The 116,526-nt window shown below is 39.0% G+C and overlaps 4 protein-coding genes, 2 long non-coding RNA genes and 1 pseudogene across 13 annotated transcripts; 4 read left to right on the top strand and 3 right to left on the bottom strand.

Moving 5' to 3' along the window:
- Window positions 1-13,562: 13,562 nt before the first annotated feature.
- Window positions 13,563-18,232, top strand: LOC112181011 (asparagine--tRNA ligase, chloroplastic/mitochondrial). Of its 4 annotated transcripts, none has more exons than XM_040511718.1 (7): window positions 13,563-14,270; window positions 14,365-14,414; window positions 16,464-16,559; window positions 16,687-16,805; window positions 17,335-17,434; window positions 17,598-17,641; window positions 17,900-18,232. In XM_040511718.1, exons 1-5 carry the CDS (start codon window positions 14,246-14,248, stop codon window positions 17,417-17,419), a joined length of 375 nt encoding a protein of 124 aa, XP_040367652.1. In that variant the 5' UTR covers window positions 13,563-14,245; the 3' UTR covers window positions 17,420-17,434; window positions 17,598-17,641; window positions 17,900-18,232. The 4 variants fall into 4 exon arrangements, with proteins under 4 accessions (XP_040367652.1, XP_040367651.1, XP_024175394.1 ...); XM_040511717.1 differs by having other exon boundaries at window positions 13,564-14,270; window positions 17,598-17,653; XM_024319626.2 differs by lacking the exon at window positions 16,687-16,805 and having other exon boundaries at window positions 13,565-14,270.
- Window positions 18,233-25,517: 7,285 nt separating this feature from the next.
- On the top strand, window positions 25,518-33,300 carry LOC112181012. 4 transcript variants are annotated; one of them, XR_005803266.1, is made up of 15 exons: window positions 25,519-25,977; window positions 26,136-26,387; window positions 26,535-26,631; window positions 26,749-26,872; window positions 27,010-27,093; window positions 27,242-27,978; window positions 28,075-28,198; window positions 28,363-28,513; window positions 28,707-28,773; window positions 28,862-29,025; window positions 29,258-29,476; window positions 30,264-31,117; window positions 31,269-31,399; window positions 31,562-31,618; window positions 31,723-33,300. It is a non-coding gene; the product is annotated as an uncharacterized LOC112181012 (long non-coding RNA). The 4 variants fall into 4 exon arrangements; XR_005803268.1 differs by having other exon boundaries at window positions 25,518-25,977; window positions 28,383-28,513; window positions 28,953-29,476; XR_005803267.1 differs by having other exon boundaries at window positions 28,348-28,513; window positions 28,953-29,476.
- A 533-nt stretch (window positions 33,301-33,833) lies between these two features.
- On the bottom strand, window positions 33,834-35,829 carry LOC112181008 (GDSL lipase). Its single transcript, XM_024319619.2, has 5 exons — window positions 35,479-35,829; window positions 35,261-35,382; window positions 34,756-34,983; window positions 34,413-34,668; window positions 33,834-34,300 (listed from the first exon to the last, which is right to left on the bottom strand). Exons 1-5 carry the CDS (start codon window positions 35,741-35,743, stop codon window positions 34,059-34,061), a joined length of 1,113 nt encoding a protein of 370 aa, XP_024175387.1. The 5' UTR covers window positions 35,744-35,829; the 3' UTR covers window positions 33,834-34,058.
- A 15,691-nt stretch (window positions 35,830-51,520) lies between these two features.
- LOC112181013 lies at window positions 51,521-52,287 on the top strand. The gene is made up of 4 exons (XR_005803980.1): window positions 51,521-51,665; window positions 51,817-51,947; window positions 52,110-52,166; window positions 52,271-52,287. It is a non-coding gene; the product is annotated as an uncharacterized LOC112181013 (long non-coding RNA).
- Window positions 52,288-52,862: 575 nt separating this feature from the next.
- LOC112181007 (GDSL lipase) lies at window positions 52,863-54,903 on the bottom strand. 2 transcript variants are annotated; one of them, XM_040512029.1, is made up of 6 exons: window positions 54,495-54,903; window positions 54,277-54,398; window positions 53,769-53,996; window positions 53,426-53,681; window positions 53,010-53,313; window positions 52,863-52,964 (listed from the first exon to the last, which is right to left on the bottom strand). In XM_040512029.1, the coding sequence occupies exons 1-5, from the start codon at window positions 54,757-54,759 to the stop codon at window positions 53,033-53,035; spliced, it is 1,152 nt and encodes a 383-aa protein (XP_040367963.1). In that variant the 5' UTR covers window positions 54,760-54,903; the 3' UTR covers window positions 52,863-52,964; window positions 53,010-53,032. The 2 variants fall into 2 exon arrangements, with proteins under 2 accessions (XP_040367963.1, XP_024175385.1); XM_024319617.2 differs by having other exon boundaries at window positions 52,865-53,313.
- A 14,755-nt stretch (window positions 54,904-69,658) lies between these two features.
- On the top strand, window positions 69,659-78,668 carry LOC112180282 (annotated as a pseudogene).
- Window positions 78,669-88,674: 10,006 nt separating this feature from the next.
- Window positions 88,675-97,854, bottom strand: LOC112176242. The gene is made up of 4 exons (XM_040510483.1): window positions 97,800-97,854; window positions 89,225-89,294; window positions 88,963-89,061; window positions 88,675-88,875 (listed from the first exon to the last, which is right to left on the bottom strand). Exons 2-4 carry the CDS (start codon window positions 89,282-89,284, stop codon window positions 88,783-88,785), a joined length of 252 nt encoding a protein of 83 aa, XP_040366417.1. The 5' UTR covers window positions 89,285-89,294; window positions 97,800-97,854; the 3' UTR covers window positions 88,675-88,782.
- Between the last annotated feature and the right edge of the window lie 18,672 nt (window positions 97,855-116,526).

Genomic DNA, 116,526 nt, shown 5'->3' with positions numbered 1-116,526 from the left:
GCTCTTGACTATGATAAACGCCCAAGCCGCTCAGAGCAAACACATCTCTATGGATGTCATGGCTATTCTCAACGAAGGGTCCAATCTCGCGACCCAAGTTGCCATGTAGAAAACCGAATTGGAACATGCTAGGTTTTGAAGAAAACATTGGGATATCCCAATGCCATCCTTGGTTCTCTTGGTCAACCTTCTGGAGCCGGCAAGTATGTGCCACCAAATGCTCGCGAGAAGGCTAGCAGCAGCACTACAACACCCTCTACAGCCGCCACCGCCGCGTCTACCAAAACCAAAGAAAAAGAATTGGTGATTGGCGGCAAAGACAAAGCGACACCACCAACTGCGCAAAAGAGCAAAACTCTGAGAATTGGTGAAGGTTCCCTTGCTAATCATGTCGTGTTCACTCAATACGATAGTGATGGAGCAGAGTATGTGTACCAGAAGCTCCCAGGGAATTACTATGGGATTGATTAGATGGGTACTATGATCAAGATAACTTCTTTAGCCAAAGATGTGTCCCACCAGCAATTACTCTTCAACAGCCCAGTATTCCCTGGACCATTCGCCTTGGAGAAGGAATAGTGACTGCTAGTCAAGCTGTACCTGATATGTAAACTGCCCGCCAGACTATGGCAATTCCTCCTCCTCCTGGCCCAGATTATGTGAGACGTGAAGAGGTGGAGGAGATGATCAGGTTGGCTAACCCTAGGGCCCACCTCGATGAAGTATATAAGGGGCCCTTCCCGCCACATATCATGCTTGCACCTTTCCCTATAGGTTATAAAAATATCATATTTTCTACCTTTTCAAGGGAAGATACCGAGAATGTAGCAACCCATCTGGCTAGGTTCAAGGTGCAATGCAGCCAGTATCAGAACGATGATAGCCTTAAGTGCAAAATCTTTGGCACTTCTCTGTTTGGAGCTGCTTTTACATGGTTTTCCAAGCTTTGACCAAGGTCTGTTGCAAATTGGCAGGCAATGGAAAAACTCTTCAGAGAAACCTTTGGAGCTATAGAGCTTGAGGTTGATTTGACTTCCCTTACCCAGATGGCCCAACAACCTACTGAATCTGCTATTGCTTAACTCTAAAGGTTCCAGATTCAAAAGGCAAAGTTGAACATGGTTCTACCAGAAAGAGAATTAGTTAAGTTGGCAATTAAGGGCTTGGAGCCACTCCAGCAAAAGAAACAACATGGCAACATGATCTGGTCAATGGGAGAGCTCATCATGGAGGTGGGTAGCTTTGAGCACCTCCTCAGAGAGACGAATGCTAGGAAGAATGCATCCAAAGGAACTTATGTGCCTGGGAAACACCGGACAGTGGCTGCTATAAACTATCAGCCAGCCACATATGACCCTCACGATCAGGGCTAGGAGGCTTTCCCAGATGAAGATGAAGATGAGGAGAATGAGGTCTCTACCTTCGAGCTAACCGGAAGGAAAAACCCCGCCTTGAAACAGTTGAAGTTGACTAAAGAGCCAATCAAGCTAAAGTTTGTAGCCTTTACCAAACTTGAGTTGGCGACATATACATACGATGCCAACAAGGCGCATGAGATCTTAGATGAGATGATAGCCATGAAGATGGTGAAGACAGACGTTAGACCATTCCCTCGACCAGATCAGCTGAAAGGAAAAAAGTACTGCAAATTTCACAACTTGTGGAATCACAACAGCTAACTGTGTGAAGTTAAAGGATCAGATCTAGGTATGGCTCAATAATGGTAGTTTGTAGGTGGAGACTCCAGCAACCGCAGCGGCGTTAGTGGATTAAACCATTTTCCTGACACTGGGGTGAACATGGTGGATGTGACCTGGAATAGGAAAGCTCAGAGAAAGCCAACTCTAGATTTGACCACCACTGGTCAAAAGAGAGATGATAAGGAAAAAGGGAAGAGGTTGCAGCTTAGAAGAAAGCAAAGCCTATCGGCGAGGCCTCCCCAGTGGTCCTGTGCTCGCGGTGCAAAGAGGAGTGCCGCATCCAAGTGTCACATGAAAAGGTCGAGCAGACATTTTGTTTTGGCTCGTTCTCACCAATCAAGTGGGCTTCGCCTTGGCAAAATTTTCATCCTTCCAGTCCCAAAACCAAGGACATGACAGAATTACCACTGTTCAGTAAGTTGAGAGCTGCTGCAGACAAAAACAAACAAGATGAGAAGAGCAAAGGCGAGCGTAAAGACATTCTGACCAAACCATACATACTGCCTTCTTCAACATCTTTTATCAAGGAGGGCAAGTGGTATACTAGAGAGAAGGGGAAGGCTATAGAAATCAGCCCTTTGAAGAAAAGGAAGCTACAGCGCAGGTTTGGGGAAGCCAAGCGAACACTGGAGGCCCTTGATCAGGGCCTGATTAAGCCTTCGCAGTTGGTTAAATCCCCTAAACAATACTAGAAAGAGATGGAGGCATTGGCGGCTACGCCTTTAGTGGCTCCTCGCAGCTTTATGAAAAGATCAAGTTCCTCGCAGCTTCCAGATGCGCCCAAGCCAAGTGTCTTCTACAGGATTACTAGGGAGAAGACACTGCCATCTACTAGGAAGGAAAGCTCGCCAACTAGGCCATCTGTCCGTCGCAGGTTGTTTTGCGACGAGCCTGAAGCCAAATCCTCAGTTTTTGAGAGACTGAGGGGCAAAGATAATGCCTCAAATGCCCTGCAATGGAAACCCAAGAAAATCCAGTGCATAGTGGTAGCAGCCCCAAAAGAGGTCCCAGGGGCTGAATAGAAGCCTGACCCGACAAAGCAGGTTTTTGAGGAGCAGAAACACAAGCAAGACGAGGTAATGATCCGAGCAAAAGAGTCGTTGGTTGCCTTGGTAGCTAAACAGTTCAACACCGAAATTCCAGCAAATGAACCAAAGCTCAACCTTGACGACGACATGGATGAAACGAAAGCGGTTGATACCTCCTGCAACATGGTTTATGTGTTGCCTGCCAAGTATGCCTTACCGATCGCGGCACAAGAATGTGTAGAAGCTGACACGACTGGAGAGCAGACGTTGCAAGTCACTTCAGCCGCAACGACACCGGTATAAGAAGCTGTTTTCCTAGAGACTGAGGACGCTAACAGTAGAGGCTTCTTTATGAGTTTCACAATACCAACACTTGCCATTGTACAACATATGAGGCGTATATCACAGCGGAGATTAATGGTACCAAGGTCAGCAAGATAATGGTGGATACCGGCGCGGCTGTAAAAGTCATTACTACACGAACCATGCAGTTGTTGGGCATCAAGAAGGAGAAGATCCAGTCTACTTCTTTAACACTCAAGAACTTCGCAGGAACTGCGACCAAGACACTGGGCCTACTTTTCTTGCAGATTAAGGTTGGTCCCGTGGAGGGCGTCTACGCGTTCTTCGTCACGGATTGCTACGCCGCCAATAGCGCCATCCTAGGCAGAGATTGGATTCATCAGAGTTATTGTGTTCCATCTACACTCCACTAGGAATTGATTATGTGGAAAAGGGTCACCGACAAGGCTGAGGTGATTAAAGTTGACCCTCGCCCTTTCCCTGTTTCTACTAATTACGTAGATGCCAGGTACTATTTGGAGCCAATTACTCCGTTGCAGGTAAGTGGCATCGATAACAAAGGCCGCCCCACAAGGGTGACGGCATCTGAATTGGCACAGTGGGGGCTCATGCTCGCAAAGGAGGACCTAGAGAGGCTCGGCCACACTGTGCCCCACACAATCATTAATTAATGGATTACGACCTTTCAGAGGAAGGGATAGAGGCCTTCCACTCTTTAAACGACAGGATATCCTCATACTTAGTGGAGAAAGAGGCCTACAATAGAGTCGCGACATTAGAAGTTATCAACGAAGAGTTCTCTGATCATGACGCAGAGGAAGATGAAATCCAACTAACCCCAGCAGCATTAGATGACACCCCTCCGAAGGTTAGGGACCCTACTAAAAAAATCAACCTGGGAACGACCGATGAGCCAATGAAAGTGGCTATTAGTACATACTTAGAGCCTAGCAAGAAACAGAGGCTCACAGACTTGCTATTGGAATTCAAGGATTGCTTCGCGAAAAAGTATAAAGACATGTCGGGCCTATCTCCTGATTTGGTTTGCCATCAGCTGCCAATGCTACCAGATAAGAGGCCCGTCAAACAGGAGCCACGAAGGATGAACTCGGAGACACAGGTGTTGGTCAAAGAAGAAGTGGAAAAGATGCAAAAGTCAGCTATCGTCCGAGTGGCCAAATATAATCAGTGGCTATCCAACATAGTACCTGTTCGCAAGAAAAATGGCAAAATGAGGGTCTGCGTGGACTATAGAGACCTCAATTTGGCTACATCTAGTATAGGAGGTTGAACCAATGTTCTTTCTTCTTCCTCTCATAACCACATTAAGGTTTGGTAATGATTGGGAGGGGATAAAAACCAGGTGAAGGAGAAGGCATAAAATTATTATTTAGGTTTGGTACTTGTTGGATAGTGGGGTACCTTGAATGTTCCCCTGGCAAAGTCTTTGTGTTGTTGCTTCCACCTTGGTTGACAGTAGAGGCATGGGCACCCGTGTCAGAAATTTGTAACATGCCAGAGGGGGTTGAGTGTTGTGGGTGAATTTCACTTATATATGTGACTTGAAGAGGCTCCTTGGGGTTGTGATTTGACAATGCACTTGCTATATACACTTCAAGAACAGTCCACTCCTTTTCTACTTTATGCATTGATCTTTTTGTTGGCATCTGCTATCCTTGATATTTCCATACTGATTATGTTGTGTCATTTTGTTTGTGGAATGTCCAGTAATGACAATTGTTTACTATAATATAGATGAATTTCAGGTTTCTATTTTCTCTTATTTTCCTTTCCAATATGTTCTATGTGATTTGATCTTGATTTCCTTCGATTGTTAGTACAGTTCAATGCATCTTAGTCAAATATTTGGGAATAAAAAAACATGTGAGCCTCATACTGAAATTCGTAGTTTGACCCTCATATATAGTAATTACTTTGACAGCAGTAGAAATCATAGATGGTGGATGGATATGGGGTTAGCAAAGAAGTCAAAAACTCTAGGAGAGATAGACTGGAGTGCCTTTGTTGGTTAATTGGGACAGTGCTTGAACCATAATTCAGTACATAGTATACAGCAGACTGGTCAAATGAAAAAATTCACCAAAAATTCATTCTGAGTCCAATTGACATGAAATCAGTTTTGAAACAACCATTTGAAATGCATAATTCAATATACATAAAAATTAGAAGTTAAATTATCCAAATAGGAGTTCGAATCTCAACAGAAAATCAGAGGATACATTCAAAATGTTGGAACTTTCCCAAATGCAGACCAAATTTGGAAGAATCACCGAAAATAGTGTACCCTTGCTAAATCTTTCTTTTTCAGCCTTTTAGGGGCCTCTTCTATAAAGCATTTCATAAAGAAAAGTACAAAGAGACCACAATCATAGTCATTTTTCTGTTGCGGGACCTGGGGGAAAATGAAAGAGGTAATCTTTAAACCAAGTAAACCCCAACAAATCATGGCATTTTGAGATACTTGAGTATGTTATAGCTCTTAACAGAATTCCAACTTATTAGCAACGCTAAATTTGAAGTTCAAGAATAAAGTTCAAGAGCTTTATGATCTTAATTAAAGTTGACAACTATGACTAAGGCAAATGTGAGTGAACTAATGATGATTCCATAAGATAGGGTGTGTAATATATGGCATTGAGGACGGAAATTACCACAAGTTGGTCAGGAAGTCGTTTCCAACAGTCTGAAACTGTTAGATTTGAAATATCAACTTCTTGATCCAGATAGCACCATTCTTCTTTTATAAAGCTGCATACCAAATTAGCATAAAATGAAACAACTGCAGAAGTAAAAAATTGAAAACTGCAGATAAAGACAAAAACACATAAAGAGAGATTACAAAGCAAATGGAGGAAATTACTTTTATAAAAACAACATCTTTACTTAACAGCTACAATGTACATGGCGAAAATTACCTAGAAAACTCCACCATCACTATTTTTGTTTCCTACTATACAGTTGAAGCCTTATCCTAGAGAAGGATTCTAACTCTCCAAAAATGGTCAGTAATGTAAATGGCTAAGATCTATGCCTTGTCCTAAGCAATGCTATTACCTATCTTTCATGAAATTCGAAATCAGACTAATTTTTCCCGTTACTGAACTCAAAAGAACATTTTCATGGTTGATTGACTGATTGACCAGTTGGACAATATGCACCGTGTACAGATTCAGAAAGGCTCCCACACATGTCAATTCATTCATCAGAAGCATCATTCAAAGGAGAATATTCTTTAAAGCAGTTAGACTTGGATGCATTTTGAAATTCTTCCTTGAGTAACTTCTGGATTTTACTTCTCAACCTTGAAGCCTTTACAGGTTGGAATCACTGCCTGCCAAACTAAAATTTCAAAGTAGATCAATCAGGTATAATCGAGCATGATACTTGTAGAGGAAACTAAAGAATAGAAAGTACCAATTATTGAATTATACGCCAAAAAGGGTTAACTTCCCACTACATGTATGTGTGCATCCACCTCCCACTTGTGCCTACATAAACATAGGTCATGCATCTTAGTTGCAAGCATGGAAATTTCAAATCTGTTTGTTTGAATAGCGAATATGCAGCATACAAACCCAAACTCAAAACCAACAACAAACTGAATGATCCACTTATAATAATATTGTTGGTAAATATGTTGGTCTAATTGCTCTATTTATAAGAAAATCAAGGAACATTTATGCAGATAAATCTAACCAAAATAAAACTGATAAAAGTTAGAAAAACCTTAAACAATTTGGTCGAGTCTAGAACTTGGTTCAATGTCCTTAAGACGAAATTGCCTCCCCATCGGTGCTTCAAGGTTTTAATGGCAAACGTCTCCCAGGATACAACGACCTTCTTCTTGTGGTAGTAGCACTCCAAACCTCAAGAATAGCGAACTTAGATTGTGTATGAACTCTCTCTAGGAAAAGACTCAATTGGTTTTCATGACACTAGGAAAACTCATATGTAAAAGAAGAGGAGGAAGATGAATTCAAGAAGTTATATCCAGAATATGGTGTAGCAAGTGTTTTATATATGTAAAGTGACTTTTGAAGGAGAGATGACTTTTCACCAAAAGTTATCTTTTGTGATCAGCCATGATTTCTCATTGTGTAGTCATTTACAAATATTCAACTTCACACCTTTTCACTAATTATTCATCCACAAATAATGGAAAATAAAATACTTAATATTAAATTTTCCAACAATCCCCCACATGGATGAAATAATTAGTTAGAAAGGAAAATTTTTAAAAGACGACGCGTGCGGACATATGAGAGAGTTCGGTTGAAAGGATACCGCATCGGGATAGGTAGCTTTTGGCCTTGAACCTTCCGTAGTGAAATACCATCGGATTTACTATCTAATTAGTGAACGTGATGTCTTGAACTATTCAGCCATTTATGTAAACCAAGACAATAGTATTCACACAATATCTTTTCATACACATCTAGTTCTACGGTTGTGTCCTTCCCGCAATGGACAACACCCGGTATTCATGAGTGCTTTAGAGAATTCAGCCTTCAAAATTCTCATAGAAACGGCCTCATTTCACACTCATATAGGTGGCTTCCTATGAAGAGTATCCTTCTATACCCCACTTGAAAATTCAAGCTATAGGAACCATTAAAAGCAAAGCTTACCCTAACTCATTTATGCATTAATTGTTTCATCATAGGACATGGGAAAGAGATTTATCTCCACAATGCTTACTTCAAAGTCATGCACCATTTAGTTGTCCATTTGAACCTAGATCTTGGGATCTCCAATCAACTAGGTTGGGTATCCATGATGGCGACTTTATGATTTAGGCTTATATCCCATTCCTTTTGATGATCAACTTACTCTCTTGTCAAACTTCGATACAAGTAATTTGGGCCCACTTGTTTGACTATAACTCTATTGCAAATCAAGTTCAATATATGAACTAATTTCATTGAGAGTAGTTGTTACCATGTCAAGTCTTCAATTCACCAATTGGTCGAGACTTATTACTTGTGTTGGCTAAGATTCATTTAGCGACACCCCCACAATTTAGAGGTACTTTCTTTGTGATTAGCAAAGCATCTCTCCAGGAATCTATGATGCTTATTAACTATTTAGCAGAGCATCCTCCATAGTTTTCTAAGTCTTCAAGACCGCTAATCACCAAAATCTGTCATTCTGTTGTTCTTTCAAAGAACGTTCCATTTATCTTCTTTAGTGGAGATTTAATTTTAAAGAGAGTTTACTGACTACCCCCACTATTCTCTCATTATTATGAGATATGATATATCTCTTAAGAAATAGGAACTTTGAACGTGCTCACCATCATTACAGTTCTTACTTTGATGGTTTCATCACAAGTCACTTTCTTTATGGAAAGTCTTCGTAGCTAAAATGTAAACAAGAAACAAACTCATGTTTCCAGGTTTACAAAGTCATCAATTATCGCCTTTGCAATAATCAGTGCTACACACATATACAAGATTGCAATTAATTTTCATGCTTAATTGCAGCATAACAGTTTGAATATATAGTATCAATTTATCATATGAAATGATCATAAACAGTTGTAGTTGTACATATGCACATGACTTAATCGGTCAAGAACAAAAATTGGTAATTATAATGCTTAATTATATCTGTACAAAGAAGCAGATATTGCTTCTTTAAGATTTTCCACCCATCGTGACTGTTCAGAAAGTCACAGGTTCTGTCTATTTGCATCATCAAATGCATACCATCACAATAATCAACAATTTTCAAATCAACAGCATATATCTAAACGTATTTAATTAACAGTTCACATTGATTGAATGAGTATGTTTGTATACCTTTATGACATGCAACTGCAATTCATTAAGTTGTACGTGCAATTATGTATAATCATTTACTTGTGCTTTCTCATCAGACAATCAAAGATCACATAAATCAAACTAAATCCTTATTGTAACCGTCAGGCAAAAGGATGTAATGCAACTACTTATTGCACCAATTCATGGCGATAAAGAAAAGGTTAGAATGCAGGAAATTATATATATATATACTGCAAAATGCAAATATATAATCGGCCTCTATATATGCAAGACATGCAATTATCATAATAACTACCCAGTCGTAAGAAACAATATATTTACTCTCTTCAAAATACTGGACATTAATCATAAACCACACAGCAAACGAATAAAACATGATTTAAATAAAAGGTCTCAATTCTCAAAACCATGCAGATATTCAAGAGACTTCAACATAATTGGTTGACATATGCATATATAAACAATTTAAGAAATCACAGAAATAAACACCCATGTGAATACGTTGCATTACCTTTTCAAATGCATCCGTTATGTTACTGCAATAGACACATACAGGTGTCGAACACACAGATATAGCAAATGACCAAATGCAAAGTTTTCGTCTTAAGATTGTTGGTAAATATGTTGGTCTAATTGCTATATTTATAAGAAAATCAAGGAACATTTATGCAGATAAATCTAACCAAAATAAAACTGATAAAAGTTAGAAAAACCTTAAACAATTTGGTCGAGTCTAGAACTTGGTTCTATGTCCTTAAGACGAAATTGCCTCCTCATCAGTGCTTCAAGGTTTTAATGGCAAACGTCTCCCAGGATACAACGACCTTCTTCTTGTGGTAGTAGCACTCCAAACCTCAAGAATAGTGAACTTAGATTGTGTATGAACTCTCTCTAGGAAAAGACTCAATTGGTTTTCATGACACTAGGAAAACTCATATGTAAAAGAAGAGGAGGAAGATGAATTCAAGAAGTTATATCCAGAATATGGTGTAGCAAGTGTTTTATATATGTAAAGTGACTTTTGAAGGAGAGATGACTTTTTACCAAAAGTTATCTTTTGTGATCAGCCATGATTTCTCATTGTGTAGTCATTTACAAATATTCAACTTCACACCTTTTCACTAATTATTCATCCACAAATAATGGAAAATAAAATACTTAATATTAAATTTTCCAACAAATATAACCACAAAATGCAAGATTAATATGATGAAACACCAAAACAAGGAACACATTTAGAACAAGAAAACTGACGAACAGAGTATAAGATCAAAACCAACGCCATTAAAAATTGAAAAAGTGCAAAGAGTAATTAATAATTAACTCTGAATATGAATAGGTATACCCAAGATAGTAGCACGAACCTGAGTCCTGAAGTTCCTTAGTTTTAATAGCAAGGCTGCCCTGTATCCCTGCAAATGCAGTGAAGTTCAAACAAAAAACAAAATAAAATTAAAATAGACAAAAACTAGAAATTCAAACATCCAAATAAGTAATGAAGATCAATGAACTATTATATGGAAATTGGTGAAGATTGTTAGTGTATGAAATACTTATATCAATTTGAGTGAATCTTATAGACCACGTTGATAATTACTCCTATCTCCAAATGCTGTTGGAAGAAAATAAATAGCAAACATCTGAGAGCACCCTAATCTTTAAAGTCCAAAAGTATATATAGTACTACATCTATATGTCCATAAATTCAAGTGATCTAAGCTATAAAGAAAGGACGAACCAAATCGCTCGAAATAAACTGACATTTCCATTGCGTCTTCCAAGCTCTAGTTTAAGTTGATCTTCATGAACACTTTCTCTCTATCACAGCACCAATTACGCAATGTACATAATTACATACTAAGCATAGGCAATACAACATCAAAGATGTAAACTTTCTAATGTCAAATGCATAATGAGGATTGTAATCACCAAAATACTGAAAGAAACCAAAAACCCAATTGAATTAGCATAACCAAATGAAGAACACGTACCAGAGGAAAGATATGATGCAATAAGAACCGTGTTTGGTGTTGTACCCACCATAGCCCTAAACTTTGACATCAGCCTATCAATCATCATAATCAGCTATTACCAGTTCGTCAAAGCTATTACCAGCCGTCAACAATAGAAACCCACCAAAATCGGTGCTAGGGATTTGACGGACCCGAAGAGATCTTCGGAGGCTTCAGTCTCAGTTTTGTTGCCGTTATGCAGGTTGATGGCTGCTGGATTAATGGCCTCCATATTGGGCTCGTCGTCATTTGCGGGCTCCTTAATAGTCGTGGGATCAACGAGCTCGGTGGTTGCGACGGCGGTGACGGTGGTGGTTTTTGATTGTTCGTCTTCTTCCTCGTTTTCTTCCATGTAATTGGGTTGGAGGTTGTCCATTACTTCCCATTCTTCCGCTCACGAAGGAAGTGAACCGCTGCTACACAGAAAATTGTAAGAGAGATAAAAATTGAAGTTTTAGGGTTTGGGAATCTCGATTTGGGGATTTAGGGCTTCTTTGATTGGATTTCTCCGAATCGAATCAAATAGGAAACTAATGAAAGCTTAAGTTAGCTGTTATGAAACTGACCCATTTTCATATTACCACTAGAAGTCTTCAGTTGCATGAGCTACGCACATGGTTCTTTAATTATCTGTTTAGTTTGTTAATTAGTTGTTAGGGTTAATTACCAGTTATTTGGGTTAATTGCTTATCTAGTCCTTATCTCGTCCTCATGGCTGACACGTGTCGCTGTTTGTGTGATCAGTATGACCTATATAATTCTAGTTGTAACCATTCTAAAACCCATCTATGAAAAAGCTCTTCTGTTTAATTCTCTTTACCTTTCATTTCCTTTCTGATAGCTCTGCCAGTGTTTCGACCCTAACAAGTGGTATCTAGAGTCAGTAATGGTCAAACTTAAGGGTGCGGGGGCGAAGCAGTCGTCTCCTCCGTACATCTCCGGTGAGCTCTCTCACCTTGAATTTGAGTTTCAAGTCCATCGAGATGAGACTGCTGCTCGCCTTGAGGAGATGCAGGCAACTCTGCACGCTTCACTTCAGGCGACGATTGCCGCTTCCTTGGCTGGTTTCAAATCTGCGCTTATGGAGGAGATCACCCATCTCCAGTTCACTCAACAGGGTAGCGTTGCTATCCCACTTCCTAATGGCTCCGTCCGATTTGGATCAGTCTCTTCCCCGGTGCTCTAATCATTAATTCCTCCTCAGTCGGAGGCCACATCTTCAACCCTAGCTCGATCGGAGGGCCTTCCGTTCCCGCTTGATAATATCGCTCAAATCCCTAATTTTTCACTTGGTACTGTTGATGTGTTGCACGGGTTTATTGGTGATTCTGTGACTAGCACTGTGGGAATACTTCCTGATACACCAGTTAGCTAGCCCTTGGCTCAATCTATTTCCACTCTCGGCGTGCTAGTTTCTAGCTCTAAGTCTGTCTCTGTGGGGAGTACTACGTCTGTTAGTGGGAATATGAGTTTGGGGCCTCACGTGCAGATGGGTGGTGGGGGTAACCCCCAGTCACAGCAGTTCCAGCACTCATTCACAGGCTCACAACCCTTAGGAGCTTCCTTAGGACCCTTGCACAATAATAGCATTAGTATGCACCAAACTATGCCACCCCCAGTCTCTGGATTCAATCCACCTATGTGGGAACCTGATCCATTCACCATGACCTATTCTGGCCCTTATAATGTCACCATGCATTAGTTTCCTCCTACCACAATCACACCTACTTTACCATTTGCGGTTCCATACTTCACTCAAAGTAAAGGCTCAGCTCCATATCACATGATCACTCCTACTTATGCTACTACGACTACAACCCACAGTTTCTCCCATAGCAATCAATTCCTAATCACTTCACCACCCTCATCCATTCCACAGATGAGTGCTCCAAATTGTTATGCTCATCCGGGTTCGTTCATGCTCTAACACCATAACTACATGGCTTACATTGATCCTACTTTACCCACCAAGAAACAAATGAGGATGGAATTCAGTGTTTTTGGGGGAGGTGATCCTGTTGAGTGGCTCAACAAGGCCGAGCAGTATTTTGAATTCTACCAGATTCCGGAAGAGAGGAAATTATCAATTGCAACTATGTATTTAACTGATAAAGCCTCAGACCATTGGTATATGTTTCGGCATGAATTTCCTCATGCATGGCAAGGACTAGCTGACCTACTCATGCGAGAATTCAGTAGCTATAACCGGTCGGAATACCAGGCTGCCTTGGCCAGAATGTCTCAGACCAAAAGCGTGGAACACTACAAGGAGTAGTTCACCAAGCTCTCACGGAGAGCTCCTGGATTCCCGCCTGAGGTCTTAGTTGCATGTTTCATTAGAGGATTGAAGGAGGACATTAGGGTAGATGTCACTACTACAGAAAATGAATCACACGACACCTTTCATACGACGTAACACTGTTTTCTGTGGTGTGAATAATTTCTCATTATTGAGACGACGGTTGTAAAATTTCCGTCTTATAATATGAATTCAACCAACGGGTGTTTTTCATGCTGGAATTATGTATTGCTTTAGAAGACGTTTATAAATGGAAGCGTGGTGTGAGATTAAATTGTTATAGAGGCGGCAAGTTTCGCACCAATTGACACCATTTAAATTTCCTCAGCATGTAGTGTTTATATGACGGTTTCTTTAAAACTGTGGTGTGAATTCCCACCACTCACCCCCCCCCCCCCCCCCCCCAACCCAATTTATTTCTCTCTCACCACTTCACCAGGCAGCATGAGGAAGCAAAATTGAAAATTTTCAAGTGATATTCAGACAACAGACATGAGAAACCATTGTCTGAGCCTTTGAGGGCTTGTCCATGAATTAAACGAGGGCTTCCTAATGCTATTCAAAACCACGCCTATACTTCATTTTGGGAACGAAAGTATTGACAAAACCCAACCTTATCTCCTTGAGAAACCCCTTCTTCGACAGACCTCGAGTCCTCGACCCTCTCCCTCTCTCTTCTTCGACACAACTCTCCCTCCCTCTTCTTGAGAAGCCCCAACCTTATCTGCTCCACAAACCCCGACTTATCTTTTCTCTGACAAGCTCCAACAAAAGCTCTCCCTCTTCGACAAACCCCGACCAAAACCATCTCTGCCTCTAGCTAGGTACGTTATTCGATTTGGGAAATAAGGAAGGGAAGAAAACTTAATGGGTAGCCTCTGGGAAGTCTCAGAGCACCAAAGAGAGAGAAAGAGAGCGATTTTTCATTTCTAGGGTTTACTCTGCGCGATCAATCCGAGTTCCAAAGATGCAGAAGCTAGGGTTTCCGAGCATGAAGAGCTTGGATTAGTTCAAGTCCCTTTCCAAATCGGTCTCAGGAGGACCTCCGAAGACCTTCGCCTACACTTCACATCCGCCGGAGTCGACCTTGTTGGGAAGCATGGCGAATTTGAAGCTCACCGCAGGTTCTGATTGATTAGAATTTCTCATTTTCTAGTTGATTTCATTGGTGATTTTGAATTTCTGTGATAATTTCTTGTTCGTTCTCTTCGTTTGCAGAGAAATTGGTGAAGGAGAAAGCTTCTGTGAAAACAGATTTGGAAATGGCGGTACTCTCTCTCTCTCTTTCTTTCTATCTTCTATACGATGAGCCTGTGATTGTGCGAGTGTGAATTGTTAGGGTTTGGTTCAATTTCATGTCAATGTAGATGTTTGTTGTCTCTTACTTGCAGTTAAAAGGCATATGAACGAGTAATTTACTGATAAATGCAGAACACTAAGCTGAAAAAATTGGTTTAATTAATGATTTCTATTACAGTTACTTTAAGAGAATCTCTACATAGATTCACTGGTTCAAGTTCCACTGGTTAGTCTTGTTACTGATCTCTGAGCACCCTTTTGCATTTTGGGTTTTTCTTATGCTTTTGCTTGTGTTTTCTATGAATTCATGACGTTTTGGAGATACCCAGTTGAGAATTTAGTGGAATGGTGTAAGATTTTCGAGAAATTTGGTTGATTTTGCTGTGTGTTTGATGTTTAGTGTTATGCATTGTGCTTTTCTTTCTTCTTTGGATGAAATTTTTAGGGTACTTGGATTGTGTTTGCTTAAATGTGCGATTCTTATGGGAAAACTTTGGGATAAGCTTATAGCTTGGGGGTTGGGAAAATGTTTAAGTTTGACTCGATTCTTTAGTAGTGTAATTCATGGGGTTATTGTGATCTCAGGATCAAATCCTAGTTTTTTAGTAGGAAAGAGAAGTTTTTGGTGAAGTAGGGACTACACTTGAGCCGTTCTTTTTTGGCTTGATTTCGTGTGCGTATGTTGGGAATTTTAGCATATGGCATCCATATTAGCTGCTTTGCATCCATGTTCTACCTAAATTGGTTTAATAAGAATGTATATTCCTCCTAATGTGGTTGTTCTCTAAGATAAAGATCCTATACGAGGATTTTGTTTGTTTTCTCATCATAAAATTTTGTTACTAAGCAATTAGTATTCCTTGGTACTCTGGTCAAAACCCTGAAAGTTATTCATGTGCTTTCTGTCCTGTTTTGTGTATTGTTCTTGATGCCTCATAAAAATTAGATTGAATAACTATGGGTTGCCTTAGCCCTATCGACCCTCTTTGGTGTGGTAAAAGTTGATTCAAATGCTACTGGCATATTTTTGTATTAATAGAAGTTAGATTAGAGCTAAAAATTGGCTCTCAAAGTCTTTGGATGAAATATAAGAATATCATTGGTTTCCCTTCCCTGTTAGGACTACGGAAATCAATCAAAGCAGAGAGATATACCCTATAGATAGTTGCATTCATAATACTAACTTTAATATCAATATTAGTATCTTTCTTCTTTATCATCCAAACAGGCATTTATTCTTGCCATGTCTGCTTCGTAATTGTGTTCCACATAAACTGATAGTAAAGCAAACCATCAGTTTGTAGTCTTGAACAATTCAAAATGTTAGGAATTACATGTTAATGTTGCCTTTTGGTTTGGTTAATGAGTGAGGAATTTATCCTAAGGAATGCTCTGATTCTGCGCAAAATAAGTGTTTGTATCTATTGTTAGGAGAGAATTTTAAGCAAAAAGGAGGAAAGGCATATGTTAGATAGGTGCTTTGTGTAGTTTTTTTAAGTCATGGAGTTGCAATGAATTCATTTAGGAGTTGGTTCTGGTTTTGTTTCTATTTGGATATGCTACTGAATGACAAAGTCGAAAGTCTGGAGGACGTTATTTTAGCTCTCGGTGATGACATTATAGTTTCTAGTGCTGCATTGACACTCAACTGTAGCTATCGTGTTAAATCCCCACTTAATTTCATGTCTTGCATTGACATTGTAGTCTCAAGTGGTATGGTTGCATGCGTTCTAGACTTTTGTGGTCATTTAAAAAGCTTGCTCACACTGACCAATTCCTAGATTATGTTGCAAGAATGTAATGATTCTTCTCTGGCTGGTGTATAAATCTAGGTATCAATATATTTTTACATTTTCAAGGTCTAATTGGAATTAGTTTTCAATTCATGCATTCTGTTTCGTCATATTAGGCACTTGAGACTAAAAGATGTTTACTTTTAATGAGAATTGATTTTCTTTTTATAACTTACAGTGCTAAACTCTTATCCATGTTCTTAATATAGTCATTTCTTTTTTTAGGTGAAGTGGGGATGTGATTTGCAGAGTGAGCATGAGCGTTATTTAACTGAAGAGGCATTTAGTGGATGCCCAGTAATTGTCAGGGACTATCCAAAGGCATGAACTCTCCTCTCTCTTTTCCCATTTTATGGAATTACAGTAGAAGGGGAAAACTAATTTTGACATTTAATTCCAGTTCTGAAACTAGTGTCCTGAAGCGTTTCATACACCTTACCATTGCCAGGAGATAAAAGCATTCTATATGCGGCAAAATGATGATGGGAAGACTGTGGTAGCTATGGATATGTTGGTTCCCCGGGTGATAAGGAGAAATCATTTCATGTGTCCTCTGAATAGTTTCTTGTAGAAATTTACTACTGCCTAAAGTTATTCTAGAGGATAAACTACTGTTGTTGGATGTGTCTCAAACACTTTCCAGTTCCACATTACTTTTATTTATTTTTATGTTTTCATTTGTTTTTTGTTTTTTGTTTTTGTTTTTGTTTTTTTGTTTTTTTTTTTAAATTATGATGTTATACTGCATTTTACAAAGCATGAAAATGCATGTTTTGGGTCAATCAATTTGCAAAATAGTAGGGATACAGAGGAAGAGCATTCTAAAACCCCGAGGTTCTTTGTGGTTTAGCAATCTAATCTGTTGACAGTAAAGTCCAGGTTCAGTATATCATGCCACTTTCAAGCTAATTTCATGTCATTTGTGGCATTATGGTTCCCATGTTAGGTCTAGATGGTCTATATTTTCCCATGGTTATACTTGACATCGTATTATATATATGTCTATATGTAATGGGAAAGGTCGTGAATGAGCTTTAGACGAGTCTCATGTTTATTGATACTGTTATATAATATGTTGTGGTTGTGCTTTTGTCAGGTTAGAGAGCTTATCGGTGGAAGCCAGAGAGAAGAGAGGCTTGAATATTTTAGAAAACTGGTTGGATGAATTAAAGGCTGAATAAGGAGGCATACTGGCGGTATCTTGATTTGCATCATTATGTTTTATTGTTTGAAGTTCAGAAAAAATAAATATCGATTTGCTAACAACGGAATAAATTTTGAAATAAATTATTTGCAGGAAATAAAGTTTGGATTCTGTCATATGAAGTTTGCTAACAATGGTCACTAATTTATTTGCAGGAAAGTGTACACAAATATAAAGGAAGAGGACATGGCATATTGAAGTAATGCTCGGGGTATTCCTTTCTGAACTGTGAATTTTGTTTCTCATTTGTTCTTGGTATCAAGTTTTCTTGATGTGGTAGACCTTGACAACAATATTATCTTTCATTGTTTTGTTTTTGTTCAAGCAAATAGCATTAACTTATATAAGAATGCAGACACTGTTACATATGAAATCTTCCTTCTTTTTTTTTTTTTTTAGGTTTTACATTTCCCACCATGGCACGTAACATTATCTTTGTTCCCTTTGTATGTGGTAGGAAGAGACGGATAGTGGGCTCGAGATTGCTGTCTATTTTGTACCTTTATGCAGTCTGCAAATCTAGAGGAGTTCGAAGAAGAATTTAAGGGTATTAACCAAGAAGAGCAGATCTGCAGACTTCACAAAATGCTCGCTCCTTATCTTCTTTCAAGTATAAATGTAAAGCTCTATTAAGCATATGTAAATGTGCACTGTTTCAGAGTATGTAAATGTTCAACGTTTCTTAAGACTGAATGTGAAATTTAGCAAGCAAACAAACCCGCAGCATTGCGCGGGCTATCTCGCTAGTAATAGCTATTTATTATGAGAAAATTACTGTTTGTTTGGTCAATTTTTGGTTTCAGCTTAATTTGAATCTTACCATTACTGAATCAAACAACAGTAGGAAAAATGAAAAATATGTCGTTGGATGAGGATTATAGGGTGAAATCAAACAAAATTTCTACAATTCACACGACAGTTCTTATTGATATCATTGTTGGATACACACAGACAATAAGTATTGGCAAAAACCATTGTCTCAAATATCACAGTACAACAGTTAGAGTTATATCTGTCGTGTGAAAGCACATATGCACTGAATTTTTAAGTCGTCACACCACATTTATGCTGGAAGAACTGTCGTGTGAATACAATTTGCACAACGTCTTAAAAATAAAACCGTGGTATGAATAAAAGTCACACCACGGAAAATTTTTGTCGACAGATCTGCTGATCCATCAGACGACGGAGTTAGCTGAAAACCGTCGACCCAATGATCGGTATACGACGGTTTTCAACCGTCGTTTGACGACGTTTCATCAGACGACGCCTCAATAGACCACGGAAATGCAAAATGTGAGATGACAGTTTTAAACCGTCATGTGAAGCCTTTTGTGTAGTAGTGTGTGCATGCACAGAAGCCTAGAACACTCTATAAGGCTTGTGAATTAGCCAGAGTCTATGAAACAAGGAATGAAGGTCATAGGAGCTATGCTAGAAGCTCTCATCAAGCCCAGTCTAGACTCCTCACAAGCACTAGCTCTAGCGTGAATCCTACCCCTACTCAGAGGTTCATGACTTCAAGGCCACCTCATGGGCAGAAATGATCAACCCTCAAGTGGAAATGTGCACTCGGGTAACATGAGATCATCACAAGTAGAATATCAAGAAAAAAGAGCAAAAAATTAATTTTTTTGTTTTTGTTTTTGTTTTTTGTTGACAAGACCTATAAACCAGGTCACAATTGTAGGAAGGGACAACTGATGATTATGGAAGTGTCTCTGGATGAAGGTGAGCTTTTAAGTCCAGCAAAGTTGATGGAAGAGAAAGTTCCACCCATCACTGACCTCGAGGAACCACTCATTCGATTGCAAGTTATGAGTGATAGTAATTCCAGCCCGGCTACTATGCAGCTAAAGGGAAAATTCAACAAGAAAATGGTACATGTGCTTATTGATTCGGGAGCCTCACAATTTCATTTATCCACATCTTTTCCGAGGTACCAAGGTACAAGTACATAATTTTTCTCCTTTAAACATTGTATTGGCTAGTGGTGCAAAAATGAAGACTAGTGGGGAAGCCAACATTGAGCTTCAACTCCAGCAATTTACTTTTACAAATGATTTTTATATTCTGCCAGTAACTGGATGTGAAATAGTTTTGGGAGCTTGTTGGCTAAAACAACTTGGTGATATTTTGTGAAATTTTGATACAATGAGGATGAGGTTCAATGTACAGGGAACTGAGTACCAATTGCAGGGAGACACTAGTGCCAAAGCCACCACTATTAGTTGTAAAGCCATGACTAGACTGCTAAAAAAATAAAAGGAGGCCTTGTTAGTCCAAGTGCACAGATCCAAGCCTTAATCACTAAGTATGATGACCTCTTCGCCACTCCAACCACATTGCCACCGCAAAGGAAATAGGACCATCAGATTGAACTCCTCCCTAACACACCCCCAGTGAGTGTGAGACCATACCAGTACCCTCATTTTCAAAAGGCCGAGATAGAGAAAATTGTGCAAGAGCTGCTAGCTAATGGTGTGATTAGACCGAGTGTCATCCCCTTTTCTTCTCCTGTGTTGTTGGTTAAAAAAAAGGATGGTACATGGAGGATGTGTGTGGATTACAGATCTTTGAATGCAGTTACTGTTAAGGATAAGTACCCCATTCCTGTGGTAGATGAATTGCTCGATGAGGTGCATGGTTCTATAATTTTTACAAAGCTTGATTTACGATCTGGATATCATCAAATTAGGATGGAGGCTGCGGACATTAGTAAGACTGCTTTTAGAACACACAATGGCCACTTTGAATTTTTGGTGATGCCTTTTGGCTTGACAAATGCTCCATCCACCTTCCAATCGGTAATGAATGATGTACTAAGGGAGTATTTGAGGAAATTTGCTCTAGTCTTCTTTGATGACATTCTAATTTACAGCCCATCTCTTGAAGCTCATGTAGAGCATTTGGAAAAGATTTTTCTCAAGCTGCAACAACATTCTTTGAAGATCAAGAAGAGCAAGTGCAGCTTTGGATTGCCATCAGTTGAGTATTTAGGGCATGTGATTAGTGAAGAGGGTGTCTCTGTGGATCCTGCCAAAATTGCTTGCATTAGAGATTGGGTCAAGCCAACTACCATCAAAGGATTGAGAGGCTTCTTAGGGTTAGCCGGGTATTACAGAAAGTTTGTAAGGAACTTTGGGTTGATTGCAAAACTATTGATAGACATGTTAAAAATTGGAGGCTTTCGGTGGACTGCTGAATCGGAAAGCGCGTTTGAATCTCTTAAGGTAGCCCTCATGAACACTCCTGTGTTGGCTCTACCAGATTTCTCAAAAGAGTTTGTTGTTGAATGTGACACTTCAGGAGTGGGCATAGGAGCTGTGTTATCACAGAATGGTCACCCTATTGCCTACCTTAGTAAAGCATTGGGTCCTAAGCATGTGGCATTGTCGGTGTATGACAAAGAGATGTTGGCTGTGGTATTTTCAGTCCAACATTGGCGGCCATATCTTCTAGGAAATCATTTCAGCATCTATACCAATCATCGGACCATTCAGTATTTTATGGATCAGAAAATTTCAACACCTACTCAACAGAAGTGGCTACTTAAATTGGCTGGCTATAACTACTCGATACATTATAAAGCTGGTAAGAATAATTCTGCACCTGATGTCCTTTCTAGAATGGTTGAATTCAAGACCAATGACACTCAGGTGATTACAAAATATGGCAGCCTACACACTAGTACTGGAATCTCTTATCCAGTACATGGTTTTATCCAGGACATTCAGGCAACTTGCTTAGCGGATCCTGAAGCTATGCCATTCTACAACAGGTACAACTTGATCCATCTGCTCATCCTCTATATTCAGTGCTTCATTCTCAACTATTATACAAGAGCAAGGTATTTGTTCCAAAGTAGGATAATTGGAGAAATAAAATTATGGCTGAGTTTTATAATGGTCTAAGTGGGGGCCATGTGGGGAGACACAGAACAATGAAGAGAATCACCAGATCCTTTTCTTGGCCAGGGATGCATCAGGATGTCAAGAGGTTTGTGTCCACTTTCCATATCTGTCAACAAAACCATTATGAGACCATAAACCCTCCAGGTTTGCTGCACCCTAATACCATCCCAATAAGAGCATGGACATGCATTTCTATGGATTTTATTGAAGGACTACCGAGTTCTCATGGGAAAACAGTCATTATGGTAATAGTGGACATGTTTACTAAGTATGGCCATTTTATTCCCTTGGCTCATCCTTATACTGCTTCTATGATTGTTCAGCAATTCGTCAATAATGTCTTCAAGCTTCATGGTATGCCAGACTCAATTATCTCAGACAGGGACCCGGTTTTCTTAAGTAACTTTTGGGAAGCCTTCTTTAAAGCTCAAGGTACTACCCTTAACATGAGCTCTACCTATCACCCCCAAACCGATGGGCAAACTGAGAATCTCAATAGGACCTTGGAGCAATATTTAGGTTGTGTGGTCGTGAAAAACCTCATACGTGGGTAGAAGCACTGTTGTGGGCTGAGTGGTGGTACAACTCAGCGCATCATTCTGCCATTGGCATGACACCATTTCAGGCTCTCTATGGCTATCAACCCCCATCTATAGCTTCCTATACTCCAGGCTCTACCGCTGTGGATGCAGTTGACCAGCAGCTCCAATCAAGAGATGAGTTATTAGCTATCCTCAAACGTAACTTACATATTGCTCGGGCTCGGATGAAGCAGTTCTATGACAAAAAACACACGGAAAGAACATTTGAAGAGGGGACTGGGTATACTTGAAGTTACAGCCATATAGGCAGCATTCAGTGGAAAAAAGGGTTGCACACAAGTTGGCACCCAGATACTATGGTCCCTTTCAGATTGAGAAATGAATTGGCACAGTAGCCTACAAGCTCAAGTTCCCACCCACTGCTAGAGTGCATCCGGTCTTCCATGTATCCCTGTTGAAGAAGAAGTTGAGTGATGCTTCGGTGATCGGTAAATCTTCCTCCTAATGTCGACCCGCATAATCCGAGATGGTACCCTGCAAAGGTATTGGATAGACGTATGTTCAAGAAAAATAATGCAGCTGTAATTAAGTGGCTTGTGCAGTGGCTGGGGTCAACAGAAGAAGAAGCTACCTAGGAAGAAGCTGCAGACTTACTGGAGCGTTTCCCTGATTTTCAAGCTTGACTACAAGCTTTGTTTGGGAAGGATGGAATGTTATGAAACTGACCCATTTTCATATTACCACTAGAAGTCTTCAGTTGCATGAGCTACGCACATGGTTCTTTAATTATCTGTTTAGTTTGTTATTAATTAGTTGTTAGGGTTAATTACCAGTTATTTGGGTTAATTACTTATCTCATCCTTATCTCGTCCTCATGGTTGACACGTGTCGCTATTTGTGTGATCAGTATGAGCTATATAATTCTAGTTGTAACCTTTCTGAAACCCATCTATGAAAAATCCCTTCTGTTTAATTCTCTTTACCTTTCATTTCCTTTCTGATAGCTCTGCCAGGGTTTCGACCCTAACATTAGATGGGGGAGATGAATCGATCGAGCTGATAGCCAGCTCTTGCTACACTAGGTTAGGAGAGAGCGATTGAAAGAGGCTTACCAATGAACAACAGTGAATGAAATCTTTGGACCCATTCCTTCTTCAAATCGAAGAACAGTATCAACAGATTCAACTATCCTTCTCACTTAGCTAACAGATCTTTTCTGTCCAAAATCCAGCTCCGGAAGTGCCTGTAGCTTCTGTCTCTTCTAGGGGAGAAGACCTTCTATTAGCTAACAGGAAAGAATTGTTGAGTTTGTGTGGAGAAAAAACAAGCTAGCTAGGTCGAGAGAGGCACCATGGAAAGGAAGGTAATAGTTTTCAAAAATTTTAACCAAGTGTGGGAAAAACACGAGGTCTTAGCGGGCAAAAGGGGTGAATAGGTTTGATTGTGCCAAAAAATAATTTTTGGTTAGACTAGGTCATACTATTCCTACGTTTACTCAGATAACATATAAATGTTGTCTTAATTTTCTATCTTTAATGAGAATTTATCAGTTTTCTCAAACCACAGTTATCTGTCGTCATACTTTTTCAACTTACCAAAAAGATTAAAAAACTGATATAGTGAGGATTCTCATGCTATTCAGACAACAACATTAATTTATATGTTGTCTGAAGAAGTTTAAAAAATTCAGACGACAGAAAACAAGAATTTTGTCGTCTGAATTGTATTTTTTTTTTGAATAGAAATTGATATCAATAGAATCAAGAGCCAAAATAAGGCCAGAGTCTACAAACCCTCAAATAAGAAACCCGGCAAGTAACAACCGGTACAACCTATCTAAGAAATTGCAAACAATTAAGTTCTAAATAGCGCTCACTTTACGCAAGCCTACACAAGAAAGGATTACCTCGTCTTCTAAGGAAAGGAAATCATTCAACTAGTCCCTACATGCCAATCACGCAATTGTGGTATAAGCAAATAACTAGAAACGTATTAGAAAACTTATAGAAGCTCTCCCAACTCACACAGGCTTGAAACCCTAGTCCATGAAGATCTATGCCACAACTAACTCCTTTCCTTTTGGATTAAAGTTTGTAGTAGCATCTGCACCATTCAAGTTGGTTAATAGACTTTTCTTAGCAGATTTCCGCTTCCCAGTACCATCTACCCTCAAGTCCTTCAGCCCTGCCTTCAGCCCAGTTCGTGCCCTAGGCCCAGTCATCATGGGCCAAAAAAGCAGCCTAGTCAACCAACCAGTCAACCCTAATTCACCAAGATCTCCCGGAGATTTTTCTGGACCTTCTTCAAGCCCGTGACCCGCCACCGCACTAATCTCTAGCATACTAGTCAAAGCCACCTGCCCGGTCATCGTCGGCCCTCCTGCCGCCTCCACGAAGCGCAGCACAACCCCATAGCCAAACTGCATCGGAGCCATCGTCTCCAGCAGCTCTGACTTGAGCCCAACCTTGGTCAGTGGAGGCCGCCACAACGATGCAGATCCCAGTCACCCCGAAACCTGACGGCATCGATAGCAATGCCTCAGCTCCGACCCAATCCAGCAACCCATGTTCACAAAACCACCCTCAGGCGAGCAGTTACTCAACCGGAGCCTTTGAAAAACCAGGTCGAGATCCCGACGCCGTTGCAAAAGAGACCATGGCCTCTCTCAGTCCACACCGCCCTTCACTCGCCTTTGTCTGGTGTGGAAACCACAACACTCCATGCCGCTATCATGAAACCTAGGTTTCGCTATGCCGGGTCGCTCCGCAAAAATCGGAGGCCCGCTCATCGATTCTTAGCTGAAGAGAATCATAATCTATGTATATGAATTTGAAATTTGTTGGGTTCCCGCAAATCATGAAAATATGTCGTCTGAATTGTATTGTCTGAAGGCATTATTGGCTTAGTGATGTTTGTTTAGTTTGACTTTCAAGATTTTTATTAACGCAATTTGTAAGGTGAGTCTTCTAGGACTAAAATTAACCAGATATATAGTCATCATTGATGTTGCAACATCTATATCATATTTTCAACTTATTCCACTATGCAGTACCAAAAAATAAATTTTCACTTCATCATTTCTTATGTGATGTCATTAAAATTTGCCTCTTGATATGTCTAGCTGCACATATGTCAATCTACTTGCTAGAACAATGTAATTTCTGCATTAAGCGATTACTTTTTTTTTTTCAATATCCTCAAAGCTAATTTGACATATACAGTATCCTCAGGTGTCTCTGAAATTTGTTTACTTAGCTGTTGGGGCAGCTACTACAACATTTTCATTCGTTTACTTTAGCGTTCCCTGCTCCCTACAATACTCTATGTTGTGATAGAATGCTTTGATTGAATGTTATGGTAAATTGCAATAATATAAACTTAAACAATTTTAGAGAGACGGAACAGTGTCTCTTATTTTATCATTTTAATCAAGAATCAAGTCCTTATCAGCAACAACGAATCCCGCGGCAAAGCATAGGTACCGTTGCTAATATATTTACTATATACTAAAGGAGAGATGCTGTTCATGTAACAGTACTTTGGCTCGAAGTGGAGTGACGCCTTTGCCCTTGCTCTTTACCCTCAATTGCAGGTTGCCATTCTTCTAGGGAATAGGGCTCTCATCGGCTTTGGTGTTTCAGTAGAGACAGAGACTGAGAGCGAAGAGTGGAGAGCAGGCCTTCAATTTGAAGCGTGATTGCAGTGAGAGTGGGGATGACAGGGTAGAGGAGAGATACTGTTCATCTAACAGTGATTTGGCTCCAGGTGGAGTGACGCCTTTGCCCTCGCTTTTCTCCTACAATTTCACCTTCGTATTGGTGTCTGAAATGATGTCAGCCGGGCATATGCGTCTTTAGGCAGTAGAAGACGCCCCATTCTTCCGTGATCTTCTCATTCGATTGCTGCCAGAACAATCCAGAGATCAATTATCAAGAACGATTGAGAGAGAGAGAGAGAGAGAGAGAAATAGGGTTTGTTTCTTTGCTTTGCACGAAGAGATAGAGAGATCCAAGGGAAATTCTCACCTCATCATCTCAGCACGAGGTCGATTACTCTTTATCACGAGAGTGATTGTAAAGGTACACAAAGAAACAATTGGGAGAGGGATTTGGGTTTTGATTACAGTCCCAAATTCCCAATTGTTGTTTTTTTTCCTTCCTTTTGGATTTTGTTGTTTCAATTTTGAATTGTTCTCTTATTCTGTTGTGGGGCATATGTATTCGATTTGAATTTGCAGGTTTTTATTTGGTGGTTTGTAACAAATCTCTTCTTAGCTTTCATCACCAACCATAAAAACTTGGGTTCGTCATCAGCAAGACTGCTTCGCCTGAAGATTAGAAGAAAGCCACCATTAAGGACCATCAGGATAAGGGCGGAGCTCCACGAAGAGAATTGGCGTTTGATCATCTCGGCACGAGGTAATTCAGCTTCCTCGAAGAGATACAAAGCTCAAGCTTTCTGGACATGACGACTTTCTTCATTTTAAGAGGTATGTAATTGATTTAAAAAAAAAAAAAAAAAATCTTCAAAATCAGTGTAAATTTTCTCATGTGATTGATTTAGGATTTGGGCTCGGAGGTCTTGATTAAACAGAATATTAATTTTGCTTTCAATTTCCACGTTTTTCTCTGACAAGAATTAAGGTTGGGTACCTGCATATGAGGATTCTTGGCAACATCAGCTCCTCAAATTTGTTAGATCATGCCAAGCGATTTGTATAATCTCAAGTCCAGGTACTCTATGATAAATTTATACTACATAATAATCTTGCATGATCTTCATAACTCTCACTAATTTATTTGAGTGGATTTTTTTCTTGATAGCTATTTTTTTCTAATAAATTTGTGCAGGACATAAGTAGCAGAACCTGTACAAGGTTTAGGATGGTAGCGTTGGCAGACATTCATTGATTGTAGGGTTTGATATATACAGAAAGTTTATGTTGCATTTCATGATGAATGCTGGGGAGTTCCAGTATGTGATGACAAGTAAGTCCTTCATTTATAACTTTTTATTAACCGAACTTATTTAGCCACTAATCATGATTGGAGTGTTGGTTATGATCGATAATTATTTACCAAGTGCGTGATAGTTAATCATTGTAATTACAGTCAATTGTTTGAGCTGCGTGCTCTGTCTGGGATGTTGATGGACCACAATTGGACTGAAATTGGGAAAAGAAGGGAGCTGCTCAGGTAAATATGTAACCTCAAATTTTTCCAACTATTTAGATAATATGACTAATGAGTAGTACATGCATGATTGAATATATAATCTTATTATGGCAAAGGAAAGAATATATAATCTTATGGTGCGTGATTTAATCGTTTCTTACTTACATAGGGAAGCCTTTTCGGCATTTGATCCAAACACAGTTGCCAAATGGGGGAGGAAGAGATTGAAGAGATAAACTGCTGTTATAGGAGTTAGTGGAAAAGTTGTGGACAGTGGTCTGAATGATCATATCTTCATATACTGTTCCAATCATGGTGGTCTGGAGTACTGGGTGAGTAGCTTTTCAGTAGCAACTTACACAAAATGATTTGTCCTGCTTTGGTTATTGTGTAGGGGTCAAATTGGTTGATTGTTTATGCCTATTTGAGTTGAGCTAATAGTAGCAACTTACACAAAATGATTTGCTGCATTCCTGGTGAATGAAAGTAGTTTGGGTTTAAGTTTCGATTTGAATAGAAATGAGAGTGATGATGGTTTTGCTATCAAAATTGATTAAATCAGAAAAGGGTAGTTCCCAGTAGTAGAGGTTGTTGAACTCTTTTTCTCAATGACTGATCTGGTTTTGTTTATATCCGCTTTCTGGAATTGTTATTACTGTGGTACAGCACAAAAGAAATTCAAATTTAAGCTTAATCAGATGCTGTATTGATATGATGCTTTTGCCCTCATTTGAGATTTTTTTGCGGTTCTGCCACTGAGCTATACTAGGGGCTTCCATCAGTTTCTTCTTTCGTTTACGGCCTTCTGTTGGTTTCTCTCTTCCTCCCTTCTGCCCTGGTTTATTAAGCTATCGCCATCACTCAGTATGACATCGAAGAAGTACAGCAACACTTGCAACCACAGATGTAACAACCCAACAATCTCGATGTTCCTTGATTTCATCAGTGAATCACGAACCTTAGGATTCCCATTTGACTTTGATCTGTGTGTGTTCTATGTAGTTTCGCAGCAGAAGATAGTTTCTCTGTACGAGAGGTTCTGTCAGCTCAATCGCAGTGGCGGAGGTTTCATCTTCGCCGACGAGTTTTTTGTCCGTACCGGAATTCACAGTCAATCCTCTCTCAGGTAAGCCTATCCCCAAATGAAAGTTAAAGCTTTCATGATCTGAGGGTAGTAAAATTTCGAAGATTGAGGCTTTTATTGAATGGTTGTTTTTGCTTCTCCAATTCGTTGTTATTGGATAGGTTGAATTCTCATACAATTTTGGGTTTCAGTTTTGCATTTCTCAGTTTTGGCTGGTTGGACGTAGATACTGGGGGAGATATGGAGCAAGACCACACTTGCTCTTAGGAGATGCTTCTGTATCAACACCCAATTTCCTTTTCTCATCAGAGAGATTTGATCAAACAACAAAGCTACTTAGTTTTGGGGTGAATTCAGGTCTTCCTTTTTCTCATTAGCTTCTCTAATTTCATATCAGAGGGTTGAATTCATTTTTAGGTTTTCTATTCTGTGTTTATTAATACTTTATTTTATGATTGCTTCTTGGTAGTGAGACTAGCTAAGGTGATTGCAGGAAATAGGCTAATACGTCAAGAATAAGCTAATGGGTTCCATCATTCTTTTTGTGCAGAAAGATATTCAAGGGAGGATTGAGAAAGAACAAGCGGTTCTTTGCTTTGCTCAGCTCACTGGCATTGGTAAGTACTCATTGAATTGAGTCACGATCCTCCTTAATATTTTCATTTCAATCCTTTCATTTTAAACACAAGTCTTTCAATTGCGCAGGTTACAATTATGAGTTCAATTGCGTCTGAATTTGGTTTGAATGTTGGAGCTTTTGGGATTAATTTGGGTTTGTTTCTGTTGACAACTACAGATGCAGAGAGGGAAACTCTATGTTAGATATTATGTGGCGATGAAGGGGTTCTCTGCTTTGCTTATCAGCATTGGTAAGCACTTATTGGGTATCTGATTGGTTATTTTGCAATGTGGTATGAAAGTGAAATTTTTCTGTATAATTCCATTCTTCTTGCTTTCTTATCGGTTTTTGTGGGTGAGTGAGTGTAATAGATTTGGTTACTTAATTGGATGAATAGACATTTCTATAAGTTCAAAACTGTGGCTATGGTTAGAATATGTAATATATATATTGAGTGATGAAACAATCTTTATTCTCTGAAGCAACATTTCTCCCATGTTGTGAGAGTCATGGATAAATGTTGCTTCAGAGAATAAAGATGGTTTTTCCTTTTCACAGAGATGAAGGAGCCGGTGATAGTTTTTCTTGGAGAAATTGAGCTTATTTGAACAAATAGGAATATCCGATTGAGCTGGCACCCATTTGATCAAATTGGGGGATTTGATTGAGCAATCAGAGATCTTTGAAGGATTGAGCTCTGGGTAAGCTTCTTATGGTTTATTGGTTTTAAATTTTGATACATGCAGTTTTGGGTGGCTTTAATGAATTTGGGATCTTCAATTTTGTTTAGATTGTGAAACTCTATAATCCAAGAATACTATCAGCTTGCATAATATGATAACAATATATCTAATGGCCTTATTAAGTGATAGCCATCATCGTGTCCAGCCAAGTAGAGTTCTAACATAACCTAAGGTCCAAACTTCGTCTGTGATAACACAAATGTTTCAATTGAAATCATTCAGATCATTAAAACACAAAGATGTAGACTTTCTTAATTTTCATTGTAAACTGTACCCTCCATTTATGTATTTGACTATTTTTGTGTTTCACTGTTAAATTTGAACGAAGAATAGCATAACTTACACATTTCTTTCAATTTCACTTTAGACCTAACCGGAAACATTGGAGTTGACTTTAGTCCAGTTTCACAATGTTAGTAACTGAAAGAAGCATTAGCTTTCCTGCTAGCCAAATCTTAATTGGAATGGAACGTCTTGGCCGGTACTTGATGTTGCTTTGAAATTGTTGTTTAGTCTGGTTGGAATTGAATTAGTGTTCTATTCATATCTAGAAATGGTTTAGTCATAAACAAGTATATAAAGGCAGCAATATCTCACAGAAATCAATTTGACACGGTTTGTATATATTTGCATTCTGTTTGTAAGATAACTTGCCATCAATCATAATTATATGTGATAATTGAGATTTGTCTTAGTGTCGGATGTTATGTGTCTATTGTTTATATACATGCTTCATTTTATGCAGTGTGATTGTGGAATCCCTGAAGGTGGTTAGCTTGCAAGGATTTGCCTCAATTTTGGAGCGTAACCTCTGCAGAATTGTGAGTCAAATTTTGACTATTTACTGATTATAGTTGAATTTTGGTTGAGACTAGATGTGGTTAGATGAATCTCTTCAATATGTTTATCAATTCAGTGAAGCATCATCTTGCTTTTAATAGTTCTGTTATTCAAATACTCATGTCATTCATTCATCAAAATTTTTTTATCATTATTTTTAAATTTTTTTTCTCTAAATAGAGATTTAGAGACAAACCTTCAAGGGCTGAAGCAAGATCGCAAACCTGTTGTGTTTCATTTTCTCTATTTAGACCTTTGGGGTGTATTAGAACACAGAAGGTCCTAAAATTCTTGAGTTTAGTTATGGTCTATATTCAGTATGCAGATTGGTTTAGATGGATTTAGTTGTTTTGTACCACAGAGGTAGTAAGTGTGTGTTTGGGAATGTCTCTGAAATGAAAGTGCTTTTGGGTTTAATGTCAAATGAATTTGGAATATGTTATCTGCATTGTTTTGCTCGCTTTGAACATTATCATGATAGAGTGGTTTAATGTCAAATGAATTTGGAGCAAGTTGTTCACAGTGACAAATTCCGCAGCGAAGCGCGGATAACATTTCTAGTAAAGAAGAAAGAGAATGGTACTGTTGAATGAACAGTGCATAAGTGCATTTCTATTTTAACCCCTGCTGCCTGTGCGTTAATGTACTCAATTATCCCTGCCGCCTCTTTCATTGTTTTGAACGGTCGAACAAAGTGAGGAGACGGAGCTGAACGAGAAAGGAAGACAGCGCGCGCAAAGTTGGTCTGAGATCTGAACGGTAAGTCTTTCTTCTCTTTCTTCCTTCTTCCCGTTCTAGCTTGGCTTCGTGATTGCTGTAATTTTCAATTTCATAAACCCCTTTCTTAATCAAAATTAAATCTTGGGTGTTTTACTTAGACCTGTTTGGCAAAATTGAATTTGTTCTGCAGAATTGTAAAGGATTGGTCTTAAGGGAAACAAAGTTGGTTTTCCTTCTAACTAAGGGTGGGCAACAAATTGGAGTATCAGAACCTGAAATTGAACACAAAGCCCTATCAGAACAGACACATTGGGTTTATAGGTAGCATTGAATTTTTCTGTACGTTGACTTACGTTTGCAGTGAATTTATAGTGCACTGAATTCAGTGTATTTCTCCATTTTTTCTGCATGTTGACTTACATGTAGGAGCATCTACATTGCCTTATTATAGTACTAACTCTTACTGAATAAATGAAAATGCAGTATGCAGGTTCAATGTGGGATGAACTCAAGAATATTAGGCAAGCCATAGGATTTCTGGTATCTTTTAACTCTTATGTTATACCATTTCTTTCTACTTTCAGTAACAATGGTGAGAGCAATAAATGATGTAGTTGTCCTCAAACTTTACATTTTCTTTTCAGGTCATACATAAAAACCCCAAAAAGACACTTGATGAGATAAGCCATGACCTGTGCACAGTAAGTAATGTGTATGCAAGGAAGAACCGAAGAAGTAAATACTTTCAAATCCAATAACCTCCTCATCAACCAAGCTATTTATGGAAGGAGGTGGAGACTGAGTTGGGGACTAGGCTGATATACTTGAAGATGAGGTGCAGTGACATTGGTTCTGAGTGGGGAAAGGTACTGACATAAACCTTGGAGATGCTTACTTTATATATATATATAAAATATTTTATACTCTTATTTAGCACATTTACATGTTGCCTGTCATCAATTGCAAATCTTTTTTCTGACTTCTTCATATGACTTATGTCCTGATTTTTGCGAAGGCATTAATATAAACCTTAGAGACAGTGGCGGATCCAGGAATCAGACCTTGGGAGGGCTTGGATTCTTAACAATTTTTTTTTTTTGTGCTTGCATTGGAATACACCAATTCAACCAATTTGCAATACATATCCAAGGAGCTTTTAGGGAAGAAGAAGAAGATTAAAACTCTAGAAGGCTGGAATTGAAGACTTTTTTAGTTTTTGAAAGAAGAAGACTAGCGATTAAAACTGTAGAAGAGGAGAGATGTCTGCGTCGACCTCAGACCTAGGCGGCTCCAAATCTACGAACTGCCAAGTCGAAGTCGAAGTCATTCCATCGGGTGGGCTTGAGAAAGCGAAACATCCATTAAAAAAAAAAAAAGGAACCATCTGCATTGTTTTCTTATTTAGCCCAGAAAGTTCGGTAGGGCTTGAGCCCTACCAAAACCTGTCTAGATCCGCCCCTGCTTAGAGATGCTTACTGTAGTAGTTTGTTTAATCCTGCATTGCAGGGACAGTGGCCTATGAATCAGTGCATATATATATATGCTTACCAACTAATATGATTTTGTGTATTGATTGCAGGTCAGTGTTCTTGGAACTTCTAGACTATATTAACTTCCAGGTCGTTTGGTGGTTTACAATTGGGAATTGTGCATGATAGACTTGGTTTTCCTTATTCCTCTATCTGGGTTTTGTTAAGAATTGGAGATACAGAGCTGGTTGCTAATTGACCTTCGATTAGAATCCAGGCAACAAAATAGTGTTTCTTAATATTCTTTGCTGCATAATATGTAATTTGGTCAGTTTTCCTATTTTTTGCTTACTTTCTTGGTTCAGACTTACAAATTTTTTTCACAATTTTGTGTTTTGCATAATATCTAAATACTTGTTACCATCATATCTCTGATGGACGTCCAGCAAGAGGAGTATGATCTCACTGTTAAGAATACGATTTGATCTTTTCTTGATATTGTTAGACACTAGAAATATATACTTCTGACGTACTAAGTTTGAAATTTTTGTTGCTTCAATTTACCTAATGAAATTGTTTATGATGTGATCTTTAGGGAGAAGTGTCAGCAGGATTAGCACTGCTGCAGCAAGTGAAGAGTTGATCACCCCACCTGTTCATATTGATCACACTAAGCATCTAATTAATGGCCAATTTGTTGATTCTGCATCAAGTAATAATCTTTTTTCACTGAAAGAGTTGACATTCTATCCACTTTGAAAAGATGTAATGGAGATGATGTTGGGGATTTGGTCGATCAGGAAAACATATAATTGTTCAGGAATGGACTATATTAACTGAGTTATTTGGCAAAAGTTAGTCTGACACTCAGTTTTCTATAGTTTTCTAAAGAAAGTAACTATGCATCGTAAGGAGTTATTGTGTTGATTTAGAGTTTTGCAGGTAAATTTTTTGTATGCATGCAACAGTTAACATGTGTATCTTATATATATCGATAGTGCGAGTGCAATCAGGAACATCTATCTATTTTCTTGCAATGGAGTATCAGATGAGGGATTAGAGTATAATGGCAGTAGGGAAGCGGTTGTTGGAGGAACTCGACATGTCATTGTGCATTGGTATCTCACAAGAAGCTGTAAAAGTAGTTGGGCGCTCTTGCCCTCTAAATGTTCCTTTTTTATTTGGAGATTTTTCTTTTTTTGTTTGAATCTCTTTTGTTATGAAATTGAGGACTTTATTTGATTACTATTACTTATTAATTCAGTTAGAAAGAAAGCAATTGATAATTGTTATAATGCAGTTATAACACCCGCAGCGAAGCGCGGGATCTCTAACTAGTTCTTATTCTGTACTTCAAATAGCTCTTTCAAATTGATGTAACGTGCTGTGACATCAGGAGTGGCTCCACCATAACTTGGAACATAAGATGTATCCCAATTCTTATTCTATACTTCAAATTCTTATTCTATACTTCAAATAACTGGAACATAAGATGTATCCCAATTCTTATTCTATACTTCAAATAGCTCTTTCAAATTGAAGTAACGTGCTGTGACATCGGGAGTATGGCTCCACCATAACTTGGAAAGTTTCTGGTTATACCTTTCTGTGGGATGGCCGGAATCAAAGTAGACATAGTCAGTAACATTGTCACATAACTGATACTCAGTCATACCACCTCGCTTCCCTCCGCAGCTACTAATTCCTCTGTATGGACCAGAGCCACAGCATGCCATCTTTCCTTCCTTGAAACCTGTACAACATACATAATAACATAAGGCAAATTAGAAAATAGGGATCAGCTTTTGACACAGGCACAGGACAAACTAAAACTTAAGAGAACTAGTTATGATGACTGTATATACCATGTTTTGATGGATTATTAACTACGTCATTGGCGTAAGAGTAGAAATTTGGATTCGAGTATATGAAGTCTTGGAGCTGTCCTTTCAGCTCCTCGAGGACTTTAGCAAGTACTCTATTGTGGAGTTTTGAAATTGCATTTACTTCTTCATTACAGGTGCTTGTGTTTCCTGGTTTAACTGTTCTCAAGCCCGGGATACAACCCAAATTCTCTATGCCTTTAATCCCAAATTTTCTTCCTCCTTTCTTGTATATTTCCTGAAAGAAAAGCATTGGAGGTAAGTAACTCGTCTGAATTCATTTTTGGATTCATAAACATATTCAAAAGATGATAATATATATTACTTTGATCACATTTGTAATGTTTCCTGTCACCATGCCAACATATTCTTCATGTGAGCGAGACTCGAACGAACTTGAATTCGTTATGAATGCAACGTAATCATTGCTTCCGATGGCAATCAAGTAAACAGCTTGGGACAACAATGTGTGAGCTTCTACTTCACCTAGTCTGTGCCTCAACTGCTTCTCCACATTCTTGAAATAACCCAGTTGAGTTTTAAGGTCCAACGCCTGCAAAAAAGAAATCAATCAAAAAAGGATACCTAATAATGTTTATATATATCATATAAATGTGTCCATGTGTTCTCTGGAGGCAGAGTCAACCAAAATAATCTTCATGTACAATGAAACACTATCCAAAAGTCCGCAGCCAGCAATAACCAAATTATTTTGATCACTTTGGTTTTGTGACTACATTGACTAGCTGTTGTGCCGGTTCTACAACACACACACACACGCAGAGAAGGAAAAAAAAAAAAAAACTTATGGAGGCAGAAGATCGACATACAAATCCTTGATGAGTTTCAGCTAGAGCGCCAGCCCCAGCAGATGCAAAGTTCACCCCATTAGTATAGTTGTCAAAACCCGGTTGTAAGTATGGTGGAATCATTGGTAAGTCTGCATATTCAGCTGCAGAAACAATTCCAAGTTAACTATTTATCAATTATCTCATAATCCCATATATGTTTTAAAAGAAACCATTGACATTATGTACAACAAACTTACCAATGATATCTGAGATTAGACGACCATCGGAGAACCTACCAGTCGGGTGGCTGAAGAAGGTTTCCCCATATGGGAAGAAATTTGCTTTAAAGTAATTGGAAGTGTTTATGTAGTTATTATTTCCAACATCAAATGTTGAACCTCCGAAGATGAACAAGGCTGCATGTTTCCTCTGATGCACAGAATGGCCATAACAGCCACTTTGAATAAGAAGGGTTGCACAAAAAGCCAGGACATATACTTGAAATCTTGAAGAAGTTGCCATTCTTGTTATGGTACGTATAATCTTCTCATCTGTTTGAGATATATATACATATATATAGGTGGATTTCTGATTCAGTTTGGAAAAGTCGGACCCAATATTATCTAGTCAGAGACTATATCAAGATGAAGCTTCTTGAAGCTTTTCAGAGTCTAACACCGTATTAAAGCTAAACTCTACATATACACGGAAAAAAAAAGGACCTTAAATCTGATAGTCGAATGCGCTAATCACACGTAAAATGATTGAAAACAGTTGCAAAGAGGAACGCGTAAACTAACAAGTCTCTCCTCTGTTTCATTTTTCTTTGTTAAAGCCGTACATTGAGATAACAATTCAAGTGTTTAGATTGGTTTGATCCTTATCCTTCTTCTCTGTATTTTTGTCCCTTGGTGTATACATTACATTTCCTGTCTTACTAGAAAAAATGATCTAACACGGAATTGTTACCATCACTTGTCATCGGGTGGTCGTGTTTCGATAGGGTACTGACCCTAACCCCCAGAATCAAGAGAATAGTGCAGAGAAAAGCAAAGAAAAGTCTAAAGCAAAAAGTAGAAATGATATTTGATTTCCCAGATTTCAACAGAATGTCAGCTTATATAGCTGAGACGTTGACATGCTCAACATGTGTCAACAAGACACTGGCCTTCAGAAACAACCAAAAAACAGCTAAGAGATCCTATCTCTATGCAAAATTGAAACGGTGCGTTTAGCCATAATTGAAATTATGCAAAAGTAAAGATATGATCACTATTCCTAGTCAACTCGGGACTGTAATCCCCTTCATCATAACAACTCTGCCCCCTGCAAAATGAACTTGACCACAAGTTCAGCTCTGAAAGTACCGACTGTATTGAGTGTTCTCTTGCACATCAACTGGCCCCCCCTCCGAGTTTAATATAGGGTACCCGAGTAAGATGGATTCAGCCTCCTCCCATGTGGCCTCTTCGGGTGTGGTGCCCAACCATTGGATTAACCATTGGGTAACAACTGCACCCCCTTTTTGACTGATCTTCTATCCAGAATAGCTACTGGTTCCCACCTGGGATTTGCAGGATCACTGATTGGTGGTAGCTGGGAAACAACACTAGTAACTTGACCAAGTTGTTTCTTCAACAATGATACATGGAAGACATTATGAATTCTGGCAGTTGGAGGCAGCTTGAGTTTATAGGCCACTTTCCCAATCCTTTCCAACACTGCAAATGGCCCATAATACTTATGTGCTAATTTGTGGAATTCGTTCTTGTGCACAGAATGTTGCCTATAGGGTTGCAGCTTCAGATACACCAAGTCTCCCACCTCAAACTCCCTTTCTGTATGTTTCTTATCATAAAAATTCTTCATTCTGGACTGTGACAACTGTAGGTTCCTTTTGAGAGCAGCAAGTATGGTGTCCCTATCTTGGAGTTGTTGATCAACTGTAGCTACCGAGGTGGAGCCAGGTAGGTAAGGAATAATGGATGGTGGCTCATATCCATAAAGGGCCTTGAAGGGTGTCTTCTGGATGGCAGAATGGTAAGCTGAATTATACCACCATTCAGGCCATGGTAGCACATGTACCCAACTTGTTGGCCTCAAACCTGTCACACATCTGAGATATTGTTCCAATGTCTGATTGAGATTTTCAGTTTGGCCATCTGTTTGTGGATGATAGGCAGAAGACTTGTCCAGTTGTGTTCCCTGCAGTTTGAAAAACGATTCCCAGAAAAGACTAAGGAATATGGGGTCTCTATCTGAAATAATATGATCTGGCATGCCATGAAGTCTGAAAATTTCTTGGACAAACAATTTTGCTACAGATGCAGCTGTATAAGGATGGGACATAGGTATGAAGTGACCAAATTTGGTCAGTCTGTCCACAACTACCCAAATGACTGTTTTACCTTCTGAATTAGGCAAACCATCAATGAAATCCGTTGATATTCCTGACCAAGCTCTCTCAGGAATTGGATTAGGTTGTAATAAACCCGGTGGCTTAATTGTCTCATAATGATTGATCTGGCAAACATGACAATTTGCTATGTAATCCTTGATATCCCTATGTATTCCTGGCCAAGAAAAAGTCCGATTGATTCTCTTATAGGTCCTAGACCTACCAGCATGGCCTCCAATGCACCCATCATGCAGCTCACTCATTATCTTTTTGCTCCAATCATCATGTATAGGGACAAATATTCTATCTCTGTAGAACAGTTGTGAATCTATGACCTTGTAATGTTTCCAGTTGTTTAACCCTTGACTGAGATCCTTCAAAACTGATGAAGCTTCACTATCAATCAAGCAAGCTTTCTTTATGTCTTCCACAAACTGATGCACAGGTTGTGATATACCAGTTATAGTAGATTATTCCATCCTTCTTGACAAAGCATCCGGGGCTAAATTGTTTTTGCCAGCCTTGTATTGGATTGAATAATCATAGCCCATTAATTTCAGTAGCCACTTCTGTTGTGCTGGGGTGGTGAATCTCTGATTCAAGAAGTGCTCTATTGTTCTGTGATCAGTATAAATCTTAAAATGGTGTCCCAACAAATAAGGCCTCCAATGTTGAACTGCAAATACCACAGCAAGCATTTCCTTGTCATACACAGAGAGAATGGAATGCCTTGGGGCTAGAGCTTTACTGAGGAAAGCTATGGGGTGCCCTTCCTGAGACAACACAGCCCCAATTCCTTTATCTGATGCATCACATTCCACTACAAAGTCCTTGTTGAAATCTGGTGTGGTAAGTGCAGGTGTAGATACTAAGGCTTCCTTGAGATTTTCAAAAGCCCTTTCTGATTATGTACTCCATTTAAAACAATCCTTCTTCAACATGTCAGTCAGGGGTTTTGCAATAACACCAAAATGTCTCACATATTTCCTGGAGTAGCCAGCTAGTCCGAGGAATCCCCTCAGACCCTTCAATGTTTTTGGCTTAGGCCATTGTTTAATACATTGGATTTTTGAGGGATCAACTGCTACCCCTTATGCACTGATGATGTGACCTAGTTACTCCACTTGAGATACTCCAAAGCTGCATTTACTTTCCTTGACTTTCAAGAAGTTTTGTTGCAGTTTGTCAAATACCAATTGCAGATGCTTCAGATGGTCTTCCAGGGTGGGGCTATAGATGAGTATATCATTAAAGAAAACCAAGACAAATTTCCTTAAATAGTCCCTTAGAATGTCATTCATCACAGATTGGAAGGTTGATGGGGGCATTAGTGAGTCCAAAAGGCATCACTAAAAATTCATAGTGACCAGAGTGTGTTCTAAATGCAGTCTTGCTAACATCCCTTTCAGCCATTCTAATATGATGATAGCCTGATCTCAAGTCCAACTTTGTATATATTGTTGCCCCATGCACTTCATCCAACAACTCATCTACCACAGGAATGGGGTACTTGTCCTTCACTGTAGCTGCATTTAATGACCTATAGTCAACACACATCCTCCAAGTTCCATCCTTCTTTTTAACTAACAGTACATGAGAAGAGAAGGGTGACACACTTGGCCTAATGACGCCATTTTCCAACATTTCTTGTACTAGTTTCTCTATTTCTGCCTTCTGGAAATGGGGATATCTATAGGGTCTGACACTAATAGCAGATGTGTTAGCAAAAAGTTCAATCCTGTGGTCTTGCTTTCTTGCTGGTGGTAACGTGGTTGGTGGTTTAAAGATCTCAGAGTACTTTTGCACAAGTTTCTGAATGTCCGGATGTGTCATATCAGCAACAGTTGATGTAGATATGGGGCTGAGTTGTACCATTACAGCTTCTTTCTCCTTCTTGAGCAGTTTGGTCATGGACTTGCATGTGACCACAGTGGCTTGTGCTTTAGTTTCACCTTTTGTAGAGTATACTGAACTTGAGCACTAATGAATTGCATCTTCATGGTCTCAAAGTTCCAAGTAATATCACCAAGGGTTTTGAGCCATGATGCCCCCAATACAACTTCACATCCTGAAACTGGTAATATGTAAAAGTTAGCAGTAAAAATGTATTGTTGAATTTGCATTTCAACTTTTACTTGCCCTTTAGTTTGCATGATTGCCCCACTGGGTATGAGAATGCTGTGAATCTGCTTCCTGATGACACATTTGGGATAATGGGATCTGTTGCGAGCTTTGTTGTTGATATGTATGCCCACTGTGGAGCTTCTCTTATCCCGGAGATGGAAAAGCAATGTGAGAAGGAGTGCTCTAAGGTTTATATGCTTGACTTAACACAAGGACATTTGATACTAGCACTGGAAACAGTTCACTTCAGAGCTGCATGTCATTGGGCATTATGGTTTCATTGCCTCGCATTGCCTGCTGACAAAAATGGTTTCTTAACTGTGTTCAGTAGTCAGTTTTGTGACTTTACTTTGTTGAAGGCAAACCCTTGTTGGCCAACAACTTGGGGACAAATAGTTTCTTTGAGGTTTGACACTGCGGTGATTTATTTGCTGATTCCAAATGTAAAGCTCATCTTCATTATTGGTGGAATGACCCACAACAATTTAAACTGTGCTGCTCTACCTACTGCTTTTTGGTCTCCTCAAATGTGCAAGGACATAGACCAGTTACAAACCCACAGTACAAGAATCATTATACTTGTCATGGGTGTCATTTCTGAGGATATAAATGACCAAACTAAAGCCATCTCTCAGCCAAGGAGTTTCTCTATTGATGAAGTTATTGATTTTCTCCAAATCAATTTAGAGTTTTCATCTTTGAGGTACTCTTCTGATCCACTTCTTTCCACAGGTTATGGTGTAGTTCTTATGCCTAATATGCACAAGTTTTCTCAATACATGGTGGGGCATGTTCATAAGGATGATTATTTCTTGGCAACGAACTCTTCAAATTTTTATTCATCAGTCCATGCAATCCATGCACTTGTAAGGAAATTGTTTCCTTTATCACCTATGGCTGATATACGTCCTCTTTTGGTCAACATAATAAGAGAAGATGCACACTGTATCAGTGGAATTATGCTAGTTATTTCTATGATTGAACTGGTGTCTTTGAAGTCTAAGAAACAAGGCTTTGAAATTATGTATGGTGATGTTTTCGATGGAAATTATTGTTCTCATATGAGCTGCTCTCTTTACTTCCTTGATTGCATGATCACATGGTTTATTGAATTTGGCTTGGTGGTAATTGTCTCAGTAGATCTTGTTGGCGTGAGTCATACCTTGTGTTATTAGGGTTGTATATCTTGTGTTTTATTAGGAATATTATTATTAGGAATATTCTCTTCTTTTTGTTTCCTAATGTATCTTAGTCAAATATTTGGGAATAAAAAAACATGTGAGCCTCATACTGAAATTTGTAGTTTGACCCTCATATATAGTAATTACTTTGACAGCAGTAGGAATCATAGATGGTGGATGGATATGGGGTTAGCAAAGAAGTCGAAAACTCCAAGAGAGATAGACTGGAGTGCTTCTATTGGTTAATTGGGATAGTGCTTGAACCACAATTCAGTACATAGTATACAGCAGACTGGTCAAACAAAATTCATATAAAAAAAAAATTCAGCAGACTAGTCAAATGAAAAAATTCACCAAAAATTCATTGCGAGTCCAATTGACATGAAATCAGTTTTGAAACAACCATTTGAAATGCATAATTCAATATACATAAAAATTAGAAGTTAAATTATCCAAATAGGAGTTCAAATCTCAACAGAAAATCAGAGGATACATTCAAAATGTTGGAACTTTCCCAAATGCAGACCAAATTTAGAAGAATCACCGAAAATAGTGTACCATTGCTAAATCTTTCTTTTTCAGCCTTTTAGGGGCCTCTTCTATAAAGCATTCCATAAAGAAAAGTACAAAGAGACCACAATCATAGTCATTTTTCTGTTGCGGGACCTGGGGGAAAATGAAAGAGGTAATCTTTAAACCAAGTAAACCCCAACAAATCATGGCATTTTGAGATACTTGAGTATGTTATAGCTCTTAACAGAATTCCAACTTATTAGCAACGCTAAATTTGAAGTTCAAGAGCTTTATGATCTTAATTAAAGTTGACAACTATGACTAAGGCAAATGTGAGTGAACTAATTATGATTCCATAAGATAGGGTGTGTAATATATGGCATTGAGGACGGAAATTACCACAAGTTTTTTCTCCTCAATATGGTCAGGAAGTCGTTTCCAACTGTCTGAAACTGTTAGATTTGAAATATCAACTTCTTGATCCAGATAGCACCATTCTTCTTTTATAAAGCTGCATACCAAATTAGCATAAAATGAAACAACTGCAGAAGTAAAAAATTGAAAACTGCAGATAAAGACAAAAACACATAAAGAGAGATTACAAAGCAAATGGAGGAAATTACTTTTATAAAAACAACATCTTTACTTAACAGCTACAATGTACATGGCAAACATTACCTAGAAAAGTCCACCATCACTATTTTTGTTTCCTACTATACAGTTGAAGCCTCATCCTAGAAAAGGATTCTAACTCTCCAAAAATGGTCACTAATGTAAATGGCTAAGATCTATGCCTTGTCCTAAGCAATGCTATTACCTATCTCTCATGAAATTCGAAATCAGACTAATTTTTCCCGTTACTAAACTCAAAAGAACATTTTCATGGTTGATTGACTGATTGACCGGTTGGACAATATGCACCGTGTGCAGATTCAGAAAGGCTCCCACACATGTCAATTTATTCATCAGAAGCATCATTCAAAGGAGAATATTCTTTAGAGCAGTTAGACTTGGATGCATTTTGAAATTCTTCCTTGAGTAACTTCTGGATTTTACTTCTCAACCTTGAAGCCTCTACAGGTTGGAATCACTGCCTGCCAAACTAAAATTTCAAAGTAGATCAATCAAGTATAATCGAGCATGATACTTGCAGAGGAAACTAAAGAATAGAAAGTACCAATTATTGAATTGTACGCCAAAAAGGGTTAACTTCCCACTACATGTATGTGTGCACCCACCTCCCACTCGTGCCTGCATAAACATAGGTCATGCATCTTAGTTGCAAGCATGAAAATTTCAAATCTGTTTGTTTGAATAGCGAATATGCAGCATACAAACCCAAACTCAAAACCAACAACAAACTGAATGATCCACTTATAATAATATAACCACAAAATGCAAGATTAATATGATGAAATACCAAAACAAGGAACAAATTTAGAACAAGAAAACTGATGAACAGAGTATAAGATCAAAACCAACGCCATTAAAAATTGAAAAAGTGCAAAGAGTAATTAATAATTAACTCTGAATATGAATAGGTATACCCAAGATAGTAGAACGAACCCGAGTCCTGAAGTTCCTTAGTTTTAATAGCAAGGCTGCCCTGTATCCCTGCAAATGTAGTGAAGTTCAAACAAAAAACAAAATAAAATTAAAATAGACAAAAACTAGAAATTTAAACATCCAAATAAGTAATGAAGATCAATTAACTATTATATGGAAATTGGTGAAGATTGTTAGTGTATGAAATACTTATATCAATTTGAGTGAATCTTATAAACCACGTTGATAATTACTCCTATCTCCAAATGCTGTTGGAAGAAACTAAATAGCAAACATCTGAGAGCACCCTAATCTTTAAAGTCCAAAAGTATATATAGTACTACATCTATATGTCCACAAATTCAAATGATCTAAGCTATAAAGAAAGGACGAACCAAATCGCTCGAAATAAACTGACATTTCCATTGCATCTTCCAAGCTCTAGTTTAAGTTGATCTTCATGAACACTTTCTCTCTATCACAGCACCAATTACGCAATGTACATAACTACATACTAAGCATAGGCAATACAACATCAAAGATGTAAACTTTCTAATGTCAAATGCATAATGAGGATTGTAATCACCAAAATACAGAAAGAAACCAAAAACCCAATTGAATTAGCATAACCAAATGAAGAACACGTACCAGAGGAAAGATATGATGCAATAAGAACCGCGTCTGGTGTTGTACCCACCATAGCCCTAAACTTTGACATCAGCCTATCAATCATCATAATCAGCTATTACCGGTTCGTCAAAGCTATTACCAGCCGTCAACAATAGAAACCCACCAAAATCGGTGCTAGGGATTTGACGGACCCGAAGAGATCTTCGGAGGCTTCGGTCTCGATTTTGTTGCCGTTATGCAGGTTGATGGCTGCTGGATTAATGGCCTCTATATTGGGCTCGTCGTCATTTGCGGGCTCCTTAATCGTCGTGGGATCAACGAGCTCGGTGGTTGCGACGGCGGTGGTTTTGATTGTTCGTCTTCTTCCTCGTTTTCTTCCATGTAATTGGGTTGGAGGTTGTCTATTACTTCCCATTCCTCCGCTCACGAAGGAAGTGAACCGCTGCTACACAGAAAATTGTAAGAGAGATAAAAATTGAAGTTTTAGGGTTTGGGAATCTCGATTTGGGGATTTAGGGCTTCTTTGATTGGATTTCTCCGAATCGAATCAAATAGGAAACTAATGAAAGCTTAAGTTAGCTGTTATGAAACTGACCCATTTTCATATTACCACTAGAAGTCTTCAGTTGCATGAGCTACGCACATGGTTCTTTAATTATCTGTTCAGTTTGTTAATTAGTTGTTGGGGTTAATTACTAGTTATGTCGCTGTTTGTGTGATCAGTATGAGCTATATAATTCTAGTTGTAACCATTCTGAAACCCATCTATGAAAAAGCTCTTCTGTTTAATTCTCTTTACCTTTCATTTCCTTTCTGATAGCTCTGCCAGTGTTTCGACCCTAACAAGTGGTATCTAGAGCCAGTAATGGTCAAACTTAAGGGTGTGGGGGCGAAGCCGTCGTCTCCTCCTTACATCTCTGGTGAGCTCTCTCACCTTGAATTTGAGTTTCAAGTCCATCGAGATGAGACTGCTGCTTGCCTTGAGAAGATGCGGGCAACTCTGCACGCTTCACTTCAGGCGACGATTGCCGCTTCCTTGGCTGGTTTCAAATCTGCGCTCATGGAGGAGATCACCCATCTCTAGCTCACTCAATAGGGTAGCCCTGCTATCCCACTTCCTGATGGCTCCATCCGATTTGGATCAGTCTCTTCCCCGGTGCTCCAATCATTAATTCCTCCTCAGTCGGAGGCCACATCTTCAACCCTAGCTCGATCGGAGGGCCTTTCATTCCCGCTTGATAATATCGCTCAGATCCCTAATTTTTCACTTGGTACTGTTGATGTGTTGCTCGGGTTTATTGGTGATTCTGTGACTAGCACTGTGGGAATACTTCCTGATGCACCGGTTAGCCAGCCCTTGGCTCAATCTATTTCCACTCTTGGCATGCTAGTTTCTAGCTCTAAGCCTGTCTCTGTGGGGAGTATTACGTCTGTTAGTGGGAATGGGAGTTTGGGGCCTCATGTGCAGATGGGTGGTGGGGGTAACCCCCAGTCACAGCAGTTCCAGCACTCATTCATAGGCTCACAACCCTTAGGAGCTTCCTTAGGATCCTTGCATAATAATAGCATTAGTATGAACCAAACTATTCCACCCCCAATCTCTGGATTCAATCCACCTATGTGGGAACCTGATCTATTCACCATGACCTATTTTGGCCCTTATAATGTCACCATGCATTTGTTTCCTCATACCACAATCACACCTACTTTACCATTTGCGGTTCCATACTTCACTCAAGTAAAGGCTCAGCTCCATATCACATGATCACTCCTACTTATGCTACTATGACTACAACCCACAGTTTCTCCCATAGCTATCAATTCCTAATCACTTCACCACCCTCATCCATTCCACAGATGAGTGCTCCAAATTGTTATGCTCATCTGGGTTGGTTCATGCTCCAACACCATAACTACATGGCTTACATTGATCCTACTTTACCCACCAAGAAACAAATGAGGCTGGAATTCAGTGTTTTTGGGGGAGGTGATCCTGTTGAGTGGCTCAACAAGGCCGAGCAGTATTTTGAATTCTACCAGATTCCGGAAGAGAGGAAATTATCAATTGCAACTATGCATTTAACTGATAAAGCCTCAGACCATTGGTATATGTTTAGGCATGAATTTCCTCATGCATGGCAAGGACTAGCTGACCTACTCATGCGAGAATTCAGTATTTATAACCGGTCGGAACACCAGGCTGCCTTGGCCAGAATGTCTCAGACCGGAAGCTTGGAACACTACTAGGAGTAGTTCACCAAGCTCTCACGGAGAGCTCCTGGATTCCCGCCTGAGGTCTTACTTGCATGTTTCATTGGAGGATTGAAGGAGGACATTAGGGTAGATGTGTAAGCACAGAAGCCTAGAACACTCTATGAGGCTTGTGAATTAGCCAGAGTCTATGAAACAAGGAATGAAGGTCATAGTAGCTATGCTAGAAGCTCTCATCAAGCCCAGTCTAGACTCCTCACAAGCACTAGCTCTAGTGTGAATCCTACCCCTACTCAGAGGTTCATGACTTCAAGGCCACCTCATGGGAAGAAATAATCAACCCTCAAGTGGAAATGTGCACTCGAGTAACAGGAGATCATCACAAGCAGAATATCAAGAAAAAAGAGCAAAAAATCAAATTTTTTTTTTTGTGTGACAAGACCTATAAACCAGGTCACAATTATAAGAAGGGACAACTGATGATTATGGAAGTGTCTCAGGATGAAGGTGAGCTTTTAAGTCCAGCAAAGTTGATGGAAGAGGAAGTTCCACCCATCACTGACCTCGAGGAACCACTCATTCGATTGCAAGTTATGAGTGATAGTAATTCCAGCCCGGCTACTATGCAGCTAAAGGGAAAATTCAACAAGAAAATGGTACATGTGCTTATTGATTCGGGAGCCTCACAATTTCATTCATCCACATCTTCTCCAAGGTACCAAGGTACAGGTACATAATTTTTCTCCTTTAAATGTTGTATTGGCTAGTGGTGCAAAAATGAAGACTAGTGGGGAAGCCAACATTGAGCTTCAACTCCAGAAATTTACTTTTACAAATGATTTTTATATTCTGCCTGTAACTGGATGTGAAATAGTTTTGGGAGCTTATTGGCTAAACCAACTTGGTGATATTTTGTGGAATTTTGATACAATGAGGATTAGGTTCAATGTATAGGGAACTGAGTACCAATTGCAGGGAGACACTAGTGCCAAAGCCACCACTATTAGTTGTAAAGCCATGACTAGACTGCTAAAAAAAGAAAAGGAGGCCTTGTTAGTCCAAGTGCAACAGTTTGGGGGGGGGGGGGGGGGGGGGGGGGGGGGGAGAACATCAATACACCAAGTGCACAGATCCAAGCCTTAATCACTGAGTATGATGACCTCTTCGCCACTCCAACCACATTACCACCACAAAGGAAACAGGACCATCAGATTGAACTCCTCCCTAACACACCCCTAGTGAGTGTGAGACCATACAGGTACCCTCATTTTCATAAGTAGCCACTACTCGATACATTATAAAGCTGGTAAGAATAATTCTGCACCTGATGTCCTTTCTAGAATGGCTGAATTCAAGACCAATGACACTCAGGTGATTACAAAATATGGCAGCCTACACACTAGCACTGGAATCTCTTCTCCAGTACATGGTTTTATCCAGGACATTCAGGCAACTTGCTTAGCGGATCCTGAAGCTATGCTATTCTACAACAGGTACAACTTGATCCATTTGCTCATCCTCTATATTCAGTGCTTCATTTTCAACTATTATACAAGAGCAATGTATTTGTTCCAAAGCAGGATAATTAGAGAAATAAAATTATGGCTGAGTTTCATAACGGTCTAAGTGGGGGCCATGTAGGGAGACACAGAACAATGAAGAGAATCACCAGATCCTTTTCTTGGCCAGGGATGCATCAGGATGTCAAGAGGTTTGTGTCCACTTGCCATATCTATCAACAAAACCATTATGAGACCATAAACCCTCCAGGTTTGCTGCACCCTAATACCATCCCAACAAGAGCATGGACATGCATTTCTATGGATTTTATTGAAGGACTACCGAGTTCTCATGGGAAAACAGTCATTATGGTAATAGTGGACATGTTTACTAAGTATGGCCATTTTATTCCCTTGGCTCATCCTTATACTGCTTCTATGATTGTTCAGCAATTCGTCAATAATGTCTTCAAGCTTCATGGTATGCCAGACTCAATTATCTCAGACAGGGACCCGATTTTCTTGAGTAACTTTTGGGAAGCCTTCTTTAAAGCTCAAGGTACTACCCTTAACATGAGCTCTGCCTATCACCCCCAAACCGATGGGCAAACTGAGAATCTCAACAGGACCTTGGAGCAATATTTAGGTTGTGTGGTCGGTGAAAAACCTCATCCGTGGGTAGAAGCACTGCCGTGGGCTGAGTGGCGGTACAACTCAGCGCATCATTCTGCCATTGGCATGACACCATTTCAGGCTCTCTATGGCTATCAACCCCCATCTATATTTTCCTATACTCCAGGCTCTACCGCTGTGGATGCAGTTGACCAGCAGCTCCAATCAAGAGATGAGTTATTAGCTATCCTCAAACGTAACTTACATATTGCTCAGGCTGGGATAAAGCAGTTCTATGACAAAAAACACACGGAAAGAAAATTTGAAGAGGGGGACTGGGTATACTTGAAGTTACAGCCTTATAGGCAGCATTCAGTGGAAAAATGGGTTGCACACAAGTTGGCACCCAGATACTATGGTCCCTTTCAGATTGAGAAACGAATTGGCACAGTAGCCTACAAGCTCAAGTTCCCACCCACTGCTAGAGTGCATCCGGTCTTCCATGTATCCCTGTTGAAGAAGAAGTTGGGTGATGCTTCGGTGATCTCAGTACATCTTCCTCCTAATGTCAACACGCATAATCCGAGATGGTACCCTGCAAAGGTATTGGATAAATGTATGTTCAATAAAAATAATGTAGCTGTAACTAAGTGGCTTGTGCAGTGGCTGGGGTCAACAGAAGAAGAAGCTACCTGGGAAGAAGCTGCAGACTTACTGGAGCGTTTCCTTGATTTTCAAGCGTCACTACAAGCTTTGTTTGGGAGGGATGGAATGTTATGAAACTGACCCATTTTCATATTACCACTAGAAGTCTTCAGTTGCATGAGCTACGCACATGGTTCTTTAATTATCTGTTTAGTTTGTTAGGGTTAATTACCAGTTATTTGGGTTAATTGCTTATCTCATCCTTATCTCATCCTCATGGCTGACACGTGTCGCTATTTGTGTGATCAGTATGAGCTATATAATTCTAGTTGTAACCTTTCTGAAACCCATCTATGAAAAATCCCTTCTGTTTAAATATTCTCTTTACCTTTCATTTCCTTTCTGATAGCTCTGCCAGGGTTTAGAACCTAACATTAGTTGAGGGAGATGAATAAATCGAGCTGATAGCCAGCTCTTGCTACACTAGGTTAGGAGAGAGCGATTGAAAGAGGCTTACCAATGAACAACAGTGAATGAAATCTTTGGACCCATTCCTTCTTCAAATCGAAGAACAGTATCAACAGATTCAACTATCCTTCTCACTTAGCTAACAGATCTTTTCTGTCCAAAATCCAGCTCCGGAAGTGCTTGTAGCTTCTGTCTCTTCTAGGGGAGAAGACCCTCTATTAGCTAACAGGAAAGAATTGTTGAGTTTGTGTGGAGAAAAAACAAGCTAGCTAGGTTGAGAGAGGCACCATGGAAAGGAAGGTAATAGTTTTCAAAAATTTTAACCAAGTGTGGGAAAAACATGGGGTCTTAACGGGCAAAAGGGGTGAATAGGTTTGATTGTGCCAAAAAATAATTTTTGGTTAGACTAGGTCATTCTATTCCTACGTTTACTCAGACAACATATAAATGTTGTCTTAATTTTCTATCTTTAATGAGAATTTATCAGTTTTCTCAAATGACAGTTATTTGTCGTCATACTTTTTCAACTTACCAAAAAGATTAAAAAACTGATATAGTGAGGATTCTCATGCTATTCAGACAACAACATTAATTTATATGTTGTCTGAAGAAGTTTAAAAAATTCAGATGACAGAAAATAAGAATTTTGTCGTCTGAATTGTATATATATTTTTTTGAATAGAAATTGATATCAATAGAATCAATAGCCAAAATAAGGCCAGAGTCTACAAGCCCTCAAATAAGAAACCGGGCAAGTAACAACCAGTACAACCTATCTAAGAAATTGCAAACAATTAAGTTCTAAATAGCGCTCACTTTACGCAAGCCTACACAAGAAAGGATTACCTCGTCTTCTAAGGAAAGGAAATCATTCAACTAGTCCCTACATGCCAATCACGCAATTGTGGTATAAGCAAATAACTAGAAACGTCTTAGAAAACTTATAGAAGCTCTCCCAGCTCACACAGGCTTGAAACCCTAGTCCATGAAGATCTATGCCACAACTCTCCTTTCCTTTTGGATTAGAGCTTGTAGTAGCATCTGCACCATTCAAGTTGGTTAATATACTCTTCTTAGCAGATTTCCGCTTCCAAGTATCATCTACCCTCAAGTCCTTCAGCCCTGCCTTCAGCCCAGTTCGTGCCCTAGGCCCAGTCATCATGGGCCAAAAAAGCAGCCCAGTCAACAACCAGTCAACTCTAATTCACCAAGATCTCCTAGCAATTTTTCTGGACCGTCTTCATGCCCGTGACCCGCCGCCGCACTAATCTCCAGCATACTAGTCCAAGCCACTTGCCCGGTCATCGTTGGCCCTCCTGCCGCCTCCACGAAGCGCAGCACAACCCCATAGCCAAACTGCACAGGAGCCATCATCTCCAGCAGCTCCGACTTGAGCCCAACCTTGGTCAGTGGAGGGCCACAATGATGTAGATCCTAGTCACCCCGAAACCTGACGGCGTCGATCACAACGCCTCAGCTCTGACCCAATCCAGCAACCCATGTTCACAAAACCACCCTCAGCCTAGCAATTACTCAACCGGAGCCTTTGAAAAACCAGGTCGAGATCCCGACGCCGTTGCAAAAGAGACCATGGCCTCTCCCAGTCCACACCGCCCTTCACTCACCTTTGTCTGGTGTGGAAACCACAACACTCCATGCCGCTATCATGAAACCTAGGTTTCGCTATGCCGGGTCGCTCCGCAAAAATCGGAGGCCCGCTCATCGATTCTTAGCTGAAGAGAATCATAATCTATGTATATGAATTTGAAATTTGTTGGGTTCCCGCAAATCATGAAAATATGTCGTCTGAATTGTATTTGTTTGAAGGCATTATTGGCTTAGTGATGTTTGTTTAGTTTGACTTTCAAGATTTTTATTAACGCAATTTGTAAGGTGAGTCTTCTAGGACTAAAATTAACCAGATATATAGTCATCATTGATGTTGCAACATCTATATCATATTTTCAACTTATTCCACTATGTAGTACCAAAAAATAAATTTTCACTTCATCATTTCTTATGTGATGTCATTAAAATTTGCCTCTTGATATGTCTAGCTGCACATATGTCAATCTACTTGCTAGAACAATGTAATTTCTGCATTAAGCGATTACTTTTTTTTTTTTCAATATCCTCAAAGCTAATTTGACATATTCAATATCCTCAGGTGTCTCTGAAATTTGTTTACTTAGCTGTTGGGGCAGCTACTACAACATTTTCATTCGTTTACTTTAGCATTCCCTGCTCCCTGCAATACTTGATGTTGTGATCGAATGCTTTGATAGAATGTTATGGTAAATTGCAATAATATAAACTCAAACAATTTTAGAGAGACGGAACAGTATCTCTTATTTTATCATTTTAATCAAGAATCAAGTCCTTATTAGCAACAACGAATCATGGGTACCATTGCTAGTATATAAAGAAGAATGAGAATGGTACTGTTGAATGAACAGTACAGAAGTGCATTTCTATTTTAACCCCTGCTGCCCGTGCGTTAATGTACTCAATTATCCCTGCCGCCTCTTTCATTGTTTTGAACGGTCGAACAAAGTGAGGAGACGGAGCTGAACGAGAAAGGAAGACAGCGCGCGCAAAGTTGGTCTGAGATCTGAACGGTAAGTCTTTCTTCTCTTTCTTCCTTCTTCCCGTTCTAGCTTGGCTTCGTGATTGCTGTAATTTTCAATTTCATAAACCCCTTTCTTAATCAAAATTAAATCTTGGGTGTTTTACTTAGACCTGTTTGGCAAAATTGAATTTGTTCTGCAGAATTGTAAAGGATTGGTCTTAAGGGAAACAAAGTTGGTTTTCCTTCTAACTAAGGGTGGGCAACAAATTGGAGTATCAGAACCTGAAATTGAACACAAAGCCCTATCAGAACAGACACATTGGGTTTATAGGTAGCATTGAATTTTTCTGTACGTTGACTTACGTTTGCAGTGAATTTATAGTGCACTGAATTCAGTGTATTTCTCCATTTTTTCTGCATGTTGACTTACATGTAGGAGCATCTACATTGCCTTATTATAGTACTAACTCTTACTGAATAAATGAAAATGCAGTATGCAGGTTCAATGTGGGATGAACTCAAGAATATTAGGCAAGCCATAGGATTTCTGGTATCTTTTAACTCTTATGTTATACCATTTCTTTCTACTTTCAGTAACAATGGTGAGAGCAATAAATGATGTAGTTGTCCTCAAACTTTACATTTTCTTTTCAGGTCATACATAAAAACCCCAAAAAGACACTTGATGAGATAAGCCATGACCTGTGCACAGTAAGTAATGTGTATGCAAGGAAGAACCGAAGAAGTAAATACTTTCAAATCCAATAACCTCCTCATCAACCAAGCTATTTATGGAAGGAGGTGGAGACTGAGTTGGGGACTAGGCTGATATACTTGAAGATGAGGTGCAGTGACATTGGTTCTGAGTGGGGAAAGGTACTGACATAAACCTTGGAGATGCTTACTTTATATATATATATAAAATATTTTATACTCTTATTTAGCACATTTACATGTTGCCTGTCATCAATTGCAAATCTTTTTTCTGACTTCTTCATATGACTTATGTCCTGATTTTTGCGAAGGCATTAATATAAACCTTAGAGACAGTGGCGGATCCAGGAATCAGACCTTGGGAGGGCTTGGATTCTTAACAATTTTTTTTTTTTGTGCTTGCATTGGAATACACCAATTCAACCAATTTGATAATTGTTATAATGCAGTTAGAAAGAAAGCACTTGATAATTGTTATAATGCAGTTATAACACCCGCAGCGAAGCGCGGGATCTCTAACTAGTTCTTATTCTGTACTTCAAATAGCTCTTTCAAATTGATGTAACGTGCTGTGACATCAGGAGTGGCTCCACCATAACTTGGAACATAAGATGTATCCCAATTCTTATTCTATATTTCAAATAACTGGAACATAAGATGTATCCAATTCTTATTCTATACTTCAAATTCTTATTCTATACTTCAAATAACTGGAACATAAGATGTATCCCAATTCTTATTCGATACTTCAAATAGCTCTTTCAAATTGATGTAACGTGCTGTGACATCGGGAGTATGGCTCCACCATAACTTGGAAAGTTTCTGGTTATACCTTTCTGTGGGATGACCGGAATCAAAGTAGACATAGTCAGTAACATTGTCACATAACTGATACTCAGTTATACCACCTCGCTTCCCTCCGCAGCTACTATATCCTCTGTATGGACCAGAGCCACAGCATGCCATCTTTCCTTCCTTGAAACCTGTACAACATACATAATAACATAAGGCAAATTAGAAAATAGGAATCAGCTTTTGACACAGGCACAGGACAAACTAAAACTTAAGAGAACTAGTTATGATGACTGTATATACCATGTTTTGATGGATTATTAACTACGTCATTTGCGTAAGAGTAGAAATTTGGATTCGAGTATAAGAAGTCTTGGAGCTGTCCTTTCAGCTCCTCGAGGACTTTAGCAAGTACTCTATTGTGGAGTTTTGAAATTGCATTTACTTCTTCATTACAGGTGCTTGTGTTTCCTGGTCTACCTGTTCTCAAGCCCGGGGTACAACCCAAATTCTCTATGCCTTTAATCCCAAATTTTCTTCCTCCTTTCTTGTATATTTCCTGAAAAAAAAGCATTGGAGGTAAGTAATTCCTCTGAATTCATTTTTGGATTCATAAACATATTCAAAAGATGATAATATATATTACTTTGATCACATTTGTAATGTTTCCTGTCACCATGCCAACATATTCTTCATGTGAGCGAGACTCGGACAAACTTGAATTCGTTATGAATGCAAGGTAATCATTGGTTCCAATGGCAATCAAGTAAACAGCTTGGGACAACAATGTGTGAGCTTCTGCTTCACCTAGTCTGTGCCTCAACTGCTTCTCCACATTCTTGAAATAACCCAGTTGAGTTTTAAGGTCCAACACCTGCAAAAAAGAAATCAATCAAAAAAGGATACCTAATAATGTTTATATATATCATATAAATGTGTCCATGTGTTCTCTGGAGGCAGAGTCAACCAAAATAATTTTCATGTACAATGAAACACTATCTAAAAGTCCGCAGCCAGCAATAACCAAATTATTTTGATCACTTTGGTTTTGTGACTACATTGACTAGCTGTTGTGCCGGTTCTACAACACACACACGCACACAGAAGGAAAAAAAAAAAAAAAAAAAACTTATGGAGGCAGAAGATCGACATACAAATCCTTGATTAGTTTCAGCTAGAGCACCAGCCCCAGCAGATGCAAAGTTCACCCCATTAGTATAGTTGTCAAAACCCGGTTGTAAGTATGGTGGAATCATTGGCAAGTCTGCATATTCAGCTGCAGAAACAATTCCAAGTTAACTATTTATCAATTATCTCATAATCTCATATATGTTTTAAAAGAAACCATTGACATTATGTACAACAAACTTACCAATGATATCTGAGATTAGACGACCATCGGAGAACCTACCAGTCGGGTGGCTGAAGAAGGTTTCCCCATATGGGAAGAAATTTGCTTTAAAGTAATTGTAAGTGTTTATGTAGTTATTATTTCCAACATCAAATGTTGAACCTCCGAAGATGAACAAGGCTGCATGTTTCCTCTGATGCACAGAATAGCCATAACAGCCACTTTGAATAAGAAGGGTTGCACAAAAAGCCAGGACATATACTTGAAATCTTGAAGAAGTTGCCATTCTTGTTATGGTACGTATAATCTTCTCATCTGTTTGAGATATATATACATATATATAGGTGGATTTCTGATTCAGTTTGGAAAAGTCGGACCCAATATTAACTAGTCAGAGACAATATCAAGATGAAGCTTCTTGAAGCTTTTCAGAGTCTAACACCGTATTAAAGCTAGACTCTACATATACACGGAAAAAAAAAAAGGACCTTAAATCTGATAGTTGACTGCGCTAATCACACGTAAAATGATTGAAAACAGTTGCAAAGAGGAACACGTAAACTAACAAGTCTCTCCTCTGTTTCATTTTTCTTTGTTAAAGCCGTACATTGAGATAACAATTCAAGTGTTTGGATTGGTTTGATCCTTATCCTTCTTCTCTGTATTTTTGTCCCTTGGTGTATACATTACATTTCCTGTCTTACTAGAAAAAATGATCTAACACGGAATTGTTGCCATCACTTGTCATCGGGTGGTCGTGTTTTGATAGGGTACTGACCCTAACCCCCAGAATCAAGAAAATCGTGCAGAGAAAAGCAAAGAAAAGTCTAAAGCAAAAAGTAGAAATGATATTTGATTTCCCAGATTTCAACAGAATGTCAGCTTATATAGCTGAGACGTTGACATGCTCAACATGTGTCAACAAGACACTGGCCTTCAGAAACAACCAAAAAACAGCTAAGAGATCCTATCTCTATGCAAAATTGAAACGGTGCGTTTAGCCATAATTGAAATTATGCAAAAGTAAAGATATGATCACTATTCCTAGTCAACTCGGGACTGTAATCCCCTTCATCATAACAACTCTGCCCCCTGCAAAATGAACTTGACCACAAGTTCAGCTCTGAAAGTACTAAGTGTATTGAGTGTTCTCTTGCACATCAACTGGCCCCCCCCTCCGAGTTTAATGTAGGGTACCTGAGTAAGATGGATTCAGCCTCCTCCCATGTGGCCTCTTCGGGTGTGGTGCCCAACCGTTGGATTAACCATTGGGTAACAACTGCACCCCTCTTTTTGACTGATCTTCTATCCAGAATAGCTACTGGTTCCCACCTGGGATTTGCAGGATCACTGATTGGTGGTAGCTGGGAAACAACACTAGTAACTTGACCAAGTTGTTTCTTCAACATGATACATGGAAGACATTATGAATTCTGGCAGTTGGAGGCAGCTTGACTTTATAGGGCACTTTCCCAATCCTTTCCAACACTGCAAATGGCCCATAATACTTCTTTGCTAATTTGTGGAATTCGTTCTTGTGCACAGAATGTTGCCTATAGGGTTGCAGCTTCAGATACACCAAGTCTCCCACCTCAAACTCCCTTTCTGTATGTTTCTTATCATAAAAATTCTTCATTCTGGACTGTGACAACTGTAGGTTCCTTTTGAGAGTAGCAAGTATGGTGTCCCTATCTTGGAGTTGTTGATCAACTGTAGCTACCGAGGTGGAGCCAGGTAGGTAAGGAATAATGGATGGTGGCTCATATCCATAAAGGGCCTTGAAGGGTGTCTTCTGGATGGCAGAATGGTAAGCTGAATTATACCACCATTCAGGCCATGGTAGCACATGTACCCAACTAGTTGGCCTCAAACCTGTCACACATCTAAGATATTGTTCCAATGTCCGATTGAGATTTTCAGTTTGGCCATCTGTTTGTGGATGATAGGCAGAAGACTTGTCCAGTTGTGTTCCCTGCAGTTTGAAAAACGATTCCCAGAAAAGGCTAAGGAATATGGGGTCTCTATCTGAAATAATATGATCTGGCATGCCATGAAGTCTAAAAATTTCTTGGACAAACAATTTTGCTACAGATGAAGCTGTATAAGGATGGGACATAGGTATGAAGTGACCAAATTTGGTCAGTCTGTCCACAACTACCCAAATGACTGTTTTACCTTCTGAATTAGGCAAACCATCAATGAAATCCGTTGATATTCCTGACCAAGCTCTCTCAGGAATTGGATTAGGTTGTAATAAACCCGGTGGGTAAATTGTCTCATAATGATTGATCTGGCAAACATGACAATTTGCTATGTAATCCTTGATATCCCTATGTATTCTTGGCCAAGAAAAAGTCTGATTGATTCTCTTATAGGTCCTAGACCTACCAGCATGGCCTCCAATGCACCCACCATGCAGCTCACTCATTATCTTTTTTCTCTAATCATCATGTATAGGGACAAATATTCTATCTCTGTAGAACAGTTGTGAATCTATGACCTTGTAATGTTTCCAGTTGTTTAACCCTTGACTGAGATCCTTCAAAACTGATGAAGCTTCACTATCAATCAAGCAAGCTTTCTTTATGTCTTCCACAAACTGATGCACAGGTTGTGATATACCAGTTTTAGTAGATTATTCCATCCTTCTTGACAAAGCATCCGGGGCTAAATTATTTTTGCCAGCCTTGTACTAGATTGAATAATCATAGCCCATTAATTTCAGTAGCCTTCTATTGTGCTGGGGTGGTGAATCTCTGATTCAAGAAGTGCTCTATTGTTCTGTGATCAGTATAAATCTTAAAATGATGTCCCAACAAATAAGGCCTCCAATGTTGAACTGCAAATACCACAGCAAGCATTTCCTTGTCATACACAGAGAGAATGGAATGCCTTGGGGCTAGAGCTTTACTGAGGAAAGCTATGGGGTGCCCTTCCTGAGACAACACAACCCCAATTCCTTTATCTAATGCATCACATTCCACTACAAAGTCCTTGTTGAAATCTGGTGTGGCAAGTACAGGTGTAGATACTAAGGCTTCCTTGAGATTTTCAAAAGCCCTTTCTGATTCTGTACTCCATTTAAAACAATTCTTCAACATGTCAGTCAGGGGTTTTGCAATAACACCAAAATGTCTCACATATTTCCTGTAGTAGCCAGCTAGTCTGAGGAATCCCCTCAGACCCTTCAATGTTTTTGGCTTAGGCCATTGTTTAATACATTGGATTTTTGAGGGATCAACTGCTACCCCTTGTGCACTGATGATGTGACCTAGTTACTCCACTTGAGATACTCCAAAGCTGCATTTACTTTCCTTGACTTTCAAGAAGTTTTGTTGTAGTTTGTCAAATACCAATTGCAGATGCTTCAGATGGTCTTCCAGGGTGGGGCTATAGATAAGTATATCATTAAAGAAAACCAAGAAAAATTTCCTTAAATAGTCCCTTAGAATGTCATTCATCACAGATTGGAAGGTTGATGGGGCATTAGTGAGTCCAAAAGGCATCACTAAAAATTCATAGTGACCAGAGTGTGTTCTGAATGCAGTCTTGCTAACATCCCTTTCAGCCATTCTAATATGATGATAGCCTAATCTCAAGTCCAACTTTGTATATATTGTTGCCCCATGCACTTCATCCAACAACTCATCTACCACAGGAATGGGGTACTTGTCCTTCACTGTAGCTGCATTTAATGACCTATAGTCAACACACATCCTCCAAGTTCCATCCTTCTTTTTAACTAATAGTACAGGAGAAGAGAAGGGTGACACACTTGGCCTAATGACGCCATTTTCCAACATTTCTTGTACTAGTTTCTCTATTTCTGCCTTCTAGAAATGGGGATATCTATAGGGTCTGACACTAATAGCAGATGTGTTAGCAAAAAGTTCAATCCTGTGGTCTTGCTTTCTTGCTGGTGGTAACGTGGTTGGTGGTTTAAAGATCTCAGAGTACTTTTGCACAAGTTTCTGGATGTCCGGATATGTCATATCAGCAACAGTTGATGTAGAAATGGGGCTGAGTTGTACCATTGCAGCTTCTTTCTCCTTCTTGAGCAGTTTGGTCATGGACTTGCATGTGACCACAGTGGCTTGTGCTTTAGTTTCACCTTGTAGAGTATACTGAACTTGAGCACTAATGAATTGCATCTTCATGGTCTCAAAGTTCCAAGTAATATCACCAAGGGTTTTGAGCCATGATGCCCCCAATACAACTTCACATCCTGAAACTGGTAATATGTAAAAGTTAGCAGTAAAAATGTATTGTTGAATTTGCATTTCAACTTTTACTTGCCCTTTAGTTTGCATGATTGCCCCACTGGGTATGAGAATGCTGTGAATCTGCTTCCTGATGACACATTTGGGATAATGGGATCTGTTGCGAGCTTTGTTGTTGATATGTATGCCCACTGTGGATCTTCTCTTATCCCCGAGATGGAAAAGCAATGTGAGAAGGAGTGCTCTAAGGTTTATATGCTTGACTTAACACAAGGACATTTGATACTAGCATTGGAAACAGTTCACTTCAGAGCTGCATGTCATTGGGCATTATGGTTTCATTGCCTCGCATTGCCTACTGACAAAAATGGTTTCTTAACTGTGTTCAGTAGTCAGTTTTGTGACTTTACTTTGTTGAAGGCAAACCCTTGTTGGCCAACAACTTGGGGACAAATAGTTTCTTTGAGGTTTGACACTGTGGTGATTTATTTGGTGATTCCAAATGTAAAGCTCATCTTCATTATTGGTGGAATGACCCACATCAATTTAAACTGTGCTGCTCTACCCACTGCTTTTTGGTCTCCTCAAATGTGCAAGGACATAGACCAGTTACAAACCCACAGTACAAGAATCATTACACTTGTCGTGGGTGTCATTTCTGAGGATATAAATGACCAAACTAAAGCCATCTCTCAGCCAAGGAGTTTCTCTATTGATGAAGTTATTGATTTTCTCCAAATCAATTTTGAGTTTTCATCTTTGAGGTACTCTTTTGATCCACTTCTTTCCATAGGTTATGGTGTAGTTCTTATGCCTAATATGCACAAGTTTTCTCAATACATGGTGGGGCATGTTCATAAGGATGATTATTTCTTGGCAACGAGCTCTTCAAATTTTTATTCATCAGTCCATGCAATCCATGCACTTGTAAGGAAATTGTTTCCTTTATCACCTATGGCTAATATACGTCCTCTTTTAGTCAACATAATACGAGAAGATGCACACTGTATCAGTGGAATTATGCTAGTTATTTCTATGATTGAACTGGTGTCTTTGAAGTCTAAGAAACAAGGCTTTGAAATTATGTATGGTGATGTTTCCGATGGAAATTATTGTTCTCATATGAGCTGCTCTCTTTACTTCCTTGATTGCATGATCACATGGTTTATTGAATTTGGCTTGGTGGTAATTGTCTCAGTAGATCTTGCATTGGTTCCTCAAAATTTATTTTCAGTACCCATGCGGTCAAATGAAGCTCCTCTGCTTATATTGATATCTAGAAATATACGCACCCAGGCAATTGAATTTGTTAATTCAAGCCATCTACTGCAGGGTTCCAATAGAGAAGCCTTGAGAATCTTTGCTACTTCTCATGTTGGTGTTCATTTATGTGCACTAATGCAAAATTGTGTCTTCAAATATTATATATGTCTCTTGAAGCAAAGAATGGAGTTTCCCTGGAATTACATGTCATATAATAAGTTGGCTATCTTTCTTAATTGGATCATTGAGACGTGGTCAGGTTTCAAAGAAGTGGCAAATATTGATACAACACTGCAGCCTACTGTGGGAGTTTTTTATGCTGCTGATAATTCTAGCACTGGAACAGACTCAGAAAAGATGTCAGAAAGGGACTTGCTTGGTGACATAATTAAGACACTATTATACGTGATAAGTGAGATCATTCATGTGGCTCCTGATAATTTGGATAGTTTCTCTGCTTACTTGCAGCCTAGCAGATATGATAGAGATACAAGTATAACTGCAGAATTGTCAACTGAAAACTGCAATGATTCTCAAGATATTTGTGGTATTGCTAGACTTGTTCTTGGTTTGGCGAGTTCTGTTGGTGCAATGTACAGAGCTGGGGCAGATGATGCTATTTTCAATATAAGCAATGTTATGGTATCATGCATGGGTTCCGCATATGAATTGACTGGTTCAAAGCTCATTTCATCATCTTATCCAATGGGGTATTGGGATAAAATGTTCTTGCTGTTGGCAACATCTGCAGTTCTGGAGCTTCAGATGCCAAAGATAACTTTTGGTGACTTGGATAATGAAGCAGGGACAAATTTCAGAAGACATTTCAGGCTTGAGGTTAAGCCTGTTCTTTGAGTGGGTGGAAATGTTACGAGTCATTTTATTTACAATTGAAACGCAACGTTTTGTTTAGTTGGTGCGCATCGTTTGGTGCTTGTGATGGGAGTATGTTAGGTAGGGGTCATCACTGGTTGGTCGACACGTGTCCTAGACAGTTCTATATCTACTAGCTTTCCTATAGAATGAAGCTATTAATGAAAAATCAGTCTTTTATCATCTTATTTTCTTTAGCTTTCTTTTAATTCCTTTCCTTTGCGATGTCGTTCCATGGCTACGATCCCGGGGAACGTAACAACATTTCTCAATCCTCTACAATTAATCATCCAGTATCTTTGAGTCATAATGATGTTATATTGGGGTTTACTAGTGATACTTATTTTGAATTGATGAATACTGCTAGGATTGTGCAAACTACTTGTGGTGACCCGATCTGAGCCTGACTAGACCGAGGTGACCCGATTTGAGGTTGAGGGTGCTAAGCCTGGGCTAACAGTGTACGCATATCCTCTAAGATCTGGTGGCGTAATGATGCGACTAATTCCTGTATTTCTGTCACCGTTCCTTGAACTGTTGCTACAGATTCCTGCATAGCAACAATTTTGGCAGTTGTCTCATCCTTGTGAACTTGCAGGTCAAATTCCACACTAGAAAGTTCACCCGAGATGTGTGGTTGAGCTCCGGCGCCTCCAGCTCCCTTGAGCTTCACCATCGCCCCAGAGGAAGGGCTCTGATACCAGATTGATAGGGTACTGACCCTAACCTCCAGAATCAAGAGAATAGTGCAGAGAAAAGCAAAGAAAAGTCTAAAGCAAAAAGTAGAAATGATATTTGATTTCCCAGATTTCAACAGAATGTCAGCTTATATAGCTGAGACGTTGACATGCTCAACATGTGTCAACAAGACACTGGCCTTCAGAAACAACCAAAAAACAGCTAAGAGATCTTATTTCTATGCAAAATTGAAACGGTGCGTTTAGCCATAATTGAAATTATGCAAAAGTAAAGATATGATCACTATTCCTAGTCAACTCGGGACTGTAATCCCCTTCATCATAACATGTTTGGATTGGTTTCTTGTTGATTCAGTGTCTATGGTTTGTGTTTTTGTATTGAAGATGTTGGAGAGAAAAGATTGCACATTGAAAAAGTGATAAAATATAATATAACTTATAATTGGGTGACGCTTACCCAATTGTACTGAGGTCTTTTGTGATTAAAACCCAACACCTAATGGGTGGTTAAGTTGAGACAGTATCGGTACAATGGTGGGCCACGGGCCACGCTTGTCGTTGTTTAACATGGTATCAGAGCGGGTCGCTCTTCAATACGTCGCTATCATGGACCCGGATATGGATTCATTCATTAATTGATTCACCAATCTTCTCTCCAATCATGGACCTAGTTTGGCTTCATTAAATTGGCCATCGGAAGTTTCCTATTGGATTATTGCCAAGTGTCTGATGTGGGCCTTGGATTGTTATGTGATTGGTTAAGTCTTTAATGTGGGACTTGTGACCTGATTTCCAATGTGGAATTGGGTTTGTCAATTAATTCCACGTGCATACCTAGAGCTAGGTTGCACGTGAGGGGGCGTGTTGGAGAGGAAAGATCCCATATTGAAAAAGTGACAAAATATAATATAACTTATAAGTGAGTGACGCTTACCCAATTGTACCCTAGAGCTAGGTTGCATGTGAGGGGGCGTGTTGGAGAGGAAAGATCCCACATTGGAAAAGTGACAAAATTTAATATAACTTATAAGTGGGTGACGCTTACCCAATTGTACTGAGGCCTTTTGTGATTAAAACTCAACACCTAACGGGTGGTTAAGTTGGGACAGTATCGGTATAATAGTGGGCCACGGGCCATGCTTGTCGCTCTTTAACAGAAGATGCTCGGAAACCAGATTCTGTTTGATTGAGAATATATGGGTTTAGGAATACCAGTTAATTGAACCAACCGTTGGATTAAATTTTACAGGTGTACAGATGTTATCAGGGTTGGGTTGACGTTAGACTAACATCACGTGTAATTCACGTACGTGCTGTAAACACAAAAGGGTGAGCACCCACTTTTGGGTGGCTTGAAGAAGCTCCGCAAATGCTCTGCATGTGTAAGAAAAACTCATTAGAAAAGTGTTAGTAAAAATTATTTTAAAAAATAAAAGGAAAAATAATCATTTTTGGTCACTCAACTATGACTCGATCGACACTTTCGTCACTTAACTTTTAAAAATGGGTCAATTCCCTTTTACCCAGAAATCACATGTATTGTGCCCACTTGCACCAATAAGTTTGTATTGTGTCCATTTACACAAATCTTAGAGGAAAAGACCTATAAGGATAGTCTTTTCTAAAGTAGTGCCTAAGATGTCCTATCCTAATTTTTGGGTCTAACCTTTGCTTTTTCTTTAAGAAAACCTGTTTAGACTTTTGAAAGAAATAAAACTAGCCTTCAACATGCCCAAGTTTTTCACGTAATAGCTCCTTGCCTAGCGGTTACTATAAGAGGCGGAATTACTGCTGCTTATTTTTGTCTTAAGCTGAGGCAAATCTTCCTCAGAAACAGAAAGTCTAAACCTAAAAATAGTACAGGATTGAGGCTAACAATAGATATAAATAAACATTTAAATATTGAAAAATATAGATGAGGTGGATGAGCAATCTGAAATTATTTATTCAAACATAATTACAGACTAAAATTCAGAGCCTCATTCTTAGGTAAACAGCTAAAAGTTGTTTAGATATCCATGAGAATGATTTACAGATACTTACTTAGAAAGAAAGTACTAGACATGAAGGAAATAGCACACTGCTACTATGGCTTTCTTACTTCTTGAGAGAAGACTCTTCTCTTCACTTTTCTGATGCCTTACAGACTGAACCTAAGGCTCCTTATATAGGGAGCAGCGAAACTCAAACTAGAATTCAAAACATAAAAATGTACAGCACAACTCCATTATTTTCTGATCTCGAGAGTGCTCCTGATGATGGAGGTCGTATGGCGAAAAGCAGATTCTTTTAGGTGAAATGTTTTTCACCTTGTTCTTTTCTGAAAAGCCAAAGTTGCTTTCGGTGCTTTTCACACCTGATGCTTCATATGTTTTCATCTGTTTCAGAATTGTGGCCTAGGACAAGAGAGTTGTCATCCATCCTAGCTTTAACTTCATTATCGTCTACGTCTGTATCTGCATACATCTTATAGTGGTTGTCAGTTTCAAGCTTTTGGATCCACTGTAAGCATGCCAACGTAGAATCAATTTCCTTTCTCTCAAGTGACAGAAAAAGGTCACTGCTTATCACGTCAGGGTGATCACAGGCAGTGATTAAGATTTTCTCTCCTGTTGCCAGGAAGGTATTTTCTTTATCTTCTTCGATGATCTTTTGGATATAGTCTAGGGACATGGCTTTCATCCAGGGGATGCTAGAGTTTGGCTGGCCATTATATCCCACACAGGTAGGCTTGAGATATCTTCCTTGTATAATCCTCACATAATGATATGGAGAAATATATTCAACTTCGCCATTTCTGTTCTGAATCTATTCTTTGGGGTCAGTGGGAATTTTGATGGTGGCAGTGTAGTCTTTTGCCACAAAGCCAGTTTCTACATCGGAAACCCAACGGTGGTATTCAAGTCTTTCTGAGTCCAAAATGTCAAATTCAGGTCGAGTTGGATCAGCCATCTACATAAACAAGAGAGAAAATATAAATTACACAGTCATACAGATATCCACGTGAATTATTTTCCAAAGAATATGAATTAGATTTAAAGACCAAGATTCGTACTGTTCACAATTTTTTTTCCGACGCTTATGTGAAAATGCTTTATCACATTAATTATATATTTATAAGGTGCATGAATTTCATTATCATAGAAAAATTCAATTTATCTATAAAACAATTATAAAAGGTATTAACATAAATCACAGACATGCTCAAATTTCACAAATAATATATAACGCAATATATGCTACACATAATAACAGTAATAATATATCACGCTCAAAATTTTACTAATAATAAAATGGCATAATATAAAGGCATGCTTAGGAATAATTATATAAGCGTAAATAAAATTAGTAGAACATGCTTGAAATTTTACAAAAATTATAAACAGTAAAATATATAATCATGCTTAAAGATAATCATATAAAACATAAATAACAAGGCATGATTAAAAGGATCAATATTATCTAACTAAACATGCTCAAAAGTTCTAATTATAAATAATTAAATATACCGGAGTATGAATTTAAGTAAATAAAAGAGAACATACTTGGTTTCGAAAAAAACAAAACGATCATAGCACACGCGCATGTTGATGCAGAAGTGCGTAGCGATGATTTTAGGCTTGAGATAAACTGGGCCGCTTCCTCTCTCTTTTCAGTAGTGGGCCACGGAGCCTTTGATTGTTTTCTTTTTCTTTTTCTTTTTCTTGGCCTGCTTTTTCTTTTTTTCTTTTCTGGGCTGTAGGGCCTGTTTTTTTTCTTTGCTATTTTTTTTTTTGTAGGGCCGGCTCTTTTCTTGGGGCCGGGTTAGCCCCTTATTTTTTCTTCTTCTTTTTCTTCATTTTCTTCTTCGCATCTTCTTCTTCTTCTTTCTTTTCTCAGTTACTTCCTTCTGGTTCTGTGCGTGTGGGCTGGCTGAGTGCATGGGCGCTGGCCAGAGGCAGCGAAGGGATCGGGGCTGGGCGCTGCTGCTGGGTGCAGTGGCAGATGGGTTGTGCAGGGGAGGTGGGTTGCTGCAAGGCGGTCTGAGACTGGGCTACAGACAGGGATGCAAGGGTGCTGAGAGGCTAGGCTGGGCTGATGAATAGTGACGAATCCAATCTGGGTCTAATAAAGGACGGCGCCGCTTGGAAAACGTGTAGGTAGATGAAGACGCGTGCTAGGGAGGAGGCTTGGTGAGGTGGGTTGTGCGCGCGGAGGGAGAGTCGAGGGTGCAGGTTGCTGGCACAGGGCTGCTGCATGGATTTTTTTTTTGTTGGTGGCGGTGGAGAAGTTTTTTTTCTTCTAGGGTTTTTGTTTTGGTTTTTTTTTTTTTAAATTTTTTTTTACTGTTCGACAGGAGGAAGAAAGAAACTTTCAACTACGGTTTTTTTTTTTGGCTATTTGCTCTGAACGTGCTGATAACGTGTAAAAGTAAATTGAGAATTGGAATTGGTTTACTCATTTCATTTCATAGTTCCTTTATATAGGGAGAGAATTACAATGGAAATATCAATTACAATGATGACATTAAATGCTGATAGATCCGTAATCCTGGCTGATTGATAGTAATTACTAATTCCTTGATTCCATCTTCGTCAGTCACTTTGATAAAGGCACATAATTTGCTTTTCCTTTAACATTAAATAAGTAATCATGAGATACAGAAAATAGAAAAAATAAAATAAACATTAAGAAAAAATGATTAATCTTTTTTTTTTTGCACAGCTAAAATAAAAAAGAAAAGAAAAAACCATAGAATAGTTCATGTTATTTTCTTGTTTATTAGAAATTATGAAACTCAATATCTTGTGTTTGATTTTCTTTTATTGAAAAAGAGATTTATGTTATCTGATTAAGGAATTGATATGTAATTAAGATTTATAGAGTAATCTATTTTTTATTTTTTGGGTTAGGTTGAGGTATAGTGTACACGTTAAAATGACACTCTCTCTTTCTCTCGAGAGAGGATTGCTAAGGTCGCACCCAGCCTTGATTGGCGATGGCGGCACTGCAAATTTCCTGACTCTCAGCAGAGAGGTTTCTCAGCCACATTGTGGCTCTGCATTTTGGATTTGGAAGGGCGATAATGTCTCTTTTTCTTCTCCCTTCCTTGGTGACGTCGTTGGTTGGCTTCGACGTCTCTTTAATATTTGTTCGGATCAGTTTGGTCTTCTGAATGGATTGGAGATTCTAATGGCAGTCATCTTGGCTGAGATGGCGCGAGTTTCCTTGACTTCAAGCTCGTCAACGATAGGAGGAGCAGGGCATTTCCCTCCCAGTGTGTTTGGGTTAGGTGATGTGGGACGGGGACTCAGTGATGGCTAAATTGTTCAGGCCGGAGTGGGCTCAGATCCTATCAGATGGGATTGTTCGATTTGTATGGTGGTCGAGGACAACGTGATCGGTGGCGAACCGGTTTCTCCTTCGGCAGCAAAGATTGAAGCTAGGCTGCAATTACACTGTGACGGTAGTCATGGTGATCTTTCTCTTACGCTGGATTGCGGCGATGATGGGAAAGGCTATGACGGCAGTGGTGAGGGAGGTCTTGCTGAGGGCGGCGGCTCTTGGGTCACTAGGTATGCCAGGGTTTGCTACTAGGCTCTAAGACTGTTAGGCCTGGAGTGGACCTTTGCCTATGGTTGGGGCCTTTGGCATGGGCTTGCCTTTTGGACGGTGGACTTCCTGTGTGATGCACGGATCTCTAGCTGGGCTAAGTTTAATCGGGGATCCTCAATTTAGGCTGCTCTAATGAATGAAGACGGAGTGGATGATGATACATCATCCTTTACTCCTAATTTTTTTTATTTTTTTTTTATCTTGGTCGCAAAAACCAGTAGCTCTGGGGTTTTTTATTCCGCTTCGGAGTTTCTAGGTTTTTGTATGAAATAATGGTCCGTGGACTTTCTAAAAAGTGGGTGTACTTGGGATATACTGGGTACTGGTTCTTGTTTAGAATAGGAGTCTTAGGGTGCTCTGAGGAACGATTCTTTCTGTCGACCCCATAGGGATGTTTCGTTTTTGTATTGCTTGCTGAATCTATATAATGGGTTGACCTCTTTTGATAAAAAAAAAAATTTATAGAGTAATTAAGTCATTGAAATAACTAAGTTTTATATTTTAAAGATAATAGTTTATTTGCAAATTATATGAATGATGTTATTTGAGGAACTTTAATACTTGCAAAGTTGATAGGAGGTGTAACAAGCATAGGAGGTCAAGTGAGTAAATTTGGAAGTTCCAATAGAAAGACTCTATAGTTTTACTGATGTATTATTGTTTCTACATTTTCAGCATGTTTTTCGGTAGGGTGACAAAAGCTTAAGGCTTTATCATCTACCTATTGTACTTTTAGATCAACTCTCTGATTTATCCGATCCTGGATATGAGAATTTTTGAAAGTTTTCTTGAGTGTCTCTTAATTCAGCTGCTTGCTAATGGATGTGGTTAGCAAGATTCTCAGTTCTTACTAACTTTTTTTTTTTAATATTAGAAAGATATTGTTTTTTTTTTCCAGGTAATCTAGCTTGACTTCAAGCTTGGCTACTCTAGAATTTATTTCTTCGAGTTGATTAATCCTTAGATTAAATCTCGATCTCGAGTTGTTTTATAACTTTTTCATGACTCTTGTTCCTAAATAGATGATCTAGGTATTCAATTAAGCTTGGTCTTGAAGGATCAAGCTCTTCTACTCCGATTTCTCTTTAGAGATGAATATATTCGTCGTATAGAGTATTTAAAACTCTACACAGGTATATATTCAATAGAGTATTGATTTTCTTGCATGTGCTTTGTATGAAAGCACACTTGCCACTTCTCATTTCCTTTTTCTGTATAAAAGGCTTGATAATTTTGAAGTTTGGATTCTATTTTGCTAGTCAAGAAAAGCCAACTTTGAAGCATAAACTTTTCTGACATGTTTTTGAGCAAAACAGTCTTTGATATCAGCTAGAATGGATCTAACCGATACTGAAATAATCAAGAATTTTTGTTCTTCCTCAAGAGTTTATTTGATAATCTTAATTTGTTCTTCAACTTGGTAGATTCTTCTTTGAACCTAGTAGATAATATCCCTGAGAGTTTTTCTACTAAGTCCCGACCTAAAATTTTTCAGCTTCTTTAACTTTTCTCGTTCTTCTTGTAATTCTTTACTAGTTTCTTTGCATGCAGTGATCAATTCAACTCAACTAATGATAGAAATTGAAGTTTTGGACGTTTTAACGATCATCAATTTGCCTGAAAATTTGCAGAGATGATATACTTATATATACCTAAACACTGAATGATTAAAATGTGAATATGTAATCGAAAAGTGGTCAAAATATGAAAATCTGTTCCTTTAGCTGAGCTAATGACCTTCTTAGCAGAGCAAGATTACACACACACACACGCACACATATACTATTCATAGTAAAAATAAAAGTAAACGGTAAAAGTTAAAAAGATAAAAAAAGTACTAGTGGTACTAGTGGTATTTTAATGGCTAATTTGGGTAGATGGGAGGGAAAATGAAAAAAGGTTTGTGTGAGTGGGAAGAAAGATTTGTTGCTTAGGTGAATGAGAAGTATTTTTGTACAAACAGAGTAAAGAGGCATTTTCCCAAAGAAGAAAGTGTTGTGTGACAGCTGTCAAGTGTATAATGGACAGCTTCTCTTACCCATTAGAGATTCGCTAATGGATAGTGTGATATATGTGGTAAGTGATGACTTTTATGTCAAGTGGTTAGAGATTTGCCCAAGTCGATCTTAAGCTAGTAGATTAGTCAATAAGCATGGTTGTTACTGTAATGTAATTAAGAAAAGCCGTGAGAATTTGTAGAGAGGTTTTATTAGAGGCTACTGTGATTGAGACTTTGAGCTCGATAAGGATTAGAAAGTGTGAACATCTTTGTAATTCTGTGAGATCATATTGAGTTTATTACCATAATTCTATTATGGTATCAGAGGAGCAAAAGCTCACGCTGCTGATTCTGGGTACCTGAATTGTTCATGCTGGCCATCGCTGTGCTCGATCGTCTCTGATGTGATCCATCTACAAGATTGTTTCAACTTTGTTGTTCGATCTCAGTACCCGCCAGATTCTAATCACAATTTTCTGGTTCGGTCTACTGTTAATCCATTTGGAGTTGACCCTGCCTGCAGTCCGTGTGCTACTAATGGCTAAAAGGACATTCCATGAAGCCTTCTCTTCATCTTCATCTTCCACCTTGTCAGAACAATGGATTTATGATGTGTTCTTGAGCTTCAGAGGTGAAGACACACGGAACAACTTCACAGGCCACCTCTACATGGCATTGCAAGGTGCAGGAATCAACGCCTTTATTGATGACCAGCTAAGAAGGGGGGAAGATATAACTTCTGAATTGGTGCAGGCAATCCAAGGGTCCAGTATTTCTGTTATTGTTTTCTCAAGCAAATATGCAGAATCCACTTGGTGTCTGGACGAGCTGGTGAAGATCATGGAGTGTAGACAAATAACATCGAGGCAAATGGTTTTTCCGATATTCTATGATGTTGATCCTTCAGATGTCAGGAAATAGAATGGTAGTTTTGCACAAGCATTTCGGAAACATGAAAAGCGCTTTCTGTCGGATATGGATAAGGTGCAGAGGTGGAGAGCTGCTCTCATTGAAATCTGGCTGGGATCTTGGAAACACCGCAGATAGGTAAATTCTGTTGTAGGAGAATAGAATTGTGTTTATTATTGATAATAGGAGCCATTTATATAGGGAGTTTACAGAGTACACAAAAGGTAACAGAATCAGAATACGATTAGTATACCTAAGGTACTTTCCTATTACAACTCTAACCCTAGTTTGTAGAGGCACACATTATGTCGATATCCTTCAACACTCCCCCTTGTGCCGCTCAAACTTGGTGATGACGCTTTAATTGTTGCCTCGTTAAAAACCTTGCCAGGTAACAAAAACCCTGTGGGACAAAAATAACCTTGGTCGAAGGACAAAAAGAGCACAACACGTCCTTCACTCTTCGAGATCGAACATGTAGACATCATGCCTCCCCCTGATGTCAATATCTCCCCCTGATTGCTACAATCATGGGAGTTCGGATAACTTTCTCAATCCGATGCTCTTCACATGTTTCTCGAAGGTGGATTTTGGTAACGACTTAGTAAATAAGTCCGCTACATTATCCTCTTATCGGATTTGGTTCACTTCAGTATTTAGAAGTGCATGTTGTCATTTTGATAGAGAGGAGGAGGAGCACGGAAGGTGGCATTTTGCCTTGTGGAGTCCGATCCTACATTTCCGTTGTCTCTTTTCTCTGTAGGGATAGAACAAGCCCATATCAATCTTACCTCTCAAATATCGAAAGATTGTCTTTATACCATTCTAATGGAGTTGCGTTAGCGCGGGGCTATGTCTAGCCAACAAGTTCATTATAATTGAGGTGTCCGGTCTTGTATTGTGCTAAGTACAACAATGCGCCTATTGTACATAAGTAAACACTTTCGTTTTTAACACGTCTTCGTCATCATCCCTGGGACGAAACGGATCCCTTTTAGGGCCAAGACTACGGACGACCATGGGAGTGCATTTTTGACTTTATCAAAAATGTCTATTGACACGGTATACAAGTTCTGAATCTAGACAAAACCATGTTCTCCCAAGGTCCTTCCTCTCAAACTCGGATTTCAGGTGTTCAGCGGTTTCCCTTAACTCTCAAGGGTTCCAATTATGTTTATCAACATAAACCGCGACAATTGCAAATCCGGAACTTGTAATGGAAACGCGTGGGCATAGTTCATCATATCCCTTCCCAATCAAGTAGTCATTTTAGTGAGCATTTCAACCTCGTTGCAAATGCGCTCCGTGGTCTAGAGCCACTTGACTTGGGTAAATAAAGTCCACAAGAACCTTCATTATATTCCGTATCTAGATCCCCATAGAGATACGTAGTGACCACATTCGTAAGCTGCATGTTCAGTTATTTGGAAACTACCAAATTGACAAGGTAGTGGAGTGCAATGACATCCATTACGAGAGAATATGTCTTCTCGTAGTCGATTCCAGAGCGTTGTGAGAAACCTTGTGCCATAAGGCGAGATTACCATCTCCTTTTCTCATCACGCTATCTAACGAAGACCTATTAATGTCAATAGGTTTTATGTTTAGGAGGTGTTGACATCTCAGGCACGAAATCCTTCTTTTTCGTTAGTGAATCCAATTTAACCTGGATCGCATCTTTCCATTTAGGCCAATTTTCTCTACGTTGGCTTTCTTCAACGGAGTAAGGTTCGATGTCATTGGTCTCAATAATTCCACGTCCTCATGTACACTAGTGTAGTTCGTAGAGATCTCTATATTTTCAGGAATTGGTTCTAACATTGAGGCGTCCCCCAACGATGTCTCTTGGACATAACCACAATCCAAAATATTCTTATGAGACGGATTATGAGTATCAATGATCAATGGATCAAGTTGTGCCAAACTCGCTCTATTCTTAGGGCGAGAATCCATCGAACCTATGGGTCTCCTACTCTCTCTAGCGGAACCCATGACCTATGACGCCATTATGCCACCTTTGTTGCGTCACCATACTACCATCCATGGTAGTGGTGCAATACCCATCTTCTCTGGGTGGCACCATGTCCTCTTGTGGGGACATCAATCCTTGCAGGCATGTTTGCAGCAGGTATATGTGATCTCGTCACTTTTAGGGGATCAAGATGAGACATAGTGAGGACAGACCATGACAATTCCTGTCGTTCCTGTTGAACATTGACGTTCTAATCTCCCCCTAACGACGGGAAGACTGTCTCATCAAAGTGACAATTCGCAAATCCAGCGAAATAGAGATCGCCTGTCAAGAGTTCTACATGGCGGACTTATAGTTGGAGACTCATGTCCAACAAATATATATATATATATATATATATATATATGCATTCGTTGCAATGACTCATGTTGATGCACTGTGGCGACGCAATTGGCACATGAACCGCACACTCAAATATGCATAAATACGAGATATTAAACTTGAACCCAGTCACTAGCTGTAACGCAAATAAAAGTTGAGTGGCTGCTATGAGTCGTAGACGAATTAGCATAGCTGCATGCGTTATTGCATAACCCAAGCGGAAATATTGGTGCGCATTACCAATGTCCGGGCTACCATTGTAGTCGTTTAATGGTGGCTTTTCCGCGAGACCAATTGGGTGTGTACATGGGAATATGATACTCGATATCAATACCCAATGATATGCAATAGTCATCGAAAACTGTCGATGTAAATTCTCTAGCATTATCAAGTCAAATTGACTTAGTGGGATGATCTGGGTAGTGAGCCCGTAGCCATATGTTATGTGCTAGGAGTGTAGTATAAGCAACATTAAGAGTGGATAATGGCACAACACGTGACCAGCGTGTTTGCGTATCAACCAACACCATAAAACATCTATATGGTCCGCAAGTTGGTTGATCAAATCCATAGAATTCCCTTAGATTCTTTGTGAGAATGGAATTATTTCCTCAATCTCCTTTGCATAGGATGGTCTCAATCCTAAATAACAGGCTTTACAGAACGAAACATGGGCTTTATAATCAACCAATAAAGGTTTTGGTGAAGCCATAGTGTCACAATAGACTTGAAAAGTAGAGAGAGGAGTTTTTGGCGTCAATGCCATGCATTTGCCGCAGGGGGTAGGCGGCACTGGCCATGTATGGCCTGTCTTTGCACAATCATGGCGCCATGAGGCACATGTGCAGCTCCTCAAACCAATTCTTGGTTCTTACTTTTCTTCATTCTGAAAATGGATGTCCGTGTAAGTCTTTAATACACGGATCATCATGTCAAAGCCTATATGTGCCAAAATCCCATAAGTCGTCTCTCATGACATAGTTGGATTCAATAACTCAAATAGTGGTTGCATACAACCCACTAGAGCGACACATAAGTTTCTCTAATACTCGTTTATGTCCGTAGTCATTAGAGGTGATGCAAAGGAACTCTGTCCATTATCATAATGTGTTTCCACATGAAAACCATTGGCTCTTATATAATAAAGTTCGAATTAAGGTATGTCCAAGGCATTAAGTAAAAGAATTGACACTTTATTAATAGCCAATGATTACATCAAAGTTTCCAAAGTCTAATCCAAAATAAAATCAAAGTAAGACACATTGTAGTCACTCTATCCGTTTGGTAACTCTAATCAAATATGACCAGGAAAGTAGAGAGAGATGTTGGTGGAGCGAGGCTCTCTTAAGTACCAATAATCTCAATGACTTTCCTAGACATCACATTTTATTGGGTCCGCCACATAAGAAAGAGTTTAAGACAATTGTCATTTATTGACTAAGGCAAATTGCCATTACAAAAGTTCTTGGAAAATAAAAAGGACTAATCAAAGTCTGTTGCATCCATGTGCACTTCATCTTCTGCTTTGAAGTCCTCTATGGTGAGATTGACATCTCCACCACCTTCTTCTTCTTCTGCAAGGTACACTTCTTGCTCTCTCATGTCTCTATATGCCCTGTAGCTTGCAGCTAGTTCCTCGCTTGCCTTGCATTGCTTGAACCAATGCTCAATTGATCCACATCGATGACACTCATCATTGCGGTTGCCTCCCTTTAATTGAGGTGCACGTTGTGCACGTTGCAGGCGTTCCCTAGGAGGGTTGGTGCCACCACCACGACCCATTAAGCCACCATTACGGCTAGGGATACCACGACCCCCTCTCCCACATGTGGCATTACCACCACGTGTATCCACACCAAACTTGCGGTTTCCTTCCTGATTAGGGCGGTTATATGGGCCCATACGTCCCTCATGCCCCCCATTCTTAGGGTACCGCTCCTTGCGCCCTCCTTTGGGTGCATTATAATTCACCTCATGAATGCTCTTAGTTCCAATGGGCCTTGAATTATAATTCCTCACGAGTATGTTATCATGCTTCTCGGCTACAGATATAATATTGATAAGCTGATGAAACCTCGTGATCCGTCCAGCATTGACTTCAGTACGGTATTGCTTTGATACCACAATGGCTGAAACAGGGAAGGTGGAGAGAGTTTTCTCAATTAGCTCTTACTCTGTGACAAGTTGTCCACAAAACCTCAACATGGACTGTATGCGAAGAGCTTCTGAATTATATTCAGCAACAGACTTGAAGTCAGCATAGCGCAGATTGTTCCATTGAACCTTCAAGTCAGGGAGGAGGGAATCTTGGACATTGCCAAAGCGCTCTTCTAGCGCTACCCATAGCTCTCTTGCATTCTTGATCGACATATACTCCAATCTGAGTGCCTTATCCATATGGCGTCGCATCAAGATAACTGCTTGAGCATGCTTTGTAGATGTTCGGTTGAACATAAGATCCGGGTTAGGTGCCTGGATTATGGGTAATATTCCCTTTGAAGTGAGATGGTTCTCAACATCGGTTACCCAACTGTGGTAATCCGAGCCTGTTGAGTCAATCATGGGAAAGTCGAGTCTAGGTTCATTCAACATCCTGAAAATAAGAAGAGAAGATATATTAGTTTCGGAGTTAAACTTCCACGAAAACTAAAATAATAAGATTTCCGAGCTATGCTACCAAGAAATCAATTTCTAAGAATCTCTTTTGGATTAGACCAATAGTGATGTTTTAATATGGTCACAATTTGATGCTTACGGACGCTCTTAGTCCAAGCATTGTGAACGCTCTTAGTTCACATGAACACTCTTAGTTCGTTTAATTATGAACACTCTTAGTTCATACGAACACTCTTAGTTCGTTAAGCGTGAATCCCCACAATTCCGCTTTGTTAAGTACTCAAAATCATTTGACAACATATATATATTCCAATATTTGCAGAAAATAAAAGGAATTTAAATACAAGAAAGCAGCAACCTTAATTATAAAAACTTACGTGATTGTTCTTGACTTGAAGACACGCGCGTGTTGATGCAGGCGTGTAGTTGGAATCTGGTCGGAAATTTGCAGTTGGTGGCTGCCCTTCTCCCTTCCCTTTTTTTTCTTCTTCTTCCTTTTTTTTCTCTCCGGGCCCAGCCCTTCTCTTCTTTTTTTTTTCTTCTTCTTTTTTCTTTCCGGGCCCAGCCTTCTCTTCTCTTTTTTTCTTCTTCTTTTTTTTTTTCTGGCCGGGTCCCTCTCTTTTTTTTTCTTCCTTTTTTTCGGTCTTCTTCTTTGGTCTTCTTCTTCCTTCTTTCCTCTGTTCTTCTTCTTCTTCCTAATCTGAGATGGGTGGCTGGAGCATGCGCGGCTGGTCGCTGGCAGGAAGGAAGCAGCAGCACCGGCGCAGGGGTGCTGCAGGTCGTGCAGACTGGGCAGGGGCAGATTGCTGCAGGTCGTGCGGCAGATGGTTAGGCTGCGAGCTGGTGTGCAGCGCGGGCTGCAAGGAGGCGCTGGAGGGCTGCTGCTGGGAGCTGGGTGCGTGGCTGCTGCTGGGTGCGTGAGTGCTGCAGTTTGGAGGCCGGTGAGGCTGAGGTTCGGCCTCTCCTTTTTTTTTTTTTTTTTTTGGGTTGGCGGCAGAGAGAAAAGTTTTTTTTTCTTTTTCTGAAGCTAGGGTTAGAACTCGTGCTGATAACGTGTTGTAGGAGAATAGAATTGTGTTTATTATTGATAATAGGAGCCCTTTATATAGGGAGTTTACAGAGTACACAAAAGGTAACAGAATCAGAATACGATTAGTATACCTAGGGTACTTTCCTATTACAACTCTAACCCTAGTTTGTAGAGGCACACATTATGTCGATATCCTTCAACAAATTCACTAATTTTTCTTGGACATTTCTCTAATATTCAACTTAAATATTTTGAAATACTCCAGAGTTGGCTACTGCTTCTCTCTTCCTCTTGCTAGACTTTTGCGCAATAGTTACAAATAGTAGCTAAATATTGTGTATTTAGTGAACCTATATATTGTCAAACTAAGTAATAGTTAATTCATTTTATTTTTGTTGTTGCCTAATGTTTCTTATCTCTGGTTATGAATACAATTGCTAGGCATGAGGCAAGCTTTATCAGGAAAATTGTTGACCATATTACTGGAAAGCTTCAGAGTACTGAACACTTGCAGATAGCTATGCACCCAATTGGACTAACTTCTCGTGTGGAATATATAAACTATGGGCTAGGTACGTGTTGCGCGAAATGATGTTTGTATGGTTGGAATTGGTAAAACAACAGTTGCCAAGGCCTTTTATAACCAATTTTTCTGTGAATTTGAAGGTAGAAGTTTCCTTTCAAATGTTAGGGAAACTACAAAGCAAACCAATGGTGAGGTTCTTTTGCAAGAACAACTTCTTTCTCATATCTTGAGAACAACCAAGATAAAGGTAGATAGTGTTCATAGAGGGATCAATGTGATCAAGAAAAAGCTTAGAGGTTTAAGGGTACTTGTCATAATTGATGACATTGATCGAATAAGCCAGCTGAATGCGTTGGCTATAAACCCTATAAACAATACATGGTTTGGTCCAGGAAGTATAGTCTTAATAACAACAAGATTGAGATGAACAGTTGCTAAGGCAACTGAGAGTGGATGCAATCTATTTGACAGAAGCAATGAATGAAGATGAAGCTCTTGAGCTCTTTAGTTGGCATGCTTTTGGTAATAGCTGTCCTGATGAAGAATATTTAGAACTCTCAAGAAGTGTTCTTACTTATTGTGGGGGTTTGCCACTAGCTCTTGAAGTATTAGGAGGTTTCCTGTTTGGAAGGAGCATTATAGAGTGGGAAAGTGCACTGCAGAAATTGGAGAGAATTCCTGATAATGTCCAAATTTGGGAAAAGCTCCAAATCAGCACTGATGGACAAGTAATGATGGAAAGGAAATATTCCTTGACATAGCTTGTTTCTTTATTGGGATGGATAAGAACAATGTTATACAAATATTGGATGGTTGCGGCTTTTCTGCAGAAATAGAAATCAGAGTCCTTATTCAACGTTGTCTTGTAGCTGTTGATGGAGGAAACAAGCTGATGATGCATGATTTGCTTCGAGACATGGGTAGAGAAATGGTACGCCAAGACTCGACTAACCACCCTGGAAAACGTACAAGAGTTTGGAGTCGTGAAGATGTAATAGACGTGTTGACAAGCAAATCTATAAGTACCTTCCCAATCATATTTTGTGCTATATGGATTTAACGTAAAGTACTCATATACATATCATATAACCATTATGCGCTGGATGTGTGTAATCCAATACATCTCCTTTCCCACATAAGGTCGTGTACCTCCCCTGTGGTTCATGCATTTATCACTCTGCCTCTATTTCATATATATATATATATATATATATATATATATCATTATAACTTGCAAATAGCCCTTCCTTGGTGTTTATGCCTTTTATTATCAGGGAACTGAAAACATTCTAGGACTCACATTGTATGTGCCAAAAGATTCTAATTAATAGGGTAAGTTTCAGCACAAAAGCATTTAAGAATATGAAGAGTCTAAGATTGCTCCAACTTGACTACGTACGTACAACTCAGTGAATGCTACAAAGATTATCCCATGCACAAATTAAGATGGTTGTGCTGGCATGAGTTTCCTCTTGACTTCATACCAAAGGGGTTTATGCAACCAAACCTTGTTGCTATTGACCTTCAATATAGCAACATCACACAAGCTTGGAAGGATTCAGAGGTACAAGTATATGTAACTTCCACCGATCATATTCTTTATCTGCTTCTGGATTGATAATTCCACGAACACATCTTGCTCTCTCTCTTCTTTTTTGATTTTGAATTTTGTTTTATTTTGGCTATCTAACAGTTACTTGAGAAGCTGAAGATTCTTAATCTCAGCCACTGCCCTTACATAACACAAACTCCAGACTTTTTGAAACTCCCAAATCTGGAGCAGTTGATACTTGAAGACTGTGACTGTTTGTCTGAGGTTCACGAGTCCATTGGAGCTCTTAAAGCACTAGCTTTGGTAAATCTGCGGGACTGCAAGATGATTAAGGATCTCCCAAGGAGTTTCTACAAGTTGAAATCTGTTGATACTGTTATTCTCTCAGGTTGTTCAAAGTTTGAAACCCCGGCGGTGGACTTGAGGAACATGGTATCACTGACAACCATTCTTGCAGACTTCACAACTATAAGAACAACACCATCCCTAGTACAAATAAAGACTCTGAAGTCATCATCTCCATGTAGCCTGGAATCTTTATCTCTGAAATCGCCTCCTTAGAAACTGCAAAGTGACTGATGATGCAATATTTCCTAAGGATCTTGGGAGTTCTCTATCTTCTTTAGAAGTTCTAGATCTAGGAGGAAATAATTTTCATAGCGTTCCAAGCTTGAGTGGCCTTACCATGCTCCAAATGCTGTCATTGGGAGTCTACCTTCTTTAGAAAAATTATATCTAGGAAAAAAATAGATTTCATCAGCTTCCAAACCTGGGAAATCTTTCCAAGCTTCAGATTCTATATTTGAATGACTGCAGACAGCTTCATGCAGTGCCCGACTTACCAACAAGTTTCCAGGCTTGGATAAAGTTCTAAACTGCATGACGAAGCTGACGATGCAGGGTACCAACAATATCACGACGAGTCTTCTCACTGAGAGCTTCCTACAGGTTCTCTCTCTCTCTCTTGCTTATACAAACAATATACGCATGGTGTAGGGATGGACCGGATCTGGTGCAATTTTGTTAAATAGAGACAAGTGTGGCTCGTGGCCCACCATTGTACCGATATTGTCCCAACTTAACCATCCGATAGGTGTTGGGTTTTAATCACAAAAGGCCTCGGTACAATTGGATGAGATCCACCCATTTATAAGTTATATTTTATTTGTCACTTTTCCAATGTGGGATCTTTCCTTTCCAACACGCCCCCTCACGTGCAACCTAGCTCTAGGTATGCACGTGGAATTAATTGACAAACCCGATTCCACATTGAAAATCGGGTCACAAGTCCCATATTAGAGACTTGACCAATCACATAACAATCCAAGGCCCACATCGGACACTTGACAATAATCCAATCGGAAACTTCCGATGGCCAATTTAATGAACCCAAACTAGGTCCATGATTGGAGAGGAGATTGGTGAATCAATTAATGAATGAACTCATATCCGGGTCCATGATAGCGAAGTATTGAAGAGCGACCTGCTCTGATACCAACTTGAGAATAAGAATGTATTTGAGAGAATGATGAGATAATTTTATTCTTCTCATAAGGAGGTATTTATATACTAAGGTTACATATACTAACTAGGTAAGTGCTAATTACAATTAAAGGGATAATTACATTCCTAATTGCATACAATAAGTACATTCCTAATAGAATAAGAATATTCTAAATAGGATACATTGACGCTAACAAATTTGTCAGTCTGGAAGTGAAATTCCCGACTGGTTCACATATGTCGATGAGGGTCACAGAGTCCATTTTGAAATGCCTCAAATTATGGGTTGCAGTTTGCACGTGTTAACATTGTGCATTATATTTTCTAAATCTTTCCGCCCCTCTGAAACCCCCAGTATCTTCGTTTATGTTGATAATGTTACGAAGAAAAGGAAATTTGTCATCCAGACAGAAGCTGTAGCAGTAACATCATATGATGAAGATTATGTTTGCCTCGCGCAATTACCTACCTAACCCTTCGGTTTAGAACCTGGAAACTCTGTCAAGGTTACTGCAAGAATTCAAAATTCTGATTTCATTGTGTAGAAAACAGGGGTTCGAGTATGTGATGAATGTATCGACGGGCAGATCATCCGTATTTGTATCAATGCTGGAATTGTGAGGATGATGTTGATGATAATCATGATCATGATGGGTGCCATGGTGGTGTTAAAAATTATGGATATGCTTATGAGTATATTTATGATTTTGATCCTGAAAGTGGTCGTCCTTTCATTCTTCATTTTGATTATCATTGTTACTATCGTTTGCCACGTCTTCATGATAGGTACATATTTGTTTATATTTTCATATCAGATTCTCTATATTTATTCAGCTAGATTCTCGTTATTAGGAGTTATTTACATATGTTTTATATATAATAATAGGTTTTCGATGTAAAGGAGAGGAACAACAGTGAAAATCAAGGGGAAATGCATAATATTGGAGCAATTCTAGAAGAACAATTCTTAGGTTCACCCGTGGGGTGAATAAATATATTCATCATCTCTTGCGATTCAAGCATAATAATTTTATAATTTTTTAATCTAATCATTCATGTTGTATAACATAATACAAAGATTAGCTTTGTAAAAAATAAATCAAATTGAAAACCTTTTAGTTATTCATTTATATGAAATACATTACGGTTCATCATAATAGTAGTAAGTGTTGTTAAAATCATCCATTTGTTTGATTCAGTTAGGTAATTAAACGATTTCCTATTCGATTGATTTTTTTTTACAGAGATGTTGTAGGGAGAATTGGAATTGTGTGTTTATTATTGATAATAGGAGCCCTTATATATGAAGTTACAATGTACATAAAAGGTAATAGAATCTGAATACATTGATGGCACGTTTACTTATTTGGAATGGAAAATAATCATGAATCGGAGACAAGTGGAATGGGAGAAGAAAGGAATCGGTATTGATTCCGGAGGAATGATTCCTAAACCCATCTCCCCCTTTCGTAATCGAATTCCTGAGTATTCAGGAATCGATTCCTAATAAGGAGGTGAGACCTACATCCATTCCGATTCCTTCATATGTTAGTAAACGCAGGAATTCTTTTACCCGGAATCATTCTGATTCCTTTATGTGTTAGTAAACGCAGGAATGTTTTTACCCCGTAATCATTCCCTCCCATTCCAAGTAAGTAAACATGCCCTGAATACCTAGAACCTTCTCCTATTACAACTTTAAACCCTAGTTTGTAGAGACACACATAATGTCGACATCCTTCAACACTCCCCCTTGTGCCGCTCAAACTTGGTGATGACGCTTTGATCGTTGCCTCACTAAAAACCTTGCCAGGTAACAAAAATCCTGTGGGACAAAAATAACCCTGGTCGAAGGACAAAAAGAGCACAACACGTCCTTCACTCTTCGAGATCGAACATGTAGACATCATGCCTCCCCCTGATCTCAAATATCTCCCCCTGATTGCTATAATCAAGAGAGTTCGGATAACTTTCACAATCCGATGTTCTTCACATGTTTCTCGAAGGTGGATTTAGGTAATGACTTAGCAAATAAGTCCACTACATTATCCTCTGATCGGATTTGATTCACTTCAATCTTTAAAAGTGCTTGTTGTTGCTGATTGTAAAAGAACTTTGGCGATATATGCTTGGTGTTGTTGCCCTTAATGAAACCTAATTTCATTTGTTCAATACAAGCTGCATTATTTTCATAAATGCATATAGGTTCATCTGTGGTAGACTTCAAACCACAAATTCCTCGAATATGTCTAATTACAGACCTTAGCCATATGTATTCTCTCATGGCTTCATGTAAAGCGATAATCTCTGCATGATTTGAGGAAGTAGCAACAAGGGTCTACTTTGTAGACCTCCAAGATATCGCAATGCTTCCCATGATAAAGACATAACCCATTTGGAAGCGACATTTGTGAGGGTCAGAGAGATACCCTGCATCAGCAAACATCACCATCGTTTTGGTGTACGGGAGGAGGATGACGCCGGCCACCCTTGGCGGTGGTAGCTCTGATTGTCATGGCATCTTGGACAGCACCACTTAGGCTAATGAGATCCTTTCTCATTCTTCCGTCATTCTTTTCTCTCTGCAGGGATAGAACAAACTCATATCTATCGTACATTTTAAGTAACGAAAGATTGTCTTTATAGTTTATACTAGTCTGATGAAGTTGCGTTAGCGTGGGGCTATATCTAGCCAACAAGTTCGTAACAATTGAAGCGTTCTGTCTTATATTGTGATAAGTACAATAATGCGCCTATTGTACTCAGGTAAGCACTTTTGCTATTAACACGTTTTCGTCATCATCCCTAGGACGAAACGGATCCCACTTAGGGTCAAGACTACGGACGACTATGGGAGTGCATCTTTGACTTTATCAAAATGCAAAGCATTTATTGACACAGTTACAAGTTCTAAATCTAGACAAAACCATGTTCACCCAAGGTCATTCATCTCAAACTTGGATTTCAGGTGTTCAGCGGTTTCCCTTAACTCTCAAGGGTTCCAATCATGTTTATCAACATAAACCGTGACAATTGTAAATCCAGAATTTGTCATGAAAACGCAGGGGTATAGTTCATCATATCCCTTCCCAATCAAGTAGTCACTTTAGTGAGCATTTCAGCCTCATTGCAAACGCGCTTCGTGGTCAAGAGCCACTTGATTTGGGTAAATGAAGTCCACAAGAACCTTCATTATATTCCGTATCTAGATCCTCATAGAGATACATAGTAACCACATTCGTAAGCTGCATGTTCAGTTATTTGGAAACTACCAAACTGACAAGGTAGTGGAGTGTAATGACATCCATACGAGAGAATATGTCTTCTCGTAGTCGATTGCAGGGCGTTTTTATGAGAAACCTTGCGCCATGAGACGAGATTATATCTCTTTTTCTCATCACGCTATCTAACGAAAACCTATTAATGTCAACAGATTTTATGTTAGGAGGTGTTGGCATCTCAGGCCCGAAATTCGTCCTCTTCGTTAGTGAATCCAATTCAACCTAGATCGCATCTTTCCATTTCGGCCAATTTTCTCTATGTTGGCATTCTTCAACAGAGTAAGCTTCGATGTCATTGGTCTCAATAATTCCACGTCTCCATGTACACTAGTGTAATTCGTAGAGATCTCTATATTCTCAGGAATTGGTTCTAACATTGAGGCGTCCCCCAATGATGTCTCTTGGACATAACCACAATCCAGAATATTCTCATGAGACGGATTTTGAGTATCAATGATCAATGGATCAAGTTGTGCCAAACTCGCTCTCTTCCTAGGGCGAGAATCCATCGAACCTGTGGGTCTCCTACGCTTTCTAGCAGAACCCATGGCCTATGATGCCATTATGACACCTTTGTGACGTCACTATACCACCATCCATGGTAGTGGTGTAGTACCCATCTTCTCTGGGTGGCACCATGTCCTCTGGGGGACATCAATCCTTGCAGGCATGTTTACAGCAGGTATATGTGATCTTGTCACTTTTAGGGGATCAAGATGAGACATAGTGGAGACAGACCATGACAATTCCTGTCGTTCCTGTTGAACATTGATGTTCTAATCTCCCCCTAACGACGGGAAGATTGTCTCATTAAAGTGACAATTCATAGATCCAGCGAAAAAGAGATCGTCTGTCAAGGGTTCTACATAGCGGACTTATGGTTGGAGACTTTTGTCCAACACAAATATATATATATATATATATATATGCATTCTTTGCAATGACTCATGTTGATGATCTGTGGCGGCGCAATTGGCACATAAATCGCACACTTAAATATGCATAAGTACGAGATATTAGACTTGAACCCAGTCACTAGCTGTAACGCAAATAAAAGTTGAGTGGCTGCTATGAGTTGTAGATGAATTAGTATAGTTGCATGCGGTATTGCATAACCCAAGCGGAAATGTTGGTGCGCATTACCAATGTCCGGGCTACCATTGTAGTCATTTAACAGTGGCTTTTTGGTGAGACCAATTGGGTGTGTACATGGGAATATGATACTTGATATCAATACCCAATGATATGCAATAGTCATAGAAAATTTTCAATGACATGTGGATGATAGTGCGACACGTGACCAGCGTGTCCGCATATCAACCAACAACATAAAATATCTAAGCAGTCCGCAAGTTGGTTGAGTCGATCCACAGAATCCCTTTAGATTCTCTAAGAACACGTGTCCTTTGCATAGGATGGTCTCGATCCTTAAAGAGCAGGCTTTGGGAAACGAGTGATGGGCCTTAGAAGCAACCAATGAGGATTTTGGTTGAGCCACGAAATCATAATTGCCACTCTTGGGCCTTATAAGCAATCAACTTTTGATTCACACTTCTTTTCACTCGAAAGAATGGATGTCCGTGTGAACTCTTTAATAAACAGAACATCATATTATGACCTGGATGTCCCAATTGGTCATGCCAAAGCCTATATGTGTCGATGTCCCAAAAATCATCTCTTATGATGTTATTGGACTCAATTACTCGAATAGTGGTTACATATAACTCACTAGAGCAACACATGAGCTTCTCTAATACTCGTAGTCATTAGAGATAATGCAAAGGAACTTATGTCCATTCTCGCTATGTATTTCCACATGAAAACCGTTGGCTCTAATATCTTAAAAGCTCAAAAGGGGGACCTCCGGCCCTAGGAGCGTAGAGAGCTTTAGTGACATAAATCAATGTGCCATTTGGCAATGAACTGGTCCTTGACCATGAATTAATCGTGATGGCCCTACCATCGTAGTCACAGAAGATTGAGTAGGCATCATCCCAAGGAATAATTGACTATGTCAAGGTATGATGTGCATAGCAGCAATATCCGCGAGGCATTCTAGATCTCTAGGGAACATACCTAAGTGAATAAAGCTCCAAAATTAAAAGAATCGACACTTTATTAATAATAGCCAACGATTACATCAAAGTTTCTTGATCAAACCTAATCCAAATAAAATGAAATGTAGACAAATTATAGTCACTCAATCCTTTTGGTAATTCCAATCAAATATGACCAGGGAAGTAGAAAGAGATGTCGGTGGAGCGAGGCTCTTTTAAGTACCACTAATCTTAATTACTTTCCTAGACATCATATTTAATTGAGTACGCCTAGTGAGAAAGAGTTAAAACCAAATGTCATTTATTCATTAAGGCACAATTGCCATTACATAATTCTTGGAAAATGAAAGACTATTTAATCAAAATCTGCGACATCAACATTGTTGTTTTCCTTGCCAGATTTGAAGTCCATAATGATGAGATTGACATCATTGTCATCTCCATCATCTCCTTCGGCTGCGAGATGAGCCTCATGCTCTCTCATATCTTTTATATACCTTGTATTGTGCAGCTTTGTTTTTCCACTAGCATTCTAGCGCTTAAACCAATGCTCTGAAGATCCACATCTATAGCATTACCTCACCCATTAATTGAGATGCACCTTGTGCATTTGGACATCCTCTATGGATCCCACGTTGGCCAATGTTGCCACGTGTCTACGTATCTCGCGGTTTTCCTTCCTTTGTAGGGCGGTTGTATGGACCCACACGTCCATTCTGTTGTCCCCTAACTTTAAGGGTTCTGCTCCTTGCGCCCTTCTTTCGGTGCGCTATTATAATTCACCTCGTGAATGCTCTTAGTTCCAACGGGCCTTTGAATTATGGTTTTTCATGAGTATGTTGTCAACTTACTCAGTAAATGACATAAGTTGATGAAACCTCGTAATCCATCTAGCATTGCACACAAGCCTAGTGCTGAGACGGGGAAGGTTGAGAGGATTTCTCAATTAATTCATATTCTGTGAGCTCTACTCCATAGAATCTCATTAGTAGTGAGGTGATTCTTGACGTTATTCACCCATCGGTGATAACAAATGTCATTTGAATCTGGTTTAGTGAAGTCAGGTTTTTGCATGTTTGCATTCGACATTCAAAGATGAAGGAGAATAGATTAGTTTCGGAGTAAAAACTTCCACGACAACTAATATAAGGTTTCCGAGCCTTAATGCTACCAAGAAACCGATTTCCAAGAATATTTGGATTAGACCAAAATAATGATGTTGATATGGTCAAATTCTCCTGCTCACAGACGCTCTTAGTCCGTAGCTTACGAATGCTCTTAGTCCGTGGTTTACGAACGCTCTTAGTTCGTAAAGCGTGAATCCCCACAATTCCGCTTATTTAAATAATTGAACCATGTTCGTATTATACAAATTCTGCAGCAAAATAAAGGAATTTAAAAGACAAGAAAGCAGGAACTTTAATATCAAAAACTTACTTGTTTATTCGGGGTTTGAGTCACACGTGTGTTGATGCAGGAGTGATGGATCGAAGTTAACCAAAGAGATGATGAAGCAAGGCTTGCAGCGGTGGTAACGCTTCAATCCTCAGCTAGGATTGCAGGGGCTGTTCGATCCTAAGCTAGGATTGCAATGGCTGTTCGATCCTAAGCTAGGATTGCAGTGGCCGTTCGATCCTAAGCTAGGATTGCAGCCTATTTGCAATCCTGGTCGTGGCAGAGAGATAGAACGCAGGGCTGCAATGAGTTAAGGGGCAACAGGCGCTCGGGAGAGTTTCTTGGATGGCTGGTAGGCGCACGGGCGCGTTGGGTGTGCGGTAGGAGTGCAGGGGCAGCAGGAACAACAACTATTGGCAACAGGCGAGCAAGGTATAGGCAGCAGCAGTGCGGCAGCAAGTGAGCAGGGCAGCGCGGGCTGGCAGGTAGGTTGGCGGGCTGGTGCACATGAGATGTAGGCTACAGGTCGCGGGAGGTGGGGCTGCAGCGCAGGAAAGTAGCAGCAGCGGCAGTAAGGTGTCGAACAGGTAGGGCTGCAATGAGGAGGTAGGCTGGCAAGCTGGCAGGAGCAGCAGGGGCTGCGGCAGGAGGCTTGCGGCTGGAGGTTTTCGGTAGTTTTGGTGATTAGGGTTTTAGGTTTTTTTTTTTCTTTTTTTTTTCTGTTAGGGTTAGGGTTCGTGCTGATAACGTGTTGTACAGAGAATTGGAATTGTGTGTTTATTATTGATAATAGGAGCCCTTATATAGGGAGTTACAACGTAGATAAAAGGTAATAGAATCCGAATACATTGAATACGTAGAACCTTGTCCTATTACAACTCTAAACCCTAGTTTGTAGAGGCACACATAATGTCGACATTCTTCAATAAGAGATGATTTTTAAAGGCTAATTTAAGATATGGACCGTTGGATTATAAATTTATTAAGTAAAAGTATGTTAATCGATAATGGGGGTGAATAAGCTCGTTCACCAAGGGGTGAACCTAAGAATTGTTGATCCTAGATTTATGTGGATTAAATTGCAACTTGTGGTAAAGATGGAATCTTGGAGTCTTGATTCTGGAAGGAAATTGAATGGAGAGATAATTCTCACAAGATTTGTAGTTGTAAATCAGAAGGAAACTTAAAAGAACTAGAAGACTCGTATAAAAAGACGATTTGACGTCATTCTACATATCTTTGGACGCACAACATCCGTCCATTGCTGCGATTATGTCCCCCCTCTCTTTTCATATTTTATTTTCTTTATTCTATCACTACTACAATAAGTTAATCAGACGACGGGTATTTGTAGTTGTGTGATGACCAGCCTCACTGTGGTCTAAACGAGTGTTGTGTGATTGAAAAATCACACAACAGTGAATTCACCGTTGTCCAATATTCATTTCCTCAACAGATATTTAGTTCTGTTGTGTGAATTCTGCGCAGGCATGTGCCTGGCATGGCATGCGCGGGGATGCCTCGGCATTGACATGGCCATTCAGACAACAGAAAATGAAATGTAGCTGTTGTATGAGATTCATAACACACAACAACTATATTGTTTCTTTGTTGTCTGAGATTCATAACACACAACAGATAGAATTTTTTCTTTGTTGTCTGAGATAAGTAACAGACAACTCAATGAAATGATATCTGTTGTCTGTTGATTGATTCAGACAACAGGGATAATTTTATTTCTGTTGTGTGTTATGAATCTCACACAACAGAATTTTGTTATTTTTTTTTGTTGGTTGTTTGTTCACACAACAACAATATTGTCTTAACTGTGGTGTGAATATTGTAATCGAATTGGTTAACATCTAGTAACTGTTGTACGAGAAGCCTTACTTTTGAATCCTTTTACAGTCAGACAACATATTATTCTACATTGTGTTGTATGACTGAACCTTGGACAACTGAGATTGCCTTATCAAATTGTGTGAGGAGAACTCAGACAACATATTCTTTTTATCAACCATTGTGTGAGCATTATAAACCAGTTGTGTGATTATTTTAGGGTCTATTGTATGAGCTTGGTTCTCACAACTTGGTTGTGAAATGTTGTTTGTTCAATCATGACCTAATTACTAGCTGCAACAATTTTCCAGAAACAATGTTGCATGTATATTACCACAAAAACAGTACATTACCAAATGAACAATACATATAAAGCCACATTGATCCATATCATTAGTGTAACTATATAAGTTCAATTTGTTGAGTACAACTAAACATCCAAACTAGATAATTAAACTACCAAACAAACAAAGAAAGCATTCCTAGTCTAGCTAGACCAATGCATGCATGAATCAAAAGCTGATAATTGTTTCATGTGATCGATATCTATCAGCACAAGCAAAAGTTCATCATGCTTTCCAAAAACATATGCGATGGCTTCTACACATATCTATTAACCACAAACCTAGCCCACTCATTCCTCATCTCATCAATATCCACTTGGGTATAAATATGGTTGCTTCTCCTCTCCCACTGAAAAAAAAATTCAAGTAACTCAAGTCAAAATTACCATAAAAAGCTTGTTGGAACACAAACAGAATAAAGAAGCTTTAATTGTACCTTGTTAACAAATGAAAAGTCCTTATCCTCAATGATGTCTCTCATGTATCGCATGATAAAGTAGCCACACTCCTTGCTGCTAGGTTGAGGAGGAATACCCTAAAAGCAGTAAATCCAGAATAGCAAAAAAAAAAGAATCCAAATTAATAATCATGGGAACCTAATCCAAATTTGCTTCCACAATACTTATAAGCAAATTTTAGAATCCAACATAGCGAATTTCTAAACAATCCAGAATCTAACATAGCGAAAATGTACATACCGACAAATTTTTCCATAGAGGCGAACTTCGGCCTTTCCTGCCCTTGTGTGCATTATACATGGATATTGCACTAAAACAGAACACACGCACACACAATCAGGTTTTAAGAAATAGCCATGCTACCCCAACATGCATTATTCAAACTTGTATATTCCTGATCACTTACCTATCAACAATGGAAACCCATTCTCCAGTGGGTAATCGCCGCTTCATAGGATCCATAAAATAGACAATTTCTTGTTCGGGATCAACAATAGTCAGCACCCAATGTTTACTATATAACAATATAATCAGATTTTCATCAACGGCCCATATGTATAACTACAAGCAAAGTATTACATATATAACAATAGCTAGTACTAAGTTGCTGATACTTACTCTGAGTTATATGGTAGCATGAAAATCTGTCCAGGTTTTGCAGATATCAGCCTCTCCTTTATATGTTGGGATCTTTCCTGGCCTTTCCCACACCCAATTGCACCAATCATCGCAGGGTCAATAAAAGCAACCATATCCAACATTTTATACTAACTCAGGACATCATAGAGGTACCTAATTACAAGCATATACACCAATTTGAATCCAGCAACAGATTATTCACATTGATGCACAAATCAGATAACTTTTGGTACTTAATAGAAATAGATTCATGAAATTTACCTCTAGTATATGACTATGCAGTTACCAGTCAATTCTCTCATGGTTGCAATTCTGCGCACATCTTGTCCTAGTATAAATGTTTTCCGTGCACGCCCAAACACTTCAGCCTCAATTTGAATGGTGATAGCCTTCCCATCTTTGAATCCAACCTCACCCCACATGCACAACATCCTCAATGAATTTGGTAATGAAGCTGCCAATGATTGTAGGCTAAACTCATCCTCAGAGAGATCGTCTTCTTGTACCACTTTCTTTTTTCTCCTCTTCTCAGGTTTCTACACATACATAATTAATATAAGATTTTCTAATCTTATATGCTGCAAGCTTAAGCAAATAGAATATCAACAGATCAATGTTTGGATATATATATTACAATTATTACGAGAACTTACATACCTTCACAGGTGACATTATGACAAGCTCTTTCGGCCATGCTACCCAACTCCCCATGGCCTACCTAACAGTTCGTATTTCATCACCCACAGGAAATGGAACCAAGGCATTCTCCTCAATTGCAATAGAGACTGAAACACGCAAATTACTATCCCCTAGCGGATAACCATGACAAACTTGGGAGGGGTCATTGTGTTCCACAACAGTGCCAAGAGCTACAATATGATCAACTGAACCCAATGCGAACTTGGCCTCAATCTCAGTTCCTTGTACCTGAAACACCCAAAAAAGCTGGAATTTAAAATCAAACATAGATATATACATTGTGTGTGTGCATAGTCCACAATCAATAAAAACTATACGTACTACTTGCAATAAATATAGACAACTGTTTAAATAACTAACCAACTTCTCTCCAACTAATTGTCCCTGAACTCCATGATCAGCCACCTGTTTCTTTTCTTGGTCACTCAACTTGCTTAGCTCATCCTCTTTTTTGGAGTTGGAAACAGATTTTCCATCACACTCCTTCCTCTTTGAAACTTTGTTTTTACATCCCAATACCCTTTCCTCAATTACATCAATAGCTTTACGAATTGATTTTCCATCCACAAGATTTAATACTTCGTCTCCCACTTGACCACATCGAGCTTCATCAAATGTTGGACATGCGGTCTGTGAACAACTACCTTGCACAGATCCATGTGGAATGTGTTTCTCTAGTGTTGCTGGAGAACTAGCTGCTTTCCCAACCGCCCTTGCATCTATCTTTGCTTCTATCTGTGCTAACTTACGAACCCAAAATTCTCTCTCTTCTTTTATTGCCTGCTGCTTCGCCTCTTCAATGATCTTATCTCTTTCCTCTTCTAATATTTTTTGTACACTTAACCGAACCGTGTCTTGGAAGCTCTCCCTTTTACGTTTATGGAAGGGAAAGTAAGATGAGGGATTCACATAGCCTCCCACCCCTTGCACTCTACCACCATGCTCAGGAGTGCCCAAAGCCAAGCTTAACACATCATCACTTCCACTAGTGCTTAGTTCTCCACTAGCAATCTTTTCCTTCAAGTTCCTCTGCTCACATTTACAAAATATTAAATAAGCATAATAGTTAACAAAAGGGCAGCTGTACACATTGAACTTCACAAAATTATACTCACAATTTTGTCAGCGCATTGCTTCGTCCCTTCATCCTTGAAGGTTCCCTGCTTGGTTTGTCGTGCAGCAATCCATAGTGTTGCTCTATCAACTTCCTCCTCATCCATTGTTGTAGACTAGCAAAAATATGAGTTACTAAACTTGTGGTGATAAATTAACAGCTAAGTTAACAAATTACCTATCCAATTATGTTAACTTACCAGCTCTTCCTCCAATCCAACATATCCTTTACGGGACATTCTGTGGGGATACTTATTCTTCTCACGCCGCGCTTGTGCATCCTACGCAATTCCTGAAAAATATATGCACTCAATCCACCATATACCACATTAATATATATATATATATATATATATATATATAGGGGGCGGATCCGTGGCCATCTAAATTATAGTTAAAATTATACTCTGATTCTAGACCATTAGATCATATAACAACTAATGGTTCAGATTAAATAATTTTTTTTATCGGTGTTTTTTTTAATAAATGCATATTCTAAAATACAAAAGTAGATGATTATACTTTTTCCTTTTTTCTCACTCCTTCATTTACCGCAGGAAAACCCCAATTTGGAATACCAAATCAAATGAGATTATCTATTTAGTCACTTTCTTCTCTCATTAATTTTAAGGTATAAATTGGAAAACTATTTAGAATTTTTCATCTAACATAGAGTAAATTTTTTTTAGAGGTTGAGAAAAAAAAAAATTTCGTTTGTTGATTCTACTCCTTAGGTGAGTTGCATATATATCAATCAAAATGCAGAAAAAAAAATCAATTTTATTTTCTCAATTAATTATTTTTCCTGCAACAGATGAATTTAGAGAAACAAGAAAGTAATTTGAGGAAATGGATCCTGTAATTATTAAGCATTTTTTAAGTTGTCTGTAATAATGAATTTGAAGGAGAATAGGAAAGAAATTAATGGCTGGTTATTTGATTAGATATATAATAGAATGTATTATTTAAAAAATAAATAACACATTTTGTTTAATCTGAACCATTAGTTGTTATATGATCTAATGATCTAAAATCAGAGTATAATCTTAACTATAATTTAGGTGGCTACGGATCCGCCCCCATATATATATATATATATATATATATATAACAACTTAATACAACAATCTTAATGTAAAACTTACAAGAAATTTTGGGTTTGTCCGTTCAGCCACAAATTGGGTCCAATGATCTTTGTTGATGAATCTATAATCATCTGGAGGAAACTTTAAGGATTCAGGGTCATCCAAGTAAGGCATAATGTAATGCCTTGTAAGCCGGGACTTGAACTCCCTCCATTTTGATGAAGCTGATTCCAGTACAATTTTCCTCTTTTCAGGACCAATCTCAAATGCCCCCTGTGTACACAAACACAGTTCTGACTAAGTGATAGGAAGATAAACAAAAGGTCAAATTCACCCATCATTAATAATATATAGGCAAAAACTCAAGGTCAGAACTCGAAAGGTAGATTTCATAGGAATAAGTTCCATTAATAATTTAATAGTAGAATAATGTATACCTGCACACGTAACCAGATTTTATCTTTCTCCTCAGCCGTGACACATCCAGGTATGCTTTTGCTGGTCCTCCAAGTTGTCCTTATGATTGGTATTTTTCTACGAGCTAAGACACCAATATATGATTGCATTTCCTTTGCTACCTTCCCACATGGAGTCCCTTTTACGTTGAAGAGAACCACTCTCTTCTGCCTTAAGCTCTTGCGCTTTGAAATACGGGACATTGTCACACAATGCCGCTTAAGTAGCTTCAGACCTCCAGTTTCTTCATCCTTTCTGTGAGATGAACCATTCTTATCAGAAATGGATGCATCAGTTGATGTGGAACGTCACTTTTTTGATGACTTAGTTTTCTTCAGTTTCAATCCCTTATCTTTTGACTTCTTCGGTGTTGAGGTAGATTTAGATCGCGCCATTATCTACAAAAAATACATGAGACATTAATTAGTAACTTGTACACCAGAATATACACTTTTGTTTCAGTAAAATATAAGCACGATATAATGCACACAATAAAAATAGTGATAATATGGCAAGCAACAAAAAACTTCCTTCATTTTCAGTAATCACATGAAATATATGAACCACAATCAGTTTCATTCAACAACAATAACGAAAGTACAATCTTACATAGAAGGCATTGATATGGGATAACAACTTAAACTCATAGAAAATAAACTGCCTATATTATCCATCAACAATTATATCCTCCTCCCCTTCCCGCATGTAACCCACTTCTTCCTCGTTCGCTAAGTTACCATGTAACTCAATAGATGGCATCATAGTGGTGATAGGATGGTGAGCAATAATAGTGTCCCCAAGCTCATCTTCAACCTCAAAGTCATTGTAATCCCTAGTAGGCATTCTTAGAACTACTGACCACATTGGATCTACAAGGTCTTGGACAAAAAATATCTACTGAACACAGTTTCCCAACATAAAAGTGTCATTTAAATGACCTTTCTTATTCAAATTGACCAACGTGAACCCAAGCTCATCTACCTTCACACCTCTACTATTCTCTACCCAATCACACTTAAAGATCGGGATCCTAAACTTTTCATAATCGAGCTCCCAGATTTCAGTAATCACACCATAGAAACTCATATCATCAATAATTGGCCTTTTGTCCCTAGCAGTAGCTACTTGTGGTGTCTTAGCAAGCAAGTAGACACCACTGTTTTGCGTCGATCTAACATCATCGCGCTTCCTTGTGTTATACTGGACTCCTACAATTCTGTAACCACTGAACTTCGGTACTTCATTACTCGGTTTATCTAAAAGCCACCTGACAATCTCATGGATGTTAGTATTTGGTTCACTAAGTTGAACAGCAACCTGCGAAAAACTATAAAAATAAGTTTTTTGAATCAACAACTCAAAATAAGTCACCTGGAATATGATTAGTGCATATTCCCAACATCGTTACTATTGGGACTTACCCTCTCCTTCAACCAATCTGCAAACGTCTTGTTTTGCTTGTCCGTAAGCCACTTTTCATTCTTTTTGTATTTAGGAAATTCCCTCTTCAAATATTCCAAGTGTTCACTACAATTACCAATAAGACAGCAACACAATGAGGGAAGATTAGTGTTTACTTTACATGAAATATTAACATAAATCACAATATTAGAAAGAGGGATATTACTTACTCAAAATAGCTTCTGAATTCATCCGTGTTTTGAAGCACGCAGAGATGAGCTTCGTCAAATACTTTGCCATAAACACTAACAATTGTAGCACCTGAGGTATGCTTGTCTACTGTGTGAGGGCCAGCTGGGATCCCAATTATCTTGTCGTCGTCGAACATTTCCGCTAAAAACTCAACCGCCTCCTCAGCAATATAACACTTGGCAATGCAACCTTCTGGCCGATTTCTATTTCGAACATATCCTTTGCAGATCTTCATGTACCTCTCGAAGGGATACATCCATCGAAAACAAACCGGTCCACATAACTCCACCTCTCTAACTAGGTGAACTGTTAGATGAACCATTATGTCAAAAAAGGATGGGGGGAAGTACTTTTCCAGCTCACACAATGTTTCAACAAGTTCATTTTGGATTTTTGGCAGCCTTGAACCATCGATAGTCTTGCTGCAGAATTCGTTAAAAAACAGACACAACCTTATCACAGCAATTCTGACCGGCTTTTCAAGTACACCACGGATGGCAACATGGAGGAGTTGTTGCATTAAGGCATGACAATCATGGGATTTAAGTCCACTAAGCCTTAAATCATCCATGGAAACCAGGTTTGATATTTTAGAAGAATATCCTTCAGGAACCTTCATACCAAAAAAAGACCCACACATGCATCTTTTTTCATTTGTCTTTAAGTTCCAGCTTGCCAATGGCAAGCGCTCCTTCTTAGGACCGTCGAGATTAGGCTTCAATCCTAATCAAATACCCATTTCGATTAGATCCAACCGAGTTTTCACCCCATCCTTTGTTTTTCCAGGAATATTCAGCAAGGTCCCTATAAGACTATCACATACATTTTTCTCTATATGCATCACATCAAGGCAGTGCCTAACAGGGAGAAACTTCCAGTATTCAAGTTCGAAAAATATAGACTTTTTCTTCCAGCAAGGCCGGGTTTCATTGTCCCCACCCTTATAAGGAGTAGGGGGATTTTTTTTTCCCAAAAGGCCACTTTGGAACTTCCTGCTCCACTCTTTGCAATACTTCTTCACCACTTAAAGGAACAGGAGGGGAGAATGTTCTGGAAGGTTGTTGAAAGCAGCCTTTTCCCTTCGATAAGGATGGTTTCTTCCTAAAAACCTCCTATGCACGATGTAGGCCATTTTCCCTCCATTCACTAGTCTTTTTGGTTTTGTTTTTTCAAGGCAAATAGGGCATGCATTATACCCCTTAACTATACTCCCAGAAAGATTACCATAAGCTGGAAAATCGTTGATCGTCCAGAATAATAAACCCCTAAGAGTAAAGTATTCACTTTGTCTTGTGTCGTAGACTCCACTAACTCCTTCCCATAACAGTTTTAAGTCATCTATCAAAGGTTCCAAGTAGACATCGATATCATTTCCTGGTTGTTTAGGCCCAGAAATCAATAAAGTCAACAACATGTGTTTCCTTTTCATTATGAGCCATAGAGGCAGATTATATGCAACTAGAATAACAGGCCAACAACTGTACTTGCTGCTTAATGAACTGTGAGGATTGAACCCATCTGATGACAATGCAAGTCTCAGGTTTCTAGGGTCAGAACCAAAGTCCGGCCATTTATCATCTACTAACTTCCACGAAGCTGCATCGGCCGGATGACGCATCAAGCCATTGCGTTTTCTATCAGTAGCATGCCAAGTCAGACTCTTACATGTATCCTTTGACTGAAACATTTTTTTGAACCTAGGAATTGGGGGAAAGTACCAAAGTACCTTTGCAGGTACACCTTCCCTCTCTTTGGAGTTTTTGCCTATTTTCCATCTTGAAATACCACATCTAGGGCACTCAGTTGCATCAACATACTCTTTTCTATACAGAATACAATCATTTGGGCAGGCATGAATTTTAGTGTAATCTATTCCTAGAGAACTCAGGGTCTTCTTTGCCTCATAGAGTGCGGCAGGTATCTCATTGCCTACTGGAAGAAACTCTGCAAAGGCAACCAACCACTCAGAGAAAGCAATATCACTCATACCGTGCTTTGCTTTTAAGTTATAAAGTCTTACTAGAACATTCAACCTTGTGTGACTATCACAACCGGGATATAACGGTTTATTGGCGTCATCGACAAACTGTCTAAACTCATTACACTCATCACTTTCCATCTCTGCGTCACTACCCAACCCTGCTTCATATTCAGGTATCTCATTGCCATTCACAGAGTAAGAACTGTGTGAATCTGAACCTGCTTCTGCGTCATCAGTATATTCCTCTATTCTTAAGTCTAATAAGGCCTCCCCATGCTCATTCCATCTATCATAACTAGCATCAACTCCATTCACAAATAGATGGTCCCTTATTACAGCAACGGAAAAGTAGTCAACATTTCCACAATTTGTACAAGGACAGGGAATATGGTTAGGGTCTCTAGCATTTTCCAAGGCAAATTTACAGAACTGTGTCACCCCTAATTTATATTGACGAGATCTCCTATCCGCAACCATCCATGTTCTATCCATTTATACTACGCAAAAACAGAAAAGCAAATAAGAAGACAAACTTAATTGCAAATAGATCAACAGAAACACACATTTAAATTTGTTGGTTTCTTTTAAACTGAAAGGTACTAGAACAGGGAATCTCGGTGTGCAATGGACTGAAACAGCTACCAATCCAAGATTATGTTTTATCCAATATACCTTCAGCATACAGACTATACAAATGCACCCAAACAGGAAGACAAATATTAATCCAGCTTTTCTCATTATTACAAAGTGGATAATGTTTGAAATATGGCTAATGAAAAAGCAATAATTGCTAGCTGTCTTTCATGCTTTACAATGCTTCTAAAATTAACGGAGGCAAATACATAATATATCAAAAGAAACATGTTGTCAAAAACAAACAAGCAAAATATAACAACATATCCCTGAAGTAGAACAAATATATCAGAAGCAAGCAACCAAAAATAACATGATCTTCATGTATCATGTTATCATCATAGAGTAATCCCCAAACCGTAAACACAGCAATTCAATAACAGACACAAGTTCTTGGATTTAGAATAGATTGACTGGGTAAAAGACAACTATTATCTGACAATTCCAGAAATCACTACATCCACAGGGTTCAAGAAAACAAGCTAAGGAAATAGTATAATACTTTAACTATGACATAAATATTATAACTGGTTTTGCCAAAGAAATGGAATCGTACCTGAATCACAACCAAAATTCAGTGCCAAAGCTTCGAATTCGTTGCTAGTGTCCAAAGCTCTTAGATTATCAAAATCTAGACCAATAGATTGTGCTTGGGTTCACACACGAAGCTTCCTGAAATTCCAGAAATTAGAAAGGAACTGAAAATCATAGAGTATAGGAGGAAGAAATTAGCGATGACCCAGAAAAAAAAGAAAATTGAACCTTTTCTTTGTTGCTTCTCTTCCAATAGGAGGAGAAATAAGGTCGACGCAACTCGGACAATTGAGAGGTGACTGAAACACTGAAACCCACAATAATTTGAGTTAGATTCTCACTATTTCCGACTAAAGGAAGCTCAGCCTGTCCAACCCAAAATGAAGAAATTAACTTCACAGCAGAATCAGAATCCATTAACAATTATAATTAAATTTCCTACAACGTCTAATATTAAACTTAGAACAAAAACAAAAGTAACAGAGCAGAAACCCAGTCTTTCATTTAAGATGAAATAATTGAAATAAAAACATAGAAGAAGATCAGAACATTGAAGGAAAAAATTCACACAAAGATAATTCAATTTCAGATGTATCTTCAATAGGATAATCTTCTTTATGCTTAGTCAATCATCCACTAATACAAAGCCATCAAGTGGCCATACCTGATCCAAAGCCAAGTTATTCACACATTTGATTGGATAAAGCTAGTTAATAGCGAAAAATCTTGGAAAGCTTAAAGTTAATCACATACTTGAAAGCTTAAAGTACTTTCGAAATATACATGAAAGCTGAAAATACTTGAAAGCTTAAAGTACTTTCGAAACATACATGAAAGCTTAAAGCACTTACAACACAACAGGCACGACAGTTAGAAAGTTTCTGTTTCAAGTGACCTGGTCATCAGCAAATGGTGTTCCTTTTTCCAGTGAAAGAAATGGTACGAAATCTGAAAGGAAGACGTAAAGACAATCAGAACAAATAAGTAGGTATAATATCAACAGGAAGATTGCTGTATGTCATCAGCTTATTGTAAACATAATGCCGTGGATAAACACTATTATACAATTGAGTAATCTCGAGCAATACATCAATTTTTTTGTTTTCACAAAGAAACGCATAACATACACTGCTGTACCAAATCTACGGCAACTATTCAATAGCTTAAAGCTTTAATACCAACACAAACTTAAGGGTAATTGTGAGAAAAATATGAAGCCTATATTAATCACTATTAAATTTGCTATTCCAAATATGCAATAACGTTAGAAAGCAATGTCGAACCATAAATATGGATGATTTGAGCATACACAATGTTCATAAAGCCTATGCACATCCAAAATTTGACTAATTTTCCCAGCAGCATATCACAAACTACACATTTTAAACTATATGATTACTCTTCAGAACATAATCAATATATAAGACATTTATTTCATTCTCCTTTATCCTGCTTAGAAACCCATTGACCAATGCCATATCTAAAGTTTCAAACTTCAACAACCAACTACAGCTAATTGAATTATATTTTAGTAATTAGGGAAACATAAGGTGAGGCTGAACCACAAACTTCCCATTGCTCACAGCATTACCCATAATTCTGGTAAAGACTTAACTAAAAGAATAAGCTTAAACTTCTTCCTATAAACCCAGAGAAACGAAACTGCAATTACCCACAATTTGTACTTCAAATTACACAGAGAAACAAGAAAATTGAAGAACAATACATAAAGTTTCAACCTTTAGCACTATACCCACTAAACCCAGGAATCATTTGAACAAAGATACAGTCTTTTTTGTAAACAAACCTTTTGTCAAAGTGAGAGAGATCGAAATCCCAAATCTGCCGCGAGACTATGAGAGAGGACTGAGAGAGGATAACAACCTCTTAAACTTTTTCCTGTAGACCCAGAGAAACCCAGTTGAAAGAAGAACAAACCTAAGAACGTTCTTGCAAAAAAAAAGCCCAAATTTCACCAGAGAAGTAAAGCAGACCTGGAATCAGCTCTTGATAACGTCGACCAATGAAGTAACAGTCCGACAAAGAGAGATAATGGTGGTTGATGGTCAAGACAGACTGAAATATGCACAAATCCACTTACATTATCCAAAGTAGAAACCAGAAAGAAGAAGAAGAAGAAGAAACCAGAAAGAAGAACAAACCCAGGGCGAAGAACAAACCTTCTTGGGGAAAGAAATTCCAAAGCAACAACGAGTAAACGTCAGTCCACCATTAGAACCGAACCCTGAAACAAACCCTCAATCCGTTGTAATCACTAACTCTTTCATTCAAAAAACATAGAAAACTGAAACAGACCTTAGATCTACGAACCTGAAGAACAATGTATCGAAGCCCTAATTTTCCAAATCGATATCCAAATTGTAGTAGGGATCTTAGTAGAGAAATGTGTTTGATTCCTGGGGTTTGATTTCAAGGGTTTAATTCTTCCCTTTGGTTGCTGGCTATTTTGGATTCGGTTTCGAGTAAGAGTACATGCATGGGTTGCTGTGTTGAATTGGAAGGAGCTAAGAAGAGCACGCAATTGTGGGTTTGGTGGGAGTAATTGGGGGAAAGTAAAGGAATAAGAGTGGTTATCGGGCTTCAATTAAGATGTTTGGTGGGAGCGTCCAATTTGTCTTAAGTTTCTCCAACAACAAATGAAAATGACCGTTGTGTGACAATATAATGACAAAGCAGGCTAGGAGGGAAAATTTGCCGCTTGTGCCTACATAGGTTTCATCAAATTGAAACTTTGCCGCGCTGTGCAATTTTCTTCCATGCTCAGACAATAGAACAATGACAATCTGTTGTATAAATTTGTGCATCTTGCACTAGGTGTGCCTAGTGGGATTTTTCAAAATTCATACAATAGTTTGTTGTACAACAGATAACAAAAGACTGTTGTGTGTATAATTCAAATTGCATTTTGTTGAGCTCGTTCTCGGAGGGAATCATATGCTCATTTCCCTCCATTCTAGGCCTCACACTTACACAATATAAAATCCTTAACTCAGTTGTGCAATGTCTTCCTAAAAAAAAAGTTTTCAATTTCCTTGCATTCACACAACAGAAACAGATTTGTTCCATTGTATGATAGAGTTGGTGTTAACACACAATAGCAGATTTTGGTTCTGTTGTGTGATGAGTGTTGTGTGTTTCGATTTTTGTAGTAGTGTATGTCTTGCTAATAGTTTTTTTATAGTTGGGGCTGGCTATGCTCTAGACATGTATAACTAAGATTTTGGTGTTAGTTTTTATAGTTTTTTGGATATTGAATGCTTGTTAATTCATTTCTTATTTATTGATAAATTCTAATTTTGTTATTCTAAAAAAAAAATATTCTAATTTTGTTTGCTATGGTTGCAAACGTCGTAAGCATGGTATGATTTTATTACTATGATCTCGTGTTTAGATCATCCATGTCAAGCGTGTTATCTAGAGTAGCACATGAGTGACTTGAGTCCGTTCATATGAAATAGCATCTACACAATTAGACCAACCTCAGTATCAAGTTTGTCTAGCTAAATTCATTATCATTTCATGCATAGACTTCTATATGTTCAACCATTCGGAAACATCATCGTAGGCTGCATACTAAGTTAAGTTGAAAACATCATTCTTTTAACATGCCAACTATGAAAGATTGATGGATGTAGTACAACACAATCTATTGGCAATTAAGATCTTAACGAAGGCATTTAATTGAAAAGAAGCATATAGATTAACAAATCTTAGGTGAAACATGGCCTACTATTGTATGGTAATTTCTAGCTGTTGTTTTTCTCATATATTTCAAAGCAGAAAAACAGTTTTTTTGTTGTTTATACGGAGGGTCTAGATAGAAGTAACATATAGATACAGATACATATACACATACAGAGACAAACACGATATATAGTGGTTTACATCCCATTTTGGGGAGGTTACATCCACTTGATATTTCACTATATGGTTTGGGCCTTGTAGCCCAAGTTACAATACAAGGGATATGTAATGTAATGGATGCTATCTGATTGGGAGGGAGTCCCTTTTTATAGGTAAAGGACCCTCACTTCTTTCCATCTTCTTTCATGCGTGGTGCAAAGTGTTTTTCTAGTGTACAAAGACTATTTTACTGTACAAAGACTTATTATGGAGTATATTGGTGATGATAGGACTCACCCCAGAATTCACCCTGAAATTCGAAGTGGCCCTGCGGGGCCCACCTTAGAAGAAATTCTATAGAAAATTTGGCGCAACTTCCCCTAAAAATGGACTACCCAAAACCTGTAGAAAGACAATTGCACTTCTAAACAATCCATCCTTATTCTCCTTGAGCCACCCTATTTTCTGATTCACAACAAACTCCACCACAACACAAGTCTCAACTTAAAAACATTTAGTCACTAGGTGATTAGCGCAATCTAATATACAAGGCCTACAAGATAATAAGATAGAATCAAAAGATAAAGATCGATAAATTCTACAATGCCAAAGCAGAGACAGCTATGCCTCAACTCCACGTAGGCCCGACCTCAACTAATCTAGCCTGCAAACTGGGCATTTGAAACCAAAGGGCCCATGGGAAAGCATTGAGAAAAACCGATAGAGTGAGTGGACGAAAAATAAGTAATTTCGAAAGAATTAAAAAAAACTTAATGCTTCTCCAATTATGCTCATAAAACCCAAGCATGTAGTAAAATCTCTTCATAATACTCTTAAACATTCTTTGAAACTGAATCTCAACTCCTGCTGTAAATCATCTCAAAAACCATCACAAAATCTTGTTATCTCAAAGACATATTGATATCTCAAATCATAATGTAAATCTCATCTTGAAACTCTTGAAATCTCAACAAAAACTCATAATGGAAAAATACGCGTTGACTAGATGGAACTGCCGACTAATCATCTCATGCCACATGGAGGGGACTGTCGACCAGTGATGTATTGGAAGAGATTGCCAACTAGTAACGCATTAGACGAGACTGCCGACCAGATGATGAGATGATGGCTAGAGGGCACTACCAACTAACCATAGATAGTTAGAGGGTACTGCCGACTAACTATCTCATGCGATCTGGAGGGGACTGCCGACTAGAATATTCTAGAGGCTAGGGTACTGCTGACCAGAATATTGTCTGGAGGGGACTGCCGACCAGACTATTACCTAGAGGGGACTGCCGATTAGGTAATGCATGCATGCGCTATCGTATTAACCTCTTCGAATAAACTGAACTCAAACTCAATCTCTTTAAATCAAAATATATAAATCTCACTTTACGAAAGAAGTCCTCGAAAACTCAATCTTTCTCATAGTGAAATCCACTCCACAACTCAAAGTACTCAAATCTCCACGTTTCTCCCAATAACTTGTTATTCGTATAACTCGAAAAATAACAATTGCTTTCGGATGGAAAGCTCAATATTAATTCCGTAAATCCTCCATAAATCACCAAGAGCATATTTCAATAAATCACGATATATCAATACTCAAATATTTAAATATCATACTCGTAACATTTAAATCTTCAGTAATCTCTCAAAGCTCGATACCCAAAATACTTCAATATCATACTCATAATTTCTCATAAGCTTATTTGCTTTCCGAAAGATATCTCAATTATGCAACTGTACTCAATTACTCGAAAATCATTAATCCTCATACTATTTTCTTAATCAACCACTTTTCGAAACCATTCTTCAGCAACTTATAGTTTGAAAGGGAAATGATCATTTACCCAATTTTTGAGTTAATTAACCCTACTTACCCAAACACTTTAAGAGATTGCCCACTTACCCAAACACTCTAAGAGATTATTTCCCTAATACCCAATTAATTTTTTTTTAATTCTTTTTTATTTATTGTTGGGACTTTTTTGCCCTCTCCTTCTTTCTTACTTAGATAAACAAGTCATCGGAGACCTTGCGGGACTCCAGTGACCAGTGGCCGGCCGTCGACTCCGGCGACCAGTGATCAGAATCCGGCTACTGGTGACAGGAATCTGGCGACCGGTCACAGGAATCTCGAATCCGGCTACCGAACTGGTAACCTGATTCTGGCGTCTGAATTTATTGCCCCATAATAATACCCAGTAACCATATTATTGCCCCCCAATAATCATATTATTGCCCCCAATAACAAGTTTATTAGGGATCAATAATTTGTGAAAAATGAAGATGTTTTTAATCTTGAAAGTTTTAGTAGGTTTATCCAAATAAATAATCTTATTATTGCCCCCCAATAATCTTTAGAGAAAATTTCGCAAACAGTACACCAAGTAAAGGCCACTGACTTGGTTCATAAACTCTCGTAAGCATACGAATCGTTGTCAAGTAAGGGAAGTATTAAAACCTTGATTATCGTACCTCAGGGATTAGGTGTTGGACCTAACCGAGGTAATTGGCGCTAGAGTAACTCAAAAGCATACAATGAAAAATAAAAATAAAATAAAATAAAGTAATATTCACAAGGCACCAAGCCTCGGCAATGCTCGGCTTAGCTCACACTAAGCCTAATCAAAGCCACTAACTTGTAGCCCAAATGAGTTATGCACAATGGAAGGTAGAATTTTGTTTGAGAATTTTGAATTGAGAATTAACTAAATTAAATGCAAACTAAAATAAAAACAAACAACTAATTATCAAGCAAGAAATTAAATTTGGATTTTCAAATTAATGGGAACATGGGAGTGTCGGGTGATTCACACTAACTATCTTGCAAATATCGGTGCCAATTTCATAAATGCATGCATTTCCTATATGTGTTAAGTCCCGTATTTAGTACCGGTCAAGGCTACTAAACCAATTATCCTTTCGGTGTATCGATTATGCCGGTTAGGGCCACAATCAACTCTCTAACTTAGACATTACGCCGGTTAAGGCCGCAATATCTAAAATTAGAGGCCTAGAGTGCAAGATAATAGAGACTCAAGCAAGCTTAGCTACAATTAAGCTAGCTAATGGTTACCACACTTAAATTCTAGATGCCACAAGATTAACAAAGTGTCAATTTATCAATCTATTCATCACAATTGCCCACAACATCATGGAGACAACTCCCTTCTTATTCAATCGGCCAATACCATGTGTAACTACCCCAAGACAACATAATTTCAAAGGGTGACAAAGCCTATAAACATGCTTCTAAGGACCAATACATTCCGATTTAAAGCATACACAATGAAAATTGCATTTATTAAAATTAAAGCATCGATATTTATACAAGATAAGTTAGGGCTTCACAACCCTAACTCCCAAAATTAAACTACTCACTCATAATTAAAACAAGATTTAACATCAAAACCATATACAATTAAAATAAATGAGAAGAGAGAGGATAAGCTTTGCTTAATTTCAACAATGCTAGAAAGCAAAGAAAACTAGGCTAGCTTGAATCCTCCTAACTACCCAAGATGAAATTAAGGTCTTGATGATCTTCCTTGATGAAATTTGAGAAGAGCCTAATAATTTAATGTAGAAGAGTGAGTGAAATGGGAGAGTAGATTGAATCTTGGTGAGGTGTTGTGATTCTTGGTGAGGAAAAGAAATCTTAGTGAGGGGGTGAAATTTTGGTGAAGTGAAGAAGTTTTTGAGGAGGTTTTTCGTGAGGTGTTAAGAGGAAGGGTAAAGGAATATCAAAAATGGGGGGGTGCGGCCACTGTTGAGAAGATGGAATGAAGAGGAGTGAACAGGCTTGGAATTAATGGTGAGGTCGTGGTGGCTATCTAGAGAGGAAGAGAGAGAGTAGATAAGGTGCTAGCTGGCAAAACAAAGAAAGGAAGAGAGGAAAGAAAGAAAAAAAAAGGAAAAAGAAAGAAATAAAAGGAAGAGTACAACTGCAGCTCACGTGAAGGAAAAGAAAGGGAAATGGCAATGCTGATGTCATCATGACATCAAGGTGTATATATAAATATATATTTTTTTTTTCTTTTCTTTTCTAATTTCTTTCTTCTTCTTCTTTTTTCTTCTCTCTTCTCAATGCGATTCCGCATATTTTATTGATGGCAATTGAATTCAGCTCCCATGATGGCATTGACTACGGTTGACCCGTGTAGGCTATTTCATCTTTTTGTCGGAAATCCCATTTTGCTCCAATTTCGCACAACTTCTTCCGAAATCCACAACTCCGCTTATTTACTACAATGTAAATAAAAATATCTAGTGTTTAGAACGTAATTACGCGCATAAAAATGCGTGTAATCATCCACTAATAATTCTTATACACAAAGTTTCAAACCAAATATTTCGGTACACGAAATCTGAAACTTAACCCACTATCAGTACACGACGTCAATTTTTGACACCAAAATGTCCATTACGCCCTCAGTTCTTTTTTTTTTTAATAAATTTTTTTATGTTATTTTTTTCCTTCGTTTTTATCTCTTTCTTCTTCCTTCTTCCGGGCTCACTCCCTCACTAGATCTTTTGCCGTCGAGGACGGCTCTATTCCAGGCAAGGCCTTCTGCTCTGGGACCTCAATCTGGCTGAGAGGGGCCCACGAGTTTCAGTTCAACAACTGCGAGAGAGCCAAAGAGGCCCAAATCCACGAAATTGAGACCTTGATCTACATCCCAACTTCTGACAGTGATCTTGAAATGGGTTCCTCCGATTTGATCAGAGAGAACTCTGGGGGTTGATCCAGCAAGCCAAGTCGTTGTTCGGGTCGGATCAGCTCGACCCGGAAACAAGACCGCTCGAGTTCATCAATCGGAACTTCTCCATTTTTGACATCGGCATCATTGCCGGCGTGCAGGAAGAAGGATCACAGCTCGTACAATGACGACAAGAAACATGTTTTTGGTTCTAGTAAGAAGAAGAACGGAGTTCAGAACCCAAACCCAGACTTCGCAGATTCCGACTGCCAGATGAAAAGAGCGCCGAAGAAATGGTGCGGGAAATCCGGGCTGGGCTGAGACACGCCGCTCAACCACGTGGAGGCGGAGCGGCAGCGGCGGGAGAAGCTCACCATGCAAGGGCGGCGTTGGAAGTGAGGGAGTGAGCGTGGAGGTGAGGAAGGCGGCGTCGGAAGGGAGGGGGTGAGCCCGGAAGAAGGAAGAAGAAAGAGATAAAAATGAAGGAAAAAAAAAATTATTAAAAAAAAAAGAATTGAGGGCATAATGGACATTTTGCTGTCAAAAATTGACATCGTGTACTGATAGTGGGTTGAGTTTCAGATTTCGTGTGCCTAAATGTTTGGTTTTAAACTTTGTGTATAAGAATTATTAGTGACCTTTAGTTGGTGTACTGTTTGCGAAATTTTCCCGAATCTTATTATTATCTTCCAATAATCGTTTTTTTGCCCCCCAATAATCTTATTATTGCCCAACCAAATCATAATAAGCAAATCAATCACTACTAGCAACATCCCATATTGAAGTCAGCCAATTTTGCCCTCTATTTGTCACTTCTTCTGTTTCAGAGAGATAGAAACAGAAGAAGACTAGAGTTTCTCATTCTTAAAAAAAATATATATAATAATAAAAAAAAAATTATGAATCATCATCATCATCATGGCGGTGGCGACAATGGGAGCAACATTCCAAAAATCTACGATCAAGCCACCCAAGCGATGGAGAAGAACTAAATACCCGGTTCGTTGAAATACGGCTCTCATTCAAAATGAGCGCCTGGATCGAGACAAGAACCTGGAGGACGGTAAACTGAGCAGGGTCCCACTTCTCCCTCTTCTTTCCGGTCCAGGTGTTGAGCAGGCTCACGCAGATGTACCAGCTCGTAAAGATTTAGGTTGACTCGTAACTCGTAGGAGCGATAATGCACATTGGACGACCGGGTCGGGTAATCTGACTGGAAGTTGATATCGAAGAAGAAGAGCACGTCGTGGTAGTGAGTCCCGGTGGTGCCGACGATGACTAATATGAGAATCCACGCACGTAGATAGAGTTGGGGAGATTGTTCTCTAGAATCCGCCAGTCCTTCGTGATTAACTTGTGGATGGATCCGTTGGATCTCTTTCCTCGCCGGAGAGAGAGAGAGAGAGAGAGAGAGAGAGAGAGAGAGAGAGAGAGAGAGAGAGAGAGAGAGAGGTTTGTACTTTATTAATTAGATTAGGGTAAAAAAATGGGAGTAAAAAACTCTTAGTGGAGTAAGTGGGCAATTTTTAGGCTAAAATTGGGTAAGTGGTCACGACCCCTAGTTTAAATAGCTCAATAAATAATGGACTAAATACTGTTTAGTCCTTGAACATTTGTCCTAAAAACACTTCAGTCCCTGGCCTTCTAATTTCACACGTTTAGTCCCTGTACTCTAAAATTTTGAACCAATAGGTCCTTGCCGACCAAAAACTCGGTTAAATCAGTGACGTGGCAATTTTTGTGCACCAAAATGTCTATTCTACCCTCATTTTTTTTTTAATAAATTTATTCTTTTTTTAATTCTTTTTTCTTTTCTCTTTTTCTATTTGTTTGTTTGTTTAATTTATATTTTTTTTCTTCTGTTTTCTCTTCTTCTTCTAGCTCCATCAAACCTCCGCCGTCCCCCCCTCACTTTCCCGGCCATTAACTAATAATTTCATTCTCCATCTCAAACCTCAAATCTTACCTTGTTCGTCATGTCTTGTTTCACCACTTTGCAATTGCTTTCTTCCTCTTGTTTTTGGTCTATCTCGGTTTCGGTGGTCGGAAACTCTACACTCTAGCGGATCAGCAGCCACTGGTGCTCAAGTTCGATAACAGCGCCCTTCTCAAGGGCAACATCACCATCAATCTATTATGGTACAGTCACTTTACCCCAATCCAGCGCTCCATAATTGTAGACTTCATCCAGTCCCTCAGTTCAGCGTCGTGCCCCACTCCTTCCCTCAACTTCTTCTTGGTGGAAAACCACCGAGAAATACAAGATCAGATCTTCCACCATCCCCTCCACCAGTCCCTACGACATCCTCTGTGGCGTCCCCTACACTGCCCTCTACACCGAACCCAGAAGACTAGAAAAGCTGTCGTGGACAGTGAACACCCAAAACATCAATTCCATCAAAATTCAACTATAATCGAAATCAAGCACATCAATGTGCAGAGCATGAAGAGTAGATGAATTTTCTCACCTCATGCACTACCGATTTCGGCCAGAGCTGCAAGAAAAAGCCCAGAAACAGTCAGAGAATTTCGGCGTTGATTCTCGCACCATGGTCGACGGAAGACCAAAACGATTCCAGACGGACGTCGTCGACGTCGAGATGGCTCAAACACTAAATCATCCCCAACCCCACCGGCCGACGTTCATCGTCTTCTCCCCAGATCTGATCATCTTCTCTCTAAGCCTCGATTTCGAGTTCGAATCGGAGCTCCAAACAGCTGCTCCACCCTAGAGCATTCCTCCGCCGATGCCTTTTGAAGTTTGGCGGTGTTTGGCTAAGGCTTCTGGCCCGATAAGGCCGGTTGGGCTTCACAGCTCGGCGAGAAATAATGAAGATAAGAGAGGGAGTAAGGAAGCGGAGGAGAAGAGATAAACAGACCCAAAAAAAAAGACAAAAAACAAAACAAACAAACGAATAGAAATAGAGAAAAGAAAAAAGAATTTAAAAAAAAAGAATAAATTTATTAAAAAAAAATTGAGGGTAGAATAGACATTTTGGTGCGAAAAAATTGCCACGTCATCGATTTAACAGAGTTTTTGGTTGGCAAGGACCTATTGGTTCAAAATTTTAGAGTACAGGGACTAAACGTATGAAATTAGAAGGCCAGAGACTGAAGTGTTTTTAGGGCAAAAGTTCAAGGACTAAACAGTATTTAGTCCATAAATAATAAAAGCTCCCGGAAAGGAAATTCAATAATAATCTCATAAATCATAAATAAATCTCATAAAGAAATAAATACATGAAAGTAGTACTGCTTGCATAAATTATTTAAAATCAAATGTCCACTCACAGATTGCGGCTACGACGGCCATCCAACTATTCTTTCCTCAAACTCGCATTATTCGTCGTCTTGAACAATCAATATAATAAATAATTATTTCTGAAGAACCGGAACTTAATTTATGATAATAATTTCAAAACTCTAAAACCGATAAATCAGCGGATGATTATAAATCATTGTCTATAATTGTCATTTGGCAGGAGGATATATATGTAATTCAATAATTTAAAAGATATAGAGGTCAAATAATAATGAGCAAATTTGGAGGTCCCAACAGAAATTCTCATTACATATTTATTGACAAAAGATGACTTAATAGATGTATCTTTTAAAAATTGAATTAAACATATAAGGACTAAATCTTACAAATAAGGACAATATGCTCTACACTTGTCATATATCATGAGTTAATTTACTTTTTTACCCTTAACTACTTCTTTTGACTTTTAATCCTTTAAAGTTACTTTTTTTTTTCTTGAGAATAATCCTTTTATGTTACTTCTCAAAGAAAGAGAGAGAAAAAATCTCTTTCTTTTACATGTTGCTAAAGAGAGAATCTCAGAGCTCTTTGTCAAACTTGTTTTTCTTCTTTATTACTGATCGTGTCCTTGGTTCACTGGCAGTTTCATTTGTAGTTGCAGGAGCAAGAGCAGGAGCAATTTGATCTGTCAATCTATGAATGAAATTGAAAACATAAAAAATCGCATTATGAATTCCCACAACAAGATTACCAAACCAATAGCAAGATCACCCTTTTGCACCTATATACAATAGCATAAAGTTCATATGATCATCTTGTCCATAGAAAATCGCATTAGGTACTGCATGAACTCTAGCATTTCAAATAATTCTGGACTCAGAATCTCAATGTGATTAACTGAGAATTAAAATGGAACAAAAACATTCTTATATAGCCAGCAATAAGCACAAGATTACTATTTTTTATAATTGACAATTAAGCTCCACGTACACAGCAGAAATACCGTGCATAATTTGCACAACCAAAAGCTCCCCAAAACGGCCATTTCCCATTAAGATAAAGGGTTTTTTGCACCAACAGTGTCTGAAGACTTGGGTGACTGACAATATAATACCCGAACTTTAAAAGTTATCAAAGTGATACCCAGACTCAATTTTTCGTATCAACGTCGTACCTGCTGTCAACTTCCGTCACGGCGCCGTTAATTTTGACCACATGCGAGACACATGAGTCGCATAATGAGGGCAAAAAAGTCTTTTCCCCTCTATTAAATCCTAAATGAATAAATTAAAAATTAAAAATAAAAACTAAATTATTTTTTACTTTGTTTATTAATCAAAGATCCCAATCGGGGGGGGGGAGGTTTTTTGCATTTTCTTTGTCGACTCGCTACCTGCGAGTGTGGATCATTATGAAATTCAGAAATTGGGATCTCTAAATTTGGGGAGAGAGCTGCAGCGGTGGTCGGGTTGGTCTCGGACGCCCAAAACTAGGGCTGAGAAGACCGGAACTGGGCCAGGGACGAACCTGAGTTTCGGCCAGTCGAAGTTGAACTGCGGCGAGGAGGGGAAAGAGGTTATCTTTTTTGAACCCATGACGCCAGCTTCGGGTCTTTTAGGGAATGGTGAGGCGGCTACTGACCGGGTGGTCTTCGTTTGTCAAGTCGCGAAGTGAGGAAGGAGAATCGAAGGGGAGAAGCTTCATGGATTTTCGGCGAGCTTTCCAGATTCCGGCCATTTCGAGACCTTCAACCGGTGGCCGTAGCTTCCTCTTGACGTTGTGGACGTCCTTGTGGTGTCGGATTGTCCCAACAACGAAGCATGAGTGAGAATCGAAGGAGAGATGGTGTAGGGATTTCACGGTGGGTTTTCTTCCTTTTCCGGCGATCTTCGATTTCAACTCAGATATCAAAATTGGTCTACTTGTCGAGCTCTACATGCTTCTGCACTTGAATTTCAATTTGGTTGAGATTTGGAGAAATTGGGATTTTTTGCAGGTTCGGCCACCGTGTGTGGCCACCGGGTATAATATTGTCATGGCTGGAATGGGTTTCTTCCAAATTGAGGCTCAATCCCATCACCAATCTCTATTCTCTCGAAAGCTCAAATCGGTTTGCTGGGTTTAAGATGATGAACATGAATGAGTTCAAGAACATTGCTGGGATTTCTCAGTTTTTTTTTGCCCCTTCTCTTTTGCATTTTGATGGGTTTAAGAAGATGAACATGAAGAATTGCTGGGTGGGACTGATGGTGGATTTGAATGGGAAAGGAAATTGTAGGAGGTTGAATTTGATGGGAGATGAAATCAAAATGTGCTCAGCGAAGAACATTGATCGGTAATCGGTTTTGGATTTAATCTGTTTCCAGGAAGAGGATGATGAATAAGAGAGGGAAAATTGATGGTTAACGCATTGAGTATTCTCAAAAAAAGAAAAAGAAAAAGGGAAAGAACAGAATTGAGGGCAAATAAGTCTTTTTCACCTCACTTACCGAGCCACGTGCGTCGCACGTGGTCAAATTGACGGAAAATGACCGCAGGTACGACGTTGATACGAAAAATTGAGTCTGGGTATCACTTTGATAACTTTTAAAGTTCGGGTATCATATTGTCAGTCACCCAAGTCTTCAGACACTGTTGGTGCAAAAAACCCTAAGATAAATTTATACAGTTCTAAATTCCAACAATTGTTATGCACACAGCTAAACCACACAACACACTAAAAAGTTTAGAACAAGTGAAAGCATCAACCTAATAAAATCGCATCTGAGTCCATAAACATCCCCAAAAAGCTCTCAGACACTTATAAAAAGAAAATAATGGTTTAGGACAAGAAAGATTTTGTGGCTCCATCATCATATAGATACTGTATATAGCATAACGTTCACCAAAAACTTCTATCTGTGTTTTAAAGAAGGTAATATGCAAAATAAAATAAAAAAACCTTCAAACAAAAGTTTTTTTTTTTTTTTTTTAAGGGGTTTGGAACCCAGCCTAACTGGGAGTCTCACCCCACGCTCGAATATTATTAATAGAAGAAGAATGATTGTACACCGAGGGGGATATATAACCTTCACCTCGAGTACTAGTACAAGAATCCTCACAGAGGACATCCTGGATAATCACAGGTTCCTCTTCTAACCAATACTCATCTAAATAACCTGAACTAGCAAGGTGTGCCAATCTATGAGCTACAATATTTGCTTCACGATAAATGGATTGTAAACTAACAGAAGGAATAGCCCTTAAGTAAGATTTACAACCCTCTCCAATATTACCAACGTCTGATAGGTCTTCAAAATCTCCCTTCAGTGCAGTAACCACCGCCGCACAATCAGTTTCAATGTCAACATTTATCATGCCTTGGTGAATCACAAGTAAAAGGCCTGCTCGCATTGCTTCTAGTTCCATATGTAAAGCAGAACAAATTAACAAAGAAGAAAGGACATGCAATAGCTGCTAAAAACATACCATGCTCATCTCTAATAACTGCCCCTATCCCTCCTTGTTAGCAAGACATAGATAAATGTAGTATTTCAATGTGTAAATTGTGCATCATGTATTTTCATCTTATTATGTGCCACATGCAATTAAAATCTCACCAAATAAAATGCAAACATTTCACAATCCCAACTAACATAAAAGTATCAATTCTTGTAGTACAATGCCATGACATCACAAATTTCTGAGAGTCCAAAAGCTTCGTTAATCATGATATTCAATCCACTCTAGCAATGACACAGAGCATCCTATCAGAACCAGTATAAAATCTCAATACCCCCTTCTTCTCATGCAAAATTGCTTGATTTACAAAATCCTACCTCCAAATTAGTACAAAAACAACGTCCACATCCTTTTAATACCATTCAAATTGTTAAACTCTAAAAGCCCCAAATAACAAAATCCATGACACCCATCCCCGATTGAAAACAACAAACAGCACAAACTTAAACTGCTCACACTGAAACCACAATTAACCTCTCCATGGTTTTGGGATTGTCGAGTCCTCTAGAGCAAACTGAGTACAAAAAAAACTCACATAAGCACCAACTAACAATACCATTGAAACAAGGGCTTACCTTATCGATCTCCATTGAAGCTAGATTCAAGCTAAGCACGGATTTGAACTATATGCTACTGCTTTAGAGATTTTGCAGATTTAGGCCTGTGAAATCTGAAATTTGAGCTCGGATTAACATATTGCTACTGCTTTTACGTGGAATCGAAGAAAATTCATGAACCAATTTCGAAATTGAAGAAAAACTTACTTTGCTACTGTGTTGGCTTCGTTGCTGGGAGTTTTGGAGTTTTTGTTTTGGGGTTTGCGTTTTTGGGTGTTGGGTATTGGGTCAGTGACATGTGCGTAAATTTTAATGAAAACTAAGTATTTTGGTCATTTTCCATTAAAATTCGGAGCTAGGCCTGCTTCATTTGGTTTTGGGCCTGGGTTCGTGTCTTTATTTGTATAAATCTATTTGAAGGTGGGTTTTCTGTGTTTACATCTTTGGTCTGGTGCTACTATATATGTAATTTTTTTTTTTTTTTTTAATCAAAGGGGGAAATTCCATTAAAAAAAGGGGACAACTATCCCAAAGTACAAACAATCCCACAAGGGGTACACATACAACAAAAACAATGGGTCCAAGCATGGCCCAGTAAACAAGAAAAACAAGGGCCCAGCCCGGGTGGTTATCGAAAACCACACAAAACACCCCTTCGCCATTAGAGAATACGCTGCCGTCGGAGAGCTTGATATGGATCCTTCGCCATCTTCCTTCCCTTGCTCAATAGCACGAAGCTGCAAGCCTTCTATCCCTCACCCATAGTGGAATCTCGGCTGATCTCCCCCACACACTTGTCCCTCGAAGGGACTGGGTCATTCTAGAGTCCAAAACACCGTACGGTTTCGGGGACCTTTTACCATCCATTAAGATAAGAGATTATAGATGATATTGGTGTATTATTTGACATTGATATATTAGTCATTTCCACAAACTTATACGAAAATCAGACGGTCGGATTCTCACGAATAGCATTTCGAATCACCATTTCATAATTATACGAAGATCCAACGGTCAGATCTTTGCCTATGACCACACAAAGTCATCGGAACAGTCATATGATCAACATATCAAAACTACAAGTCCATCGGACGGTCCGATCTTCACAGATCACAAATCGAACGATCGAAATCGATCAAAACGTAAAAATTCATAACTTAATCATACGATATCCAAAATTGTGTATAATATATCGAAATGATCATATTGAAATATAGAATCTAAAAATGCACAGAAACTGCTCTTGTGACCCCCGGAGGTGGCCGGAAAGGGCCGCCAGAGTTAGTGGCAGAGCTGCAGCCAACCACCACCAGTGGTGTCGGGGCCCGGCTTCTCTTCTTCATATTATCAAGCTTAACAACTTTCCTAACTAGCATGTTAGCTGGAAATGACTGGAAGGGATCGAAATTACCTAGAACCAGTCGAGGTAGCCAGGAAATTTGCAGAAACCGACGAGCTCCAGCTCGACGTAAAAACTTCCACCACTCACCTTGATCCCTTCTAGAGACTTGCTCAGAAACTCAAGATGAGTTAACCAGGCCAAGAATCACAAGGAACAGTGGTCTGTAACTCGAGATATCCGGATTGAAAGGTTGTTTTTCGATCTAGAAGGGTTGAGCTCCGAGGAACGTGAAATAGATTACTCCAGGTGCAATCCTTCTTGGAGCATGATCAGGGGGTTGAGGCAAGTTCAGGGAGCTAAGGATCTCAGGTTGTGGTGGCCGGAGCTAGGAGAAAACGGCGTTGACCTTTTTTTCTGGGTTTCAAATCGGTTGCTCCGATCTGCCGGATTATAAGCCGTTCCAGTGGAAATGGTCAAGTCCAGCAGCTAGGCGACGTCGAGCAGCCCTCGGCGGCAACTCGCCTTGGCCGGACGACGGCGCTGCAGGTAAAGGAAGAAAAGCCCAGAAACGGGGGAGAGGAGAGAGGAGAGAGAATAGGCCGAGGGTTTCCAAAAACGGAAAAATGTGACAATTTTGGAAAGTTTCCAGAAATGGAAACTTATATACAAAAATGAAAACTTTTTAAAAAATTCAAAACTAATTCATACGAACTCCAATTTTTTGCATTCCGCATATGCACGAGTTCGTATCGACGTGCTCTACGACTTTCATGAAAGAAGTTTTCCCAAATTCTGAACGTATAAAAAGTCAATTTTTCGAGACCTCCTAAATAACGTTCATTTTCGAAATAAAATCAAATCGAAACCAAATTCTCGTACAACGACTTACAAAATAGTCTCAATATTCATAATTCAAATATTCAAACAATTAATGAATTACATGAATTTATCTAATGAAATTTCGGGTCTTCACATATAGGTTGTTGACTACTCCTGCCGAGCATGTAATTATGGTAAAGAAGACTCATAGAAGAATTTAGGCTAGAACAAACTAGACAAACTAGGCTAAAACCTTACCAAACTAGGACAAAATCCACAAAAAAGAAGTGAAATTTATTGGAAAACACAAATTAAAACCTAAAACTTAAAAGCAGCCCTTAGGCCCAATAGGAAAACCAAGCCTAAGGCCCAACAATAAGTGGCCCAGCTTCAGCTCGCTCAGTCCAAGTTAGACGTGCACACAGTGCAACCACGGCCGCTTCCGCTATTGCAATCGCCACTAGCATCTAGGACACCTTCAGCATTGCACCACCTCGACGTCACCACTTAAGAAATCCGAACAAAAACTGGTGTGCTGATGTAAGACCAGAGAAATTTATTATTTAGTCGAGGTTATTAATTTATGAAACGTTCATTTATCGAAATTTTATTGTATGACTTGGATATATTTGCAATCTTGATTATAAGAATGTAACCACGAAACTCCTGTAACGAAAGAAAGAAGGATGCTTGTA

Source organism: Rosa chinensis, chromosome 7 (assembly GCF_002994745.2).
Source record: "Rosa chinensis cultivar Old Blush chromosome 7, RchiOBHm-V2, whole genome shotgun sequence".
NCBI classification, from domain to species: Eukaryota; Viridiplantae; Streptophyta; class Magnoliopsida; order Rosales; family Rosaceae; genus Rosa; species Rosa chinensis.
The sequence above is the reverse complement of the archived record's forward strand: the minus strand, read 5'-3'. Positions and strand labels throughout refer to the sequence as shown.

Coding starts and splice junctions, on each gene's coding strand:
- LOC112176242 (XM_040510483.1), bottom strand. CDS start 89,284: ATGTATAATGCACACAAGGGCAGGAAAGGCCGAAGTTCGCCTCTATGG. Junction 89,062..89,224: donor CTCTATGGAAAAATTTGTCG/GTATGTACATTT, acceptor TACTGCTTTTAG/GGTATTCCTCCTCAACCTAG. Junction 88,876..88,962: donor ACTTTTCATTTGTTAACAAG/GTACAATTAAAG, acceptor TTTTTTTTTCAG/TGGGAGAGGAGAAGCAACCA.
- LOC112181007 (XM_040512029.1), bottom strand. CDS start 54,759: ATGGCAACTTCTTCAAGATTTCAAGTATATGTCCTGGCTTTTTGTGCA. Junction 54,399..54,494: donor TCTAATCTCAGATATCATTG/GTAAGTTTGTTG, acceptor TTGTTTCTGCAG/CTGAATATGCAGACTTGCCA. Junction 53,314..53,425: donor TAATAATCCATCAAAACATG/GTATATACAGTC, acceptor TATGTTGTACAG/GTTTCAAGGAAGGAAAGATG.
- LOC112181008 (XM_024319619.2), bottom strand. CDS start 35,743: ATGGCAACTTCTTCAAGATTTCAAGTATATGTCCTGGCTTTTTGTGCA. Junction 34,669..34,755: donor ACATTACAAATGTGATCAAA/GTAATATATATT, acceptor CTTTTCTTTCAG/GAAATATACAAGAAAGGAGG. Junction 34,301..34,412: donor TAATAATCCATCAAAACATG/GTATATACAGTC, acceptor TATGTTGTACAG/GTTTCAAGGAAGGAAAGATG.
- LOC112181011 (XM_040511718.1), top strand. CDS start 14,246: ATGGCGAATTTGAAGCTCACCGCAG. Junction 14,271..14,364: donor GAATTTGAAGCTCACCGCAG/GTTCTGATTGAT, acceptor CTTCGTTTGCAG/AGAAATTGGTGAAGGAGAAA. Junction 16,560..16,686: donor TTGTCAGGGACTATCCAAAG/GCATGAACTCTC, acceptor TACCATTGCCAG/GAGATAAAAGCATTCTATAT.